At 36.2% G+C, this 126,625-nt stretch overlaps 1 protein-coding gene across 2 annotated transcripts; it reads right to left on the bottom strand.

The window, feature by feature from the left end:
• Positions 1–11,208: 11,208 nt before the first annotated feature.
• LOC149787614 (uncharacterized) lies at positions 11,209–60,767 on the bottom strand. Of its 2 annotated transcripts, XM_089973784.1 has the most exons (6): positions 60,646–60,767; positions 51,638–51,946; positions 47,321–47,449; positions 38,825–38,851; positions 21,589–21,726; positions 11,209–16,419 (listed from the first exon to the last, which is right to left on the bottom strand). In XM_089973784.1, exons 1-6 carry the CDS (start codon positions 60,716–60,718, stop codon positions 15,374–15,376), a joined length of 1,722 nt encoding a protein of 573 aa, XP_089829910.1. In that variant the 5' UTR covers positions 60,719–60,767; the 3' UTR covers positions 11,209–15,373. The 2 variants fall into 2 exon arrangements, with proteins under 2 accessions (XP_089829910.1, XP_089829911.1); XM_089973785.1 differs by lacking the exon at positions 38,825–38,851.
• Between the last annotated feature and the right edge of the window lie 65,858 nt (positions 60,768–126,625).

A 126,625-nucleotide genomic window follows, 5' to 3' on the forward strand; every position in this document is an offset into this window, starting at 1 on the left:
AAAAAGTTGAATGCCTGATTTCTTATTTTTCCCTCGGCTTATTCTCACCACTTGACAAAAAATAAACAGTAATCATTAACAAAGACATTAACATGCAATTTCATTCAAATATATAAAGGCATGTACAGTCAGCACTCGTCAGACCGCCAAATGTATCCATTTTCGGTGTAAGGGGCCCTGATGCTTTCCATTTAGATCAAGGGCAATGCAACTTAACGAACTAAATAGTTTTAAGATACATCAATGTAAGCTCATCACAGAAGCTCATTCATGCCACTCGAAATTAACTTTTATAAAAGTCGTCTCTTTAGTCAGTCTGGATTCCTCATAAATAAAACAATTTTCTTTATTATGTTGTAGAAATTCGATATTTTATATAAATGGCGTAAGTTTTAAAATAATCATCCGAACTTTATTTGTGGTGGGTCCTCTTGTCATGGAATCTCGCCAGAACTTTTAGTCGGATGCAAAGTATTTTCCGTGAGAAAAATTCGGTATATTTTGTGACTGTATACGAGATATATGGGATCAGCGTGTAAATTGTTCAATGACTTCATAAATCGCATAAACGGTCACTAGCAAGCTATATAACTAAAAATGCATGTGATAAACAAAGTATGTATGGGTGGGTGTGTTTAGTGAGGGAAATTGGCTTTTTGTTCCAGATCTTCTTGCAAAAAGCAGGTGTAATTCTTTCCGGGGTTTTGTACTTCGTTCGTTAGTTCCTTCATCACATTTTCTTCACCACTTTAACGTTATTCAACATCAATTGATGAAACTTGATACACTTGCGTGTCATTACTAGCGAACGTGTTGCGTTTGGTGTTTTAGATTCAGGATCAAGGTCAAAACTTTCCAGTTTGTTGTTTTCGGGTTTTTTGTGAACGTTTTCTTCTTCTTCGTTTGGACAATATTACTATATCGTTGCATGAGACAGATGGATGAAATCTGGTTATAATAATGCATCTTCACTGTTTGCAATCATGATCTTATCTTAAAGATAAAGGGCACACACCAAACTACAGAATTTTTACCTTTAGTTTCACAGTTCGGAAGTCTGTTCAGATACAGAAATGAAAACTGGTGTTATAATGTATAGCTACCAGGAAGTGAGTTGACAATCTTATTCACCGGTTACATTTTAAGGTAAATATCAAAAGTCTTTAAAACGTGATGTGGGGAAAAAAATTGAATATGCTTTTGTGCGTTCGTAAATGTCGAGAAAAGAAAAGCCATATGCATTTTTAATATGTCTGCGTCAAGGCATGGGGTATGTTGATTCGGAACGTATTTAATCCATTTTCATACAAATAGTCCAGAAATAAATACGAGAAAGCACACGTAACTGGCAAAGGTGCAAAGCTGACAGACTGGTGCAATGCTAATGTATTGTTTTATATTGATGTATGTGGGGCCATCATCGCCAGCCAAGGTTCTGATTTGTTAACCCTATCTACACCTTGGCGGCTCGATCAGATATTTCAGTGTTTCAGGTCAGATACCGCGGCTGGCCAAAGCATCCAATCAAAATCAACTTGTTAAATTTGAACAATGTTCCTATATGATCGAGACAAGGGGAGCGCATAACTGGAATGGACTCATAAAAAAATCAATTTTCTACTGCCAATCCGTGTTTGGACAAAATACATCCTTTACCTCAAATACATCTGTAATGGCTTCTCTCTGGTACGTTGTTATACTTTTGATGTTAAACTTACAAACTATCCTTTTTAAGTCAATTGCCTCCACCATTTTCGGCCCAAGTACAGTGCACCACTGCCACATCCAACAGATGTCGCTACAACAAAGCACTGAAATATCTTATAGATCCGCCAAGGTGTAGATAGGGTTAACATATCGGAACCTTGGCTAGCGAAGATAAGACGTGGCACGTATGTTTTTTCTTTCAGCAGCTTTAGTCGATCAACATGGTCTCACTAGCACACCGGTGTAGAATTCAATTATGAAAATCGCAGCATGTGTACGATTTTCTATTGTCGTTGCCGCACTCGTGTTGCTTATAATTTGAAAAAGCTTAGGTATTTTGGAATATGTGATCTTCAGTAGATGCTGCTTAATGTAGAAAGGCATGCATCGCTTTGTTCCCAAACAATGAACATGCCAATTCAAATTAAAATCTCTTGTCATTAGATCAGTTTCAATACTGAGGATGTGTAGTTGTAAAGATCACGGCAATTCATTTAAGTTTTCAAACCAACACCAACTTTCAAATCTGTTAAAAGGGAGCATCCTAGTGGCCGAGCGGTCTAAAGCGCTATCAGTTACGGATCACTGCCATCTCACCTCTGTCTGCGTGGGTTCGAGTCTCCGATTCGGCCAATGTGGGTATGTGAGAAAGCTTGCCAGTAGCTTCTCGAGGGTCGGCGGTTGTTTCCGGGGATTTGCCGGGTTCTTTCTCCGCCATTAATACTGGCCGCCATGTATAGCCTATCGTGTGCTGACAAATGGCGTTAAACCCTACAACAACAACAACACGTGTTAAAAAAAGATGTCCAGTATATCAAATCTCTAAGAAATTTATTTAAATATATATGTGAAACATGGTGAATCTTATTTTAAATGTTCTTATCCCTTCAGCTGTCTAATCTGACATGTTTGATATGTAATAATGTTTGAATATCTTCATGTCCGTGTATTTGGAGCTGATACCATAAGATTGTTTGACGCATTCAATATATTGGTGCCGCATGCTGCTTTTATTTTTGCATTATACCATATATACCCTAACTGTCTCCTTACTTTCTGTCTTACCATCCTTTGCTCCCTAATATGTAGTAATTACCAATGTGGTGGCCATATTGGATGTCTCAACGGAACTATTTTCATTTAGTACCAATTAGACATTATAAGAAGCCTTCTGGTGAAAACCCCATGCTGATATGACTTTCCAGTCAGAAAGAGTAACAATAACAATAATTTCAAGATGACCGACATGGTGGCCGTATTGGAAGTCAGATCGGCACCATTTTCATTTATGACCCAAGAACCTACCCTAACTGTCATCTTAATTTCTGTCTTACCATCGTTTGCTCCTTAATTTGTAGTAATTGCCGCTGTGGCGGTCAAATTGGATGTCTGAACGGAACCTTTTCGTTCAGTATCAATCAGACATCATAAGTCAGCCGGTGTAAACCCCATGTCGATTTGACATTCAGTTCATTAGGGGTAGCGATAACAAGATTTTCAAAAATACTGCCGTGGTGGCCATATTTGGTATCAGATCGGCATCCTTTTCATTTCGGACCAGCTAGACATAAGAGATCTTTTCATGGAAAACCCCATGTTGATATGCCTCCATTCCGAAGGAATATTGATAAGATTTTCAAATTGGCTGCTGTAGCGTTCACATTGGATGTCTGAGTAGCACCATTTTTTTATTTTTAAGTAGGACCAGTTAGACATTAGGATGAATGTACGTGTCAAGTTTTAACACAATCCTTAAATTTAGGTGGGGTAACGACAACAAACGCGCTAATGGATGGACGGTCGTCGGACAACGACAACAGACCTTCCCATAAGCTCTTGTCTATGATCAATAACGCCAAAAAGCCAATAATTGATAGATTAGCGCAGGATATGTAGTATAGATCTTACATCAGTCCGTCACATCAAGTGGTTTGTGTTGCGATGTCAGTACATGGTACCTTTAGAACGAAATATCTTAAGTCTTTGTCCGAATTAAGGAAAGACACAGCAACAACAACTAACTTTTATTATCGTTCTCTAAGACGTTTTGGGGACATTATCAAATGAAATTCCAGTATCATACTTGACTGGAACTGCCTATTAATTTGGAGTTAACGAAACTTCGAGGAAGTAAGTCCGCCTTCTGTCAATCAATAATTAATTTTTGAAAGTTGAGTGGAATAAAATAAAGTTTTTGGTTAAATTCCATGGTTTTGATATTTTGAAAATAAAAAATTAGATTGAGAGGAAACCAAGGACATGCTCGTTTAGAACTTTGCACTGATGGAACTTGTAGAATTCCAATCGAATAACACAAAATTATATTCGGGCACAGTGCAGACTGTTTCGGGCAATTAGGTGGTTGTTGTGTATATTTAATTTTTATTGTACTCTTAACTTTTATCCATGGTTGCAAGTAGTAAACAACATGTTTACGTAACAAGAGTTCAAGGTCAGTCATGCTTACAGTTAGACTATTTTTTCCGTGGAAATCTTTACATTCTATTGCGTTATATATCAAGGGAAAATGTAAATAGATATGAATTTGAAGAAGAAAAAAAAATCCTGTTCTATATGAGTCTTTGGGAATTCATGATCAAAGTCTGTAGTTATGTCAGGTAAAACTCAAAAGGAATTATTTATATTTAAAAAATTCCATGGAATTACAAAAGTGTTCATTGACTTTGCATTAACATGCTATTTTGGAATTATTACGAACTCATTCAAAGATATTCTGAACTGATTCATTGTGTTACAATATGACATTCATGACTATCAGAAGTAATTCAGAACATTTTATATTTTTAAACTTGTGACAAGAAATTTAAGATTATTTGGGATGTAATTCACAGTACTGTCTCTCTTGAATTCTCACTTTGCATTGTAGAGAAATAAATAACTAGTTGATTTTAATTAAATTGTTGCTTTCACTTCTTTCTGTTACGTATTTAAGGAACTAGAATCGTAACCGCGGTGTTGAGAGCATCATGATGAGTAGTAGTATGGTAATTGGAATTTTAGAGCGTCTCATCATTTTCGGTTTCCAGGCCAAAAATACCTCTGTATTCTCTACGACTTTCTCCCCACTGAGGATTTTCGTATACGTGTATCTGTGACTGTATCACACTTGAGTCCACGTGGACGCTTGTCTGGGTTGGGAGCTGCATACGAAATAGGTTAACACCTGTTTACTTTACTTCTACTGCCTCTAAATCAGTTATCTGTTTTGGGTCTCTAGCGCTCCGGTTCCCAATCCGTTGATTTCCATTTCAACCATCACCGTCTTATCTTCTATAGCTACCGAGTACACTTTCGCAATTTTGTTGATATTTCTTTGTGCCTTATCGAGAAGTTCTCAATAGACTCTTATTCGGAAATGCAGCCGTAGCGAAATTATTTTTTCAGCACCACTCGAAACATCAGTTACTATCGTAATAGTCCCCACAGCAAATCCGACTGATGCACCTATAATGGTAACTGAAATTACAATTCCAGCAATAAGTTCTTGCTCGTGTATCCGAATGGGGAAACTCCATTGCGGGTGGCAAAACGAATTTTTTTGGTTTGACACCACCTTATTAGCGAAAACTCTTAAATCGAGCATCGAGGGAAGTTTGCCCAGCCGAAACTTCCTGTATTTGTTTCCATGTTGTTGGAGATGGTACATGCTGCCGCGTTTGTTGCAATTCGTTGCTTGATCAAGTAGTCATCTTACCCGTTATGGGGCACTATTTTGTTTTCTTTGGGTAAATTCCCAGTTGCAGGTTGCATACGTTGTGTGCGGATCGTCGTTCCTCACCTATGATGTGAGTGTAACAACGCACTTTGGAGCCACCTGAGGTATAAGAGCTGTCGGTGTCAAAGTGGCCACTACAGATCCAGCAATGAATGATTCAAAAAAGCTCTATGAATGTCCTCACCGGTCATAATCAAGTCCGCGGGCAAGCCAAGCGTTTATCCGATCAATTTCAAATTATTCTCGACCGATTTAATAGACAAGTCAACTGAATTCTTGCTACGCTGACGGCTCAGTTGCTCCATCATATCTTACCTTTTAGAACAAATTGTAAGTTGTCAACTTAGCTGTGGCATATTCCACTCAATAATACAAGTGTATTGTACACTAGCTTTCTTGTTAGCTATCTACCCATCCATGCAGCTGGGCTTGTTTATTTTTCCAAAGTGCAACTCAGACTTACTGATGGCAAGTCATTCTTCAGATGGATCTGACTTGCAAAACAGACCACGACTAATAGCCCTAAAAAGGGATGGGAGTGGAATTGTAGTTTTAAAGGAAGAACATAATTTTTATGATATAACTGATCTTACCCAAAAAAGCAACACACTACAAGCTATCTTTATCATAAATATAATAATTTGCATGTCACGATTTTAAAACCTTCACATGATGTAAAGTGCATGACTGCTTACAACCACCACTATATCATAAATCAGCATTTTAAGCCTCCTAGGGATTTTTGTCTTTAGTAATTTAAGTTTGTTCCTCTTGCACTATTTCTTTCTTTCTGCCTTTCTCTCTTGTGTCATCAATCCTAAGATTTGAATCAACTTAAAAATAACCCTGAAAGTAATTTTGTTTTTAAATTCTGCTATTTCGGCTAGTTGCTTACATGTGATTATCTAGCTCATTATTGTTAATCATTCCACTGTTTTCTGATGCCAATTAGTAAAAATCTTTTGCACATGACCATTCATTCTTGGGGGGGGGGGGGGGAGTGCACGACAGGAAATCAAAAAGAATGGCCAGATGTAGAAAAATAATGGTGGGGATAGGACATTTCAGGGTTCAATTTTTTTGCATCTTTGCCAGTTTTCTGCTTCTAGATTTTGAATGTTATATACCTGTCTTCCTTTACCCTAAAATTTAAAAAATGTATATGCATGTCGTGTATATGCTTGTAGATGGCCAAATTAGGCAAGATGGTCGATCATAGCTGTTCCATTTTTTCAAATCAAATTAAAAACAGTTAGACTGCATGCCTCACCACCTTATCCTTGAGTAAACATCCTTAATTTCCATGCCTTTTAATATAAAATTAAAAAACCAGGGGAAATAAATGCAATAATATGTCAAGATTTTCTACAAAAACGAAATCTAGAGCTGTTTCCTGGTGATATTAACTGCTGAGTATATAGGCGCTTAAGGGATAATTACTATGTATCAAAAACTTAAGGGATAATTACTATGTATTAAAAATCTTATGTTACGTGTATCAAATTTACACAATGGAGAGGAACATTAACAAAGTCACACTCTACCATCTGAAAAAGAACACTCTCATTAGAAGAAGACTTCACAGAAAAAGGCAAAGTACCTGACAATAATAGACTCTGAGTAGCTCCTGTGTCCCTTAAAATATTAATAGGGATAGGTTTGGCAGAATCACCCAAGAGTGATATAAAACCCTTCGATATGAATGGTTCATAATTCTCCATATTAAAATCAGATTGGTGTTTATTAGACCCAACATATGTATTGCTTTCAATACATGACCGTGACCATGACCATGACCTTTTAGAAATAAGAGCATTTGGAATAGGTCTGTCTTGATTCTGATGCCTATTTTTCAATTTGTAGCAATCAGAAATAATGTGTCCTTTTTTCTTGCAATAGGTACATGTAGGAAGAGACAAGGATCTTGAATCAAGCTTCTCTCAAGTTTGAGTTTTAGGAGTTGTGCCAGTTTGAGTTTTAGAGGGGTTTGTATTAGGCTGAAATACTTTTCTGCCAGAAGACTGTTGAGTATAAGTCTTATTTACAAAAGGAACTTTATGAGTTAAACAATACTCATCAGCAGCTCGAGCAGCATTTTCCAAGGTTTCAATCTGATGCTCATCAAGATAGGACTTAATGTCACTATGGACACAGTTTTTGAAAATAATATAAGTTGTTTGAAACTTTCATAATCTTTGTTCAGCTTTCTTGGCTAAGCACCATCTATCAAATAACTGCTCTTTTTCTCTAGCAAATTCTACACGAGTTTGTCCAGCTTCTTTTCTATAGTTTCTAAATTTTTGCCGATAAGCTTCAGGGACTAACTTGTAACCCCTTAGGATGCATTCTTTAACCACATGATAGTTACCACTTCGGTGAACTGACAGTGAATTGTAAATATCACTAGCCTTACCAGTGAGTTCACTATGTAATAATTGAGTCCAATGCTCCCTTGGCCATTTCAAATTTTCAGCAGTATTTTCAAAACGAGTAAAGTATTTGTCTACTTCTTTTTCTCTGAAAGTGGTCACTAATCTAATATTCTTTGCAAGATCAAAACTTAAAGTTGGATTTGAAGTATGAATGTGCTTTTCACTTGCAAGTTCCATTTCTTTCATTCTACATTGATATTCCCTCTCTTGCTTCTCTTTCTCCAACTTTGTGTGTGTGTGTGATTTGGATTTTTAACGTAGGTTTAACAATTTTTCAGTCATATCGCTATGATGTCTGCAGTGTTACAGGTTATAGCGATGTCTAGCACTGGGGCATCATGCCACAGACATGTAGCGTGATGTTCCACCCAGTCACATTATTTCTTTCTTCCTTATCTAACTGCATTTACGTTTTCTTTCTCTCTTTCCTGTCTCTCTCCTCTTTCTCATATTGTAACTGTGGCCCCGAGTGGCCGAGTGGTCTAAAGCGCTCACCGTTACGGATCACTGCCATCTCACCTCTGTCTGCGTGAGTTCGAGTCTCGGATTCGGCTAATGTGGTTATGTGAGAAAGCTTGCCAGTAGCTTCTCGTGGGTCGGTGGTTCTTTCCAGGGGTTTCCCGGGTTCTTCCTCCACCATTTATACTGGCCGCCATGTATAGCCTATCTTGTGCTGAAAAATGGCATTAAACCCTACAACAACAACATATTGTAACTGCATCTGTCTTTCTTTCTCTTTTGCTTGTAAATGCATTTGTTTTTGTCTTTCTTCTTTCTGAAGCTCCAGCTTCCTCAACTCCAATTCCATCTTGTATTTTAATTCTAATTCCTTCACTTTTATGTCAGAGTCTGATACAGATTTACTTATTGAAACCAAAGCACTCATCCAAAACATTATTTTCTACCAAGTACTGAACCAAAATATTTCTTATTTCCTGTTTCGTTAAGGAAGCCTTTACCTCAGAAAGATCGTATTTTGTGGCAAGTTGAATCAATTTATCTTTTTTGAAAAGATCCAATTGTTCATGGGTAGGATTTGAAAGAAACATTTCCACTTGTGATGACATTTTAGAAAAAGCTTGCCAATTTCACTAAAAATTTCAAAAACTAGGAGAAATCAAATAATAAAATACAAAGTTTTCTGAAATATTCTATCCAAAATTCAAAATTATCTAGGACAAACCCCCAATTCTTATGTTAAGTATTTAAGCGTGAATAAACAGTAACACAAGAAAGGGTGAAAACAACAAGCTTTGAAAAATACAATAATTTATTTCCCTGGAACAATTCTGTAAAAATGAAAAAATAAGAACTTATGGTTTTATAGAATCAAATCCAAAAATAACCCAAGAATAATCCACGAATAAAATGTTAAAAGTCCTAATAACAAAATGTTCTAACGATTTCAAGTTCGAGTCCCAAATGTAGAATCCAAGATGGAAGACGATGACATATGCTGTAATCTGTAGTGTTGAAGTCTACAGTTCCTTGTAGAAACAAGAAATATCACTTCAGTTTTGGAAATATGAATAAATTTTTTATAAGAGCTGTCTTTGCTCAGTAATTTCATATCAGCACATGTATTTTCCAGGAAAAAAGAATTAATCCTTTTGAATCCAAGTAATCTGAAATAACTCCAAACAGCACAACATACAACTTCCAGTGTAACAGCCCAACTAACTGAGAATATCTCTCCAAAACAAAGGTTATATCGTATTCTAAAATGCAAAATGGGGTCACGTGATGTTGTAGAACCTCGTAGAAATTATGTACTTGTTAAAGATCATGTATACACAGTGTGGCCCTGATGAAAACCAATCATTTTACTCTAAGAAATAAATACTAAAAAAAATTGCTTACATCTTAACTCAGTAGTCCCATCATGACCTCGACAACAACCCATCATTTTAAATAAAATTAGAATTTATTTACGTGTTGCTACTAATTTTGAATCAAGGTCAGGTTCTAAATCAACACCTGGTGTTTACAAAACAGTCAAGGTAAAACTATTTTCTGGAAAATGTATCATCTTCAGTGAATAAATTTACATTACAATAGCATGTAATTAAAATAAAAAAAATAAAACTGACAAACAATTAAATTGAATTAAATATATATTAAATCAGATATAATTAAATCAAATATACTTAACAAAAACTTAAGGGATAATTACTATGCATTAAAAGCTTAAGGGATAATTACTATGTATTAAAAGCTGATGAGATAATGTTGAGTTCTAAGTGGGTATGCCAGAGTAATGATGTCGTTGTTGTTGTTGTTGTTGTTGTAGGGTTTAACGCCATTTTTCAGCACATGATAGGCTATACATGGCGGCCAGTATTAATGGTGGAGGAAGAACCCGGGAAAACCCTGGAAAGAACCACCGACCCACGAGAAGCTACTGGCAAGCTTTCTCACATACCCACATTAGCTGAATCCGAGACTCGAACCCACACAGACAGAGGTGAGATGGCAGTGATCCGTAACGGAGAGCGCTTTAGAGTAATGATGTCAGTAATAAGATCATGGGTAGAGAGAGTATTGCAGACTGGAATACATTTGTATTAATCTGTCTTGCTGCATTTATTGTAATTTTCATTCCATCCATTCTGGAGACCTATCTGAAATATAATAAGAAACTTGAGTGCCTGTTCACTCATCATCTTGACAATAGACATATCAAAACTAATATCCTCAGTCAATGAGGTAATAAAACCATTATATATATACATACTTTACATGCCATATATATTATACAGCTATTGCACTCTTTCTCTTTTATAAAACTGACAGAAATATATCCAATTTTTGGATCAGTCATCATCATGAGTCATACTTTTGCTCGAATTACTAAGAACATAAACTACACTTTTTCCCAGAGAAATATATAAACAAAACAGCTTTAGTCACTGATGTTTTGAATATTTTTAAATCTTCTCTATACACAATATCAAGATTCAGCTATTATCAATGTACAAAGTGTATGCACTACAATTTTTGTCCCCCCCACCCCAAATATCAACATGATTTTCTGGGGTGATGCTGGCAAGAATATTACAGAAAGTCAGCACTAAACATATACATGTGAGAAAAGTTTTAAACAAAAACAGGCATAAGAGGTAATCAACCGAACCTAATGGAGATACATACCTCATTTTTACATTATTTAAGAATAAAATCAAGTTTTTGAGTCTTATCGACTTTTATGCAAACTGCATGCAAATGCACAATTTAGGATATACATTTTTAGTAATATGCAAGATAGGACCTTTTTAGCCAACATGTCTATAATCCACGAATACATGTCCCAAAACAGACAAGAAAACTAAGGGCAATTGTTAAATTCCTTTATTGAAAGTGGTCCTGGAAAAAATCAAACATATTTAAGGAAAAAACAGGGACATATTTTATCTACATAAGCTTCATCTGGATATGATTATGGGGCCAAATTGACTCTCACAGTACCTAGCCCTTTAAACATTTATAGTCCAATTATGGCTAAAGGGCACAAATTGACTCTCACAGTACCTAGCCCTTTAAACATTTATAGTCTAATTATGGCTAAAGGGCCCAAATTGACTCTCACAGTACCTAGCCCTTTAAACATTTATAGTCCAATTATGGCTAAACTATTATGCTATGGAGGTTTATAGACTAATTGCCATTAAATTCATTCATTTATAGCCCAAATAAGGTTAAATAATTACTCTGGAGGTTTATAGGCTGGTTGTTAGTAATAGGAATCAAATTTATTTCATATTACATTCTGCAAAAGTAGGAACAGAGAACATGTACTTTGACATCTGTCACCTATTTTCAGTAGTAACCTGTACTATATCTGTCACCTGTTGTCAATAGTAAGCCATTTTGATGTTATCTTTTACAAAATCATGCAACAAATTTTCTGCATCAAAGGAAAATGGAATACTTTCATAAATCGGCAAATTTCCTTTGTGCATTTACAACTTGGCTCAGAGTTATGGTAAAACAGTTGTAAGCAGAAATGTCTTACACTAAAAAAAGTGATAGATTCAAACAGGAAGTAAAATCAAATATAGAAAATTAAAGATATACCTAAACCTACAATACATAAAAATGTAATGTGAACTTTAGTTAAATATTTAAAACAAAGAAATTCTTACTTACAGAAGCGCCAGTTGAAAGAGAAATTCATATTGGCACAGAAAATATGAGGTAAACAACAACCATCTTTGGTCTTCGTTTTTCCCTTACAAAGTAACATTCTGACATGTTTTATAGCTGTAAAGATTAAACAAGCTGTCAAATGTAACCATGGTTGGTGATAAACAAATGAAAATACCATTTGTAATCATTAATTTTCTTTTTCATTTTTTTATTGCACACATCCAACATTGTCTTTCAGACAAGTAAATTATCATAATTATTTCTTTATTTCTCTCAAAACTGAGGAACAATTATAAAACTAAAATTTTTAGAAAATGTCCCCAAATTGATGAAATTAAGACATGACAGAACTTCCCCCAATGCTGCACTTAATATGGAAATTATTAGACAATTTTGGATCAAAATGTCACAAAACCTTGTTTCTTTCCTTCTCTGTTTAGTTTTTCCTCACTGGATTTGTAAAAATAAATCCAGAGACACAAGGAAAAAAATGGAAATCTGAAGATTGGTTTAATCCACTGACCCACCTAAACTATGACAAATGTAAAATTATGTACAAATAATTTTGCAATTACAGTGACCCTGACCTATGATCTGTCAATTGCAGACTTGACAGGCAGCTGCCCATCCTCATATATACTGCAGATAAAATTGGGGTTAAGGAAACTTTAGAGAAGTGCACAAATCATTTGGAATTGAAAATAACAATTTTGGCTCCATTCACATTGACCTCTACACCTGACAAGAACCAATAGGTAGGTGCTCTGCCCAAGAGTAGACTACTCATAAAGTTTTACAAAAATTGGATTCTGGACACTTTACTTATTAAGTAGAAACAAACATATTATAATGTTCCAGTGACCTTGACCTTTCATGTTAGCTTCAGAATAAAAAATAGGAAGGTTCCACTTGCTCGAACATAGTTAACCTCTGAATGCGAAAGAAAATTAGGCCAAGAAAACCAAACTTATCAAGCAGAAACAAAAACATTTTCAGCTCCAGTGACCTAGACCTTGAATTTAGCAGTTCCCCCTCACCCCCACAACATAATTCTGCTTGTCCCGATGATTAAGGCACACATGAGATCTGAGGGGGAAAAAAAGAACACAGCTAACCAAGGTTATGTTGCAGAAAACACCCATCTACAGCTGGATGGATGGACATCACTACTACCATATCCTCCCTGCACATTTCGTCAAAGGATCACAAGTAAATTGGTTGAAAGTGTTAGTATTACTCTCACATGATGTAAGTGGTATTGCCTACATATAGTGACTAAAGCAATGTAATGACCATTTTCCACACTCATTCTATCAACATGATGAAATACAATCACATTTGGACTTAAACAGCTGCCCATAACTAATTACAATGCAAAAGGTGTAATCACATTACATGAAAAACATTCGCATTCAGACTTAAACTGCCTATAATCACTATGCCAAAATTGTAATTACATTAGTTGAAATACACTTGCATTTGGACTTAAACAGCTGCCTGTAACTAATTACTATATAAATGATTCATTATATTAGATGAATACGTTGGCTGAATATGAAGGTGTTTGTTGTTTTGTTGTTTTTTTAAATCGGGGGAACCTAACTATACATGAAAATTTATCTTCATCAAGATCTAACCCAGGGGTCTCAAACACACAGTCCACGGGCCACATGCAGCCTACTAAGCTGTTTTGTAGCCTGCAAAATGATTGGTGTCACAAGGTGTCATGATAACAAAGGTAATGTAGCCTCAGGCCATTGTAAATGCCCTCATGCTGTCCTTAGGGTGATTTGAGTTTGAGACCCCTGATCTAATCTAATCAGTTACTACATTCTGTACATAAAGATCTTTGACATGAGGAAATTCCCACAGTGTGAATGTTTTTCTGATTTTAAACTTCTGGAAAATTGCATGTTTTTAGTTTCCATTACTTAGCAATTTTGGATGCATGAATGTGGTTAACTTGTTAAATTTCTGCATGGATAAATTTTGCAAATTTAACTCAAGCATAAAGACTACATTTTGTCAGGAAAACCATGAAAAGTTGTATACATCATTATGTAAGACCTGAAAACATGACAATCTGTATGTTAAATGTTTATGAAGTAAAATATTAAAAGATTCTTAATTACAGACTAGTACAATCGTATACTATGTGTGCATAAGTGGTATAAAACATTGTGTCTAACAAAAATTTATTAAGACCTTTCTACTTATTGAATCTGACTTAAAATTCTGAAAATGCGCTGCTTTAAATAAGTACATGATTTAAAAAAAGTATCACAGTGAAATTTGTTGCAAGAGAGAGAAAAAAAGACTCCCCAAAAATGCACCCCAATTCTTTCAGGTTAAGATAAATAAGTAATACACAAACAAATATCCTTTGGGTATTACAGTCAATAAGAAATCATCAAGATACACTGGCACACATATAACTATCAAACACATAATAAACTATGTGCTCAGCAAAAAAGAGAATACAAGGAACTGGCCTTTCATGACAGAATCCTATTACCTGGAACACTTCTATATGCCACATCCCAGGTAGATTAGGCACTTGTGCCTGGAACCTTTCTACATTTTACATCCTATGTAGATTAGATTAGGAACTCAGGCCTGGAATCATTCTACATTATACATCTTACGTAGATTAGATTAGGAACTCAGGCCTGGAATCATTTTACATTACACATCATATGTAGATTAGGAACTCAAGTCTGGAACCCTTCTATATGACACAACCTATATAGATTAGGAATTTAGGCTTGGGACACTTCTACGTGACACATCCTATGTAGATTAGGAACTCGGGCTTGGAACCCTTCTACATCATGCATCCTATGTAGATTAAGAACTTTGCCTGGAAACCTTCTATATGATAGTGTAGGTAGGAACTCAGGCTGGAACCCTTCTACATGACACATCCTATGTAGATTAGGAACTCAGGCTTGGAACCCTTCTACATGACACATCCTACGTAGATTAGGAACTCAGGCCTGGAACATTTACCGAACTTTAAAAGCATTAGCTGCTATAACCTTAGATTATATTATCTTTCTGTGAAGCAGAGACAGAATATAAAATTCTACATTAATTTAACACATAAAAACTTATTAACAGCCAAAAAAAGAATTGCACACACACGCACACATGCATTTCTTAGTTATCAGTCATGCCAAAGAAGTAAAAATGTACCAGACTCAAACAATGTTAGATACATTTAAAGACCCAGGATGTAACATACACAAAGCAGCATATTTAGTTCCATTAACAGCTGCATAAAAAAGTACAAAAATGTTTAAAATGAGAAAAATGTTATGAAATGGTAGTTATGACTGCATCAGAAGAACAGTTACTTCGATGTCTTGAAAATGATCTTTCCCTCTTTGACTTCTATCAAGCCCTGTGTTGACCTACTTCCTATAGGAGATGAAAATTCTGCAGCAACTGCACCTTCTGTATCCTGATTGGATAAAATTATCTGACCATCATGCACCTGAAGCTGCCTTGGCTGCAACAATTTATCAGTCCTTGTACTATGACTGACTGAGTTATGATCCTCATTTCTTGAGGTTCCTGGTGGAGTATCACCTCTAAGTATGATCTGACCATCACAGACACCCAGCTGTTTGGGTCGCCATGGCTGACTAGTTTCTACAGTTTGAGATGCTACACTAGGATTGTGTGGTGAATTTCTTGTGTGTGAAGTCAAGTCTGCTGCACTATCATGAGCATTTATAATATTACTATTGCAGGTTTCCACATTGCAATTTAAGGAGGAAGTATCAACCTCAGTGATAACATTTCCTCTGACTTGACATGAAGCAAGAAACTCACAGCTTTCATCCTGATTAATACTGTGTACATTTCTGTGTGGGTTTTCGCCAATGGAAGTTAAGAAGTTTACTTGTCTATCTGGACCTCTATCAAGAGTACTATATGGAGGGGGTGGGGATCGCCGTCCCCTAGCTCCCTCATTTGTCTCTGCTACTGCATCTGAATAGGAAGGTGGGGCCTGTAATAGCGAGGTAATCTCAGCACGTGGCACATACTGCATCCCATTATTAGCAATTAAATTCCCTATGTTTGTGGTGGTTATTGGGCAATGGGCAAGAAATGGTTCATTTTCTGTGGTAGTGATAACAACTGGGCCCTCTGGTTCAGACTGTCTCTGTGCTAATCTTTGCCGACGCTCAGCAACTCCTAGTGCTCGCCGCATGGCCATCCTCTTCATTTTGATTCGAAAAACAGCAATAACAACAATGGATATGAACAAAACAACCCCAACAGTGCATGCAATGACGGTATAAACTGTTGTCTTCAACCATGTCATTTGTTGATCTGCTGTACTAACATCACTATTACCCGGTCTTAAAACTGCAGTTGTGGTTCTCCAATCTGAAAAAAATGAGAAAACTTACCAAGTTTTCCTTATAACACTGATGATTAAACTTTGGCTCACAACTTAAACTAATAACTGTAATCTAATTAAATTTATTGACCTAGTTTTATTATAAACAATGAATCTGATTTAAATGATTAAAAACTTTAACTGTCCTGCATTGCATCTTATCTGAACTTTAAAACATTTCATCACATGACTGATTCACATCAGGCCCTATTTTCACAAAACTCAAGCTGAAGTCTATAATCCTGAAACTAGATAAAATATACAGTGCCATCTACAAAATTAAAATCTGGTTGTCTAAATGAGGGGCACCGCTATAAAAATCTGGAAACTTCCAATATTCTACCTCTTTCCTAAGTTATGGACTGTCTAAAATTCTGAACTTTCATGTTCAAACATTTTCTGGAATAAAAAGCAAGTTCTGACATCTGCTTGATAATTTAATCTTTGACAATCTAAAATACTGAGCTAAAAATGATCTTGAATGTGAGAATATTTTCATGTAATCTTGGGTCCCTAACCTAGTTTGATTCAAGTTCTCAAAATTTCTCCTCAAACTGAGATTTCACAACATTTCTAATGATAGTTCAAATGACATCGATATTTTTGTCAGTGGTAGAGATAGTGGCAAGGATGAAAATCACTTTGTGGAATTTCTTAAAATTTTCTATGAAATAAGAAAAATTAAAGGTTTGAGGCTTTATTTTAATTTTAAAAATAATCATTGTTATCAACCAAGCAATACTAAAGATTTTCAAACACTTTAGTTTGAGAAAGAAAATTTTAGAGATTGTGTGAAGCTAGGTCTTTGCAAGTTGTGATATTTATGACTTAAATTTTATGCCAAGTCAACCTGGCTAGTTGGCACATCTCCAGATACTGAAAATGAGAGATAAGGTTTTTAGCTTGAACATATGCCTGGTACCATTTTTGTTTAGGAAACAGTTCACATCATTAGACTTGTTTTGGTGAAAACCCTAATGTCACAGTGATCATCCACTCAGGGGTAGTAGTGACAAGAAGATTCTGAAGACAGTCATTGTGGCAGGCGCAAAGGGTCTATGACAGATACTTTGTTCATTCAGGGCCAATTTGGAGATATAAGAAATCAAATGATGAAAATTCTATGTTGATATAGCCATCCATTTCGTCAGAGTAGACATAACAACCTTTTTAAGATAACCACTATGGAGGCCATACTGAGGGTAAGTCATTTTCATTTATGACCATGTAGACACCAAACTGAGGGTAAGTCATTTTCATTTATGACCATGTAGACACAACTCTTCTGCTGAAAACCTTATGTGAAAATGACCTTCCAATTAAGAGAAAGGGAAACGAGATTTTCAACACTGGCACATACTGTTCAACACCATTCTAATTTAGGATGAACAAAATACTATAAGACATCTTTTAGTAATACCTCATGCTGATATCAGCATTCATTTAGGAGAAGTAATGACACAAGATTTTAAAGCTGGCCACTGCGGCAACCATATTAGAAAACAGATCTGCTCCATTTTCATTTAGAACTAACTATACATGACAAGAAGTCTTCTGGTGAAAACGCTACATCAATATGACTTTCCATTTAGGAGTACTGCTAGTAAAATTATAAAGACAGCCACTAGTGTGGCCGTGGCCATAAGGGACCTCAGATCAGCACTATTTTCATTTAGGACTAACTATACATTATAAGTCTTTTGGTGAAAACAGCATGTTAATATAACTTTCCATTTAGGAGTAGTGACAGCAAGATTCTGAAGACAGCCATGGCCACATGGGACCTCAGATCAGCACCATTTTCATTTTGGACCAAAATGACATATTAAGAAGTGTTTTGGTGAAACGCTCATGTTGATACAAACATCCATCCAAGACAGCTGATGTGATGGCCACATTGGATGTCAGACTGGCACTACTTTCATTTAGCCACATTGGATGTCAGACTATCACTATTTTCATTTAGCCACATTGGAGGTCAGACTGGCATTACTTTCATTTAGCCACACTGGATGTCAGACTGTCACTATTTTCATTTAGCCACATTGGAGGTCAGACTGGCACTATTTTCATTTAGCCACATCTGGTGAAAATCCCACATCAATATGACATTCTGTTCAGGTGGATTTGTAATAAGATTTTCAAGACGGCTGCCAGAGCTGCCATACTGGACTTCAAATTGGTACTATTTAATTGAAGTCCCACTAAACATCCTAAGATGTCTTTTAGTGAAAACCAATGTTGATACACATATGACGATCCATTCAGGAGAAGCAATAACAAAATTTTCAAGAGGTTGCAGTTTCAGCCAAGATGGATATCTGTGCAGCATGTTTTCATTTAGGACCAACTAGACCATGGGATGAATGTGTGTGTAAAGTTTCATGACAATCCTGAAAGTAGTTCAGGAGTAGTGATAACAAACTGGTGCTAACAGACAGATGGATGATGGACATGGGGGGGGGGGAAACCAAATCATGTCTTTAACTGAAAAAACCCATGGTAATATGACCATCCATATAGGAGGAGTTAGTGATAACAAGATCTTAAAATGGTTACTGTGGCAGCCATAGTGGATGTCAGATTGGCACTACTTTCATTATGGACCAACTAGACATCACAAGTCTTTCAGTGCAAACACTATGACCATCCATTCAGAAGGAGCAGCAATAACAAAATTTCAAAGATGGCTACCATGGTGGCCATATTAGATATCTTATTGACCATTTTCAAGCAGATATGTACGCAACGTAAATCCAATCAATCAATCAATAAGAAGTCTTTCAGTGTTTATATGACCATTTATTCAGGAGGAGTACCAATAACAAGATTTTCAAGATGGCCACTGTGGTAGCCACAATGGATGCCTGTGCAGCACCATTTTCATTTAGGACCAACTGGACCATGGGTTCAATGTGTATGTAAAGTTAAACGACAATCTTCCAAGTAGTTTAGAAGGAGTAGCGATAACAATCTTGAGCTAATGGATAGACAGACGAGAGACTATCTGATAAGCTCTTCTATGACAAGCTGAACAAAAATTATGTTAGAAAATTCATGTATCCTTTCAGAAAACTAAAATAACACTAAATGGTAGTCCTTGTTTGATGTCTATCCCACTGACAACACTTTTAAGTGTCAGCAAAACTATTTCTTCTGGTACATTTAGAATTAACCGTTGTTTGGTCGATTGTCATCATTCCTGTTCCTATCTTAAGAGGTGGTTGATTGTAGCTAGGCCAGTAGCATGACTATTTGAGTTATATCACAGCATACAGTACTACGGCAAGACAGCATAAGCGGATAACGGTATAGCAAAGCACTGTTTGATACTTTGTCAGTATGAACAAATGATTTATGTAACAATAGATTCCGGTGCATTTTATGTCCAAGTTTGTGGCTTCTTTTTCATGGTGCCTTTTAGTTTCTCGAATTCAAATCCAAGATTGTATATAGAGGTTTTAACAGCCAAAAATGTCGTCACCCCAAAAAATCACCAGGTGATATGTTTTGTTATCAATAAGGTAAACAACGCCACAATTTGTGACACTGGCAAAGCCCAGTGCGATCCCTGACATTTCAGTAGCCTGATGGTTAGCAGTTTTCATAATTTCAGTAGCCTGATGGATGGCAGTTTTCATAATTTCAGTATGATGGCTAGCAGTTTTCATAATTTCAGTATGATGGGTATTAGTTTTCATAATTTCAGTAGTCTGATGGTTAGCAGTTTTCATAATTTCAGTATGATGGCTAGTAGTTTTCATAATTTCAGTAGCCTGATGGATAGTAGTTTTCATAATTTCAGTATGATGGCTAGTAGTTTTCATAATTTCAGTATGACGGATAGTAGTTTTCATAATTTCAGTAGTCTGATGGTTAGGAGTTTTCATAATTTCAGTAAGATGGCTAGTAGTTTTCATTATTTCAGTAGTCTGATGGCTAGTAGCTTTCATAATTTCAGTAGTCTGGTGGCTAGTAGTTTTCATAACTTTAGTAGTCTGATGGCTAGTGGTTTTCATAATTTCAGTACGATGGATAGTAGTTTTCATAACTTCAACAGACCGATGGCTAGTAAAGTTTGTTTTTGCCCATCAGTTTGTGAAGAAGGACTAGTGAAGGCTTCAAATTTTTTCTTTCAAAAGACTATACAATGCCACACAACACAAGTATTTTTATCCACAGCTTTTAACAATTATTAACTGACAAAAAGATATACTACCTTAAAATATGTAACAGCTAACAGACAGATATTTACAGTAAAGCCAGAAGTTGAAGTTTAATTTCATGAGGTCCTAAAATAAATCATGAATGAATGATAATTAAAGTTGCTGTTGCCAACATCTTTATTCTTAAACAAGGGTGTCGACTTCACAGATTTTGATCTAAAGGTATAATATTCTGCTACACAGCAACAACAATATAGCTAAGAACAGTGTGCAAGGGACTGATATAATGTCTCAGTACAGACCCTATGTCAGTCATTCAAATAAAGGGATTTTATCAGTCAGGGATATAAGCTTTCACACCACTTTTGTCTTGTGCTTTGTGACTATAGAGTTAAACTGATTGGGAAAACATAATGACCAAGCATGCTTAGGTAGTGACTCCTCTACAAAGAAACAATGTGTCAACCAGACCTACAGCTGGTGAAACCTCTGACATTGAATCAGACTTCCTTAAAGGTTTATTACATTGGATGGATGGATGGATGGATGGATGTTATATGAAGCTTTAATGGTACAATAGCACAACAGTGGCTATGTGGTAACTTTTAAAAGTAAAGTTCTAAAAAGGTAAATATAAAGAACTAAACAAAAACATGAATATAAGGAATATAGACATAAATTTTCATGCATTGATAGGCAGGGATCCTGAGATCAGGAGTTCAATTAGAACAGTCTGTATTCTTGAAACTGTTAGAGTAAGAAACCTAATACCAAGCTCAATACCCCCCCCCCCCAACCAATCAATATGCTTACATTACTGAAAATTAAGCATGCATAAAGAAACTAAAGGTCCAGAAAGTTCTAAAATTCTCACTAAATTTTAATCAAAGTTAACAAATTTAATTTCAGTTTGGTTTTTAACTTGAGTTTATTTTTAGGAATATATGGAAAGTTTTCTGTGTAACACTCATATTATGTTGTCCACATTACCTGTTGTCACATGCAGACAGAAATTTGTATTCTCATCTGAATTATCACCACAATCATTTCTCAAGTCACACAGCTTGGACTTGTCTATGCAACGATAGTTGTCACACCGATGTTGAGTTGGTCTTTCACATGGTAAACCTGCAAACATAATGGTTTTTAAGTAATTCACTGTTATGCATATTTAATTTGTATTTGTTCGTTTTTTTTTCTCTGTGATTATAAGTTACGTATAATTGTATTTTGGACATGACCTTGTCCAAAATCAAGTTAACTGTGTACTAGACTTATGACATTATTTTTCAAACAAATAATACATAGTCAATATTCTCCAGGAGTGTAGGTTAAATATTAAGATCATTATCAATAAAGGTAAACATGTTCATTTGGGTCTGGGTCTTGGATACTGGCATTCCCCCATGAAGAACCTGTTGTACCTGATGTTTCCCATGTTCTTTATTATAATTTTATTAACAGATTTTATCTGTTTACAAGTTAGAATTTTCTAGAAATAAATTTTGGATCTTGCAAAACCATCAGAAGCAGAATCATTTGTATTGTTGTGTTCATTATTTTATTTGGTAGGAATTATTCAAAATTATTATTCTTTGGAATTACAAAGTTCTCGATATTTTTGGACAGAAACTTTAATTTGGAATCAAAGCAAATTCAGACAAGGACACCTTGGGTTATATTATTTTTATGATTATTTGGAAGACTTAAAACATTATCATACTTCAGGCCACCCATACATCAGTACACTTAAAGACTACAGGCACATCAACACCTTCAGCACTGGATCTTATTATGAACACCACTGGAATTTAATTAGAACTTTATTCATTAAGACTGGTGATTCAACTTTTTGGACTATTTAGGATTTAACTCACAATACTGTAAATTCATTTCAAAACATTCACTTTGTATTCTACGGAAATAAATTATTTGTTGAATTTTACAAAACTTGCAGGTTTTCACTTGTTTCTGTTACTTATTTTAAGACCATAGAACCATAACTGCCATAGTCAAAATTGTGAACCTCAGTCTAATGAACTATTCAGCCTTCCTGACCCATATTTTATGTCATAGACCATGCTCCCAGGTGTGTGGGATATGGGTGAATCCAAAGTTGATGTATATGGTGCACATCTATAAACTATTCCAACAAGGTATTAAGATGATTTGACATCTCTATCTTAGATGGTGCAACAGGAGCTGCACATTACACCTGCATTTAATCAAATGCAATCACATAGTTGTTGGATTGTTGCAGACATACATAAACCAATGTACTGTCTGTAAATCTATCAGTTTTCATTAAAGGAACAACTGTAGAATGGATTTAATAAAAGACTTGTCAAAATCAGTGTGTATCATGGGACAAGCAAAAAATAACTATTTCATTGTCCAAAAGTTACGAGCTAAACTAAAATAATATCACTTGGAAAAATTTGTCCCAAAACTTTTAAACAATATATTACTGACCAAACAGTGCATTTTTAAAACAGTTTACTTTGTCCCAACTTGAATAGTGTCCCAACATAAGCTAAATATAGTAACTTAAGTACAGTAAAACTTTGATTTACCTGTTGTTGAGAAAGCAACATGTAGTTATATAGAGGTGAGTTTAATCACACAATGGACCATTTCAACAAAAATACAGGACCAGTCTATAATTCTTTAATGGCCTTTAAATAGGGCTTTATGAGTGTACCACTTTCAACAGATAAAAACAAACAAAGGCGTTCTTAAGAAACTCAGACAAAAAATATTGTGACAAATGCCTGTGTCAAGTAAGCTATATGTAGCCCATTGTTACGGCTCTAGGTCTTAAACAATTGAACAGAAAGAAAGCAAAGCAACAAGTTTAGTAAAATCAGCAAATAATTTATTAAGTGAAACGTTAAGAGAAACTTCAGTATTGTGAATTAAATCCCAGATAATCCTAAATGTCAAATCACAAGTCCAAGTGTACAGCATGTTCCTAATGAATTCCAATAGTCCTGAATATACTGATGTACCAAGTCTTGAATGTGTTGATGTACATATACCACAATGATACAATCCAGTATATTTTTTTGAAATATATCCTTAACAATCCCAAAGTGGTGTTTTAGCCCAAACAGTCAATAAGCTCTTTGTAATTCCATATGAATAATTCAAATAAATGATTCGTCTCAAATTATATCTGAACACAACTACAAACTCTGATCATAGATTAATAAAGACTGATATCAAACAGGAATGAAGAGTTTGTTTACAAAACCTTCATTTATACACAAACTGTCACCTGACCTATGAATGCCCTGGAATACCATATTAATAATGGAAAATTCAATCAAAGTGTCAACAAGTTCTCTTCGAGAACATTCTACGCTCAAAACAAGCTCGGGTTTTGAACTCAATTTTAGTAAATATCTTTAAAAAATGACAAAATTCAGGTAGGAACAACCCTCAATATGACAAAAATCAGGTATATAGTATAAATTAAATATACATAACACCCATATCAATTTAGTAGCAGAGTAAAGAGTTATGAAAATGCTAAAATTAAAAGCCTGTGCTTATAAATTTTGACGTTTATTACCTGACAATCTTACTAAGACTATGTTATGTATTCCTAAAATGCACACATGCAAACCTTTATCCACAAAGTCTGGCTTCTGCTTACCATTATTCAGTGATGAAAGAAAGCAAATTTTTAGTAAATTGTGTTTCTCCGAGAATACTTACCCGATCACATTAACGTTAGGGATATAAGCCTGCTACCTCTCGAATCCAGCCCTACTAAAAGACGAAAATTCGTCTTTTCTGTCTATTTCATATAGACCAAAGGGCAATAACTCTTGCCCCTTACCTCCCCTTGCCACCGCCAGGTGTCACTAGTTTTTTAAGCTGAGCGATATATATTATACGAGGATGCTCGCATAGCGGGGTGGTTGGGAGGGTTTTTAAGTAATGTGATCGGGTAAGTATTCTCGGAGAAACACAATTTACTAAAAATTTGCTTTCTCCTTCAAATACGTTCCCTGATCACATTAACGTTAGGAGAATAAGTAATAGGAGGAGGGAATGCTGAGCATCCTACTTCCACCCCGGGTACCTTCTAGGGAATGATGGCTGGATTCCCCATTTGAACGATAACCCGTTCTCCTAATTTCATCAGCAACACAGCCTAGGGTCATGTGATATGTGACCCCTATATACGGTTAAGAAGATAGTTATTGAAATCTTCTTACCTACGAAATTTCACTGGTGAATCCAGCGAAGCTGATAGGCTGTGCTGATTGTTTTAAATGGGTCTGGTGGTCATCTGGGCTGCCGACACCGGACCTACCAGATTCAAGGTTTGCCTCTGCGAAGCCAAATCTCTGAGATAAAAACTGGAGAAGATTGACTCTGCATGCCAGCCAACAGCTTCTATTATATCTTGGATTGAAACATTGCGTTCGAATGCCAGGCTCGCCGAGATTGCTCTAATCTCATAAGCCATAATCTTCATGAGGTGACTCTGATCTTGTGAGACCTCAGAGTACACTGAGCATATAACCCACTTCAGCCATGAAGCAAGGGCTTGAGGGGTGATATCCCGTTCACCAGCTTTGACCGGAAGAAAGAGGCGCTTACATGTGTCCCGACACGCCTCTGTGCGTTTTAAATAGTGCTTGAGTGCACGAACAGGATCTTGCATGGCTGCTGCTCTTGACTTATCTATGGAAGAGAGTGAGCGAATGACGATTCTTTGATTGCCAATGGATGATAACCTATTTTTGGCTACAAAGCCTGGTTGCGTCAGGAGGACCACCAAACCATCTGATCTGAACTGAAGAAAGTTCGGGTCACTGGAAAGGGCATGTAACTCGCTCACCCTGCATGCTGAAGCTAAGGCTATCAAGAAAGATGTTTTGTACGATAGTAGCTTTAACGAAGTGTGGGCTAAAGGTTTAAATTTGTCTGAATTGAGCCATGTTAAAACCCAGGACAGATTCCATTTTGGAAACAGGGTGAGGGATTTTGGTCGAATGAAATCAAAATTGGCTGAAAGATCTGATAGATCTTTGTTATGCCCAATATCACATCTACCATGATGGTGGAATGTGTCTGATATCATGGAGCGGTAGCCTTTGATAGTAATTGGGGCCAACTGTTTCTCCTTGAAAAGCCAGAGAAAAAAGTCGGCCAGTTGAGGGATTGAGACACTCAAAGGGACGATGTTATTGATATGGCACCAGTCCCTGAAAACACGCCACTTTCCCTCATAAGCCTTCAGAGAGGAGGGCCTTCTTGCTCTTGAGATTCTCTCCACAATTGAAGGTTTAAATTGTTTGTCTCGCAAGGCTGCCCGGACAAGAGCCAAGCATGAAGAAGAAGACGGTCCAGGCAGGGGTGGAACACCCGTGACCGCGGTTGTTTGAGAAGATTTGGGCTGGTTGGGATCTTCCTGGGTAGATCTATCGCTAGATTGAGTAGATCGGTAACCCAGGACTTGTTCCATCTGAAGGGGCAATCAGAATCATCTGACAGTTCTGACCCCTTAACCTGTAGATTATTTTTGGTACCAAAACCGTGGGAGGGTAGGCGAATGCCCACAACCCCTCCCAGCTGACTGACAGAGCGTCCACAGCCCAAGCCTCTGGGTCTGGAACCGGAGAGACGAAGGTGGGCAACTTGCGATTCCACCTTGTTGCAAAAAGATCGATCATCGGACGCCCCCAAAGTGTGCAAATCCCAAGAAAGACTGATTGATGGAGTGACCATTCCGTGTGAATGACTTGACCTTTCCTGGATAGAGTGTCGGCCAAGACATTGAGTCTGCCGGAAATGTGTCTGATTTGTATGTTGATGTGGAGGTTGTCGCACCAATGTAGAAACTGCCAGATCAGAATGCACAGGTCTGGTGATTTGGTGCCCCCTTGTTTGAGGAGGTAAGTCACCACCACAGAGTTGTCTGACATAATGAGGACAGTTTTTTCCTGAGAGTTGATCCTTCCAGAAATGAAAGGCATTGATGACAGCCCTCATTTCTAAAAGGTTGATGTGGAGAGGCCTCTCCCCTGGCTCCCACGTGCCGCTGACTGTAGCGAAGTCTGGCAACAGGTGGGCACCCCAACCGTAGGTACTGGTGTCGGTACATACCGTTATCTCTGCTTGGGGCATCTCCAGACGAATCCCCGTGGACTGCCAACCTGGTTTGTGCCACTGACTCAGGAATGATCATATCTCGGGCGTGATCATTGTTGTTTGATTGAGGGGCCTTGAAAAGGGGCGCCATTGTGCCAGTAACATCATTTGTAAGGGACGCATAAAAAGACGGCCAAGCAGGATCAAGTCCGCTGCCGCACTAAATAATCCGAGGAGTTGCAAGAATTCTCTCGCTGAAATCCACATCCTGTTGGAAACGGACTTGACGAGTTCGATGATCTGGATTACGCGAGCGCGAGCAAGCCGTACCAGATTCAGATCGGTGAGAACTCCATACCCAGATTGACAAAATGCTGAGATGGACGGAGATCGGACTTCTTCCAGTTCACGAGAAAGCCTAGATGATCTAAAAGTGCTAAAAGATCGTTTCTGCCTTTGAGCAGAATAGAACTTACCATATGTTTCTGGAGGATGTCATCCAAGTACACTGCTGTCCCTGTAGATGAAGTCGAGTGGAACAGGGTGACGATGCAATCCATAACCTTGGTAAAAGCCCAAGGGCTGATGTTGAGGCCAAAGGGTAGGACCTGGAACTGATAAACCGCGTCGCGGTAAGCAAATCGGAGAAATTTCCGTGACACGGGGTGGATAGGGACGTGAAAATATGCGTCGGTCATATCTAGACTGACGGCATACTCGTCCCGCCAGATGGAAAGATGGATTGATCTCGCCATTTCCATCTTGAATTTCGGTGGTAAAATGTATTGGTTGAGGCGACTCAGGTCGATGATCAGCCTCAACTTGCTGTTTGCCTTCTGGATAAGAAACAGCCTGGAATAAAACCCCAGCGAAAGCGATTTTTTCACAATCTCCACCGCCCGTTTTTCTATGAGCGACCATATCTCCTGTTGTAGAAAGGTATCTTTCTCCTGATCAGACAGTACATCCATGAAGAGGGGAGAGGAGGACAGGGAGGGGGTTGGATAAATGAAATCCGAAGTCCCTCCGAAATGACCTGGATCACCCAATTGTTCTGAGGAAAAAAGGTGGTCCAGTGGTCCTGAAATTGCAGGAGGCAGCTGCCCACAGGTAGGCTGTCCGCGGGTGGCGGAGAAGGTATGTCAATTTTTAGAGTTAGGAGGCTTGAAGACGGAGAGACTTTGTTTCTTACCGCCTCTGTATGGTTGCCTCCTAGCTTGATTAGACTGTTGTCTCCTGGCATTGGGTTGGGATCTATACTGCACATTTGATTGTAAGGATCCCTTGTCCCTGGTCCGCCAATCATCCCTCCGCCTGCGAGGGTTGGGCAGTGAGTTGGAGAGGCAGTTCCTAAGCTGCCTGCTTCCGAACTTCTTCAATTTTTCCTCCAAAGAGTAAAGGCGACCCAAACAGAGTCATCCGTAAAGCCAGAGTATGATGGGGCTTGAGCGACGTGGACTGCAGACATGCGTCACGTCATATCAGGTCTAAGTTGGCAGACGCAGTCAATGCATTAGCCATGGAATGGTGAGATGCCCTGTTAATAACTCTAGCAATCCGGGCCGTCGCTTCCCAAGCGTGGTCATTGTCGGACTTTTCTGCGAGTCGGAAAATGGCTAATGAAGCCAAGTCTAACATTGAAGACGTAGCGACTACGTTCCGGACTAGCTTTAACGTGGCATGGAACACATTTTTGTCCACTTTGTAAAACAGTGGAGCGGACATGTGAACTGCTGACATATTTTTGTCCAGGGCCGGAAGATCCGTACTGAAGGCGTCTGAATGAGTTTTGTACCAGCAACCCGAGAACGTCGCTGGTACTTGGCTTTCTGAAAAGAACGCCTTAGCATTCCCCGGATCACCTATTCGTCCTGATAGACGATCGTTGATCTCCATAATTTTTGCCGACTGGGGAAGGAGCCGGAAGGACGGCGTCTCTTCCTCCCCGTCAAGATCTACAGACACCTTAACTTTGTAGTCTTGAGTGGCGGTAGGAGGTGTAGGGCATTCTGAAATTGCCAACACCCTGTAAGTTTCTTCCACTGCCACCTTGAAGCCAAACTCAGTCCATTCCATGGTTGGATCTGTGTACGGCTGATCTGCAGGAGTTTTGTCACCCTCACTGTGTGCCGAGTTGTGTTCTGTAATAGCTTGCATTTCTGGATAGAGCATACCAGGTGGCATAGATGACGTGATTCCATCATCCTTAACACTGTCACTAACTCTCCCTTGTGGATAAGCTGTGTACATATGGACGGACGGCCCTGCCGGCTGGTTTGTCTGGCTTGTGGTTGGTCTGAATGTTGGCAACGGTCCTGCTATCACCGGTACCGGCTGCTCCAATGGCCTGGCTGGACGGACAGATTTCTTACTAAAATCTCCGCCATAGTATTGGTATGTTGCCGGCGGTACAGCTTGACGGACGGATTTATCACTAAAATCCCCGTAAGTCATATGTGTTCGGATCGTTTTAGCAATAGGGTCCCCATGCTGGGACAGTTGGATGGCCGGTGACGTATAGGTTGTATAAAGAAATGGATCCGATAAGAATCCCATGCGTCCTGACTTACAGGCCCGAAGGCCATGCTTGGACATGCGGGGGGACTTACGCCCACTGGGCAGCCTAAAATTGGGGGAACATTCCCCCAAAGAGTCAGAAAAAGCTGTGGAAGCGAGCGAGGGAAATAAGGGTAATATCTGGCCTGATGTCCATAGCTGCGTCGTTGTTTCCTGGACCAAACGACGCATCTGTTCAAAGTTGGACTGCTGTACCCTGTCAACATTATTTTCCTCCATTGCCGCTGATGTTACTGTGGCTGACGGTTGTAAACGACGACCTTTAGGTGGAGGGGGGACCCCAACGTCCCTCACAAGGCTCGCAATGGAGGCTGTCTTCGGATGTATACTGAGGACATCAATGCTATCTTTCTTCAACTTATTCCGTCTATCCCTCCCTTTTGCTGCCTTCTGGACTACATCAGCCCACGTTTGCTCTGTCCAAGTATTACACACGCTGCATGGTATAGATGATGTACACTTGGTACATACAATACAAGAGTCATGGTTGTCTTCTTTTGCTTTGAACATTTTGCATTTTATGCATTTGGTTGACATTTCTACTGAAACGACATAAGAAAACAAAGCACAAATTAGCAATTCAGCATGTTATTAATTCGCTAATGGACTCACGGTACTAATTCCACTCCAATGGTAAACATATGGAAACACTGTCATATTCAAAATTCAATAACTTAAAATTTATGGGTGCTGATAATGACACCTATAATTTTTCGTGCACATCTAACCTTGGTGCAAGCTTATGTGTGGAGAACACCATATGACCCGCGGCAATTTGTTTACATACATGTGCATGAAACACGTGTTATTGATTCTGCACCAAATGAATCAGGTGCTACTTTCAGTATTGAGTACTCCTGAGTCAAGCCTGTAAAAATGCTAAAATTGTATCAGTAGAAATTTGTCAATATTTTTTTTACATTACATATAGGACAAGCTCTCAAAAGATATTTTTCGTAAAATTTTAATTTTCATTATTAACCAATTATGGACCACCAAACCTGTAAATGCTCTATCATTTCTTCACCCATTTCTAGACTGGTTCACAGTTCTTCCGTATAATTAGTACCGTGTGTCCTATAATACCACAACCGTTACTAACGGAGTAAGCGAAATTAGTCAGTGTCGCGTTAACTCTTAATTAACAACACGAGTTCCGCGATAGCGTGTGTAACATGGTCTTCAGTAAATGAAATCCGTAAGGGTGACAAAGTCACTCAATTTTGAGAAAAATTGTTAAAATAATGTAAACAACCTGTAGAAGAATGATTGTCCAATGCAATAAATCCAAATTTAACTTCGGATGGTCCAATTTAACGCCAAGATGGCTTGGATTGCTTGGAGGTATAATGTACGTGTTATCCGTACAAGCGAAGCTTAAAAACTAGTGACACCTGGTGGTGGCAAGGGGAGGTAAGGGGCAAGAGTTATTGCCCTTTGGTCTATATGACATAGACCGAAAAGACGAATTTTCTTCTTTTGGTAGGGCTAGATTCGAGAGGCTTATATCCCTAACGTTAATGTGATCGGGGAACATATTTGAAGGAGAAACAATGTTGTGTGCAAAAAGATTTATTCTTTGCACAAATAAAAAAACCGCAACAGTTTCAGCTGATTCGATATCACTGATGCATAAATTAATTGTCATATTTGCTTTTGTGACAGATCATTAACACTGACTGTCAATACAAGATGGTACTATAGTACAAGTCACACAGGTCACGTAGACCTTCAATACCAACTATTTCAGTAATGTGTCATTTTTTTAAATTTGATTCTACATACCTTTAATTGGCAAGTATTCACTTCATTTGGATTTGTATACATCCATATTCCTTTAAAAGTCATTATTTAGATGCCCCAATAGGTGTATATGGCAAAATCAATGTTAAAGAATGTAGATATTTTTGGACGAAATGAACCTAAAGGTGTGATCCAGTACAATCCCGATTGAATGTTGCATGCTGTGATGTCACAATGAAAGCTTTGCATATTGATAAACAAATCTGTACTACCCTCGACTGTGACGATTACACTCGACATGCTCTTATTTGGACCCCAGTTTAGTACAATGCCACCATTGTAAAAGTCCATAGCTATAGATAATTTTTGTCTGGAAGTTTCTTGGTGACAGTTAAGGTGCAATAATCAGGACTGAATAGGCTTTGGCTAAAGAAAATTAGTTAAATTTTAAAAGAACAATTTATATTTAATTTAAAATGAGTAAATGCACATACATGACCCATGTGACTTGTAGTATAGAATGAAACATAAATGTATGAACTGTCTAAAAATATTCCTTTTCTTGTATACTTTCCATTTGCTAAACATCACAGCTCGTAACAATAAATTAATCCCATTAAGGATTAGTACTCAGAAGTATCATTTAACCAGATTTTTATTGTTCACCCTTTCTATATTTTAAAGGTGTTCCAGTGAAATCTGTGCATTTGACCTGGTCAACTTTGTAACTAACTGGTACAAAAGTTTACACCAGAAACCTTAAAGTTTTTCTTGGATGATATATTCTACCCAAAACATCCTTCAATTTCAGTGTTGATCTTACTTTTGTTGCAGTTTAATCCCAAACTGAAACTGCACTCTTGTGAAAACAGTCATGTACTGCTGACATTTTGTGCACAGGCACATACTGGTGAAGTAGTTACATCATCATGTAAAATTGAGAGGGAACAAATGTTTATTAGTAGTGCCCCTACTTTGTTACATAGAATAGTTTTATATCAGGTACCAACCTTCCTCCTCCCCACTTAAGTATAAATTTTGTTAAGAAGTGATTATTATTGCCATGATTATTCATTATCTAACTTGTCTATTTTAATGCACATTCATGTAATCAAATTTAAACAAAGTGTAATTACATGTACTAGTGAATGATGCTTTTGCACAATTACATCTGATGTACATGAATTTATTACCAATGATCATATTTTAAAAATCTTTCTTAATGTCCGGTCCCTTAGTTTTGTATACATGATTAAATTACTTTTTGTACTTTGGGGAATTTTTTTTTTCACAAATAAAAAATTACAAGATATACAATAAAGCAATTTGAATGACATAAGACATAAGTCGACCGAGAGTATAAGACGAAGTCCAGATTTTCTGGTCAAAAGTATCAACTAATAGGCTGGCAAATAAGGTACTTCAATGTGCACCTATCAAAAGGCTGCTGAAATTGATCATTTTCAATTTCTTTTTACTTTTCATGTATTTTCTGTTATGTATATTTGATTTAATTATATTTGATTTAATGTATAATTATTTCAATTTAATTGTTTGTTTGTCAGTTTTATTTTTTTTATATTTTTCATTACATGCTATTGTAATGTAAATTTATTCACTAGAGATGATACCTCTTTTTCTGAAAATAGTTTTACCTTGACTGTTTTAGTCAACACCTGGTGTTGATCTAGATCCTGACCTTGATTCAAAATTAGTAGCAACCACGTAAATAAGCTATTTTTATTTGAAAATGATTGGTTGTTGTCAAGGTCATGACGGGACTACGTGTTTAAGATGTAAACACATTTTTAAATTTCATTTCTTTGAGTAAAATGATTGTTTTTTGTCAGGGCCACACTGGGTGTATGTGATCTTTAACTAGTACATAATTTCTACGAGGTTCTGGAACATGATCACGTGACCCCCTTTTTGCATTTTAGAATACAATATAACCTTTGTTTTGGAGAGATATTCTCAGTGTTAGTTGGGTTCTTACACTGGAAGTTGTATATTGTGCTGTTTGGAGTTATTTCAAATTATTGGATTCAAAAGGATTGATTCTTTTTTCCTGGAAAATACGTGTGTTCATGTAAAATTGTTAATCAAAGATAGTTCTTATAAAAAAAAATTATTCAGATTAAAAAAATGAGTGATATTTCTTGTTTCTACAAGGAACTGTAGACTTCAACACTACAGATTACAGCATAAGTCACAGTCTTCCATCTTGGATTCTTCATCGGGACTCGAACTTGAAATCATTAAAACATTTTGTTATTAGTACTACCAAAATTTTATTCGTGGATTATTTTTGGATTTGATTCTATAAAACCATAAGTTCATATTTTTTAATTTTTAAAGAATTTTTCCAGGGAAATAAATTACTGTATTTTTCAAAGCTTGTTGTTTTCACTCTTTTTTGTGTTACACTTTGTTCGAGCCTAAACAGGCAACATAAGATTTCTTATTCATTTATTACATTTTCAGAAGCTGGTATTGCCTACTCTGGCAAAATCAGTTTTCTATTTTTGAATAGCTACTAATGTTAGTGTACTTCGGACTAGTTCAAGCTCACCTTTAGAGCACATGGGAGCAGCTTATTATGATCAGAGCTGCGTTAGATAGTGCATGATGTCTATAATTAACACATGTAAAGAAACTTGTCATGGTACATGAAAATAGCACAGAGAAAACTCTCTCCATTTAGTATAATGCTAGTGCAAGCTATTTCTCAATATACCTGTCCCACTGAAAAGGGAAGCCAACTCCATCATACTTGTAACCAATACTGATAAGTAATGTACTTATGTAATCATAATCAGTATGAGAGGCAAGATCCAATTTTCATCAAATTAAATCAATTATGCACTCTTTCAATACAAACTGTAACAAAAAGTAATACAAGTAAAAACATGCAAACTGGGACTGAGGAGTATATGGATCAATAACAATCATTTTGAGGTAACGACCCCTTCCATCCATAATAATAATGAAAATAATATGCTGAGGTAAGCCAATTATTTACAGACTATATGATCTTTAACAATAATACGCATAAAACACATATCCACATGCTTTTCTGCTTCAAAAACCTATTCCCCTAATATCAAGTACATATATATACAAATAAACACAGGGGTCAACATAAGTTGTAAATCTAAATGTTGTTTCATGTGCATTAAGTGTATTTATTGTTGTAGAGAAGGCATCAAAGTAGTTTCTTATATATGACCCAAAGACCACAAATGAATGCCCCAGGCATGCATCAAAATATGGGTCTCATTTGAATCTAAATAGTTTATTATGTTATGTATACCTATATAATGTGTATTGTCTTTCATGGTTCTAGCTATTAAAGGTTATTTAGTCAATACTATTTTAAATACTAAATTCCCTATCAGTAAGTTTACACTTTAACCCTTTACCTCATAGAGCATAGTTACAAAGTGCAGTGCGCTATAAACAGAACACCTGTTACCTAGTTGACTCCATACGCATACGGTTGCCTGTGAACTGTTAAGCAATGTAGTGTATGTTACGTTTAACAGCAATTTTAACCATTTTACATTTTTGGTACACATCTATTATATGTGGAAAAATTTAAGAGTAAAGTCCGATTATTATAGCTGTGTAATTATTTATCATGGAAGAATTTTTTGTGCTTTAAAATCTTGAGAGAACTCGTTCACCGTCATGTCAGTGAGGCCGCGTGACCAACCGTAGCTGCCATTTCTCATACTCGAAATTTACATGTTTTTTGTCTGCGTCTACATCACTAAGTCATCTGAATTTGATAATTTATAAAAACTAATTGCTACCTACATCAATATCAGAGCCTTTACCTAGGTTGAATCTTTCATAGTTGTGATTCTAATCGTGAAAACTTCACAAGTACTGAATGAAATCCGCGACCACCATTTTGGAGAGTGGAGATTACGACCCAGTTACTTTAATTAGCAGATACTGACCAGTGCATAAACAGTGACCACATGATCTGACGTAATTGTCATTCGCAGAAATGAATGTAGTATGTAATAGGGGGTTTACCCGGAAGGTGGCGCTACAAAAACCAGCTTAAAATGGCTATGTTTACAGCCGACGTCAAAAGGTGCTTCCATGCGACTTGAGTAGAGGCGTCAAAAGGTGCTTCCATGTGAATGGTGTAGAGGCGTCCAAAGACGATTGCATAAGGTAAAGGGTTAAAGACGAGTCACGTATCAAGTGTGTAGATTCATTCATAAAGTTCCAAGGTTGAGTTTCTCTCTTGTTCAACTAAACATCACATGACAAGGACATGAAATCTTAAATAAATGCAACTCCGCTGGGCATGGTCCCCCACCTTCTACTTTGGCAACTCACCCTCAAACTTTAAATCTAAAAGAAGACCGTGTCTAAATAATATAATTCTTATGCAGAACTAGGCATTCTTAGTAGTAACACCAGTCTTGGAAGTTATTCAGTTACATTTACAGGAATTCATTTATTTAACTATTCCTTGGAATTACAGTGCTCAAAATATTTGAAATTTGTTGGAATATTAACCGTCAAGGAAATGCGCTGCATTCATTTAAAGACATCTCAGGATTATATCAGTGATTCTTCTGTACCACTGATACATCTGTACAATACAGAATATAATTCGAAATACTTTTGGAACTCATTCGGATTACTCAATACTTTTGGAACTGATAGAAAATTTAGGAGTTAAGCATTTCACTCACTATACTGTATGTATTTTTAATTCTTTCACTTTGCATTCTAGGGAAATAAATATTTAATATTTTCAACTTGACAAAACTTGTTTGTTTTTGCTCTTTCTTGTTACTTATTTTATGACCATAGAGTCATATCAAAGAAATTAGGTTGCTAGTCTGAGATCTGAATATTTCAGAGAGATTACAACTGTTTATTGCAATTTAAATTTCACTTTAGTTTGAAATTTTCTTAGTCTCTGGTATTTTAATTTCACATATTTGTGAAATTTATAATGAGACCAAGAAACTTTCACAATGACATGTAAAGTAGAGAAATTTATTTCAGATCCTACCAGGAAAAAAGGAGTTGCTTTAGTTTGCCAAATATTATGATCTTCCTAAGTGAAGGCTTCTTTAATGAAGCAAGAGATAAAGAATATTTTCAAAGATTATTTGGTGATAAGCGTTTTGGGTATCATTTGTCTCCATCTGGTTCAGACAGGAAATTAAGATAATTGCAGTAAAAAAAAAAAAAACAAGATCAAAGTCAAGTTAAGAAAACTTCAGCTTCAGCAGATGCATAGAAAGAAGGAAGAGCAAGATATAAATGCAGATGGAAGCAAGAGAAATGAAAAAAGGAAAAGATGAGAGGCAAATGCAAAAAAGTTCAAGAAAAATACAAATGCAAATGGAAGACACAGAAATGCAAATGCAAAAGGAGCAGAGAAATCCAAATGCAATTTAAATTAAAGGAATCAGAACTGTCAAGTAAAGCACACTCTTCCCTTGTACACATAACTTAATATTTTGATGTTACCAAAAATATTAGATTGGTACCCCACTTTTAAAGAAAAGGAGGTAGATAAATATTTTCCTCATTCTGAAAAGACTGCTGAAAATTTTAAAAGATCAAGGGTGCATTGGGCTTTGTTATTACAAAATGTACTTACTGGCAAAACTGGTGAAGTCTACATTTCACTGTCAATAGAACATAATTAATTGTTGTCATTATTATGTTGTCAAGGAAGGGTATCTTGAAGGGTTATGAGCTGGTACCTGAGGCCTATCATCAAAGGTTTGTAGAAAATGAACTAGTCAGACACATGCTGAATTTGCATGTTTAATACGTGATATACAGCCAGGACAAAGATTATGATAACCTCATACAACTCCTATTAATTTAAGAGTTCAAGCAATGTCAAGACCTACACTGATGAGGCAAAAGCTGAAACTTTTGAGAATTTAGCCAGTACAGCTCATGACTATTCTTTGACTCAAAGTTTCATCTGTCAATAAATTTTCCTCTTAGGTGGTTTTGCTAAAAAAAAAAACACAAAAAACCCCAACAAAACATTTTAATCTCATCCAAGTACTTCCAAATCTCATAGTACAACTATTAGGAATCAAACTTCAGATAAGACTATCAGAAATCCTTATCTCTTCTCACATGCACTTATTGTAAGAAGAAAAGGCACGTTATTTCTCTCTGCTACAGGTTTAATTTAGGCAACAGAATAAAGACCGAGCTGTTAAAAATGCTTGTTTCTAAGAGGTCAATGTCATGAATTAAAAGAAATACATTTGTTGGGTCTAGCAAACCCAAGTCTGATTATGGAGGACTATGAACCATTCATGTCGAGAAGTTCCATATCACATATTAAGCTGGTACGATCATGGCAATGTCAAGAAGTGAAAATGGTCTAGCATTACTTAAAGGTATGATAGTAAGCCAAACTTTGGACAAGCATACAAAGTCAAATGCCTGAGCTAAGCATCAATACCAAATTTATTATGCTACAAGAAATCTAGCTTGAAATATCAGCGCTGATTCTAAAAAAGGTCATGCGAGAAAATAGAGCTGTGTCCTCCCTTGCATTATTACATAGTACATGACAAGTAAATTGTAAGCAACCAGACAAGCCCCTGTGATGATAAATAAATGTGCACACGACATAAGCCTCAAACTGTAATCATTATTCTGTGTCTTGATCTGAACTTTGACACTTTTTATAAGGGTTACCCGGTTGTCCATTTTATTATCCAAGTTATTATCAATGGGCGAGTGCCCGCGTACCCAGATACCTGCTGGAATCTTTAGTTGTAACACTTATATATGACTATGACCACAAACGAATGCCACTGGGGCATGACCTGCAGGTCTCATTTGAATCTAAATAGTTCCTTATCTATGACCATATGACCACAAATAAATGGCACTGGGGAAGGAACTGGGGGTCTCATCTGAACCTGTCTACTAACATGTTGGCACATGGGTCAGAGATCACAAATATCAATTCCAAGCTACACTAGTCACGCAGTTTGGGTGTTACATTAAATTTATGCAACACAACCCCCACCCATCCATCCCCAGGAAAATGCATCAAAATTGTAAAAATCCTGGAGCACATCCAAAGACCATTCTCAATCACATTCCAAGATACGAGTTATCCATTTTGAATGCTGCAGGAGTTACATTACAAAACACACAGTTACAATGATCGGCAGGATCTCATAAAACCTGTTGCTTTGTTGGGTTTTTCTTTTGTTGTTTTCTTTACAAAAACCAAGAGGTTAAAATAAAATGTACCATGAAATCTATATGCTAAGGGCTACTTTGTCAAAATTAGGCATCAGTTATGACAGACTTTAATTGTGGGCATATTAGACAGTCTATGATTTGGGGAGAAAAGTGCATAGAAATAAAAAAACCAGAATGATGGCATCAACTGAAAATTTAAAAAAAAAAGTTTTTTGACGGCATTTTCAACACATTAGTGACTTATCATGCTTAGGAAATGGAAGTTAAGTGCCGTTCCTGAGGACACACCGAGGCAGCTGATCTAGACTGGCAGATATAGAACTTTATCAAGCTACCATGGCTTCAAAAATCAATATTACATTTTTGATAACTTGGGCTTATGATAAAGCAAGTTTCATGCCATCAAGAGAGCTGGAAGCTGTTTTCACTCTCCACAACAAAAACAAAAGATATTTAAAATGTATTTCAAAGCAAAGCAGAAACTAATAAAATAAATCACTTATATATCCCCAAAGAAAGGTAAATCACAAATCTTTTACAACATGGCAACAAAACATTCTGAACTCACCTTGAAGAAATTTCCATGTGGGTAAAGCTAAAATTACAATATCATCAAATGAATTCATGTTACCTCATTTTTAATAATTTGATGAATCCCAAAACAACAAAACTGTTACAGGGACTGATGTTCCCTGCTTGTTGTTGGCTTCATCAATAAAAAAAATTTCATCCAATGATAATAATATATATATGGGAATTATTGTAACAAATGAAAAGTGGATGGATTTGGCAATCAAAGGTTAAATGATGCAAATGTTTACAACCAATGGTCTTACATAAATCAAGCTGCAAACCAAATTTGGTTGAAATCCAATAATAGTTAACACAATAACCTCTGGAGGTTTTTGTCATTTTTGCCTGAAATTCGAGTAGGGAACACATTTTGAAAGATATTTCTGAATACATCATAACACATCAACTTCTAGGTGATTTTCATATAACCAAATGCCTAGTTGTGTTAGAAACATCATTTTTCATTGCTATTTGGCTTGCGCATGAGCAGAAAGGTAAAAGTCGGAGTTCTTTTTTTTTTTTTTTGCTTAATGGACCCATTATTTTGATATTGAAACCACTCTTTATTCAAAATGCCCATCTTATCCTACTTTTTGCAAAGGTTCATCTGTCTGTTTGCAGTTCTTACCAGTCTGCCTTAGATCTGAGACCAAACAGTCTAAAATCCGGACACAAAATCAAATTCCAACCACAGGCGAATTCTGGGTGGAAAAAAATGAGGTCCAAAAATGAGGTTTTTCCCTCTATGTAGTGCAACGAGAACTTCCAGATTATTTGGTATCACTGTAGAGCTACATCTATCTACCTTTCTATAATACCACCCACTTTAGTGTATCATACATGACCTTGACGCTAGAGAGCTTGGCAGGGGTTAATGTGTTAAGGAGTCCTTGTATGGAACCACAAGTTGGTCTGTCTAATAATCAAGGGCCTTAAGTCTCCACTAAACAATGACACAAAATACTGACAACCAAATTTAGTTAATATCTAGCTGCTTACCATATATGATTATTTTCTATCTTGTCAGCATATAGCAACATACAAGATCTAGTTCAAATCCAACAAATAATTAAGGTAGTTATTGTGAGGAAATGAATGTGTGATGATTGGAAGGGCAGATATAAGGATGGAACAACCCAATTTAACATCCACCCTTTCTACATAAAGCTGGGGTAACATGAAAGCATATATCTCTATCAACAGTAACAGCTTTTTTAATTTGTCTACAAAAATCATGTCACATGAAATAACGGTTGCTGAGACCCAATTTTTTCTGAAAAGTGTACTAATCCACATAATGTGTTTCAGTATCAAGTGATATGACAGAAAGCAATTATGTTGAGAACAGGAGCTAAATGTCAAATACATCAAGAATTTAAATGTGAAATATAGAAAAATGAGACATATACTATTTCTCACCCACTCCCACCAGTTTTTTGTACCCCACCCCAACCAAATTTAAAATGAAAGCATTAAGGATAAAAACACATTCGCCAATTTAAAATCTTTAATGTAATTGTTGCCAGGGGGCTCTAATACTGCATCTTGTTGGTGTTTAAAACCAAATGGGAGTGTCTGCTGAAAACCCCATACAGTTCTGCCAACTTATGTTTATTCAAAACATTATCAAGCAAATAAAAAAAATGTTTCCTCCAGTGGAATCTACTGCTAATTCTGGTAATGAAAAAAGAGCACTCTAACTTTGCCCTTTTCATTGTCAAAGTCTCTTACACAGACTGGGTACAACTATTTGACATAATCCTGTCTGTTGCAGTACTAAACGGCCCAATTTTCATGGCTTCTGCAATTTTAAGGGAAGTATCTTCTGCTAAACCCTAACAATATTAGACGATTTTGTTCTTGAACACGCATATTTTCTGCAATTTTGGAATCAGGAAACACCCGTTTCAACAAAGGACCAATGCAGTCTTCTACCGCTAAGGGTAGTCTGTGTTCTATTAAAAAGTCAGTAGATAACGCCTCTGCATTTATAAAATTCGTGTCCACAATTTAGTTTTGCTGTAAAAAAGAAGTTACCTTAGTACTGCTATTAGTAAAACGAGCTAATTCAAGGTTTCTTTGTTTTACCACCATGACCAATATTAAAATCTTTTCCATGCAGCATGCAAGAGATGTGAAGCTGCCCTAGGATGGAACGCTGCATTGTGTAAATCATGTATTCATCTCTGAATCGGTATTTCGTGTTTTCCTAATTCATCTATGAAATTATTGAAAAATATTTTTGCTCTAACACACGCATCGACTCGATTAAATCTAACTTGACTTTTAGCACCAAATACATACAGACTGGTTCTGTACTAGATATGAATTAGAACAAAGAATCTGCACGCAAAGAGTACAAGTTAAAAAACCAGTCTGTTCTCTCCAAACTAAGCCATAGATCTGCTATAAAAAGAAACCGAGGTCAAAAGCTGAAAGTAGAAACCAGCATGTTTCTGGGAAATGGGGCACCTGCTATAAATATAACATAATACTATTAGGAAAGTGCATGCAAGTCTTCGGACAATCGTACTCTTATGTCGTAATTACACAGAAGCCGTCTTTTCTAAAATACGGTCTGTGGGAATAATGGGATGTTAATAAAAATAAGAAAACAAATTATTAATTTTTTTGGGAGGGAGATGTATTGAAAAAGCATAATCCGAATACAGTTACATGTAAGGTGTAATTTAGTGGAAAAAAAGCGTAATGATTAAGCCAAAAGCGTAATCGTTGGCATGTATGCATTACTGGCATCCACAATGAAAGTTTTGTCAGCATTTCTTTATCTGCATCACCGACAGCGTGCCAGATTGCATCATCGTTGGTAGCCTTTCTTACAAGTACAACTGTGTGCTTGACTCCAAAAATAACCTTCCTGACATTTCTGCAAAATCCAAAGACACGTGACAGTGGCATTGCACATGAAAATCTTCTACGACCATCTTTCAGCATTGATCGACATGCTGCAAATCCTAAGATGAATTCTGGATTAGCACCATGAACCACTGGCCACACATAAACGTTGTCAGCATTGTTTCTTGGTCATCTTATATTACACTGCCTGTTATCAGCGTAGTCAAAGTGTCTTTGGTAAACATCGACAGACCTTGAATAATCATCAGAATATCTTGCTAGACCCAATATCGTCATGGCAACGTCGACGTCGTTCTGGTATATTTCAATGTTTCTTCCATCAATCATGTATGTAGCACTGTTGAATAATGCCATAATGCCATTATTAACAAAACCAACCTTAACATCTGCTTTATATTCAGTATCATCTGTTTTAAAAATTTCACCTTCTACTTCAGTAAATGCTTCAGCAGGTAAGAAATATCTACTTGTATCCTGAACTTGCAGCTCAATTTGCCCACACTGATTTGGTTGTCATGCATCATAAGAATAATACTGATAATCATGCACAGACTCATCCTTGAGTACTGGTGCGTCCATGTCAAATGCCAGATCAGATATACATTTGAACATCTTTATTATACTTATTATCAAACATGAAGACCACTTGATGCTATTAAACTTGCAGATATATTTTTTTCTTTCTCTGACATAGGTACACCAGTCAACTCTGCTAGTTTTTGATTTGCAGCTTGATTTATTATTTTACTAACATTTGCAGGCATACCTTCAGTGCTGGGTAATTTTACTGGATGCGGTCTGCATATTAATCGTGCAGGTCTATATTTGATTGCTGAGAATGCTTAACTGGCAACATCACCAACAGTAACAATACCTTTATCACGAACGTCAATAGCCTTCATTCCCAGCTGCAGGAATCATCCTGGGCTTCGCCAATGTTGCAAATTGCGATTATTTTCCTTACTGGCAACAAAATATACCATCTGGCGATTTTATTGCTAACAACCTATTCTGGCTGTTTAATTTGTACATAAAATCATGGATTTGGAGTGGAGACATTCAAAGGGACCAGGAAAGGAAGCCACAAACTTGATGCATAATGCACTAGAATCTATCTGTTACAAAAACAAATCCTTTGTTCATATTGACAAACCCATCTTTACAGTGCATTGTTACATCATAATCCGCTTATGTTGACATCTGGCCTGAGTATTATATGCTGTGATACACTCAGTCATGCTACAGGACTATACCTACAATCAACCGACCTCTGAAGACGCAACAGAACCAGCTAGAATTAATTAAACGACGGCTAATCCTTCTGTTGTTTTTTTTAAATGTACCAATAAAACAGTTTTGCTGAAAATTTATTACCTCTGAAGTAATGATTGCTCTGTATAAATACAAAGCAAATGGGAAAAAATCTCAATCAGAATTATATACTGTCAACAGTGCAACTTTATCATGGGTAAACGTAAGTTAGACGTTGCGTGTTCATCGTCTCTTCCTAAGAGCAATTTAACAAAATTAACAGCATTTGGATTTAGTGCAAATTCATCATACAACACAGTCACTGAACCTGATGGTATACCTGACAGTCAAACATCATCTACATGTAGTGATGGTAGTAATGCTTCAAGTGCAACACCACATCATGATGAATGGGTTAAAAGTTCCTGACAATTTCTTGACAGCTGGAAACTTGGGCATCTGTGGCTGACATATGATACAAAGTTAAAGCAGATGTTCTGTGATATACATATCAAGGTACAAGTCATCAATTCATTTACAACTGGTTGTGATATTTTGAAGAAGGCGTGTGTCACCAAACAGGAATCCAGACAGGGTAAGTAATATATGTTAATTTTGCTCATTGATCTTTTACTTTTGCCATCAATCCAGTGTTATGACTCCAGGGACTTAAAACTACGCAAAAAAAAATAGCAAAACAAACAAGTTTTGCATAATTGAAACTAATTTATTTCTCAAATACAGGAGTGAAATAATTAAATTATCTTACAGCATGGTGAATGAATTCCTATTTCCTAAAAGTTCTTTCAATTCCAATAATTCCAAGAAATCCGAGTACATTCCAACGAAACATGCCCCTTCTGTGTTGAAGTTTCAAATGTACAGAAAGCTTTCCAAAGAATTCAAATAGTTGTTGAATAAATTTAGTTAATACCATTCAGTTATTCTAGCATGTCATGCAAAAGATCTTTTCAAAAACCAAGTTGGGAGATTGAATCCGAAAACACGCAGACTGGGACCTACCATTGGTAAGTTTTTTGCAGCATATTTAAGCATTGTTTTCACTAAATATTCACGGATTTTGCATCCAATACATGTGAAATTCTCAAAAGACATGCCATTTCTCCTTGTGGAGTGCGTTATTCCCCCCCCCCCCCAAACATGCCCACATTTCATACTCTGGTCAGCTGTGCCCAAACTGCACAATAGCTAAAGGTGAGATTCAAGCCTCTTCGAATACTTCAAAGAAACTGCCTGTTCTATAGTGAGTGAAAGCACTTGCAACTGACTGACAAACCAAAGACTTGTAAAAATTGTACTAACAGCTGCCTTGCCTGGCACTCAGCATTAAGACTGGTGTCAGGATAATATGACTGGGTGGGACATCATGCTGCATGCCTGCGGCATGAAGCCCCAGTGATAGACATCACTATAAACTGTCACACTGCAGACATGGTAGCGATATGACTGAAGAATTGTTAAAGCTACGTTAAAAATCTAAATCACACACACACACACACAAATAAGCAATGCCCTTTTTTGTTATAACAATGCCTAAAACGGGTGTGAATTTATGTTAACAGTTCAAATGTGGTCTCAAGTTACCAAACATGTGAGAACTATTTCCTACATTTTATATCCCAACTTATTTCCTTGTTGTTAACTGATATATGCATATAACACTGCTTACTAAAAAACATATTTATTCTGAATTATTGTCGGGGGGGGGGAGGGGAGAGAGGCACATATGTTCTGCGATATGTTTCTTCAATCCTTCTTTTAGTTTAATGATGGTAATTAATGTTTATATATATGGTACATTAATGCCAGGTGTTGACTCATTAAGTTTCATTGGTGGGAATGGCAATTCTAGTTTGCTTGTTGAGAAAAAAATCTACAGCATTCAGTGATCATTCTTGGGATTTAGGAAGCAATTCACTACAAGAAAAGCATGTAAGGCACGGCAAAAATAAATATCTGAACTCCTGGTTGACAGAGATGTACTCTATGAAGATAGTCATTAAGGGGGTTTTAGTATTAAAATGTCATTAACTAAAGTTCCTTACAAAACTATTATTTGGAAAATAATATACATATACATGATATAGACTTGCTTAATACCTGATGTTTCTATTTTTTTTTTTAAAAAGAGAGAGAGACTGTAGATGTTAAGAAAGTAGATATTTTACATTTGATAATGCATTTATTTCAGGTGAATACTAATGCACCAACAGTGATGTAGGGTGCAAAGACCAAGGAAGTAGTGCAAAACAGTCATGTAATGATTTATTTTGTAATATTATGGCTGTATTGCTTGTTGTCAACAAATACATATCCCACACTTTTCAGTTTTCATTGCCTATTACATTAATAGACTTGGAAAAATATTCACTACTTGTTCTGGTGGCATGAACATTGGCGACAAAATAATGAGGTTGGCAATTTGTCTGTGACAACTTTTTAAAAGCCAGGACCGTACATGCAGTTGCTTTACAGTCAGTATTGCTTTCAGGGCTATTCTTCTGAATAGACCTTGAACAACATCAAAAAGTCCAGCACCGTAGATTGCTTCATATGTTGGTAATCACGAACTTATCACCTTGACCATTACAGGTCCATGATGAGCATTATGTATAATCATCTTATTTTCTTATCACTGATCTAATTGCATACCCTCAATCATAGAGGTAATCATCAACAATTTCATCAAAGAGGGACCTAAACATTAATATCCATGATACTGCCTGTACATAATCTCTGACAAATAGCAGCTGCTTCATTAATGATTTTTGGGGAATTATTACTGGCTCGTCTTCCACCAATTAGAATTTCCAGTTTTTCAACATCGACAAGAGCATTATTGGGGCACAAGGTAATAAGGCCACTTCCTCAAGTAACAAGACCACTTCCAGTTGCTCCTTCTTTATCCCCTCTTGAGGTTTTATCTGCTTTTTTCTTCCCAGCTTTTGTGGTTGATTTCCTTTCTGCTCTTGCTTTATCAAGTTGCTGCTTCATTTCTTCTTGTTTCCTTTCTTGATTTACTCGTTCAGCATACTCACCTACTGCCTGGTTAAAAATGTCAAACTACCGAATGTTTTCCTTATATCTAATCTGCAGAATATTAATAGCAATGCAATATAAATCCCTAATCCAATCGGCAGCTTCTAGAGTTTTAACATATTCGGGTTTTACATGTATCTCTATTACAATATCCAAATGTGGCAATATTAATTATTTGGTCTGGATCATTGATAGTGGCAATACCTTCCTCAGTAAATTAAACCATAATGTTAATTTTAATTTTTGGTGGCAGCTCTTCAGGTTGTGGTTGAGGGGATTGCCTAGGTGGTGGTTGAGCTGCTTGAAGACGCCCAACAATACCAACTGGCAATGTCTCAAGAGCTTTTTGTGCTGCCTCAGTTGCTGTAACAATTTTCTTGGTTGGTTTGACAACTGGTTTAAATAACTGTTCCATACCCTCTGTAAATTCCACCTGAGACTCCTGACGAGCCTGTAGTTGTTGTGTGACAGAATCACGGATGGGGAGATATTTCTTAATTGCCTCTAGTCACTGTCGAGCTAGTTTAGCTGTTTGAGATTCTATAGTTAGTGTTATTATTGATATAATAATGATTTAATTAAGCCACACACATAGCAGCAGGGTGGGGACGACCAAGAGTAAGTGTCCGGGTAAATATACGAACACACAAAAACACAAGTGTCAAAGATAAAATAACCCAATTAGAGAGACCTCGGTTGGTTAGAAGTCTCGGTTTGGCATGATTGATGTTGTATTTTCGTTTTCGTAGGAAGCTTTATTTTTCGCAAATGGTCTCTACAAAAAGTGGTCTGTTCAACCTCCCTGCTGCTTGTTGTGCACATTTTTGGAAATTCTTTTGAATGACCATCATATTTTATGGTAAGTCGACATCATTTGTATAAAACTGAAAGCCCTTCATTCCAGGATGACTTCTATCAAATTTAGTCAAAGTTGTTCCAAGTTTTCTCTCTTTGTCTCTTTTGCAATGACAGCCATATCTGATACAGCTTCATTTGCACAAATGTAAAAGTTGTTCCAATTTTTCTCTCTTTGTCTCTTTTGTAATGACAGCCGTATCTGATACAGCTTCATTTGCACAAACGTAAAAGTTGTTCCAAGTTTCTCTCTTTGTCTCTTTTGCAATGACAGCCATATCTGATACAGCTTCATTTGCACAAACGTAAAAGTTGTTCCAAGTTTTCTCTCTCTGCCTCTTTTGCAATGACAGCCAAATTACCAAGCTAAGCCACTGATAAATACCCTTGGTGGCTGTGATGCATTCTCTAATTCAATTATTTGATACATACAACTGCTAAAACTTACGTGGAGGACATTCCAGTTCATCTGAACCATCAGGACAGTCATCCACTGTGTCACACTTGTAGCGTTTAAAAATACACAGGCCACTTCCAACACATCGGAACTGTGTGTATGCACACTGCATCTCAGAAACTGGAAGGAAAGAAAATGTCCCATTTTAAGTTCATTTAAAGTCAGTGTTGACACCAAGGAAAGAAGCATAATACGGCCATAGGATGATCATATCTGTAACACAGGGGTGCGTAACTTTTTTCGGCCAAGGGCCAGATTGCATTTTCTAAGACCACTCGAGGGCTGCAAACACAATGCTACATGTTCTATACAACAGCCACTTGGTAAACAAAATTAACATTAATAAACTACTGCCTGACATGAAGGTTTTATATAATTTTATTTTTACATGGAAAAATGAAGACTCAAGAGTCAAGAGGAACTGAACACCAGTTTTTACTTACTAAGTTTAAGTCCAACATATAATTCCTCATTTGTTGCTTGCATGTAATCTAATTAGATGGTTGTGACTGAATGTGTTTAACTATTTTATCACTGTTTTGTTGTAATTCAGTTGTTGCAATCTTCAAAATGGAACTGAGGTTGCTCTCAGTCAAGTTTGATCTCAGTTTATTCTTATTGAGGTTCATGATTGAGAATGGTTCGACAAATTTGTCTGGACAAAGATTACTGAAAAATGTTATTTTCCTTCAAGGCCACTTTCAGTTCAGCTGAACACTGAAGGTCAAGGACCTCCAACTGATATCCAGCAGGAATAGCTTCCACTGTACAACAAAAGGGATCACGTATGAAATTAAACAAATCTTTCTTTTCTTGGAAGTCTTGAAAACGATTACTGAATTCCTTCTGTAAGGTTTCACAAGAATAATGATATCCCAAAAATTCACACTGGTACTCCACTTGGAAAAGTAGGCATGTCTCAAAATGTGCGTGTGTGTGATTTGGATTTTTAACGTAGCTTCAACAATTTTTCAGTCATATCGTTATGATGTCTGTAGTGTGGCATTTTATAGTGATGTCTAGCACTGGAGCATCATGCCACAGACATGTAGCATGATGTCCCTCCCAGTCACATTATCCTGACACCAGGCCGACTAGTCCAAACACTAACCTCTTAATGCTGAGCGCCAAGCGAGGCAGTTGTTAGTACCATTTTTATAAGTCTTTGGTATGACTTGGCTGGGGATCGAACCCACGACACCTCCCACAGCCGAGGCGGATGCTCTTACCACTATGCCACCGGAGTGGTCTGTCTCAAAATGAATAAGATTCCCAGACTGCAGATGTGACTGAAAGAGTTGTAGTTTTAAATGAAATACTTGCAACTCTTGAAACATGTCAAAGATAAAGTGATCTTTACTTTGAAGACATTGATTCACAGTATTTAAATGACCTGTAATGTCTGCAAGAAAGGCCAAGCCAGACAGCCATGTCATATCATCAAACACAGCTGTTTCTTTACCCTTCACAGTTAGAAATCTGCGAATTTCTAAAAGCAGTTCAACAAATCTTTTCAAAACGTTTCCTCCTGCACAAGCATCAGACATCTGTGTGTTAAGGAACATCCTGATAATCAGCTTGAATCTCTTCTGGAAAGGATCTAAATTGCTGAAGATTAAGGCCTCAGGAGCGGATGAAGTTAATAGCAGTGAAAACATATTTCATTACACTGTAAAATTTCATGACATGACTACAGAGTGCTTCCTGGTGAATAATACAGTGGTACATATTGAGAGCATAACCTCTAAGACCAATTTCGTTCAAATGTAACTTCACTTGAGCAGCTAATCCTGTTTCTTTTCCTACCATTGCAGGAGATCCATCTGTTGTCACACTACACATCTTTGACCACTGTACATTAAATCCACCAATAACTGACTTCCATTCCTTAAAAATATCTAGACCTGTTGTACGTGCATGCAATGAAGCTAACCCTGCCAATTCCTGAGTTACCTAATAATTACCATTCACTGCTCATACAGAAACTAAGAGTTGTGCAGTATCAGTATTGTTATGTATATTTAATTTAATTGTTTGTTAGTTTTAATTTTTTTTTCCCCATTAAATGTTATAGTAATGTTATTTTCTTTACTGGAATTTGACATTTTCCAGAAATTAGTTTGACCTGTTTTGTAAACACCTAATATTCGAACTTTGTATCTTAATGCTGGCCTAGTTCCTGACCTTGATAGGGAAATAGTAAGAGTTGGAGTAAACAATTTTCTTTGTTTTTATAGTGTGAGATTTATAGTGAAACTGAGGCTATAATGGGAGTATGTGACCATAGACATGTAAATAGCTTCTAGAAAGTGATCACGTGACCCTCATACAGGAATCTGTTTTGCGTCTTAAATTAGTGTATAACCTTTTTCTATAGAGAAGTTAGTCAGTTGGGTTTTTAAACACTTAGATATCAAGATGTTTGTTTTACTGTAACCAGTTTGAGTTTTGAAATTCTATTTTATGGAATTATTAATTCTTTTCCCTGTGAATATTTAAGTGCTCATACAGAATTCTTGGACAATGACATTTATTGAAATTTTATTTGGAATTCAAACACCAGAATATTATTTTCTGTGGTTCAACAAAGAAATGTTGACACATTAATACTATACTGGCTACAGTACATGTCATCGCCTTCCATTTTGGATTTTCGTTGGGACTCTTACTCAAATTCATTAGAACATTTTATTACTAGGGTTTCTAACTTTTAATTCTTGGATTATTTTTGGATTTGATTCTTAAACCTCATTTTTACCTTGTTTTTTCAAGGGAAATAAACTATTTGTTACAATTTACAAAGCTTGTTGACTTCACTATTTTCTTGCTACTGTTTAGGAGAACCTAATCATGTAACAGTATTATCAGTACTTTCATCCAAAGCTACTGAAAAATATGTGCAGATAGCTAATCTATTAAGAAACTGCTCAGCAATGTCTTTTGCAAAGTCCTCGACTCAGCTTTGAACTGTCATTCTTGATAATGGGACTTTGCTTAAAATAGTGGCATTTTCTGGACATATGTCTGTGCAGATACTTTGGAGACATTCTCTATTAAAATCACCATCTGAAAAGGCAGTGATGACATTGCAATTATCTGTGCCACTTTGCAGTTGGCACTTGTCAATCATCTTGTTTCTTGCAACTTCCTTGTGAAAAAACTTTGCTCAGCCATCAGTCTTCTTTAACTGTTCGATTTTCTGCCTTCTCAAGTCACCTCGCAATTCCTTATAAACAGCGGCATGTTTCATTTTGTATTGTCGTCTGCAGTTATACTCTTTCATAATGCTAAGTGATTCATAGCAAATTAAACACACTGATTTGCTGTTAAAAGTATCCATAAAATGCTGATATGCACATTCATCACTAAACTGACATTTTTCTCCATCAATCTTATGCTTTTTAGCTTACGGGTAAACATCATCGCCTACGGCACTCTAAATTTATATTTTAGAGAAGCACGTTTTGTCTTAATTATCGCTGACACTGTTGACACAATGAAGAAAATATATTCTAGAATTGCATACACAGAACTTAAGATTGCGTAATAAGCTGCCAATAAAAAATCTTGGTAGTAGTAAACTTGACAGGGCCGGTGCACAAAAGTTGCCACCTGAGGTGAGCCAAGTTTACGCTGTCCTTTTGCACTGGCATTCAAACAGATGTGGCTTTTTTAAATTTCTTAGGTGATGATGACATTACTGCCTTTCCCAAGTTAGACTTAAGCTCTGTGTCAGGTTCATATAGGTCGCAAATTTGTTAGTTGTAATTTCTTTAATATAATTACTGTTCACAGGCCAGATTTCTGTGTTGTTTTAATTTGCCCTGAGGGCTGGACCGAACATGTTTGCGGGCCACGGGTTGGGCACCCCTGCTGTAACAGAATGATAACTGGCTCAATTTTAAATACAAACCCAGATCTGTCTAACTGCTAAATGCAAATAGCCTGGGTTTGTAGGATTCTTTATGTAGAAATTTGTTACTATGCTACTGATTGCATATGGCATGAAGACAATAATGAGACTGTAAAACAAAATAGTACATGACACTCATAGTACATGACAAAGGCAGCAAACCAATGCAAGTTGTGGCACGAGTGTGGGTTGACAATTCATTTAAAATTCCTGGTACCACATAAGGTTTTGATTAATGTGTAAAATCACCCAGTTTGTTTTCAGCAATCTTGCAAAAACATAAAACACATTTGAAATCTTAGTTGTGTACCATATTTTCACGCCACAGATGCGATGGTAAATGTCCAACCGTGTTATAGCAATACAGATAACCACCCAGTACTCGCAAGACTCACCCTTGCTGGTGACATGTATACGCAGGCTCTTTACTTGATGAATCTGCGTAGAGTTGAAGACACATCTGTATTCACCCGCATCAGAGCGATTCACTTTGTCAATAAGAAGTAAAACTGTGTACCATACCTTCGATGTGGGGACAGAAATGACATGTATGGAAGGATCATAGTGGGGAAATTCCCACTGAAGCATCCAATGATTATTTACGAAGGGAACTCCCGTGACGGAACAGTTGACTTCCACTCGCTGCCCTTCTTCCACAACCAGAACTGGATTCTTTGGTATGATCTTCAACTGATCACCGGAGTCTAAAAGAAAGGATTGAAATGCAAGCAGGATTATATATATATATATATATATATATATATATATATATATATATATATATACTCACACACACACACATATATATGTACACACACACACACACACTCACACAGACATCATGCTGCTCCCTTGAAAGTTCACGCCTGGATACCCTGCAAACCCCATTATCATGATGGGGCAGGAGTGGATCTCATTTTTTGTCTAGAAAAAGCTATAACAATTTACCCTTATTTGTTGAACGCAAAATTTGTGATTTAGTTGTATATTTTAATTCAGCTTCAGTGTAATCACAAATGCAATATGTTCTTTTGTACTGAAAAATGAAAAATGTCAATCTACCATTTCTGAGAGAACCTAATTAACTGCCGTGTTCTGTCTCCAATTTGTGAATTGTGGATGTATATGTTAAATTGCCACACTCAATTAAAAGCAGACCTGCTTTATATTATTATGTCAATATATTTTTTATCAAATAAAGTGAATGGATTTATAATTTTTAATGGTATGCAAATCCTACCTGCTTAAGAACTAGCAGTCATTACTGCATAAGTAACAAACTACTTTCAGTTATCCTAGTCATTCATGATCTGATCAAACACAGCAAGGGAACCAAGAAAAAAAGGCATACCGAGTGAACTGAAAGCTCTGTTTAATACATACATTCCATTATGGTGTTAAAGCGAGGAATAAAGTTTGTAGTGAACTTAAAATTCCAGAACTGGAATAGATTTGGTCACTATTACTGTAATAAAATCATGACATCAATATTTCACTAAAAACACAATTCTAAAATATAGAGTTTCAACGTTGACAGTTTTTTTCACGAAACAAATATCTTTTTAAACAAAATTAATCTTGTTTTGCTGTGCAAAACGGTGGCATAATAAACAATGTTTTGCAGGTACACAAAGAGGCACACATTTATGTGATGTGCTGAAACCTATTTAGAGTTAAGTTTTTCATGATGTTTCCAAGATTGGTTTTCTTGAAAATAAAGACAATTTATACCAAAAAGCAAACACTTTCATTAGAAGGAGCAGGTTAATGATAATTATTCTCATTACTGATTATAAAATGAATATTCAGCCATTAAAAAGCACTGCCAACGATCCCCAAACAATCTTCTTGATGTCTAGCAAGATGTCACCATGTCTTCATGTTTCAGAGATCCGTCAGTAACTCACATCCTCTCTTATATTGTAGTCAATGAACCTCTCTGGGGGCAATTTACTGAGGGATATATATATATATATATATATATATATATATATATGGGACAATCTGTTAACATCGCTTACCATTCCATTGAGTGATGTTAACAGTAGAGATTAAATCTGTCTGCTGATGAAGTCCTTAGCATAAGGAGTAGTATATATGAAAGATTTTTTTCAAAACTGCAAGATATTGTAGAATGCATTAAGGGTTGAGGGACTGGAATTTCTATCCAGCTAGGAAATACACCTCCCACCATAAAAATAAATGACTGGTCTCTAAAACACCAGATTATCTTAAATCCTCTAAGATGGTGGACTAAATGATTCAATACAGGATCTATTTAATTGTAGACCCACACAATCAACAATAAAAGTATCCTTGTTGTGTACGAAAATATCAACAATGCAACCATGTACAGCCATTTTTCTTCCTAACAAATCTTTGTCAACATCACATATATTCAAGAAAACATGAAGGGCTGAGGATGATACCGAGTCAAAGCAACTTATAAAATTTTACTTGACTGACTTGTAAAATCAATAGTCCAGGATGCAATGCAAAGAGATTTGCTCAACCCTAAAAGTTTTACCAGAAACACGCATTTTTTAAATACTTTTTTGTCGCCAAGTTGCATTTTTTGACTCTCACAACTACTTTACTGAATGAGGAAGTTTAAAACTGATTATAGTTATTTAATATATGGTAACATGATACAATCATTCAAAACAAAAAACAAGGCAAACACTGCTTTAAGTTGTGGCAGAACATATCAAAATATGAAAAAAATATTTTAATTTATTTACATATTAAAAAGCAGACAAATGTGTTTATGCTTTTTTTTTAGATATCATATGAATGAAATGGGGAGATATTAATTTGTAATCAGTGATTGCATGAAATGATCGATAAACAGAGGACATATAGATTCAAGGTTATGCAAGAGATACACTGATAACATTGTAGTACAGAAAAAATATATACAGTGTCATATACCTGTCCTAATGTTGGGAACTTGATGCATCTGTTGCAGAAAGTGAAAATCAATTTGAAACACAGCAAGAAGTAAAATAAGATAAACCAGCAGCAAACTGATACAATTAGAAAAGACCTGCCAACCCTGACAAGTCCGTCTCAGTAAGGCAGTAGATTTTTTTTCCGTAAGATTGACCAGTGTTCAGTAAGGTGTAACAAAAAATTATATACTGTCAACAGTGCAACTTTATCATGGGTAAACTAAGTTAGACGCTGCGTGTTCATCATCTCATCCTAAGAGCAAGTTAACAAAATTAACAGCATTTGGATTTAGTGCAAATTCATCAGACAACGCAGTCACTGAACCTGATGTTATACCTGACAGTCCAACATCATCTACATGTAGTGATGGTAGTAATGCTTCAAGTGCAACACCACATCATGATGAACAGGTTAAAGTTCCCAAAAATTTCTCAACAGCTGGAAACATGGGTGTCAAAGGCTGAGATATGATACAAAGTTAAAGCAGATGTTCTGTGATATATGTATCAAGGCACAAGTCGTCAATTCATTTATAACTGGCTGTGATATTTTGAAGAAGGGGTGTGTCACCAAAATGAATCGGAGGGGGGGGTAATTTTGCTCATTATCTTTTACTTTTGCCACTAATCAAGTGTTACGACTCCAGGAACTTTATGCAACAATAAACAGCAAAACAAACAAATTTTGCATAACTGAAAATAATTCATTTCTTAAAATACAGGAGTGAAAGAATTAAAGTAATTTATAGCATGGTGAATGAATGCCTGTTTCCTAAAAGTCCTTTCAATTCCAATAGTTCCAAGAAATCCGTATACATTCCAATGAAAAAAGCCCCTTCTGTGTTGAAATTTCAATTGTATAGAAAGATTTCCAAAGAATTCAAATAGTCATTGAATAAATTTAGTTAATACTGTACAGTATTCCAGCATGTCATGCAAAATATATATCTTTTCAAAAACCAAGTTGGGAGATTGAATCCGAAAACGTGCAGACTGGAACCTACCATCAGGAAGTGTTTTTGCAGCATATTTAAACATCGTTTTCACTAAAATATTTGCCAATTTTTCGGGTCCAATAGACGTGAAATTCTCGCCATTTCTCCCTGTGGAGTGCATTATCACCCTCCCCAATGTGCCCTCGTTTCATACTCTGGTCAGCTGTGCCCAAACTGCACAATAGCTAAAGGTTAGACTCAAGCATCTTCGACATAGTTCAAAGAAACTGCCTATTCTACTGAGTGAAAGCACTAGCAATTGATTGACAAACAAAAAAAATTCCCTTTTTGTTACAACTCAAAATGCCTAAAATGGGTGTGAATTTGTGTTAACAGTTAAAATGTGGTCTCAAGCTACCATAAATGTGATAACTATTTCCCACATCTTATATCCCACATTATTTCCTTATTGTTAACTCATATATGCATATAACACTGCTTACTAAATAACATTTATTCCTAATGAGCTTTGGGGGGCACATATGCACTGTGATATGCTTCTTCATTCCTTCTTCTAATGATGGTAATTAATGCTTATATATATGGTACATTAATGCCAGGTATTGACTCGTGTAAGTTTCATTGGTGGGAATGGAGATCTAGTTTGCTTGTTGAGAAAAAATCTACAGCATTCACTGATCATTCTTGGGATTTAGGAATCAATTCACTACTAGCAAAGCATGTAAAGCATAGCAAAAATAAATTTCTGAACTCCTGGTTGACGGAGATGTACTTTGTGATGCTAGCCATTAAAGGTGTGTATGGGGGCATTTAATTAGTGAATGCATTAAATTGACGGTCGCATTATACATCACTTATCTTACACTGCAAAGTACGATCATAGGGTTTTAGTATTTAAATGTCATTAACTAAAGCATCCTACAAAACTATTGTTTGGAAAACGATAGAGAGAGAGAGAGAGAGAGAGAGACTGTACGTGTCAGGAAAGTAGATATTTTACATTTGATAATACATTTATTTCTGGTGACAATAGTCATACCTATGCACTAACGGTGATGTGGGATGCAATGACCATGGCTGTATTGCTTGTTGTCAATAAAGTAATAGGCATCCCGTCTTTTTCAATTTTCATTGCCTATTACATTAATGTACTTTGACAAATATTCACTACTTATTCTGGCAACATTTTTTGAAAATTGGCGACAAAATATTGAGATTGGCGATTTTTTGGGGCCACAACTTTTTAAAAGCCAGGACCATCTCTGGAATGTATCCTATATGCTGAATATGTTGCTAGGTTAAGATAATTAGCATGGAATAGGGGGAGAGGTGTAGATTATGTTGTTGTTGTTGTTGTGGGGTTTAACGCCATTTTTCAGCACACAATAGGCTATACATGGCAGCCAGTATTAATGGTGGAGGAAGAACCCAAGAAAACCCTGGAAAGAACCACCGACCCACGAGAAGATACTGGCAAGCTTTCTCACATACCAACATTGGCCAAATCCAAGACTTGAACCCACACAGACAGAGGAGAGATGGCAGTGATTTGTAACAGAAAGCGCTTTAGACCACTCGGCCACTCGGGGCTCTGGTGCAGATTATGAACCATTTCATTTGGTTTTAATCTGCAGATGATGAGTGAGTATTCTCAATCTTTTTTGTTTTTATTAATATAAATGAGTGTCTCAGACAAGAAATGCTGTTTCAGATGATTTATATATTTAAAGAATAACTAGACTAACTGACAATAGTTATTCATGACTGCTCAAGACTAAAATAACTTATAGTAAGTATTGTTTTTTGTGTGTGATTTGGATTTTTAACATAGCTTTAACAATTTTTCAGTTATATCGTTAGAATGCCTGCAGTGTGGCAGTTTATAGTGATGTCTAACAATGGAGCATCATGCCGCAGACATGTAGCATGATGTCCCACCCAGTCACTTTATCCTGACATCAGGCCGACCAGTCCTAACAATAATCTCTTAATGCTGAGCGCCAAGCGAGGCAGCTGTTAGTACCATTTTTGTAAGTATTCTTGTTTTAGTTTTTTTGTATCGATTCTCCATTCTTGTATTGACATGTGTATTGTTACAGCAAAAGTAATGATGCATCGATATACTGATGAACAGTTTTACTCCTACAGTATATGGCATAGAATTTAAATTAACACATCTTGAAATTTTTTAAACTGTGTGGACGGCTGAACACACTGTCCTTAAAACTGTAACATTTAAATGAAGTTAAGATTTGCACCTGTAATACAGTAACACTAGTCTTGAGAGACTGTCCCTTCTGCCAAGAAAAAAACGGTTTCTTCACACAGGAGGTCTCATAACAGGTTTTTGAACACAAAGTCCAGAAGTCAGTTAAAAGGAAGACAAATATCTTGAACAAAACAAAGCATGCTACAAAACATCGTTATTACGGTAGTAAGATGGCGACCCAAAAACAATTATCAGGGTCGATGTCTTATTTTTGAGGACTATCGTTCCCCTGTCAGTCCACCAGAGAACACTCTAAACAACACCGTTTATTTAGACAGTAAGACGTCGAACCAAATAACTGAAATATCAGGTAGACGTCTAACAGTAACACTCTTGGACAAGACCCCTCAATGACGCCATTCTAATTTCTGGACACTATTAAGTCACTTATAATTTACACCCTTCTCCATATCAGGGCTTGAATTTAACACAAATTTCACTGTAGCCAGAAGGACTAGTATATTGAGAAATTTACTAGTCCTGCCAAATCTTTACTAGTCCTGTTCTCAAAACAATGTCACACAGCTTTCATGTACATTTACCGATTCAATTTTAAAGTTCGAACAACCAGCAACAAAACTGGATGTTATCTGTGTTTGTTTTTGCGAATTGCATACATCAGTTACACCACATAACATTCCTTTCCTCGTCATAATTCAGCCATTCCCTGTCTTTTGTCCATTTCTTCTGAAATTTTCCATTACGCTTTTCCCTATCATAAGAATTATTACTCATCATTCTCATTCAACTTTTGCTTTTTTCGGTGGCTGAACACCTTCTATCAAATGCCACATTTTGCCTGTCTTATAAGGAGGGAATTGTGCCTTGTTTTGAAATACAAGATGTTATAGTATAGCTGACGTGAATTATTTAAAGCAAGAAAAGGAATGGCACAGTGTCCTTTATATAATAATGTCAGAGCAAGAAACACGATTCAAAACACGTGTCTTTGCCCCCCCACAATTAAATGGCCTCTCCCTAACAAAGACTTAACATCAGCAGATGTTCTGCATGATCAAAGCAGTAGCTATTGTAAACACTATTATAAAATATTAGCATCAGAAGATAGTGTTAGTTTCAGCATGGAAAAGGTGTATTCCCATCACACGAAGCCATCTGACACTCGGCGAGTTGTATTTAACAGCTCCAATTATGGTATCATAACTCGTAAGTTTGGTAATTGTTCCTAATTAATCGAACCTCAATGTATTGTTGAAATCAATAATAAGGCGGAAAATTTTCAAATCTTAGATGCCCATGCTCATAGATTTTAATTCCCAACAAATGTATGGCATTCTGCTTGGACATCTCCACATGTATTCAATTATTTGTTCAATCTTGTCAGGGAAAAATATAAAAACTATTCTTATCATCGTAGAAAAAGCAGGTGTATGGAAAGGAAGTGTCAATAACGTAATCGTAATAAATTGATCTAATTCTTATAATTATTTCGATGGAAATGTAAAATATGTAGTTTCCTGTTTGTGACTGTTGGAGTGTTTGGGTAGTGAGCCAAAAAAAAAAAAAAAGAACCTTAAAAAAAACATGCAAACTAATTTCTTTGAAGTTTTTGCCATGTTCTTATATGTGTGGTATACCGCTTTGTAGTTTGTTACTGTGGTCAAGTGAATAAAGTGTGATACGTCATTTTTTCATTTAATTCATTAGCAGATTAATTGGGATCAATTACCCAACTTCCATTGTTAATGACAGGACCATAATTTGTGCTGTTAAGTGAAATGCACAAAATCGGATGGATTCTTGTTATAGAAATGCACCTTTCCGAGGCATAAATTGACCTCATCTTCTCATGCTAATATTTTATGACTGTGTTTACAATGGCCACTGCTTTGATTCTACAGTACATCTGCTAAGTCAAGTCTTTATCAGGGAACGGCGTAAACAAACACTGACTATTGATAACTGAAACTGACTAGCCCATCAGACTATTATTATAATGAAAGTTACTAGTCCGACAGGAAATCTGCTAGCCTCGGGCTAGTGGACTACCACTAATTTCATTTAAGTACCTTATAACTTTGAATGGCCACTTTTACGCAATTTTTATCTGTTGCTTCCTGCCTTGTACAATTTGAAAAAAGCATCCACCACTACACTTATTATCAGGTGCCGGTCTGTGTCAAAGGTGTTCGACGCAAGCAAGATGTTGAGAAAGAAAAAACAATAATCTAAAGGACAAAATCATACAGAGTGACATACGACCCTCTCTATCGTAACATATAAGAGAGAAGGTACGGAACTTCCAAATATTTCGTTCCACCCATGACCCTCGATTTCCTTCTGCTATTTCCGTTTTTTAAGGCAAACGACCACATTATATGGCTTGTTTTACTCCTGAGATATTTTTCTATTCTTCAAGCCATTATTGACTTTTCTGCGATGTACCAAACTGAAGTTACGGGCTCCGAAACGTGTGATTTTCACGAATTTTTTCGTTTTGGACAAGTGCGTGCACATGTGAAAACCGCTACATGTACCATGTTTTCAACTCTATGGTGCATCCCTTCTTGAATTACAGAACAGTGGTAGATGCAAAAGTAAGTTTTTACTTACAATTATCTCGATTTAACTTTAGGAATCCTGTTCTATGCAAGAATTAGACATTGTCTTCTTCACTGCACATGCGATTCTATTTTCAAGACAGGTAAACTATGCAGCACACACGTCAACGCCGAAATATGATTGGCTCAAAAGGTTATACTTATAATTCACATGAGCTCGGACTTGTCTAAGAATAAAAAATCGCACGTTTCGGAGCCCGTAACTTCAGTTTGGTACATCGCAGGAAAGTCAATTATGGCTTGATGAATAGAAAAATATCTCAGGAGTAAAACAAGCCATATAGTATGGTCATGTGCCTTAAAAAACGGAAATAGCAGAAGGAAATCGAGGGTGATGGGTGGAACGAAGTATTTGGAAGTTTCGTACCTTCTCTCTTATATATTATAATGGAGAGGGTCCTATGCCAGAACGGGTCATGGGGGTAATCTAAGGTATTTTTGTCACTCTGTATGATTTTTTCCTTTAGATTATTGTTTTGTTTTGTTTTTCTCAACATCTCGCTCGCGTCGAGCACATGTGGTCTGTGTGGCTAGGGAATCAATATGGCGGAAACAAAAATAATACTGTAGGATTTACTCTGTCGGGAGAATCAGGTTCTTAAAGAAGATGCCAACAAATGCACCAGTGCTTCATGTTACACTTACAACAGTGAAAGGAAATCAAGAACTGCGTGACCAAGAAAATGGCTAAAAACTCCACAATGACTGAAAATTCCATTCGTCACAAACAGGAAGACCGTCTTACGACGCCATTTGCACACAGCAGTAGGTCAATACTAAAACTGAAAACAGATACCTGAAATAATGTACCGGATTACAAAACACTATTTCTCGTGTACTATTGCATATGGAGGTGGGGGTGGTGGTGGTGGTGCTGAAACGATGAAAAGAACATTCATATTAAACTATTTTCTCGCTAATGTCAAACAGAAATTTGGAATCTGATTCAAAGTTAGTCTGGATGCAATTTGTAAATAAAAATGGTGGGTGTAATGTTGAGTAAACCTATACAATGTTAAATTAGTTTACAAGAGAACAAGTTCGGACTTGTTAAATTACTTGAAATTCAAACTCCAGTTCACAAGGTAATGATAAAATTAAAATTCTGAATAGTCAAATGGCTCACAACCTCGCCATTCATATGCATTGTCATTCAGACACTATTGTAGTACAGTAGATGAAGACCAACACTCCAATCGTCTTACTCCAGTATATTTTCTAATCTTGTCTTTTATTCCATTTTTAAAGTCATTGAACATAAAATGAACACTTAGGCTTAAAATCGGGCACTGTCCTTTTCCTTATTTTATTTATTTATTTATTTATTTATTTATTTTGATTTAGATTAAACTTCATATCTCTAAGGTCTATTTCTTGAAACAAATACCAAATTTCCGTCTTCGGTTCAGCTTGCACTTGTTCTGCTAGTCCGATAAATCAACCCCCAAATATATGTTGATACTGATGGACAATATGTGGGTCATATGTCACCTGTTCATTAAAATCTGGAATTTTTCTGCATGTAGATCTTTCCGGAACAAACCTGCGTACATTTTAGACACTCACCGGTAATTGATAACATCCATATCTAGCGCGAAATTCAAAATGGCCACAAGAGAGATGGTTGTGCTATTCCACGTTACTTTACAAGTCACCACACAAAGGACTTGCTCCGGAAATATAATGTTCACCAGAAACTCTTCAACCGACGTTAGCTCCATAGCTGCAAGAAATACCGGTGAGTGTATAAAATATACACCAAAATGTTCTGCGGATTCGTGCAGGCTTTAATGAATAGGTGATATCAGCCCCTAAACCGAAAATCAGTATCATCATATCATCACGGGTGAGGGGCTGATTTATTGGTCAAATGTTCTTCATCCTTTGTCGGATCTGCTGACGCAGCCTTGTTGATAGTGTTAATGGATCCATCGAAGTTGTATTATGATTTATATTCGTTGTTTCTTTTAATTTTCGTCATGTCCGTATGTGATCGTACTTCATAAAATGGGTGCTAGTACAGCCTCTTACCTAAAGTAAAGGTAGATGGTGCTAATCTACAAAGCGGTCTGCTTGACTCGATCATGTTTTAAATAACTCGCAAGACGTCCAGGGTTATCTATGGGCAGAAAGAGGACTGCATCTGCAGTGTACAGCCCAAACTGAGATGTCTCCCATACCGGCCATCATTTTAGCCTGGTATATGGCATACGTCTCTCTTACCTCGTAATTGCTCAACGGCACAAAGCCCGTAAACGTAACAGATCGGCACTTGTAGTATTTCGCTGAGACAACGGTCATGCTGGTAAGCTAGTATTGATTTGTCAGGTATGAAAGCCACCGAGCGAGTGATCATTGTTTCGATTGTCGCTCGCTCTTGATCTGCCGACTGCCATTGTGCTGCCAACCCATGTAGCAACTCGTCAACATCAATACTTACACCAACTGTCACGGCTCTTAGCAAGTTCTGGATAGAGCTGTTGCAGCGCATAGTTCTTAAGCACACAGCTCTAAGTAGCTTGCATATAATATAAGTTACGGTACCAAGAGTTAACGCATGAATGGTGCAGTAGAGAATATCAAGCTACCACATTTCATGCAGCTCAGGAGGCCTTAAGGAAACCGCAAGTAATGTGATGGCTTTGTGTGCAGTAGTAGTTTTACACACAAACTCTCATTTCTGAGGAACTCGGTCCCCAGCCCAACAGTCGGTTTCAATGATACTGCATTCTCTGAGCATGTCCCCGTTGAGTTTTCGTCTTTGCAGTAAAAGAGTGTTATCCACGAGGTTTACTCGCGAAAGTCGCGGACAACGGTGACACAGAAAAGGAACACGCATCACTGACTCAGCCTGCTAATCCATAAATCGAGGACGGAATATTGGTGCATACTGCATAAAAAGTGCATGACATCGACAAGTAATACAAACCACTGGTGTCAGACTATTGCGCCATTTTGGGGTTGGCACCTCCTGGTTTAGGACTGACTGCACTTTCACCGTCGTAACCAGAGCCAAAGTGTTGACCTCTGGGAGTCTCGGGTGCGATTGATACTACAAAGACAACGTGTCATTAGGCAAAACGCCCTTAGCAATAACCTTTCCTTCGGGGTATGTTGTGTTCCTCTATTTCTCGACTCACCAATAGAGGAACAGAGTTATATTCGAAAATGGCGAGCTCTGTCGCTTACATGTAACTTGCCAGAAAGACAAACAGTCCGTAAACCTGTGAACAGAAGGCATGGTATTTGTGACTCTTGTTGAGCGTGTTGACACGCATAATTATTTCCAGCTCAAGCGATATCAAGTGTACTGATACATTCTTTGACATCACAGCAGTCTTACTGGCATACCACCGCGAGTTGCAAGTCCATAGGAAAACTAACCCAGCCCCCGCCCACTATACAGACCAATTAAATTGTTATACCATGCTGCGTATGGAGGAACTATAATGTTGCTATGCCCAAAACTATAAGAATGTTGGCTGAAAAATATATGCGAGACTTAAACCTCCTCACAGGCAGAGACTGAATAGATGTGTACTCTATGCAAAATGTACATTATCTCACTACACTGACGGCAATGTCTCTAGGCATTTGTGTGGCGAGGATTGGAATATAGTCAACACTCATTGCTACCCCCCATTTTAACTGTAACTTTAAGCTGTAGTCTGATTTCAGTATCAGCCGGCCACCATCCGTGAAAATATAAGATGAAATCTGCGTCTTGGCCGAATCAAAGACTTTTGGTGAGCGTGTTGGCTTGCATGCTGAAGACAGCCTCACGTGCCATCCACAGGTGCTCGACGCAAGCTTGATGTTGCATGTATACGATTGTCACCTTATAAGTAAGGAACAATAGCCAGATTGCAACATGTATATGCTAGAACCTGAGGCTAATTATTCGCTTCATAAATGTTGCGAGTGTCAGCCTTGCGAACAATGAGTGTCAGAGCGATGTGTACACAGCTGGCCGGCCGGCTTATGTTACGATAGTGTAAGCCGACATCAAAAGGACGGGTGGGAAGCCAGTTGTATATAACATGGCCATAGGAACTTGTTACTGGCGCCTTATTTGGCTGCGTGCGATTCACAGGTAAGTGGCATGAATTGCAGGTGTTGGGCTCAAAGGAACATCAAGTGGGGTCATAAATCCACCCTTGACAGACTACCGGGGAGGGGGCAATGTCTGCTAATTATGTAGACCATGGGTGAATCGATATCCACTCGGATTTCAGCAAGGGGTGGCCACCATTGGAATCGTAAGTTTAAATCTAGTGTCTTGAAACTAAACGTCAGTAGTCGATAAACCATCTTGCGGGAATTACATAAGGAAGTTATAAGCTACTCCGACGTCATTCGAAATTGGCGGGAAACATTGTTATTCTGGGAATTACAAAGGAGCTTCGGACAGGTCAGTGACTCATTTGCTCGATTGTCGCAATCTATTACGGCAAGGAAGCTTTTTAGGGACAGGAGGAGCTGTAGGAGACAGAGAAGGGAAATACCCTGGTACAGTTGGTCCCGAGTCTCTGGGAGACAAGAAAAGGAGAGAACGGAAGTGGAGGAAGTGGAAGGGTGAAGGACGTGGTTGTTGGACTGAAGAGGTACTGGGTACCAGTCAAGAAGTACTACAGATGAGTAGAAACACAGGACAGGAGGAAAATCTATCACACCAAGTCAGATGATGAAATAGACCATCACTTGGTCGAGTGATAGGGTTTTGAATATTGAATTTCATTTGAGGAAGGACTATCTGTTATTGAATGGCATTAAATTTGTTGTTTATTTGAATTCACCTTTTGTGTATTCAGTAATTTAACTGTCGGCATCGCTGACTGGGGGCTCGGAGCTTTGCATCTCTATCACTACTTCAATTTCTAACAAAAACGAACCAGGGTGGGTCTTCTGTAAAAATTAAGATAATACTGGGAGCACCCCACCCCAATCTAAGGTAGTCTACGAGACCTTTACAACGATGTATGTGCAGTGAAGAAGACAATGTCTAATTCTTGCATGGAACAGGATTCGTAAAGTTGAATTGAGTTAATGGTAAGTTAAAACTTACTTTTGCATCTACCACTGTTCTGTAATTCAAGAAGGGATGCATCGTAGAGTCGCAAACATAGTACATGTAGCTCTTTTCACCGGTTTTCACATGTGCTCGCACTTGTCGCGAATTTTGTCTTCTTCACTGCACATACATCGTATACATGCGACTCTATTTTCAAAATAGGTAAACTATGCGGCACACACGTCAACGCCGAAATATGATTGGCTCAAAAGGTGATACATATTATCACTTGAACTCGGACTTATCTCCGAGGTAAAATTCTCGAAAATCGCACGTTTCGGAGACCGTAACGTCAGTTTGGTACAACGCAGAAAAGTCAATGATGGCTTGATTAATATAAAAATATTTCAGGAGTAAAACGAGCCATATAGTATAGACGTGTGTCTTTAAAGATGGAAAAAGCAAAAGGAAATCGAGGGTCATGGGTGGAACGAAGTATTTGGAAGTTACGTACCTTCTCTCTTATGTATTATGATTGAGAGGGTCCTATGTCAGAACGGGTCATGGGGGTAATCTAAGGTATATTTGTCACTCTGTATGATTTTTTTTCCTTCAGATTATTGTTTTTTATTCTCAACATCAAGCTCGCGTCGAGCACCTGTGGTGCCTACCTGATCAACCTAAGTGACGCACAGAACCGCAGTAGAAGGTTGTGTACTACCAACAGCACTGTTAACATCGCGATTCCGGCTTTGCTGAGTAAATTGCTAACCCAACCACTTGCAAAGTAGACAGTTAAAGTCATCAGAAGCACAAAAGTATTAACAGTAAAGCACCTAGTGCACATTTTAACCGTCAGACGATGGTAATACTATGAAATTTCTAAATTAAAATAAAAGCCTCAGCTGAGCTGGCATCGGTATGGGGAGCTAAATTTGCCGTTCCAACAAGAAAGGTTTACACAAGCTTGACCAACAGTACTAGACCGAAAAGATTGGCCAACAGTGTTGAGACAGGACATTCCTTGTACATTTGCTTATTTTCTAATTTGCCTTGGTCAGTACTGTTCCACACAGGTCGATAACATTTAGTAGTGTGAAGTTTCTGTATGTAATTGTAGACGAGCATTATCTACCTTTAGTATATGTGTCTTAATAGTTCGCAAAGTAATAGAGCCCGTAGTCTTCACATTTCCAGTTTTACCGCCAGTTTCCTTCTCAGGTCCTTGACTTAAGAAACACGGATTTACATTGCTAGTAGTTTTTAAGGCAAGTAGTTTTTAAATAAATTACTATTTTTACTTGAGTGAAAACTATTTTCACTGAATTGTGAAAGAATTCCCTTACAAATAGTTATAACCGCTCAGTCTATACATACGGTACTTGGAAGCGATTCCTCCTTCTGAAGAGGTAAAAACTGTTTTAATCCTTGATTCAGTTATGACACTTTAACTGACATTGTTAAAGTTTCATCAAAGGTCTTTCATCCAAAAATATTGGCAGGCACAAGTAGATTACTTAAAAATATTGGCAGGCACAAGTAGATTACTTAAAAATACTGGCAGGCACAAGTAGATTACTTAAAAATATTGGCAGGCACAAGTATATTTATTAAAAATATTGGCAGGCACAAGTAGATTACTTAAAAATACTGGCAGGCACAAGTAGATTACTTAAAAATATTGGCAGGCACAAGTAGATTACTTAAAAATATTGGCAGGCACAAGTTGATTACTTAAAAATATTGGCAGGCACAAGTAGATTACTTAAGCTTAGTGACAATTTTTTTGTCAGAACTGTGATGAGTTAACGGTAAAGTAAAGAATGCCCGTCGGAAGGAAGATAGCAAGCGATAGCTCTTGACGTTAGGAAAAAGCCGTCTATACCATCTTTTACTTTTCTTTATCTTATTGTTTTATTTTGTTGTTTTATGTCTTTCATTCGGATAAACCTTGAGTCCTCAAAAAAGCTCTTTAACTTGATTTGACTATAACTAAAGTCATAAAGAATTTTACATCAGTGAATACATATTTTAACTGAGTGTTATTTTTTCACTTCAATAAAATCTCGCATCAGTTATGTAGATATTAAAAATTAATTCTGAACCAGTTGCTATAAATACAATAGTAAGATATTTTTCGCGTGGGGTGTCACGCACAACGAAACAAAATTTAAACAAATACTACTGACAAATTAAAGATCCCAGATCCGTGATGTATTCTCTTATCATTATGATCATTTCATGTAGAGTACGAGAAGATTGTTATGCACATCTGTAATACTGCGTGGATAAAACACCATTGAGTCCTTGGATAATAGGGAAGCAGCAGAGGGGGCGATCAGACCACTTTAGGGAATGGTCACCCTTGTTTTTATACAAAAAAAAATAGTGACCCTTCATAGAGGTCAATACCACGTCTACGATTATTGTTTGTCCCCAACATAATTGTAGACGAGCCCCCTCTGCTGCTATAATTAAATCATTATGTTATAATAAAATGGTACATCCGGAATCTCATACTGCAAGGATAGCTCGAGAACGATTAGAAGCAATTAAAAAATTTCTTCCTGTTAGAGATTCATTTAGAAAAAATCTACAAGCGCAGCAAGAAGCTCAAGTTGAGTACGAAGAAGAAACTAAAAAACTGTTTAAGGCCGTCACTGCAGCTACTGAGAAAGTTACAACTGTCATCAAAGAAGATCTTCTTCCGGTATCAAAACAAATTGCGGCGCAGACTGAAAAAATAGCAAGAAGAACTAAACAGACAAAAAAAGATTTTACGAGATCTTCCAACTGATATAGCTGCAGCTCAACCTCCACCTGTCGGTGAAGAAATACTTGAAGATATTGGAAAACTTCGTACTCAAGTCGCCGACGTGAGAAAAAAACATGCATCTGAATCCAAACCAGTAGGAGAAAACTTAGAATTGATTGCAGGATTTAACGAAGGAATTGTTGAAGATATTAGAAATACTGAAAAAGAAAAATTACCTGAAATGATATTATTTGGTATATTTAATAAATCTGGTATTTTAAAAACTAGTCATGAAAAAGTAAATGATGATAATTTTATTAAATGGATATATCGCGTATATTACAACAAAAAACAAGCTAGAGGTCCAGAATACGAAAGTCTTCATGAAGAAGTAAAAAGACTTTATAAAGAGAGAATGAAACAACTAAAACAAGAACAACTCTCTCAGTATCAACTTCCTCCACCTCTGCAACAGATAGAACAACAACAGTCTTCTTTGCCGAAACTTAAAGAGAAGTATCTTAAAAGAGCAAGAATATCCTTATTTAAAGACACAGAGACAACAGAAGAAAGAGATCCTGACGATGATCCTCCTGGCGCTGTAGGAAGTGGTTTTTTGACTGCATCAGGAGAAAATAATTTTGTTTGTCCTAATAATATCATCAATGACGTGTCACGGTTAGAAGTTCTCATGGGGGGAAACGTGTAGGAAATAACTCAACAGAAATAACCAATGAAATATCTGATATTTGTCGAAGATTATTTCAAGGTGGTATTATGGATCGCAGCATTTATCGTTCACTTATTGATGAAATTGCTGATGATTATCACAGCGACTAAACAATTAATTAATCAGTATATAAAAATGATTATACATACTCCTCAACGTGGACCGATCATGGTCAGGGTAGTAAACTCACGACTGCCAAATTACAAAGTAATTTACGGAGATGGACTTGGTGATGTTATTCAGGGTTTATTTAGAAGGATGGCTCCAAAAGCAATACCGATTGCAAAACAATTAGGTATGAAGGCTATTGAGGCTATTCGTGAAAAAGCTCCTGGTGCAATTGTCAGTGTTGCTGGTAAGGCGTTCTCGGCGATCAAAGATAGACTAGCACGATTAATAAGACGAAAACAACAACCACCAGTAAAACTGGCAAGTACTGAGGTTATGCCAGCAAATGTCAGTAAAATAATAAATCAAGCCGCAAATCAAAAACTAGCGGAATTATCTGAAGAAGCAGAAAAAAATATAACAGCAAATTTAATGGCAGGAGGCGGTCTTCGTCGACGATGATTACCATTTGGAAAAATGGTAATTACAATAAAATGTTTAAACGCATGTCCGACCCAGCATTTGACATGGATGCACCGGTCCTCAAAGATGAATCAGTGCGTGATTATCAATTTTATTCCTATGACGCAAGACAACCAAATCAGCGGAGGAGAATCGAATTACAGGTTCATGATACAAGTAGATATTTCTTGCCCGCTGAGGCGTTTATTGAAGTAGAAGGTAGACTTGTAACAAATGTTGTAGCTAATACGCCATATGCTGCTAATTTGCGTGTTGGTTTTGTCAACAACGGGATTATGGCACTGTTTGATAGCGCCACATACATGATTGATGGAAAAAATATTGAATCAATTCAGAAGGATGTCGATGTTGCTACAACAATAATTGGTCTAGCCAGATATTCTGATGATTACACAAGATCGGCCGGTCCAACAATGATGTTTGCTAAGGATATTACTGACAGCGCTGATCATGTTCAATATACTAAGTTACGAGCACCACAAAATGTTTCAGTTGTTAATCAACCGGTTGACTTTGAGCACGAAGATAGACCAGGTGGTGAATTTGATATTATAAAAAGTGTTAATGCGACTTACAACCTAGGATTTGCAACACGCCGAGCAGCGTTGTCAGGAAATGATAGAAATTTTTCATGTGCAATTCCATTATCTCACATCTTTGGATTTTGCAGAAATGTTAGAAAGGTCATCTTTGGAGCTAAACACACAATTGTGCTCGTAAGAAAAGGTAATGATAATGATGCAATTTGGCGAGGTGCTGGTGTCGCTGATGGTAAAGTAAATATATCAAAGCTTTCATTCTGGATGCCAGTAATGATTCCATCTATTATTGAAGAACAAAAATTACTATCTTTTATGGATCAAGGCGGTAAATCATTGATATCATGGTTAACAGCAACCACAGATGCTATTCAAAGCTCTGTTAATGGTTTATTTACATGGAATATAGCATCACAACAGGGTGTTTCTGCACCACGACATATTTTTATTGCGCTGCAAGATAATGCTCGGACGAGTAATCAAGAACGTTCACATATGATATTTGACAACCTTGGAGTTAATGAAGTTTCCTTGCGGATAAATGGACATCAAGAACCGGCTGAGGATATATTGTTAAATTTTGATCAAAATCACGTAGCGCGTGCATATCATCGTTTGATGTCATTCATGGGACGTGATCAAAACGTAGATACTGGGCTGCAAATATCACAGTTAGATTTTACAAAACTATATCAGATTTATTACTTTTCGTTGGAACATCTTGATTTATCCAAACAATCTGTCGTTGATATACACTTTCGAGCTCGTGTTACTAACCCTCCTCCTGATATAGCTGGTCCACCACTTGTTCGCGGCGCCTACAAAGCAATCGCGGTTATTCTCAGCGATAAAGTCATGTTACTTGAAGGTGGTAGTGGTCGAATGAGAGTCGTTGATGCACCAGTGGAAAATCTTTAATTATGTTATTTAAAAACACGAGTATTATCATAAAATGCCATATCAACACGTTAGTGTCAGTCTGACTCACGGTCAGATTAAAAACATTCAATCAAATTCAGCAAAAAACTGCGGAATGAAAATATCACTAAAGCGAGATCAGATCACGGGTGGTCAAAATAAACTATCATTATCAGAACGCCAGCTTAAACATTTCAACGACGCTAAACAATCAAAAACAGGCGTCAAACTCAATCTCTCTGCGGGTGCGGTTAAAGACTCAATTAAAACAGGCGGTATTTTTCCACTCCTCGCGGCTATTCCAGCGTTAATAGCTGCTGCCGCGCCAGCCGTAGCAAAAGCAGCCGCGTTAGGTGCTGTTGGAACAGCTGCTGGAATGGCTCTAAAGAAAGCAACAGGGCAAGGATACAAAAAAAGGGACGCGGCTTAAGATTGCCAGGATCTCGTTGGGGAAGAGGTCTAAGGCTTCCACGTTAGACGTTCCAGCATCAAATTTTGATTTACTTGATGCTGCTAAACGATTAAAAATAAAGGCCTTTAGAGGTGTTTTCATGCGAGATCAATTACCAAAACAACCAAACAAACTCGAAACAGGTATTATTAATCTCGACGAACGTTCCGGACCTGGTACTCATTGGGTATCATACGCGGTTGATCCACGTGGAATCGTTTATTTTGATTCATTTGGGTTAGCTCCGCCTGTTGAATTTATCAAGTATGTTGCACCACTTCACGCAAGAACCAAAGTTTGGTATTCAACGCTACCCACACAAACAGTGACAGATCCGCCAATATGCGGCCGTGAAGTAATTAATGTACTTGACGCTATATCAAAATCATCCAGGCCGCCACATAAAGTCGTGCATGATTATACAAGCAACCGATTCGTTTTAAACAACAGGTCTTATTATAATGGTTGATATTTATGGAAGATCTTCCTCACGCGTTAAGAAAAAGCCCGGCGACGTTGATCTATCGAAGTACGCGACTAAGGATGATCTCGCTGATATTATGAACCTGGCTGGAGTTGACCCAGATGAGGTTGTTATTTTTCAGGATCGACATGGTAAACTAAAAAGCAGCAATATCAAATGGAATTATATAATTCGACGAGTACTTGGTGCAGTTACGGATAATATACCCGTGTTTACTGACAGCGGCAGAATCAGGGATTCAAGTATATCGTTTACAACCATCAGAAATCAAATTACGGCAGCTGTTGTTAATCGCGTAAAAAATACCGGTGACACAATGACAGGTGAACTTAGCATGAACGGAAATAAAATAGTAGTTTTAGGAGATCCAACATCCGGTGAAGATGCTGCAACGAAAATTTATGTTGACATTAGCTATGGTATCGTAGACAATAAATTATCCACGCTGAGAGCCGAGTATGATGTTCACGTAGGCGCTTTTGGAAGATTTCGAAGAAATTTTCAAAAAACCGACGAATCCATAGATAAATTCTTCGGCACTCCGCACGCCGTTGACATGAAACTCGTTGATATCAAAACTAACCTAGACACGATCAAACAAACACAGCAAAACATCGTAGCGGGAATTCCTGAAATCGTTAATAAAACCAGTCTGATTAAAATCTCAGCCGGAATAACTTCCGGGCATATTACCAACATCGTATGCACGGTATCATCGGGATTTGCAACATGGTCGCAGCAAAACAATACTATCAAATATACCGCAACAGTCACTGGCGTGTACAGGCTGTCTGTGTTTAGTGCTGCAAAATTTGAAATATTTACAACGTATCCATGGCGTCATTCAACTGATAAGTTTTCCGGGGTTGTATCTGTCATATTAAATAACGGAACAGAGGAAATATTTATTCTGGAAGCAGCTGATAAGAAATTAACCGCAACATCCTTCTGGTGGTGTTTGGAATTTGTAGCTGAAACACCTCAATTGGTTACGGCATAAAATATAATGAGTGCTATCGACGTTCAAGGATTTAGGTACAACAAGCGCGTGAATGGCAGGCAGCGTTGAAAGATCGAGTCGAACAATATACAGTAAAAATAAAAAAGTATCAACGACGATTAGTTATCATCGACGTTGTTGTTTATTCGGTATCCGCTGTTGTTGCCGGAAGCGGAATAATATTATCCGCGGTAACAATGATGGCACCAGTAGCTGTGACTATTTGTGTTTGTGCAACTATGACAATTGCAGGTGTGCTTAATATCGTTGCAAAAAAAATATGTACTTGCACGAATGAAAAATTATCCGATTACAAGATAAAATTACACATAGCAACTGTCGCATACACGAGGTTATCCTCGTTGTTATCAGCGAGTCTCAATGATGGAATTATATCCGATTTTGAGTTTTCAATGATGATCAGCGTATACAATTGCGCTGGTATTAAAGGTACGAGTATCAATAATGACGGAATTACTGCAGCAGATCGTGACGAACACAACCCCGCACAAGACCACGATGATCTCGCTAAGCTCGATTAATCCTGAATTTGACATCAATTTTCCAACAGCAATTCGCGCGAATGAAATTGCACTAGCACAATTACGAGTATATTACAGCTGGCCAAATATCAGATCAAAATCATTTAATGGTACACCAGCAAATAATTCGCTTGTATTTGCTGATAAAAACAAACCCGATGAAACACCTGACTTGGTTGTTGTTGGAATACCAACTGGTAGTTATGAGGTCGAACAAATAAATGATGAATTTGCGCGTAGAATAAAATCAATAACAGGAAAAGAAGCAAAAATATCAATTAACGTTTATGAACCGACGCTGTCTTCGACGATTGAAATAAACTCGCCTGATTACGTCGTTGATATTTATCAGTCCACGATAAGATCCGTACTAGGTTGGCCTGATATTGCGCCAGTGTATGAAGGACCACCAGAACCAAAATTAATTGATTTTATCACTGACAATGCCGGATTTATAACAACTCCAGAATACCGAAATTTGTATCCATGGACTGGTAGGGATTTTCGTATTATTAATGATGGAAAATATTATCCTATGACACCGTTTTCTATCTATGATTTTGGTGTGAAAACATCAACTAATATTGTTTATGAAAGAGATTTCAGATCAAAGGCTAGCGAAATTAAAACTGAATACACAACTACATTAACGACACTAGCACAGTTGTTTAAAAACTATATCCTGGAGTATCCTAATGACGATCTAAGACATCAGATCATTGCAACGATACAACATTTAAATCAAATTGTATTAGATCTTAAATATTTTAATCAGACCATTATTGAGGTAATAAATGCTCTTAATTTTATAGATACAGGAGAATAAAATAGTATCAAACAAGCATATATTGATCATTATAAAATAACTGAAGCAGAATTATTAGATTTTACACTACCAGATTTGAAACCGGCGAATTGATAAGATCACTCAACGATATTATCAACAAAAACTTTTCTGAAATACTAGCTGTGTGGAGACAAATATCCCCACCAGCAACTGTTCTCAGACATAATAATGATCCACTCGGTGGCGGCAGACACATATCTCCGGGAATCGTTAATATAACGTCGACGGTCGCGGTTAATCTAGTTTGTGACGTAATCGAAGGCAGTTATCAAATAGATCTTGGAAAATCAAATCAGGCTCAACAAGGATACATCCTATACACGTTCACACCACAAGTTCCCCCTGGCGATTTGATCGTACAAGTACCAACCAATCCTGTTTATCTACGCACACATAATCAGTATTTGTCACTAATAAATTTCAAACTCACAGACCACCTTAATCGCTTAATTGACCTACGTGGAGAAGAGCTTGTAATAAATCTGTATGTGAAATCGTAGATCTTTGATTTTAAAGATCTTGTAATGTACCAGCACGTGAGGGTTTTTATACACTTGAAAACGCGCGTTTTCACAAAACATAGAACAATTTAGTTATTGATGAACACGGAAACGAGGATTTCTTATCAACACAAGAACAATTAGATGAACTCCGTCGAGATCATTTGTAACAGAGATCAAGCACACTCCTGCATCAAAGTCGATCAACTTAAATAAATAAATATATCTGTTAAAAAATTCATCTTTTTTAAAATGTTTTATTTTTTTCTGAAAATTTGATCATTTCACATAAATCTGAGTACCAACTCACCCATCAGAGTTATAAATTGCATAAATCTGAGTACCAACTCACCCATCAGAGTTATAAATAAATAATAATTCAGAAATAAAATAATAATTCAGAAATAAATAATTTGTAAAATTAAGAAATTTGCACAATTTTGTAAATTTGATGGGGTAAATGGTAGTCAAAATTAAGAAATTTGTACAATTTTGTTAAATTTCAGTAAATAAATAAATTAATTCAGTAAATAAATAAATAATAATTCAGTAAATAAATAATTTGTAAAATTAAGAAATTTGTACAATTTTGTAAATTTGATGGGGTAAATGGTAGTCAAAATTAAGAAATTTGTACAATTTTGTTGTATTTTGTGAAATAATTAAGAAATTCTTCATTTTGATGGGGTAAATGGTAGTCAAAATTAAGAAATTTGTACAATTTTGTTGTATTTTGTGAAATAATTAAGAAATTCTTCATTTTGATGGGGTAAATGGTAGTCAAAATTAAGAAATTTGTACAATTTTATGTTTTTGATGGGGTAAATGGTAGTCAAAATTAAGAAATTTGTACAATTTTTTTATATTTCAGTAAAAAAAAACCAAATTAATTCAGTAAATAAATAATAATTCAGAAATAAATAATAAATCTGAGTACCAACTAGCCAATCAGAGTTATAAATTGCATAAATCTGAGTGCCAACTAGCCCATCAAATTCAGAAATAAATAATAATTCAGAAATAAATAATAATTCAGAAATAAATAATAATTCAGAAATAAATAATAAATCTAAGTACCAACTCACCCATCAAAATTGCAAATTGCATAAATATGAGTACCAACTCACCCATCAAATTCAGAATAATATTTCTGATCAAAGATCTCAGTCATCTTCATCGGAATTACTACTTTGGATCGTTTCACCAACTAGGTTACTCGCTAACATAATTTTTCTTAATAGTCTTATGCGAGTACTAATTGTTTTCTTTTCCTCGTACTCGTGGGATAACAGCGATCTAATTTTTTCCACTGCGGCAGAGAGAGGAACGAATTCCTTCACCTGATTATCTTCTACGGTAGCTAGCGAATGAAACATTGCCGCCTGAATCCGTTTCCTGTGCTTATATTCAGATGATAATGTGTGTATTCCTTGGTTTTTACGTTCTTGTAAAATCTCAAAATCAGAAACTATTTTTTCAGGATTTAGTTCATTAGATATATTAATTTCATCTTTTTCCAATTTTTTAATAGCAACAATTACATCATTAATATTTTCGTAGTTCATTATTTAGTATATATATATTTAAAATAAAAAAATTATCCCTATAGAACCCCTAGCGAGTGTTTAGCGAGTTCGTCGGGATGTTTCAAGGACAGCACAAACATATATTATGAAATGTGAACCTCTATTCGAGTCTTTTAGCAGGTTTAAGTATGCAATGAATGAAAGACAGTACAACCAAGAACTCAGCTTGCCATCGCATTATATCAAGTTCATCAGGCACACGAAATATTCCTTCTACGAGAGCTTCTAACCCGTCAAACAACGGTCTAGAGGCCCAAGAAGGGGGACGGCACAAACATATATTATGGATGAACCTCTATTCGAGTCTTTTAGCAGGTTCATTAAGTATGAAATGAAATGAATGAAATGAATGAATGAATGAAATGAGATGAAATATATATAATGAGATGAAATGAATGAATGAGGCCATTTTCTCCGCTCAACAGAACCACCTACCCCAATAATCAACCCGTAGGTAATACAAAACATGTATTAACCACCGGTGATATGTGGTTTGGATGGTTTTGAGAGCGGAGAGGGGCTGGCGGAGCCCAATTAATTATAAAAATCGCTAATATGCGTAACCACCGACCAATTGTCAGTCCCATATTCGATCCTGGACCGCGAGCGTCACAGTCCAATACGATACGGATTGAGCTATCGAATTCATCTAACACTATATGCTTCGGAAGTTAATATATAGCTACAGCATTTCTGAATTAAAACAGCGGAATAGTTTCTACATTTAAATAACTGTTTCTACATTAAAATGACGGTTTCTGAATATAACAACGTTTTTCGTAACAGACTGCAAATACAAACCTGCGTATCAGTCCTAAGCGGTATGAATACACCTGCATATCGATTTGTGCATAACAACGGTTTCTAAGCAGATTGTAAATGCAGCATGTTCTGCCTGCAACTACTTGCGGATCAATAACAACGGTCAAGTTACCTCAGTTTCTCGCTATGTTGTATGATGGGAAATTTCTATTTTGTAAGTTAGAAACCATAAATATACTTCTACGAGTAATTAATTACGACGTAAATGGTTAATCTGACCATAAAAATCGGAAATTTACGAAGAAAACTATATATTACAAAGTAATCTCCCTTTTGCATAATTAAAAATTCAGTAGTATAAGGGGGACATACAGCGACTCCAAATAATAAATATAATTCGAGGTGGTGATGATAGTTAATAATGTGGTGATGATAATTATTGATACTGAAAGGTGATTTTCTGCTTATATTTCTTTGAGAAAGTAGATTTGGTTATATTTTCTGCGACGTATTTACCACACGCGAGTTAATATCAAAATATTTCGCAGCCGCGTTCATAGACTGAAATATAATTTCTTTGCCAGTTTCTGTGTTTGTAGCCTTGATCACCCTTCTAGAAACTGTCTTACATCTTCCAGTATTACCACGTGCAGAGTTCACGCTTTGCGTGACAACACGAAGGTTGGATAAGGAGTTGTTCTGAGGATCCCCGTCAATATGATCAATAACAAAACCATCTTAGATCAATCCGTTGTGACACTCGAAAATAAATCTATGACAGAGACAATTTTTCCTTCCAGCAGTAAACATTAGATAACCAGTATTAATGACAAAACCAACCGGTCTTTTAAGCATACAATTTCTGATCATACCATAAATATTTGATTCGTAGTTTGTTATTGTAGGATGTTGGACAAATTCATTTTGCTCCATATATGATAATATTATTTGTTTAAATCATTGTTTGTCTGAAAACTTAGATAATCCTCCACGGATTTTATAGCATTTTCACTATTATTATTTTTTTTTGTCATAATATCTTTTAAGCTCTCTGAACCGTTTTCCCCCGCACTTTCCACATAATTTTGTTTTTCCTCGCACTCCAGTACCACATCGCAGACATGGTTTTGGTCCTAAGCTTCCACGGTTAACGCACTGCATGTGTTGTCCGCAGAACTCCTTTTTGCAGGATTTATTACAACGAGTTAATGAACCCACCATGAGCCATCTGCATTGAGACATTGTATACATAATATTTTAATTTAAATACTTGTCTGAAATATAGTATGAACGAATTCGATAGATTATCCCGAATAAAGCCCTGGAGCGTGGATAAATTCAACCTCGACAGAATATCTCCAGACTTACCAGTACGAGATCTGGTTGATCCGAAAAATAAAAGTTTGATTAATAAAATTCACGACGCCAAGAAAGAATTTCACACAGATGGTGCATCTCATGTCTGGTCAACGTTCAAGATTATACGCGACAAAAATATCATTAACGCTATGATGAACGACAAACGAGCAGCAATTATCATTAACTATCTTGATAATCGCAAGTATCTTTTCAGAATAAAATTTGTCGTGTTGACAGAAACAAATGATTGGATTATCCGTGACAAATATGATCCTGTCCACGGTAATAAAAAAACTGTCGTACTAAGTAAAGATTCCAAACCAGGTCTATTGACAGGTATTGACAAACCGTATTATGAACGAGCATATCCTGTGACCGCGGTTATTTATGGAATCTATGTGATGAATGAAAAACCTAGCGTTGATAAACTAGCGCCGATGAAAATTTCAAAAAGAAATTGTGTAGCTGAACGAGTAACAGAACATTTTACCGTTTCGACTCGTGGAAACGGTCTAACGGATAAGAGACGTAAAATAATAAACACGTGGGGAGAAATGGTTAAAGATACTGGTGCATCTATCAAAGATGTCGCTGAGTTAGGAAAAAAATTAAAATTTCCAATAACCGTAGCGACGATAACAGGAAAAATTTTGTATGAATCAAAATATAGATCAAAAGGAGCTTCGATCGAAATTATTGATCATAACGCACACGCGTGGACTAACGCAGTAACAATATTTCCACGAGATCGAACTGTTAAATGTTATCCCATAGATAATTCTGATGGAGGCATGTTTGATTTTATTAACGAAATAAGTAAAAACGATCCTGTGTCAGTAAGGTTCTTTCAGTCTTGTGTGGAAGAAAATAATCAATTTGATCAGTTTGTGAGACCAAATGGTGTTATTTATCGAACAAATCCTCTTCACGAGAAAATGAAAAATCTTGCACTGCAATACACTGATGACACTGACGAATTATTGAGCAACTGTTTTACTGTTCCGTCAGTTGCGGCTCATTTTGCTAGAAAGAAAAATTCGTGGAAACCAACTCGGTTTGATTTTCTCAATGACATAGTATCCAGTTGTGTCGAATATGGACACGGCGGACTATGGAATACTAAATACGATCACAGAGATGTTATTTCAGTTGATATGGTTGCGTGTTATCCGGGAAGTTTTCTTGGATACGGAGATTGTTCTGTGTATTTTGAGCGATTCGGTCATCCCACGCACGAAATGACGCGATTATCGATAAATGGACCATTACCGGATTTTGACCTGACTGGATTTGCTCGTATCGAGTCATTCGAAATGTCTAAAGGACTCCATGCAATTTGTTATGTTTGGTTTGGAAAACATTTTTCAGAAAAAATGTGGACACCAATAGTACTATTACGGTATATGCTTGATTTCATGATGTTAATATCGCTGACGATCAGCGATGCAGTTATATCATATCGAAAACAAACCGAAGTTTGGTTACCACATTCGAATGAAACCGATTCCAAGGATCTCGGTAGAAAAATAATTGGCAAATTTACCCAAGGAGCAGCATATGATCACAGACGACATTGTACAAGATTGATCATGGACGACGCTGCGTTAGATTTTATAATCGCTGATACAACGAACAAGAACATGTTTGTGAGTCGAGAAACAGTTTTCTTGTCAAATGGAAATAAACTAGGTACCATTGTGAACTACATGGACGGTGAGTCACCTCAGTATACTCATTTAAGATCATCGATGCTCGCGTATGTTTCAATAAATCTATTATCGATGATAAATAAGGTTTCTACGCATGCCGTCAGAGTTGCTACTGATTCGTTCTATATAAGTAAAAAACATTCAATACAGTTAGAAAAATTAAACATAGGCACTTATGCATCGTGGGGTTCGTGGAGAATAAAAAAGGAATATATGCTCGATTATTCCGAATCCGCTGATGTTGCAGTTAAAGATATTTACTGTAAAAAATATCAAACGTTGACAACTTCGTTGTTACCATCGGTATACGATCCAATAACTAGACACAAAACGGTTTATCTAAACGGACCTGGCGGCAGTGGTAAAACCACTCGAGCTATCGAACTATTTCAGAACTCGGATATGATCGTGCTAACACCCACGCATAGACTCGCGCGAGAGATGAAACAACGCGGTGTTAATTCCTGTACTTATCACAGCTTTTTTCGATGGAAGGGTGATACATGGACATCTTTAAGGATGGGCGAGAAATACATTCCAAGGATTATAATATGGGATGAAATATGCACTGTACCGCTAGAAACATTAAAAATATTTCTTGATTGGTTGTTAACAAGAAATACTGCTGTGATAATGTGCGGCGATCACGGTCAACCACCACCTGTAGCTGGACCATCTCCACATGGATGGCTGAAAAATTTCGTTGATCACGCTGAAGAAATAACTGATGATCATAGAGCACTTGATGCAGCGTTGAAGGAATTTAAAAAATTAATCAGACTACAACCGAATAAAATACAGTGTGAAGTAATGCGCGAGATAATTTCAGAAACACCCATGAAAGACTTTATGCAAACGTGGCGACCAAACGATTTGATAGTTGCAAGTAGAAAGATAGTTCGTGATACACTTCAGCTGGAGTTGTTTCAGTTACAACGAGAAAAGTTTCCAACGTTGTCAGTTCCACTATGTTATCGACCAGCAGATACGCGACGGCAAAATATCGACGTTGATATACCAGGAGAGTCAAAGAGGAAACAGAATCTTGTATTGAATGATATTGTTGCAGTCGACGTTGATGTTGTTGAAGATGCTCTACGTACTGATAAATCCCCGTGGACGCTCGGATACGCGATGACGATTCATTCATCTCAGGGATTAACTATTACTGATACAGTTATTTGGATCGTTGATGATCGTATCGAATGGTCGAACTTGGTTTATCTTGCAGTGTCTCGAGTTAGAAAAATATCTCAATTGAGACGGATCGTCATGGACTCGTCAGTGATTAGTGATGATGATGTTGACGGTGATATAATAAGAAAAAAATTATCTGGTTATAAACAGTGTGATAAAAAAATAAACGCAATTTTGATCTTGATGTTGATTTTATTAATGCGCTGAAACAACAACAGAATAATCATTGTGCAAGTTGTAATTGTATAATGTTATGGCGGTATCTGAAAAATGATCCAAGCAATTTACCATAGATAGAAAAAATAACAATCTTGGTCATACACGAGAAAATATCATGTTGACCTGTCTTGAATGTAATCGACGTCGTGGTGCTGGCACCCTTGGTGCTAGTTAAGTGATTTTGGTGGTAATTGTGTATCCGTGGGGATTACTTGTAATTGTTCACGTACAAATCCGCGTTGAGGAGCAGCCGAATCTAGTCTATAGATTGCGGGTCTACCTGAGGATCTAGTTACGGTGGATATCTTATGTGTGGTAACACTCCAAATAGGATCAGTCGCTCTTTTTTTACCACCTTCGAGTTCGCCGGGCTCATATAAATACCTAATAATGGTTGTGCTGAAAGATCACGTCGTTGTGTAGGTATGTGCGCGCTTGCAATTGCATTAATAGGTTTCATGTTGGTCGTTCGAGTTACTTCATTATTTAACGCTGCTATCACATTTGGTAATCTTGCCACCCATTCAAGAGATCTTTTATCCTGAATCAATTCCTTCGCGTATTGATATCCAAATAACCGCTCGGCAAGTGTTCGATTAAATCGCTCAACAATTGCCTGATCACGATGAATTGCAGTATGTCCTCGTCGTATTTTGGTATTATGTTGTTTCATCAACGATGATACTGGACCAAGAAATTCCTTGCCAGGATCAACCTGAAGCAGCTGTGGCCATCGTAATGGTCCTCGTTGATAAATTCGTTTAAATGCGTCGGCTACTTCAGCAGCTGTTTTAGTCGTTAACGGTTCTGCTTCTTTATATCTACTTGCAACATCAACAACAGTTAGCGCGTATTTGTACGTTTTTCTACGTACAGTATCATATGGTAAAAATAAAATATCAGCTTAATGAACTTCATTAGGAACACTGACACTGAAATGTGCAAATTGAATTTGCTTAGGACGTGGTAGATAAATTTGCCATATTGCCTGCCTGGACAACCACGTTTTAGCAGTAGAATGTTTAACCGCTGCTGCATCAGTGAGTTTACTAATTGCTGCTTTACCCTTCCAGTATCCAATTGGTGAATAATAAATCGATTCCATTATATATTACCAGCCCTTAGCGCTAATTTACTTTTCATCGCAGATCTTACTAACCAATTAGCTAATGATTCTCTGATATTTTTATTTTTTATGGAATTTAATGCATGAAGTAATTTCACATCTGCAATATGCCTATCTTGTAGATTTTTACTCTTATAAGCTACATCATGAACATGACAAGCTCGATCAATAGCGTTTATTGGTTCCTCGCCTGGTTTTGGTTGATCCTGATTATCAAGCCTGATATCGAGTCGAGTACCAGGACCGCAATAATTATATCCTGGTAGATGTTTTTCTCCGCTGTATTTAGCCCATGGAGCACCTGGAAACTTTGACATCAAATTAGCAATATCACCACCGCGCCTATTAGGTAAAAACAAAAATTTCTTTCTACCGCATACAGAACATTTTCCACCATACGCTATTTTTTTATTTTTTGTTATAACCTAGCTAAATCAGTGGTTGGAGTTTTAACTCTACAGCGTAAACAATATAAATTCATGTTATAATATATATGGATATAATTGATTTCTCAGCAACTCGGCAGCGAGAGCCAGTTAAACACCATCCTGCACTACCGAATTCCATCAGAATGATTATCATAGGACCATCTGGATCGGGTAAGACGCAATTATTACTTAATCTGATAATGAGATGGTTGAAATGGGATAAGTTGTATTTGGTAGCACCATCCGCTGATGGTCAACGATGTTATGAAGTACTTAAAGATTTTAACGAAAACGCGCGATTACTGGACGAAAATAATGATGTTATAGAGTTTATAACAGATATTGATGAAGCACCGTCCGTTGATGTTTTAAACGGATTTATTAATAATTTAGTTGTGTATGATGATGTGATGCTAGATAAACAGTCAAATCCAGGTAGGATTTTTTCCCGTGCTAGACATAAAAATACCGATGTTATTTATGTTACTCAACGATACACACAAATACCAAAAGTGATCAGAGATAACTGTAATATTTTAGTTGTGTTTAATGGCGTAGACACACACACGTTGCGAAATATTCATCAAACCTGGTGCAGCGGTGACATGGATGTAATTAAATTCAGAAACTTCTTTTCACGAGCGCAAACTACTCCGCACGGGTTTATAACAATAAATTTGCACGATCCTAGAACAAGATATCGTATTGGACTTGATAAAATATTTGGATAACAGGGGTGATGATAAAATTAAACTGAATTAAAAAGATATCATTAATATAATGAACAATTGTGCGTGGCTGCGTCAAGGAACCACTAACAAATGTGATAAAAAATGTCGTGGAGAATATTGCAAAAAACATAATTATCTTATAAAGAAAAACCCTCATGCTGGTCCACGAAGTTGTGTTGGATGTAACAACGGCGTTAGAGGATTATATCAGATTTGCAAAAATTGCGGTGGAGATCGATACAGAAGTTTAATGATATATTACAGAAAAAGAAAAAACATAAATCCAAAAATAGAAAAACCACCATCAGAACTTGAATATTACTTGAAACATAGAACAAATTCCCAGGATTCAGATGAAGATTCCCAAAATTCAGATGAAGATTCCCAGGATTATTCAGAATAACATAGCAGCAGAGGGGGCTCGTCTACAATTATGTTGGGGACAAACAATAATCGTAGACGTGGTATTGACCTCTGTGAAGGGTCACTATTTTTTTTGTATAGAAACAAGGGTGACCATTCCCTAAAGTGGTCTGATCGCCCCCTCTGCTGCTAGGGATATTTCAAAGATGGGTCATTCAATCAGATTTAAGTGTATTAAAGTGAATTAAACCATTCATATTTGTTGCTAAAGAACAAGATTCTCGTATACTGCTACGAGAAAACTTATGGGCCACTCATATATTTTCCTAAAAGCAAATATAATCTAGAGTCCCAGGATTATAGTGATATTTCAGAGCTGCACCACTCGCAAATTAAAAATAATATGTTCTTCCTCGATGCACAAAATATTATCACGCTGATGATGTTGATTCATTATTGACAGAACAAAAGAGATGCACCACAGATGCAACGCAGCAACTCTAAGTCGGAATGTACAACGAGAAAATCTACATCTATTCTACCAGAAACCTGAACTAGGGCAACAAATTGCACACCATATGCAAATCGAGAAGCGCAGCCAAAGTCTGATCACAACACAAAATAAGATGAAATGTTTGAAACAACATACATCATGCTATAAGGGTGCTGTTGTTTTCTTACCAAAGTTGGTTTATATTAGGCGGAGATTGGAAATTTCACACCCAAACGACGGTTGTTTTTTTCCCCGTGGATTGGAGTGAATACACGTTAATTTGACACGGATAATGCTGTCTTTGTCACTGGATGAATATTGTTCCCTTTTTCCTGTTTTTGTTCTGATAAGAATTTGTTCTAATGTGATTTTTTTCCTGATGGGTCATAACCGTTCCATATAGCATGGATGAGCGATTGACATTGCGTTATGATCTCAACCGTGCAAATGTCTTCCATTACGATAAACGCAACACGTCAAAGTTGATATTCATTAATCGATGGCAATGGCAGTCCACTTTTAGTATCTATACCCTCCCAACAAGAGAAGATGCTATAGATACTAAAAATATATAATATTGATTACAGGCGGTACGAATTCTCCAACAAGCGGATACGAAACGTCTTTAATATCTTCCTAACTTTGCATTGGAAGTACTCAAAATAAGGCAATTAATGCTAGGTGATTCTGTTGGTTACAAATTGGAATACTTGAATGGAGAGGATATAGAGTACGTGTTGTACGAGCAAGAGCTATCCGTACGGCACGCATGATACTGAGGACGTGATTACGGGCAAGATCTGTCTGTACGACAAGTGAGATATTCAGGACGTGCTTACGGGAAAAAGCTAACTGTACGACGAGTTGGATAATGAGGACGTGTTGTATGAGTAAGAGCTTTCTGAACGACAAGTGGGATATTGATGACGTATTTTACGGGCAATAGCTCTGTGCGACAAGCAGGATATTATGGACGTGCTCACGAGCAAGAACTATTTGTACGACAAGCCGTTTAACGAGTGAAAAGCTGAAAAGATTCTGCAGATCACGAGAAAGAAAAGCAAACAGTATTTACTCATCAAATTGAAGAGATATCATGAATCGTTTTCAGTACTTTCCCACTGTTCTTGCAATATGCCTTTTGCGTTTGGGTCTGGACTTCTTTATGTTAAAAGCCTTTTACTTAAATATATTTCTTCTATGTTTCAACATCAGATTTTGCAGATTCCGTTTCATATTTCACAATATCTGCATCATTAACAGTCTCTTAATCCTCGTTGCTGTTCTGTGGTCCTTCAATGCAAACGGATGTTCTATACTTTACATGATGATGTGGTGATTATCAATTATTGTTTCCGCTATTCGTGCATAAACATTACTTTATATCTAGTATTTGATTTTACGTTTCCTTGAGGACATGTATTTCTTGGATTGTGCAACAATATGTCCGAGATGATATGCATACGGAGCCATTATGCATTGCGTCAACAAGAAGTTCCCATGTATCGCCTTTTTTGTATACCCTACTCATTATAACACGCTCTTACCAGTTTTACCTGCTAATGTGCGGGGGTGCATGCATAAGTTTCATGTTGCCTTTCTTCCGGTTTTCAATTAACCTTCAATCAAGGTTTTCATTATAAATATGTTTTGTAGTGTATTCTAATTATGAAATCTAGCATGAAAAACAGAGTAAACAATACAGATCAAGCGATCAAGATTTCATCAATAACAAAGTTAGCTATCTTGGATGATGGGCTTTTTTCCTTGTGCTCTTCTTTTTCTATTTTTGATGGCATTTTGTCTTTTCAAAACTGTAGTACTGGCTGGCATGTCTCATGTATTTCTTCAGTGATAACATTTCCTTTGTTGTTCAGGATCAGATAAATCAAATGACCCTCTTTGCAAAACATAATCTGTGTCCTTATCTCACTGAAGGTTTAGTGAGGCTTAACTACCTAGGGTACAAATCAATTCATGGAAGACTTTGTATCTTTAATGTCGAGACTGATTTGATGTTTTGCCTCAAAAAGGATACAATTCTCTTTTTTATCACGTAAATTATTACAAAGTTTATATGATTGTGATACCTTGATCTCGTGCAATTTGAGGATCTAATTTATTCTCTCCATTTATAAATTTCATCATATAAATTGTTTGTAGTATACTTTTTTTTACAAACATTGCAATAGCTGCTCGTTCAATAACTTTTTATATGACTTTATCTTCTCCACATTTGGAACATGCTCTCAAATTCATCGTGTTATTTATCCACTTAGATTTCTGAATATTTTTCACTATTTATAAGTAACATAGTAAGTCATTTTGCAACACGCCTTTCTTTATATCTTTGAGGTCGCGGGTTACAACCCCGGCTGAGTCATACCAAAGACCTATAAAAATAGTACCAACAGCTGCATCGCTAGACGCTCAGCATTAAGAGGTTAGTACTGGGATGTTCGGCCTGGTGTGAGGATAATGTTACTGGGTGGGACATTATGCTACATGTCTGCGGCATGATGCCCCAGTGCTAGACATCACTATAAACTCCCACACTGCACAGTAGCGATATGACTGAAAAATTGCTAAAGCTACGTTAAAAATCTAAATTACACACATTTACTTTTTATATTCAGGTGAAATGGATAAACAAAAGATGTGAACATATTGAGCAAAAAACTTGAAAACTTTACTTGACAAAAGCGTAAAGATCCATGTAGACCTTAATTTGCAAGACAACTGGGACGAAGTTTACGGAATTTTAGAAAAACCAAAACTGCATAATAAAGAAGGTACATGAAGAGTCCAAATTGTTAAAGAAAGCACACGATGAGTACAAATGTTAAAGAAAGCACAGGAGGGAGTCCAAAATGTCAAAGACTATACAAAGTTTGAGTTCATCAGATGGACATGTGATGTCGGCAAATCACAAAATGGTGAAGCCACACTATTATTTTACAGGTGATATATAGCTGTTTTAGGTAAATTGATCCTTTTGTCAAAAGAGAAAAGGCCTTTCTTCACAAGGTCTTCAACATCAACTTCTAAACAATGTGTTATTAAGCAGTGAGCAACAAAAAAATCTCAGCAACTAAACCCAATAATGTCAGTATCTTAAAACCCAATACCAGATACACTTTAGCCAAACTTTGAGACATAGCTACGATGTCGTAGCCTCAACTTGATTTTGTTGTGGTTGAGGCTACGAACTGGTCCCTTATCATGTAATGGAGCAAGCAAATATCATCACTAAAGTCAGAGAAAGAAATAGTGTAGAAATCTACTACATAAGTATAATCATGTTGTCAAAGAAGTCTGGCTTATTTTGAATTTATTAAGCCCTTACATGATAAAATAAATTGGCATGGTTACACTAACCTCACCGTGTCCGCCATGACAGATAACGCGACACTCGCCGTGACCCCTTTTCTTCGTAAGGCTTGCCAGACCACATTTGGAGATTCAACGCTATGTTATTACCAATCAAGTGGCGAATAATGGCTTCTTGGTGGAATTTCAAAGTTGCCGATAAACCATGTATAGTTTTAATGCGCAGAATTTCTGACTGAAATTGCGCCTCAGTTTTTACTACGATTTGTTTACGTTTCCAAATAAGGCTTCAATGTCCTTATATGGCACACAAACAAACGAGGCTGAGCACAGAAGTAATCATTATTTGAACTAATATGGCGGACGATCTAAACGAAAATATTGGATAAAAAAGGTAAACGAGATTTTACAACTATTTCTACAATGATTTGCGATACTTCCCTTATCAAATAAGAGGCCTACTCAATTTATTGCAATATATGCAAGGAATATGTTCAAACTGTTGATATTAGGCTAAAAGAGCGCTGGGTGTAATCACACCCGGTCTGCTCCATTGACACGTATATGCTCATGTTAGTATCCCGTCCACGATGTAGGAGTAGGGGTACTAATATTAGTACTATTTGAGACTATGCGCCATTTAGCTACCTTTTTGGGATAATAAAAAAAACAAAAAAAAACAAAACAGATCAATGTCAAGTAAAACAAAAGCAACAATTTAGCACGCATTATTAGACTCTGCTCTTACTCTTGGCGTTATCATACTTTTGAAAAAGCTATTGAGGTTAGCCATTGTTAAACAATCACTAATGTATGCTGAAGAATATGTAAAGCAGACCATTCCCGTTTCTTTATAAGCCATTCACATTCCTTTATAATCAGATCATTCCCGTTTCTTCATAAGCATCATTCCTGTTTCTTCATTAGCAGATCATTCCCGTTTATTCATAAGCGGATCATTCCAGTTTCTTTAAAAGCAGATCATTCCCGTTTCTTCATAAGCAGACCATTCCCGTTTATTTATAATCAGACCATGCACAATCCTTTATAATCAGATTATTCCCCCTTCTTCATAAGCAGACCATTCCCGTTTCTTTATAAGCAGACCACTGCCGTTCCTTTATAAGCAGATCATTCCCGTTTCTTCATAAGCAGACCATTCCCGTCTCTTCATAAGCAGACCATTCACATTCCTTTATAATCAGATTATTCCCGTTTTTTCATAAGCAGATCATTCTTGTTTTTTATTAACAGAGCATTCCCGTTTTTTCATAAGCAGACCATTCCCGTTTATTTATAAGCAGACCATTCACATTCCTTTATAATCAGATCATTCCCGTTCCTTTATAAGCAGACCATTCCCGTTTCTGTATAAGCAGATCATTCCCGTTTCTTCATTAGCAGATCATTCCCGTTTATTCATAAGCGGATCATTCCCGTTTCTTTATAAACAGATCATTCCCGTTTCTTTTAGCCAGTTCGCAGTCGACGACAATATAATGGATTTTGCCTAACAAAATTGGCAAGCAAAACTTAACACAGCTTTTGTTGTTAGGTAAAAGAGTGACAAGACTCGCAGCAATAGGCGGAATGTCTGTCCAGGACACCAACACTGTTAAATTCCTATACTTTCTGCTAGGCAACACTGTTTTCTAATAATCTGAGGGATTGAAAATCAATCAATCAAGGAGACCGGACACTATAAATGATTGAGAAGAAAAACAACATAAAAAAGAATAAAAGATCTAAGTTATCTAGAAAGAGTTTCACAGTTTTTTGGTGTGCATATTTACAGTTGTTTATATGATATCAGTAATAAAGATACCGAGTTTTATAATCGATTCCAAGACATCAGTATTTCACATAAACCACGAACAACATTGAAACCGAACAAACTTTATAGATAACTGACGTATAAAGAGTTGTGGTTACCTATTTCAATTAAAACAAATAGTATTGAACAAAATGTAATGAGCGATAAACTGAGAAAGTTAGGATAAAGAGCTGCTAGTGCATAGAATATTTATACCGAAACTGTGCATGGAAAGAAGCCAGAAAATACACTGGAGTAAGAGATACTTAAAGGGCACAGTTTCACTAAAGATCTCAGTATATGTTTCCGAAAATCTCAATATTCGAATATTTATTTGATTGCTCGTGACTAAAAAGTTTATTTTCACTGAAGAATCAGCCTGCATCAGAGACTAAAATACAGTCACAAAATCTCGAATTTGCATTATACGTGTCGACTATTTCGTCCAATAGAATATCTTAGCTATTTTTTTAAGATTACAAAGCTTTTTGTGTGCAAAATGTTTGAAAATAAGGTTTCATCTCTATCTATCACAAATATTGATATTGTCTGAAGTCTTAAAAGCAAGATAATATAATATCTCAAGTTGATGAGAATTTTGAAAATTGAAGAGAAATCGAGGCCTGATCATTATCCACTGCATCTATGAAGTTACTTTCTCCATTAATTTGACAACCATAGTTTCGATCGTGCAGCCTTCTATTTATTTGCAACAAATTCATCAGGTGGACGTAAGCATGCTTTCAAGATGACTAACGCCATGTTTAAACTAAGCTTGATGTCGACGTAATTTTGCTTGTAGTTATGCTGAAAGTAAGATCGGTAAAGCTTGAATAGTAAATTTAATTGAAATACAATATTAAAATATAAATGATAAGGTATGTTCAAATTAAAAATAGAAAAAAGCAACTGCGCAGAAATGTTTTGGTGTTTCTGTCAGTTGACGTTTAACATAACTGGTTAAATTTCACAAAGATTATGATAAGAAAGATATCGATATAGATCACGGTATTCCTTTGATCAAAAGCTACAGAGAAACTGCTTCCACTGGCGAAACACTATATAAAAACATGATACGAGGGTTAAAATTAATCAAACGCCATCCAAAAGAGAAATAGGAGAAACAAAAGTAAAGTCAGAGCTTTCAAAACTGCCTACTGTATAATTTCTGAGATTTTGCACAGCATATTTTAGTCTCTTCTTTTGTTTTCCTGTGCCCGAGGTGTGATCTTTCCTTTTTTTTTTCTGTTTTCTTCTGACAGATTTTTCCACGCAATAGATAGACTCTCCACTACCAACAGGAACTGTTACAACTGTGGTCAAAGGAAAACTGACTCAGTTGTAAAGCCAGTACATATATGGTTTGCCATTATTTTCTGCAGTATACCCTGCATATTTTTCCAAGTTATTCTGTTTTTCCTCTGTTCACATTTTAAATTGATGTGTTTCATTATTTTCATCCCAGCATTCAATGTAGATGTAATCCCAGCAAAAATTATAAACACCAGTACAAAATTTAAGAGGGCTGGGTATCGCCAGAATTGTAGTGTTGTGTTATATATCTTTAATTTCTGTTCAATCTCTTTACCTGAACAATGGTAGAAGAAAAAACAACAAAAAGAACAAAACAACATCTTTACATGTGGGCAGTTCCGAGCTACATGAGATAGACCATGAACGGCGTTTGGGTGTGGCAAGTGGGGCGACCGCCCCAGGCCTCGCTCTTCAGGCCTAAGGTCGTCCTTATGAGTTTGTCAAGCTGTATTCTCCGCCAAATCGCGAAAGTTGATCTAGTCTAGACATAAGTGTTTGCAGTGGCATACCAATCGAGATACCGATACTCTGGCCCCGCGCGGTCATGGTCGGCCCTTGGCCACGCGTACTCCTAACGCCGCCTCTGAGACAGACTTCTGTTTAATTTGCATATTATCAACTGTGGCCATACTGGTGGCTGGGATGGGATGGTATCGACCAACATGGGCAGTCAAATATGTTTACCCAGCCGCTAAATTCACCTGCAATTCGTTCTCATTATAACTGGCAATATTATCGATTAATGCTCCATCTTCTTTGGACAATTTCAGCCGAAAATGCTGCCATCTTAATGACTTTGTCTTTTGTTTGGGAAGACCTCATTTACTACATCATCAACTTTGGGTTCTTGTTATGCAACAACCGGGTTTTAGCATGCTGTCCAGCTGTTTTCTCGGCGTACACATCTTTCAGAAATCGTCTGAGAGCAACGGACGTTGAAAGAGACAAACACTGAAACAAAAAATGATGGCTGCTGTTAAAACACTGTTTCCATAATATTTACAAAACAAATACCGGTTCAGAGACAATGTACAGTACACATAACCGATGGGACCGGTAAAGCAACATACCGAAATACGGATAAAAATCCACACTCAAAACAAAATACTGCCGCTTGATGCAATGCACTCTTTATTTAAAGCTGTCTGTAATTCAGTGTAAATTAGTAGAAGTTTACTCATTATCTATGTTCCTGGCAATATCAATCAAATACTTGGGTATTTTAGCTGGTTTGCATTTGCAATGACCGCGTAGGTTTTCTTAAATTACTTTTTTTTGTCCAACTTTATATAGTTTATCCAATTACCTTCATGCATGTTCTATTGCCATACCAATTTTGAATTCGTTTATATTATTTTTCAATGCTGCTATTTTTGTTTTCTTCTGTGAAACCCACGCTCTTTTTCAAGTTCTTGGTCACACGATTTAACTAGTGCACACATGGTAGAAGAAAGTACAAATTTTGGTGAATTTGATGTTTTTGAATATCACACGAAAGATAAATACGATGAACAAGTTCATAACGCATCAATTGGAGATCTAATCAATGATAATTGTTATGTATTTTTTTATTTAATTTATATTTGATTTAATTTAATGGTTTTTAAGTTTTAAAATCTTTTTATTTTTAATTTCATTATATGTCAAAGTAATGTTATCTTGTTTACTAGGAATATGATATTTTCCAGAAAATTAGTTTGACCTGTAAGTTGTAAACACTGAACTTTGTATCTTATGCTGACCTAGTTCCTGGTCTTGATTGAGAATCAAATCAACAACTTCTTTTTTTTAAAATTCATTCTTAATGTGTGAATGATAATAGTGAAATAGAGGCTGTACTGCACTACGTGCCATTAGACTTATAGATACCTTTTAAACTATTATAGAATGAGATCATGTGACTCTCATCCGGGAATCTGTTTTACGTCTCAAGTTACTGTATAACCTTTGTTTTTAGAGAAACTGGAAAATGTTTGGTTGTGACAGCTTTGGGTTATATTTTGAATTTTATTCAAAATATTCTAAAAGGATATTTTTTTCCATAGAAATATTTGAGTGCTCGTACAGAATCTTTGGACAAAGACATTTGTTTAATTTTATTCGGAAACTCAAACACCGGAGTAGTATTGTCTGTGAAATAAGAAAGAACTCTAGACGCTACAGCACCATAAAGGCTACATTATACGTCATCACCTTCCATTTTGGATTTTTCATCGGGACTCGAACTTGAATTCATTACTAGGACTTCTAAAATTTAATTTGTGGATTATTCTTGGGTTATTTTTGGATTTGAATCTCAAAAGTGTAAGTTCTTAATTTTTAATTTTCTGCAGTGTTTTTCCAGGCAAATAAATTATTTGTTAAAATGTTTTCAAAGCTTGTTGCTTTTACTCTTCTTTTGTTGCTGTTTATTAGAGCCTAAACACGTAACATAAGAAAATACATTACATAATGTGAGAATTGAAACTAATTAACAATCTAGATTTCCACATTTTAATTTTCCTCGACTAATGCAAAATGTTTTGCATTGATGACAATTACTAATTCATGACCTGAGTTCATCAATACATGTGCTGAAATTACACATAATGGTAGTGACAGCAAAATCTGTTTTGCATCCAAAAAATGAAGAACTGGGCCAGGCAAACGTAAGTTTTATTTGGAAAGGCAACAAGGGGTTATTAACATTCATCTCAAAACAAAATCAAATCGTACGTTTTATTTTTGTTAAAGAATTAAGTACGGACTGCTTAGAAAATTAGAAACATTATGACTTTGCATGTGAAATGATGAGATGCTTCATAGCATGCAAGTCACGGAAGAAATGCAAACGGAATAGTCATTGTAACCCATTGTTCTACAAAGGCAAACAGTACAAATTCCTAAGGAACTACAGACGAAAATGATGGTAGAAAATTTGTGTGGTGCCAACGAAACATATATATATTAAATTAGAATATATCATGCTTATTTGAGTGAAACAATTAGAAAATTAAATAAGTCTTTCAACGAGACATATTTCCTCTTTAAAATTACAGATTATGAAGGAAGCAAGTAATTTTTAGCGGTCAATACAAATATGATAAACGTTTAAACGTATGAGAAACTATAGAGGTTATTTTTCACAACAACAACAACAGCAACAAAAAATCGGCAAAAGAAATAGATAAACAAAAAATGCTAAATTACAAGGACTGTTGATATCTAACGAAAGCAAAAGAGTGCAGATAATCGGACCGTTACAATATTTTAAGACTTGATAGAAAAAATTATAGGAACAGAAATTCAAAAGTTTGAGAAAAGTTAACTTTAAATGAAAAGCCGAAACAACTGTTTCAAGAGAAATAGACATAGCAACAAAAAGAATAAAGACTATATAGCCATGAATTTAAATGGTTGGTTGTTTTCTAGTCATCGATGTATTTTAAAGCATATGTATATGTCCTACATAGATTTATCCACGTTCTGTTATTTTGTTTCGTTTCTTTCTTTCGACGAATTGTATAGACTATTTATCAGTTACTGGTATTGTATTTTTACAAAGACGGTATTGGTATCTGATGAATTTTGCGACCTCCGATGCTACCAGCTTCATATCACCCGAGAACAGGCAATACTACTACTAATAATACTCGCTAGAGAGCCAATATATCTTCGGCACTATATGCATATTTTAATTTAACTTTTGAATTCTAAATATATCACTGAAATCTTCGCGGGATATTTTCAACAGAGTAATGGCCTTGATCGCCAGACAACTTTTTAGCAGTGTCTTGGACAGTGGAGACTGTGTAATATCTGTTCTTTTTAAGTTAAGAAAGCAAGTAATCTCGTAAAAGACTTGATTCAATCTTCATATTCCTTCTACTGCCTGCTAACTAACCAAAGTCCACCTTAATTTTTCAGAATTTGATTTTGTTAAGTAAATTTCATCGGTCGACGCCATTATTTAACAGCTCCTCCATAGCTGCAATTACGTTTTTACTTTTTTTTATGGGGGATCCGAGTGGTCGAGTAGTCTAAGCCGCTTTCCGTTACGGATCACTGCCATCTCACCTCTATCTGCGTGGGTTCGAGTCTCAGATTCGGCCAATGTGGTATGTGAGAACGCTTGCCAGCAGCTTCTCGTGGGTCGGTGGTTCTTTCCGGGTTTTTTTTTTCCGGGTTCTTCCTCCATCATTAATACAGGCCGCCATGTATCGTGTGTTGAAAAATGGCGTTAAACCCTACTACAACAACAACTTTTTTATGTGGCGCTCTACAGTTTCGTATTTTGCATAGAATTTTAAAGGAAAAGAATTTCCACGAGTTTCCTCACTGGTTATACTAGCTATTTTTTTTTAAAAAATTGTATATCTTAGGTTATTGTTAAAAATTCCCTTTATTTTTGGTGTATTTTTATTTTGATGGGTGTAATATAGGTTATAGAGTATACAGCTTGGCCTTACGCCAGATGTGCATCTATCAATAACTGCTAGCTCCACTTGGTCATTTTCACTTCCTTGACTTCAGAGGTAAATTCTATTTAAAAAAAAAAAAAAAAAAAAACAAAGCCCAAAAACATTTTTTACAGTTTATATTCTGGGTAATTTATTCAATGCACTTTCAAAATCTGGTATTGTCTTGTCGGGCAAAATTCATTTTCCATATTTTAATAGGTGCTAAAGTTGTGTACTTTAGACTAATTCAGGCTGATTTTTTTAGCACAAGGGAGCAGTCATTTAAGTTAGCAGTGAGCTTAGATGATGTACAGTTTGCACAAGCATAATATAAAAAGAAATGTCAGACTCATTACATCAAAGTAGTATAGAGGTATGCCAACATTCTCTCCACTGTGCATGTTTCAAATGCAAACAGATTCACCTTACATACGTCACTCTCTCAAAAGTACATAATAACTGGTGAGCGCTCCTTGAACACATCATCAGTTGTATTGTAGCAGCAGAGAGGGCGTTCAGACCACTTTAGGGAATGGTCACCCTTGTTTTTAGACCAAAAAAAATAGTGACCCTTCATAGAGGTCAATACCACGTCTACGATTATTGTTTGTCCCAAACAGAATTGTAGACGATCCCTCTCTGCTGCTATTAATTAAAATATTGTTATATTAAAAAATAATGGTACATCCAGAATCTCATACTGCAAGAATAGCACGAGAGAGACTAGAAGCAATTAAAAAATTTCTTCCCGTGCGAGATTCATTTAGAAAAAATCTACAAGCGCAGCAAGAAGCACAAGTTGAGTACGAAGAAGACACAAAAAACTGTTTAAGCCCGTCACTGCAGCTACTGAGAAAGTTACAACAGTCATCAAAGAAGATCTTCTTCCGGTATCAAAACAAACAGCAGAACAAACCGAAAAAAATAGCAAGAAGAACTAAACAAACAAAGAAGATTTTACGAGATCTTCCAATTGATATAGCTGCGGCTCAACCTCCACCTGTCGGCGAAGAAATACTTGAAGGTATTGGAAAACTTCGTACTGAAGTCACCGGCGTGGAAAAAGAACATGCACCTAAATTCAAGCCAGTAAAAGAATATATAAAATTAATTGCAAAATTTAAGGAAGGGGTTGTTGAAGAAATTGGGAATACTGAAAGAGAAAAATTACCCGAAAAAATATTAGATTATATATCTGACAAATCTGGTATTTTAAAACCCCGTCATGAAAAAGTAAAAAATGAAGATCTTATTAAATATATATATATATATATATATATATATATATATATATATATATATATATATATATATATATATATATATATATATATAAAAGACGGGTTGAAGGTAATGATTCGAAATATAAAGATCTTTATAAAAAAAGTAGAAATACTTCGTAGAGAGAGACTAGAACAAGAACAAGAACAACTCTCTCCCAGTATCAGCTTCCTCCACCTTTACAACGTAAAACAATTTCTGCGCCGACAATGACATATTCACCGGTAGATTCACTACATGGATTTTGAGTAAGTGATTCACCTGACATACCCCCGGTCACCACTGAAGTACTTTATCCGGTGATGCAACCACCAGTATTTAAAACACCTCAAGATGAACCTAAAACAGGATCTGGTTTATGTCCTGATAATATCATTAATGATGTGTCACGGTTAGAAGTTCTCATAGGAGGAAAACGTGCCGGAAATAATTCACCAGAAATAATTAATGAAGCAGCTGATATTTGTCGGCGATTATTTCAAGGTGGTATCATGGATATCGGAGTTTACCGAGAACTTATCGATGAACTTGTTGATGATTATAGTGACTAATTGTTAGATAAATAACAAATAAAATAAGATGATCATACATAATAATCATCGTAAACCCGTGCAGGTCAGAGCGGTAAACTCACGATTACCAATCTACAGAGCTACTTACGGAGATGGACTTGGTGATGTTATTCAGGGATTATTTACAAAGATATCTCCAAAAGCAGTACCTGTTGCAAAACAATTATCGATGAAAGCTATTGATATTGTTCGTGATAAAGCTCCTGGAGCAATTGTCAATGTTGCTGGTAAGGCGTTCTCGGCGATCAAAGACAGACTAGCACGATTATTGCGACGAAAACGACAACCACCAGTGAAACTGGCAAGTACTGAGGTGATGCCCGCAGACGTAAGTAAAATAATAAATCAGGCTGCAAATACAAAACTAGCGGAATTATCTGAAGAAGCAGAAAAAAATATAACAGCAAATTTAATAGCAGGAAGCGGTCTTCGTCGACGATGATTTAGATCACCATTTGGAAAAATGGTAATTATAATAAAAATGTTCAAGCGTGAAACAGACACAGCATTTGATATGGAGGCACCTGTCCTTAAGTATGAATCTGTACGTGATTATCAGTTTTATTCCTATGACGCAAGACAACCAAATCAGCGGGGGAGAATCGAATTACAGGTTCACGATACAAGTAGATATTTCTTGCCCGCTGAGGCGTTTATTGAAGTAGAAGGTAGACTTGTAACGAATGTTGTAGCTAATACGCCATATGCTGCTAATTTGCGTGTTGGTTTTGTCAACAACGGAATTATGGCGTTGTTTGATAGCGCCACTTATATGATCGATGGAAAAAATATCGAATCGATTCAGAAGGATGTTGATGTTGCTACAATAATAATTGGTCTAGCGAGATATTCTGATGATTACACAAGATCAGCCGGTCCAACAATGATGTTTGCTAAAGATATTACTAACCACGCTGATCATGTTCAGTATATTAAAATACGGACACCACGAGATACTGCATCTGATCCACAACCGGCTGACTTTGAGCACACAGACAGACCAGGTGCTGCTTTTGATATTATAGGAAGTGTTAATGCGACTTACAACTTTGGGTTTGCAACACGTCGAGCGACGTTGTCAGGAGATCATAGAAATTTTTCAAGTGCAATTCCATTATCTCACATCTTTGGATTTTGCAGAAATGTTAGAAAGGTCATCTTTGGAGCTAAACACACAATCGTGCTCGTAAGAAAAGGTAGTGATAATGATGCAATCTGGCGAGGTGCTGGTGTTGCTGATGGTAAAGTAAATATATCAAAACTTACATTATGGATGCCAGTAATGACTCCATCAATTACTGAGGAACAAAAATTACTTTCTCTTATGGATTCAGGTGGTAAATCATTGCTATCATGGTTAACAGTAACCACAGATGATATTCAAAGTAATGTTAATGGTTTATTTATATGGCATATAGCATCACAACAGGGTGTTTCTTCACCACGACATATTTTTATTGCGCTGCAAAATAATGACCGGACAAATAATCAAGAACATTCACATATGATATTTGACAATCTTGGAGTTAATGAAGTTTCCTTGCGAATAAATGGACATCAAGAACCAACTGAAGATATATTGTTAAATTTTGATCAAAATCACGTAGCGCGTGCATATCATCGTTTAATGTCATTCATGGGACGTGATCAAAATATAGATACTGGTTTGCAAATATCACAATTAGATTTTACAGGTCTATATCCTATTTATTATTTTTCGCTGGAGCATCTGGATTTGTCCAAACAGTCTGTCGTTGATATACACTTTCGATCTCGTGTTACTAACCGACAAGGTGCAAGTGCCTTCTACAGAGCAATCGCGGTCATACTCAGCGATAAAGCCATGTTACTTGAAGGTGGTAGTGGTCGAATGAGAGTCGTTGATGCACCAGTGGAAAATCTTTAATTATTCAGAAAAATATTATTTATATAAAAATGTCGTATAGTCATGTTAATGTTACTCTGACTCCTGGTCAGGTCAAAAAACTTCAATCAAAAACCACCAGCAAATGCGGAACTAAAATATCACTAAAACGAGATCAGATTGGTGGTGGTCCAAACAAATTATCTTTGACAAATAATCAGATTAAACATTTCAATAAAGCCCTAGAATCAAAAACTGGAGTTCAGTTCCATCTTTCTCCAAGCGCCATCAAAGACATGGTTAAAACGGGTGGTATATTTCCACTTCTTGCGGCTATTCCAGCGTTAATAGCTGCTGCTGCTCCAGCCGTAGCAAAAGCAGCCGCGTTAGGTGCTGTTGGAACAGCTGCTGGAATGGCTCTAAAGAAAGCAACAGGAAATGGATACAAAAAAAGGGACGTGGCCTAAGATTACCGGGATCTCGCTGGGGGAGAGGTCTGAGGCTCCCAGGATCACTTCGTTAGATGTTCCAGCATCAAATTTTGATTTACTTGATGTTGCTAAAAAATTAAAAATAAAAAACTTTAGAGGTGTTTTTATGCGAGATCAATTACCAAAACAACCAAACAAACTCGAAACAGGTATTATTAATCTCGACTCAAATTCAGGACCCGGTACTCACTGGGTATCATACGCGGTTGATCCACGTGGAATTGTTTATTTTGATTCATACGGGTTAGCTCCACCCGTTGAATTTATCAAGTACGTCGCACCACATCACGCAAGAACCTCTGGTTGTAAAGTTTGGTATTCAACGCTACCCACACAAACAATGACAGATCCGCCAATATGTGGCCGTGAAGTAATTAATGTACTTAACGCTATATCAAAATCATCCAAATCGCCACATAAAGTCGTGCATGATTATACAAGCAACCGCTTCGTTTTAAACAACAGATCTTATTATAATCATTGATATTTACGGAAGATCTTCTTCACGCGTTAAGAAAAAGTCCGGCGACGTTGATCTGTCGAAGTACGCAACTAAAGATGAACTCGCTGATATCATGAGCCTGGCTGGAGTTGACTCAGATGAGGTTGTTATTTTTCAGGATCGATACGGAAAACTAAAAACGAGCAACATCAGATGGAATGATATAGTTCGACGAGTACTCGGTGCAGTTACGGATATATTCCTGTGTTTACTGACAACGGCAGAATTAGGGATTCAAGTATATCGTTTACAACCATCAGAGATGAAATTGCAAAAAGTGTTAATAATCGCTTGAAAAACACCGGCGACACAATGACGGGTGAACTCAACATGAACGGAAATAAAATAGTAGTTTTAAGAGATCCAACCACAGATGATAAATTATCCACGTTACGGGCTGAGTATGACGTTCACGTAGGTACATTTTCAAGATTTCGCAGAAACCATCAAAAAACCACTGAAGATTTTTTTGGTTCTCCGCAAACTGTTGTCATAAAACTTTCTGATATCAAAACCAAAATTGACACGATCAAACAAACACAGCAAGATATCAAAACCAGCATTGACACGATCGAACAAACACAGCAAAACATCGTAGCGGGGATTCCTGATATCGTTAACAAAACCAGTCACAAACATCGTATACACAGTATCATCTGGATTTTCAACATCGTCGCAGCAAAATAAAACTATCAAATATACCGCAACAGTCACTGGCGTGTACAGGCTGTCTGTGTTCAGTGCTACAAAATTTGAAATATTTACAACGTTTCCATGGCGCCATTAAACTGATAAGTTTTCCGGGGTTGTATCTGTTCTATTAAATAGCGGAACCGAAGAGCAATTTATTTTGGAAGCAGATGATAAGAAATTAACCGGAACATTTTACTGGTGGTGTTTGGAATTTGTAGCTAAAACACCTCAATTATTTACTGCATAAAAATATATGGACGGTGCACAATACAGATACAATCAAGCGCGTGAATGGCAGGCAGCATTAAAAGATCGAGTCGAACAATATACAGTAAAAGTACAAAAATATCGACGACGATTAGTTATCGTGGACGTGATTGTTTATTCAGTATCCTCTGTTGTTGCTGGAACTGGTGTTATATTATCAGCGGTGACAATGATGGCACCAGTAGCTGTAACTATTTGTATTTAAGCAGCAACAACTATTGCAGGTGTGCTTAATATCATCACAAAAATAATATGCACCTGCACGAATGAAAAATTATCCGATTACATGATAAGATTACATACAGCGACGGTCGCATACTCGAAGTTATCCTCGTTGTTATCAGCGAGTCTCAGTGATGGAATTATATCTGATTTCGAGTTTTCAATGATGACTAAAATATACGACGAAGGTATCGGTATTAAAGATACAAGTACTAATAATGACAGAATTACTCCAGCAGATCGTGACTAATACAACTCCGTCAAAGATAACGATGATCTCGGTAAGTTCAACCAATCCTGAATTTAGTATTAATTTTCCTACTGCAATTCCAGTAAAAGAAATAGCATTAGCTCAATTACGGGTATATTACAGCTGGCCAAATATCAGATCAAAATCATTTAATGATACACCAGCAAATAATTTGTTTGTATTTGCTAACAAGAACAAACCAGATGGTACTCCTGACTGGATAGATGTTGGAATACCCACTGGTAGTTATGAGATCGAACAAATCAATGAGGAATTTCAACGTAGAATAAAATCAATAACAGGAAAAGAAGCAAAAATATCGATTAACGTTCATGAACCGACGCTATCCTCGACGGTTGAGATACACTCTCCTGATTATGCCGTTGATATTTATCAATGATCGATAAGATCCGCACTAGGTTGGCCGGATGTTCCCCCGGTGTATGAAGGACCACCAGAACCAACTCGGGATGATTTTACATCATCGAAAAGTTTGCATCATAATATTAAAATGAATTATACAAGTTTCTGGTGGAACATAGAAAAACGGGTATGGGATAAACGGGATCAATTTCATGTCGAGCGAACTGGTGAGTACTACTGGCTCTTACACAACGTTGATGGTGGTAATTCATTTTACGATATAAATATCAATGATGTCATTCATATCATAAATTCAGATCACGAAGAACAACTAGACAATTTACGTGATAGTTTTCGGGAATATTTGTCTGATTTGACATCTACGCGTGAAGAAATTATTAAACGAGTAGAAATTTTAAATCATATAGCTGATACCATTGAATATTTTCATAATAGGATCATAAACCTGGTTTTTGAATCATCGGGTTATAATAGAAGTTTTTTCGCAACCAAATACAAAATACCCGAAGCTGACATTGTAACGTTTAAGTTTCCCGATTATAATCCAGATGGATTAAGAAAATCTGTCAATGATGTCACTAATGAATATTTTCCTAAAATACTCGATGCATGGAGAAAACTAGCACCACATCCAACCGTTCTCAGACATGATAATGATCCACACGGCGGCGGCAGACACGTATCTCCGGGAATCGTTAATATAACCAGCACAATCGTGGTCAATCTGGTTTGTGACGTAGTCGATGGCAGCTATCAAATAGATCTCGGAAAATCAAATCAGGCTCAACAAGGATATATTTTATATACATTTACACCACAAGTTCCCCCTGGAAGTTTAATCGTGCAAGAACCAACTAATCCTGTGTATCTGCGGTGTCACAATAATATGTTAACACGAATAAATTTTAAGCTCACAGACCACCTTAATCGCTTAATTGACATACGTGGAGAAGAGCTTGTGATAAATCTGTATGTGAAATCTTAATTAATCCAGTAAATATTATATAATGTACCAGCACGTGATGGTTTTTATACATGACAAAGAAGTACTTGAAAACGCCATCAGAACAGCGTTTTCACAAAACACAGAGCAATTTAACGTTAATTTAGTTATTGATGAATACGGAAACGAGGATTTCTTATTAACACAAGAACAGTTAGATGAGCTCCGTCGAGAACATATTATCGAGATCATCTGTAACAGAGATCAGATTCTAAATTATACACACTCCTGTATTAAACTCGGTCAACTTAAAAAATTATTTCAGAATAAATAAATATAATCACTGATGAGATAAATTACACAAATTAATCAATTTTGTACAATCTGAAATATTTTTATTATTATTCTGAAATATTTTGTTTTTTATGAATCAATCTGATGGGGTGGTTGGTACTGAAAATTATACAAATCAATCAGTTTGCTAATTCTGATGGGGTAATTGGTACTGAAAATTATACAAATCAATCAGTTTGCTAATTCTGATGGGGTAATTGGTACTGAAAATTATACAAATCAATCAGTTTTCCAAAAAATACTACAAAAAAAATATTGTATTATTATTCTGAAATATTTTTATTATTATTCTGAAATATTTTATTTTTTATGAATCAATCTGATGGAGTGGTTGGTACTGAAAATTATGTAAATCAATCAGTTTATTAATTCTGATGGGGTGGCTGCTACTCAAAAGTATACAAATCAATCAGTTTATTAATTCTGATGGGGTGGCTGGTACTTAAAAGTATAGAAATCAATCAGTTTTCCAAAAAATACTACAAAAAAATATTTTATTATTATTCTGAAATATTTTATTATTTATGTAAATTAATTAATTTATTAATTCTGATTGGGCGATTGCTACTTAAAAGTATGCAAATCAATTAATTTATTAATTCTGATGGGGTGATTGCCACTTAAAAGTATACAAATCAATCAGTTTTGTAATTTTGATGGGGTGGTTGCTACTCAAAAGTATAAAAATTAATCAGTTTTCCCAAAAATATTTTATTATTATTCTGAAATATTTTATTTTTTATGTAAATTAATTCTGATGTGATATACAGTGAGGGAAATTATACTACTACTCAGGGTTGCTTTGGTCGTTACCCGCTGACATAATTTTTCTTAAGTATCTTATGCGGGTACTGATTGTTTTTTTCGTTTCGTATTCGCTGCATAATCCCGACCTGATCTTTTCTACTGCAACAGAAAGAGGAATAAATTCATTTACTTGATCATCGTTTACCATAGCTGTCTGAATCCGCTTTATGAACTTATATTGAGATGATAGAACATACTTATTTTCATTTTTAAGTTCTTCTAAAGTTTCAAAATCAGATATTATTTTTTCAGGATTTAGTTCATCAGATGTATTAATTCCGTTTTCTTCTAGTTTTTTAATAGCAGAAATAATGTCTTTGATATTTTCATGGTTCATTATATAATATATAAGTCTTTAAAATAAAAAAAGTTATCCCTATTGAACCCCTATCGAGTCTTTAGCGAGTTCGTCGGGATGTTTCAATGAAGAGCCCCTATTCGAGTGTCATAGCGAGCTCAGATTATGAATGAAGGACGGCACAAACATATATTATGAAATGAACTTCTATTCGAGTTTTTTTTAGCAAGTTCATTAAGTATGAAATGAAATATATACAATGAATGAGATGAAAACATATACGCTCAGCAAAACCCTACCCACAATAATCAAGCCCGTGGGTGATACGAAAATATGTATCAACCACCGGTTGATATGGTAGATGAGTTTTGCTGAGCGGATGGGCTTTTTGCTGCCACCCCTCCCCCATTATTATAAAAATCGCAATTATGCGTACACCACCGACCAGTTGTCAGCCATGGGGATTTGATCCTGGACCGCGAGCGTCACAGTCCAATACGATATCGATGGAGCTATCGAATCTTATTACAAATATATGTTTCGGAAGTTAATATATAGCTAATAATCATTGAAAAGGAACTAATTTTGAATATATTTACTCAAAATACAATTCTGAATTCAAGAAATACGTTTATATAATATATTCTCACCAAACAAAGCTGAATTAAGGAATTTCCTATTTATTATACCACGCCATCTATGATAGAACATCCGGTCCAGATCATCTAATTGCTAGATTTTTCCATCCTTCCTATAACATAACTGCTAGATTTTTTCATCCTTCCTATGACTATTACGAGATTTTCCATCCTCTCTATAACTGTTCAATGGAGAAATATATATTACGAGATTTCCCACTCGTAAATCTGCATCCATGAACATGGTCAAGGGAGTATTTAGTTGTTAATATTACTCGATAAAAAAATAACCACACATACGCATAAATACATAATCACACATACCTATAAAAATATATATCATGTATATTTCTGCACTGAACAAGGAAAATGCAACTGATTTTTAATTCCAAACACTATATACACGTATTTCTGTAATCGAGTAAATACATGCAGGATCCCTGTGCTGTACTGTAGATCTAAAATTAACCCGCCACTATCGATACAGACTAGACGCTGGATTCTGCACTCAGTAAGCTGGAATATACATGTCGGTTTTCTGTAGTTTAGATGTAATGTATATGCTGTCTATGTGTAGTGCGCTGTTCTAAATATTTCACGAATAGAACAGAAAATACACGAACTGCATATTTTTGTAAGTTAGAAACCGTAGATAATTATGGTCATATAGCGAGGATCATAAAATTACCTCCCTTTCATGAGTCAAAAAATAAGTAATGTATTGGGGAAATACTGTGACATAAATTAAAAAAATTAATTAGAGGTGGTGATGATAGTTAACAATACTGAAAGGTGATTTTCTGCTTATATTTTTTTGAGAAAGCGGTTTTATATATATTTTCTGCTACTTTTTGTACTGAATATGAGTGAATATCAAAATATTTCGCAGCAGAACATATCGAACGAAATATAATTACTTCGCCAGTTTCTGTGTTTGTGGAATTTACCGCCCTCTTTCCGATTGTTTTACATCTTCCAGTATTACCACATGCAGAGTTCACGCTTTGTGTGACAACACGAAGGTTGGATAAACTATTATTTTGAGGATCCCCGTCAACATGATCAATAACAAGACCGTCATTGATCACTCCAAAGAAACAATCGTAGATGAAACGATGACAGAAATAATGTTTCTTTCCTCTAGCGCTGAACCTTAGATAACCAGTATTATTAACAACACCAACTGGTTTCTTCAACCTACAGTGTCTGATCACACCATTACAATTTGCCTCGTAGTTTGTTATGACAGGATGTGGCACAAATATATTTTGCTCCATATATGCAATATATTATTTGTTTAAATCATTGTTTGTCTGAAATCTTGATATATAATCCTCCACGGATGGAGACCCACCGATTTGATAGTAGCAAGCAGAAAAATAATCAGAGACGATTTACAACAGCAGTTATTTCAGCTGCATAAAGAAAAATATTCAGAATTGCCTGTTCCGTTGTGTTATAGACCATCAGATACACGAAAACAGAATATTAATGTTGATATTCCAGGGCAGACTGAGAAACAAAATCTCGTATTAAATGATATTGTCGCTGTTGATATCAGTGTGGTCGAAGATGCATTACGCGCTGACAAATCTCCATGGGTGTTGGGATACGCTATGACAATCCACTCGTCTCAGGGATTAACTATTTGTGACACACGAGTCTGAATTGTAGACGATCGTATCGAGTGGTCAAATTTATTTTATTTAGCGGTATCCAGGGTGGGAAAAATATCTCAATTACGTTGAATTATAATTCCTGAAAACTTTAATAAATTTAACATCATTGATGATGATATAATAAGAAAAAAATTAATCGGATACAAACAATCTGATAAAAAAAAATAAACGCGACTTTGATCTTGATGTTGAATTTATTATTGAGTTAAAACAGCAGCAGAATAATAATTGCGCAAGTTGCAATTGTATAATGCTGTGGAGGTATTCGAGTAATGATTCAAGACAATTTACCGTAGACAGAAAAGATAATAGTTGCGGTCATACACGAGAAAATACCATGTTGACCTGTCTTGAGTGTAATCGACGTAGAGGCGCTAGTTAAGTGATCGCGGTGGTAGTTGTGTATCCTCGGGGATTATTTGTAGTTGTTCACGCGTAAATCCACGTTGAGGAGCAGCCGAATCTAATCTGTAGATTGCAGGTCTACCCGAGGATCTTGTCACGGTGGATATTTTGTGTGTGGTAACACTCCAAATAGGATCCGTCGCTCTCGCTTTACCACCTTCAAGTTCAACCGGTTCATATAAATGTCTAACTGTAACATCACCCAATATTTTTTGCTTTTCAGTACCTTTTCGTTGTGTTGGTATACTTTTTTTGTAATTGCATTAATGAGTTTCATGTTGGTTGTTCGTGTAATCTCATTATTTAATGCAGCTATCACGCTTGGTAATCTTGCAACCGATTCGCGAGATATTTTATCTTGAATAAATTCCTTAGCGTATTGATATCCAAATAACCGCTCAGCAAGTGTTCGATTAAATCGCTCAACAATTGCCTGATCACGGTGAATTGCAGTATGACCTCGATGTATTTTGGTATTATGTTGTTTCATCAACGATGATACTGGACCAAGAAATTCCTTACCAGGATCAACCTGTAGTAGCTGTGGCCATCGCAGACCACCTTGTGGTCCAGGTCCTCGTTGATAAATTCGTTCAAACGCATCGGCTACTTCAGATGCTGTTTTCGTTGATAGCGGCTCTGCCTCTTTATACCTACTTGCAACATCAACTACAGTTAACGCGTATTTGTATGTGTTTCTACGTACAGTATCATATGGTAAAAACAGAATATCAGCTTGATGAACTTCATTAGGAAAACTGACATCGAAATACGCGTACTGAATTCGTTTCGGTGGTGGTAGATAAATTTGCCATATTGCCTGTTTGGATAACCACGCTTTAGCAGTAGAATGTTTAACCGCTGCTGCATCAGCAAGTTTACTAATTGCTGCTTTACCTTTCCAATATCCTCTTGGTGAATAATAAATTGATTCCATTATATACTACCAGACCCAAACGCTAATTTACCTTTCATCGCGGATCTTACTAACCAATTAGCTAATGATTCTCTAATATTTTTATTTTTTATAGAATTTAATGCATGAATTAATTTCACATCTGCAATATGCCTGTCTTGTAGATTTTTACTCTTATACGCAATATCATGAACATGACAAGCTTTATCAATAGCGTTTACTGGTTCCTCGCCTGGTTTTGGTTGATCTTGATTATCAAGTCTGATATCGAGTCGAGTACCAGGACCGCAATAATTATATCCTGGTAGATGTTTTTCTCCTGAGTATTTAGCCCATGGAGTACCTGGAAATTTTGACATCAAATTAGCAATATCACCACCGCGCTTATTAGGTAAAAACGAAAATTTCTTTCTACCGCACACAGAACATTTTCCACCATACGCTATTTTTTTATTTTTTGTTGTAACTGTAGCTAAATCAGTAGTTGGAGTTTTAACTCTACAGCGCAAGCAATATAAATTCATGTTATAAAATGTATGGATATAATTGATTTCTCAGCGACAAGAAAACGAGAACCTGTTAAGCATCATCCGGCGCTACCGAATTCCATCAGAATGATTATCATAGGACCATCTGGATCGGGTAAGTCGCAATTATTACTTAATCTGATAATGAGATGGTTGAAATGGGATAAATTGTATTTAGTAGTACCACCGTTGATGATCAACGATGTTATGAAGTATTAAAAGATTTTAACGAAAATGCAAGATTACTGGACGAAAATAATGATGTTATACAGTTTATAACAGATATTGATGAAGCACCGTCCGTTGATGTTTTAGACGGTTTTATTAATAATTTAGTTGTGTATGATGATGTAATGCTAGATAAACAATCAAATCCAGCCAGGATATTTTCTCGAGGTAGACATAAAAATACAGATGTGATCTATGTTACTCAACGATATACACAAATACCAAAAGTGATCAGAGACAATTGTAATATTTTGGTTGTATTTAATGGCGTAGACACACACACACTTAGAAATATTCATCAAACTTGGTGCAGCGGTGACATGGATTATAATAAATTCAGAAATTTCTTCTCACGAGCGCAAGCTACTCCGCATGGATTTATAACAATAAATTTGCACGATCCTAGAACAAGATATCGTGTGGGTCTTGATAAAATATTTGGATAGTAGGGGTGATGATAAAATTAAATTTAATTAAACAGATATCATTAATATAATGAACAACTGTGCGTGGCTGCGTCAAGGAACCACTAACAAATGTGATAAAAAAATGTCGTGGAGGATATTGCAGGAGACATAATTATCTTATAAAGAAAAACCCTCATGCTGGTCCACGAAGTTGTGTTGGATGTAACAACGGCGTTAGAGGATTATATCAGATTTGCAAAAATTGCGGTGGAGATCGATACAGAAGTTTGATGATATATTACAGAAAAAGAAAAAACATAAATCCAAAAATAGAAAAACCACCATCAGAACTTGAATATTACTTGAAACATAGAACAAAAGATTCCCAGGATTCAGATGAAGATTCCCAGGATTCAGATGAAGATTCCCAGGATTATTCAGAATAACATAGCAGCAGAGAGGGCCTTGTCTACAGTTCTGTTTGGGACAAACAATAATCGTAGACGTGGTATTGACCTCTATAAAGGGTCACTATTTTTTTTGGTCTAAAAACAAGGGTGACCATTCCCTAAAGTGGTGTGAACGCCCTCTCTGCTGCTATTGTTGACTCTTCAAAACTCTGATGTACTGTTTTAATGTCTGCAGGTTCATTGTCAATTATACATATTTGGGTTTTCCCTTAATTTTGTTTAATGTTACAGTCCTTACTGATATTATTACATTGTTTTATATTTTTGTTGTTGTTGGCGGGATTTCAAACTTCTTCATTAGGCAATGGTACTGTGCATTCACACAACAGTTACCGTATCTGAATGTAGATGTCAGTCATCTTTATTCATTAAACTAACTACGGAACACTTTGGTATGTTAAATGCCATAAGATGTTCTGCATCCGACTGTTGCAGTCGATACTGACGCCTAATCCATTCTGCCATATTTTTAAAAAATCGTCTGTACAATTACATTGAATCATCACTGTCAATTATGAAAGTGTAAATATCAAACTCTTCAATGGATTATAGGTAAAAATGTTATTTTCTTAAGTACATTTGATGCCTTTAAATATTTGCTCATTTTCTTGGTTAACTGGAGGCCTAAACTGAATTTCAGGACGGTGAAAAAACGTACTGTTTGGTAATCTTTAAAATCTGATGTCACAAATTTACATAATGCAGTTAAATCATAAACAATCATGCTATTACGTTGCTCAGCCTCCGTAAGTCGTGTGGATACTAAGGTATTAGAACAAGTCATGGTTGCTGTCTAAACATGCCGCTGGCTAGAGTTAATCTCTTACGCAAGGTTACCGTGACCAGAGAGACGACCCGGCATCTTGATTCGGCATAGTCGTTAGATCGAGCGACTTCCCACCAACGTGTTACAGCTTTGTCCAAAGATCAGAGGAACCCGCGAGGAATGATAATGTTCCTGTAATGCATACAAGTCATTATTCCTTTCAAAATATACTTCATATTAAGGTTAATATTCATTTTGGTCGGAGATGAAATTTAAACATTTCCAAAATGCGGCAATATGCCCTTAGTACAGAGCCATTTTTCTCTTGAAATTTTGAAATCTGAAGGTTGTTTCGTCAAGCGTTAAGCACGAGCATCATTGTACGATTCTTCCTGTGATTCAATATTATGTATACTCTTTCAGAATCCGCCTGGTCACGCCTTGGATACTCTGACCAAATAATGATAATATTGAAGACATATGTTACTTGAGAAAAGTAAAACCGTTAATGTTACAATGCAACTTTTAGACTAATAATGTCGCAAACATTTAACTGGCGCGGCAATAACCATTTACATTGTACTTATGTATTGACAAATACAGACATTTTTCGTATAGCCAGCCCGTTTTTCATACCTTTCTTTACTTCAATACGAACACATTTAACATTTGAAGGCAAATGAGTCCCTGTAGCTGTTGTATCAGTTTCACCCAATACAAAATCTACTAAACGTGCCCTAGGGTCATATTTCTCATGCTATGAGGAAACATCTTCAACGGACACTTTCAAGGTTCCGGAGAGAAGCATTTCTTTCTTGATGGGGTCAATTCCAGTTGTAATAACATTCCGCGATATATTTTGTGGATTTTCAAATATAACAGTGTAATGGTCACCCTTCCTGGGTTTCACACTCCAAAACTAGAGCCAGTTTTGTTGATATGTAAGTTCTGGACCATAAATTTGGTGAGGAATATCTCCCGGCATCTGATCACTGATGGACAAAAGAAAATGTAAAATCAGATCAAAGTCGCTGGATCTGAAAAGCTTTCCAATGTTTCCCAACCTGGAAAACTTCAGCATGAACCAAGACATACTGTAGAAGGCCATTCTCTCTCTCTCTCTCTCTCTCTCTCTGCATATCTTTAACGAAGCTTTCCGATGTAATGACGTCATCCTTGTGTTATGTAGATTTGATTTAATTATATCTGATTTAATATATATTTATTTCAATTTAATTGTTTGTCAGTTTTAATTTTTTTAATTTTTTATTACATGCAATTGTAATGTAAATTTATGCACTGGAGATGATACTTTTTTCAAAAATAGTTTGACCTTGACTGTTCGTTTTATTAACACCAGGTGTTGATTTAGATCCTGACCTTGATTCCAAATTAGTAGCAACCATCGTAAACAAGTTCTATTTTTATTTTAAAATGATTGGTTGTTGTCGAGGCCATGATGGGACTACGTGTTTAAGATGTAAACAATTTTTATATAGTTTTATTTCTTAGAGTAAAATGATTGGTTTTCGTCAGGGCCACACTGGGTGGACGCGATCTGTAACAAGTACCTAATTTCTACGATCTTCAAGAACACGATCACTTGACCATCTGTTTACGTTTTATAAGACGATGTAATCTTTGTTTTGGAAAATTATTCTCAGTAGAAGTTGGGCTGTTACACTGGAAGTTGTATGTTGTGCTGTTTGGAGTTATTTCAAATTACTTGGATTGGAGTTATTTCAAATTAATTCGATTCGAAAGGGTTAATTCCTTTTTCCTTGAAATTACATATGATCACGTGAGATTCTTAATCAAAGACAGTTCTTATAAGAAATTTATTTAGATTTCCAAACGGAGTGAAAATTTGTGTTTCTACAAGGAACTGTAGATTTCAACACTACAGGTTACAGCATACGTCATCGTCTTCCATCTTGGATTCTTCGTCGGGATTCGAACGTGAAATCAGTAGGACATTTTGTTATTAGGACTACTCAAATTTTATTCGTGGATTATTCTTGGATTATTTTTGGATTTGATTCTATAAAACTTTAAGTTCATATTTTTTTATTTTTACGGAATTTTTCCAGGGAAATAAATTATTGTATTTTTTCAAAGCTTGTTGTTTTCAAACTAACAGTCAAGGTCAAACTATTTTCTGAAAAGGTATCATCTCTAGAGAACAAATTTACACTACAATATCATGTAATGAAGAATATTTTTTTGAAAACTGACAAACAATTAAATTGAAATAATGTATATTAAATCAGATATAATTAAATCAAATATACATAACACTTGAGCTGAATATAGTACCTGGATAGACTTCTGTATAGTATTAAGAATGCAAAATCAACGGTCTGCTTCGTCCTCCATTTTACTCTTTATGGAATCGCCTAAAGTCCTCTTGAGTTTATTAAAATCTGGATAAACAGTCGCCTTAGCTTTAATCACCTGAACAAATCCACGGTTGATATAGCTATTATATTCATTGCTTAATCTATTAGCTATAATGTCATTTTATGTATTATTTGTATCGCAAATGATGATGACAACCGTGGCTTCTTGTTTGTCTTTGGTGTGTTGGACTATTGAGTCAAGTGTCTCAAAGAGGTACATTCTGTCAGTATTGGGACGTTGTACAGATGGTACACAAATTGTAAGGAAACCTGAAAATGTTTAAAACACAATCATTTATATAAAATAATTTTTTAAAATATTCATTACAGAGGATATAATTCGGGACTTGAATTTCGGATTGCTAGGTCTCGACCTTTAGGTTTGCTGAACGCCATGATCCAGAATTTACCAAATGATGGTCATTGGTGTTGGCACACATTGTACCATGTTCCACACAATACAGGCTATTCAAGGTAACATAGTTTTAGAAGAACTGAACAAGAACATCTTCGTTAAGAAACACACTAGCATGGCAAGTTGAATGTAAAGTGTAACCAGAGAGAGAAAAACAAAGGTTTTGAAAATAAAATAGAAAGTAGAAATGTAGGCTATGTGAGACCAAAACAAATGTCATAATCCATTCGTCGATATTAAATGATGTTGTTTGCATAGAAGGTAAATATAAATATAAATTGCTGTTCAGGTATAGTAGGCTACAGATCACAAGTTATAAACATACAGCTGCGTATTAGAGCAAGACTGGTCGTAAGGATTCCTATCTCAAACTCTAAAAGATCAATTTTTTAAAAGTGTTAATGCACATTACAACAATTTCAAATGGAATATAATGTCCATTTTTTCCCTACTGATCATATGTTCATTTTTCAAACAATATTCAGAGTGAACTTATGTGAGGAAGAAAAGAATTGGTTTTGTAAATGTTTGTTTCCTATGTATTCATTTAAAACTATGAATTTGTATACTTTAAAAATGTTAAATGGCATGTCTTATCGAAGTCATAATTGCAGTCATGCCAACGGGCAGAATCACTTTTACCTACCATGAATTAAGTTTGCTAATATGAACTAAAACCAAAAGCTGGTCATTTGTTGCATTACAGAAAAATGCGCTTGATAATAATTATTTTTACAATGCGCTTGATAATAATTATTTTTTACAATGCCTAATTTTAAAGGAAATTTTATTCAAATTTACATGAACGGCGTTTGTGGATGGCAAGTGGGGCGCTGCTCTTGAGGGGGCCCCACGCTTCAGGCCTAAGGTCGTCCTTATGAGTTTGTCAAGCTATATTCTCCGGTAAATTGGAAACGCTGATACAGGCCGCACGTAATCGAGATACCTATACTCTGGCCCCGCGTGGTCATCGTCGGCCCTAGGCCCCGCGTACTCCTAACGCCGCCTCTGCAAATTGACCAATGTTTCAATACAAGTAATATGCAAAGGGGTCTCTTCCGAGCGAAATGAAACACTCACGTGGGTTCGGCTCGAAGTCACTTGTTTTTCCCTTATTTCCAAGGACTTCTAGACAACAATCGTTGTCAAATGCAAGTTCTAACAACACGCCAAGACTATAAATAATATGCCTTTAATCAATCAATGAGTACAATATATCCCAACATCACATTTGCATCGCAACTTCACAAGTGCATGGCAACCTTACAAATGCATGGTTACTCCTTGTTAGATTTCCTTAACGTAGAGCCGGTACTTAAATACTAGTAACCATAAAATACAAATCATTATTCAATCACACAGGGAAGTATTTTCGTACTCTATCCCTGGGTCACTTGAACCAGTCTTTCGAGCCTGACTTCACCTGTATCACTCCACTATATTTACCGTCATAGCAATACTAAAAAACGTCTACAGATGACAGAACAACCCCTTCTCCGTTATTCCATTGTACAAAGTATCAGTCCCTATCACAAGTAATTCACATAGAAATACGCAACCAATCAACACCTTTAAATTTAAATTGGAACTACTTTTCCATGTCCACTTAAACGTCTCTGACCTGAACTTAACTACAAACTAGACCATGCCATCATGAAACCTCATCAAGTCTGCACTATATGACGTTTGCCCCTATAAACTGGCTAATTACTCGGGCTAAAAAATATTTCCCCATCTCCAACTTCCATAATCAAACAACTAATCACTAAAATCTGATCAAGTTATAAAATGGAGACGTAAATACAAAAATGGCACATACCCTATATTTATTACAATAACAACTTGTAGGTTGTTGTTGTTGTAGTGTTTAACGCCATAACTTGTAGGTTGTTGTTGTTGTAGTGTTTAACGCCATTTTTCAGCACACGATAGGCTATACATGGCGGCCAGTATTAATGGTGGAGGAAGAACCCTGAAAAACCCAGGGAAGAACCACCGACCCACGAGAAGCTACTGGCAGGCTTTCACACGTTCCCACGCTAGCCGAGCCTTGGACTCGAACCCACGCAGACAGAGGTGAGATGGCAGTGATCCGTAACGGAGAGCGCTTTAGACCACTCGGCCACTCGGGGCCCCCAACTTGTAGGTGGTATGTACGATACTGAGCACAACATGATACTGTCTCTGCTTATTTCTTTTGTTTTATTATAGAAAATTAATGGAACTTGAGAATTGAACATTCGGCATGAACTGCATTTAATTTAGACTTTGTGCTAAAATGTATAGCCCATTTCGGTCAGTAGCCCATTTTGGTCACTAGCCCATTTCGTTCAGAAAAAAAATCTCAAATGGGCCACACTCCTTCCAACTTTCGCACGAAACCACACCAATCTTCCTTTGTTGAAGTATGCCGCTCGATGTTGTTAAGCTTTCACCAAAATAAGAAAATATCATATCGGAGGATATTTGTATAACTACAGAAACACAGAGTGATGGACATATGGAGGACATAACAAATGTACATGGAAGGATGCGCAGATCCTGAAAGAAGACATTACATACTAGACGTTGGGAAAAAAGAGACAGGCGGTTAAATCATCTCTGTAATTTCTCTGTTTCCCAAGCAAGAGAGGAGAAAGTTCCCTTGCAAAGAATCGTTCAGTGTTAACCAGCAGTGGCGGGTAGTTTGTTTTCACTGAATATGGTGATATTCTTGAATTGCTATTTATGATGTCTGTATCGCCAAGTGTATGGTGGTATGGGGGAGAGACCAGCGGTAGCCACAAGAAATCTTAATTTTAAAACAAAAAAAAATTAAATGGTGTGTGTGCAGTCCCGAACATCAATATTCATATTTTGATGAAAGTTGGAGATCGTTTTTTTATTATTTCAATATACGTATATCAGTGTTCACTACTTTTGTGATTTTCGTTGTCCACGATGTCTGCTCCATTATTTTCATTTTCCAAATATATTCAACAGTAATTAAAATAATAGCATGATGATATACGTAATAATTTTGTTATTTATGTCACAAGCATGATCCTTTGTGCTTAACAGGAAGTTATTTTGTAATTCATTCATACTCCAAACCCAATTATTTAATTTAAGCACAATTCAAAGATATTTTCATACATGGAAATAGTTAACATTTGTTTATTTTAATTTATTTTACATTGTTTTTATTTAATTAATTTTATTAAAGGTTCAAAAGTGGAATCTCAACACAAAAAATGATACAAGCTCCGGTTCAAATGTTGAATATCCAAATGAATGTTTTCGTATAAACTCAGGCTCCAAAGTTGAATATCCAAGAAAAAAGTTCACGTGCTCGTAAGTTTTATTTTCCTTTCTTTTGTTCTTTCTGAACTAGATTTTCCTATAGCAAAATAATTACTTTTAGAATTAAATCGTGCAAAACAAGAAGAAAGAATTTACAATTTTTTGAATAATAATAATATACTTTATTCAGTAATGTAGGCCACCATCCCATATTACAAAATACAGTAATTATAGATTACTGCATTTGTATGGGAAAATATGAACGAGTTTTTCGAATGGAAATACTGCATGACCTTGGGAGTGCAGTAAATCCATCCGACATAACAAGTTCATATTTAACCATACAAATGCAGTAATCTTTTTATTATATGCTATTTTTTAAAATTTTACCTAATGCTTAATTATATTAGCAAAATACAATACAAGAAACAAAGTAACTGAATGTATGCTGTATTCCAAACTAAATACACAAGCGCAGATTCGTCATTACACAACAACATTATTACTGCGCACATAACTCCGCCCAGATAAATTTGAACTTAGTCATTTCTTTCTTGAATGGTCATAAGCAGGATCAACACAAGCAAAACGAAATTTATTTTCTACCAAATTAAAATTATTTTTCTATTATTTCTTTCTATCCTGCTATGCATACCTGTCCCTATTTTCATCGTATGCGCTGAGCAGCTAAATTGAGTAAGTAACGTCGTAAGAAAATATTATAATACTCATGAGAAGTATTTTTCCGGTCCTAATTCGGTTTTATACATTATGTAATACACGTATTTATGTGAATTGTTAATATCACTCTGTCAGTTCTGGGATGTCGAATCCTTAATTCGTTGCAAAATTAGGTAATAAAAAATTATTTTTTCTCCAAAATCTCGATTTAGCCATACATAACCCCAAAAACCAAAGCTAAATCACATGTCTTTAACTTTGGTAACTCAGGTGACACGGTTGGTTTCATCTAATCTTTTTAACATTATATAGCATTGGTGTGGATAACTAGTTGAAGGCATTCTTACAACCTTCAACCGGTATTTAATACATCGTAAAAAATACGAGGTACAAAGTAGGTATCTTCCGCAATCCCCCAACAAATTGCATTATTGGTAGTTTTAGGAACACATAAATACTGTGTGCAAAAATTGTATAGACGATTTCAATGTCTCTTTTAAATTTATATCCTCCCAATATTGACCCATAGCATGCAATTGGTTTTGTTACAGAATCAAAATTTTAAAAGCATCCTCTATATTAAAACAGCCAGATCGTTTTTGATAATTCAAAATCTTTGAAGTTGCTTTCTTTGCCTGGGCCGCTAGTATCTGCTTAGCTTTCACCCCAAACCAACTTTGGGGTGACAAACAAACCTCACCAGCGTAAAGTATTGTAAAAATATAATCAATATCTTCTGAGATAAATACACCTCTGTTGCATTCGAGCTTCAGGTGTGTCATCAAATCATTAAAAAAAACGGGAAAACATCATTGTCCTAATGTGCAGTTGAAGTAAGTAGTTAAACCTTGATACATATCTATTAAAATGTTTACTATTTTACCATTCATACTCTTGCATATCAGTGACGACCATAATTTATCATGCTGTATTTTATCAAAAGCTTTTACAAAGTCGACAAAAAGGTAATAAAATTTACCTTTTCTTTTGGATATATATTTCTGAGCTAAATCCTGAATAACAAAGATATTCTCGCATACGGACTATTATTTTCCTAAACCCTGCATGTGCTTTGTCTATCGGACCATTGTCTTCCGCCACGTGTATCATTCAATATGTCAGTAAAGATCTGACATAAAGTATCAATAAAGGATATCCCTCTGTCATTATTGTCACCGCACTTATATATATATATATATATATATATATATATATATATATATATATATATATATATATATATATATATATATATATATATATATATATATATTTGAATATTTTGTTGAATAGAGCTTTAAAGAATGGCAAGATGGTTTCATTCGTGCACTGATAAAAATAGAGCTTTAAAGAATGGCAAGATGGTTTCATTCGTGCACTGATAAAAACGAGTAGATACGGATTTGGTTTTTAATTTGAAGTAAACCTCTCATAATTTCATCATCTGTAATTGGAGTATTTAAGTCCTCATCTATAATTGGAGTATTTAAGTCCTGATCTATAATTGGAGTATTTAAGCCCTCATCTGTAATTGGAGTATTTAAGTCATCATCTGTACTTGGAGTATTTAAGTCATCATCTGTAATTGGAGTATTTAAGTCATCATCTGTAATTGGAGCATTTAAGCATCATCTGTAATTGGAGTATTTAAGTCATCATCTGTAATTGGAGTATTTAAGTCATCATCTGTACTTGGAGTATTTAAGTCCTCATCTGTAATTGGAGTATTTAAGTCAGCATCTGTAATTGGAGTATTTAAGTCATCATCTGTAAATGAAGAAGTTCTTCACTAACAGAGTCATGTGTTTTTCTTGGGGGGGGGGGGTGATACATTCCACTTGATGTTGATATTTTGGCTGCAGTAGGCACAGATTTCTGTACAAGTGAGTAGAAAACCGTAACATTTGTACAGTAATAATTTACTGTTGAGATGCTGCCTTGGCACCATGATTGAATGTGTTAACAAATATTATTTAAAATCCTGTAAGGAATTAAGAAAAAAACATATTGGTCTAGAGAAGGGAAGATTGGAATATTGACCTAGACATGGAAGATTGTTTAAACCTTGCATGTAAAACCTCCTTGAATATACCTATTGCAGAGAACAAAGAAAGCAACTGTTCTAAAAAAAATCTATTATTATTAATTAAATATAAAACTGTCGAAAGGCCCCTCTCTCTCTCTCTCTGGACCATCGTAGCAAGATACGGGCTAAAATATATGAAATGACGAGAGTAGAGAAGAGAGTTTATGGTCGGTGGTATATAATGACTTATATCATTTAGAGAACGGGGATTATTAATATTTTTTATCGTTATCTGCATACGTCCCTAATGATTAATGTGTGGAAACTGATCATTGATCTAGAATCAAAGGCAAACGCTCGCAAGAATGTTTATATATGCGTTCATATGGTGACCACTCGCATTGTTTTCATAGATATTTAAACCATATGGTGATCTCTCACATTGTTTTCATAGATATTTAGACCATATGGTGACCAATCGCATTGTCTCAATATGCATTTAGATCATATAGTGACCACTCACGTTCTTTTCATAGATGTTAGACCATATGGTGACCACTCGCATTGTCTTCATATGCATTTAGACAATATAGTGACCACTCACATTGTTTTCACAAATATTTAGACCATATAGTGACCAATCGCATTGTCTTCATATGTATTAAACCATATAATGACCACTCACAATGTTTTCATATATATTTAGACCATATGGTGACCAATCGCATTGTCTTTAATATGCATTTAGACCATAGGGTGACCGCTCACGTTGTTTTGATAGATATTCGGTCAATTTTTTAGTGACCAATCGCATTGCCTTAATATGCATTTAGACCATATAGTGACAACTCGCGTTGTTTTCATAGATATTTAGACCATATTGTGACCACTCGCATTGTTTTCATAGATATGTACACCGTATGGTGACCACTCGCATTGTTTTCATAGTTATGTACACCGTATGGTGACCACTCGCATTGTTTTCATAGATATGTACACCGTATGGTGACCACTCGCATTGTTTTCATAGGTATGTACACCGTATGGTGATCACTCGCATTGTTTTCGTGGATACTTAGACCATAGAGTGACCAATTGCATTGTCTTAATATGCACTGAACCATACAATGACCTATCGCATTGTATTAATATGCATTTAGACCATATAGTGACCACTCGCATTGTTTTCATAGATATTTAGACCACATAGTGACCAATTCCATTGTCTTAATATGCATTTAGACCATATAGTGACCACTTGTATTGTTTTCATAGATATTTAGACCATATAGTGACCACTCGCATTGTTTATATAGACATTTAGACCACACAGTGACCAATCGTAGTGTCTTAATATGCATTTAGACCATATAGTGACCACTCACATTATTTTCATAGATACTTAGACCATATGGTGACCACTCGCATTGTCTTAATATGCATTTAGACCATATAGTGACCACTCGCATGGTTTTCATAGATATTTAGACCATATGGTGACCACTCGCATTGTTTACATTGATATTTAGACCATATAGTAACCACTCGCATTGTTCTTATATTCATTTAAACTATATAGACCACTCTCATTGTTTTTATAGATATTTAGACCATAGAGTGACCAATTGCATTGTCTTAGTATGCATTTAGACCATATATTCACCACTCGCGATGTTTTCATAGAAATGTATGCCATATAATGACCACTCACATTGTTTTCTTTGATATTTAGACCATATAGTGACCAATCGCATTGTCTTAATATGTATTTAGACCATATAGTGACCACTCGCATTGTTTTCATAGATTTTTAGGCCATATGGTGACCACTCACATGGTTTTCATAGACATTTTGACCATATGGTGACCACTCGCATTGTCTTTATATGCTTTGAGACCATATAGTGACCACCCGCATTGTTTTCATAGATATGTAGACCATATGGTGACCACTCGCATTGTGTTAATATGCACTTAGACCATATAGTGACCACTCGCATTGTTTTCATAGATATTTAGATCATATGGCGACCACTCATATTGTCTTAATATGCACTTAGACCATATAGTGACCACCCGCATGGTTTTCATAGATATTTAGACCATATGGTGACCACTTGCTTTGTGTTAATATGCATTTAGACCATATAGTGACCACTCGCATTGTTTTCATAGATATTTAGACCATATGGCGACCACTCACATTGTCTTAATATGCATTTAGACCATATAGTGACCACTCGCATTGTTTTCATCGATATTTAGACCATATGGTGACCACTCGCATTGTTTTCATAGATATTTAGAACATATGGTGACCACTTGCATTTTTTCATAGATATTTAGATCATATGGCGACCACTCGCATTGTTTTCATATATATTTAGAACATATGGTGACCACTTGCATTTTTTCATATATATTTAGAACATATGGTGACCACTTGCATTTTTTCATATATATTTAGAACATATGGTGACCACTCGCATTGCCTTAATATGCACTTAGACCATATAGGGACCACTCGCATTGTTTTCATCGATATTTAGACCATATAGTGACATTCATAATTTGCTAATTCTGCGTCTTCCTACAATAACTGCAATGAGCATTGTGTCAATAATTCAGATAAAAAAGAAATGTTGAATTGTAGACTCAGACTGACTGACTGAATTTAAATGTAGTTTCCTGTGAATTCATTAATAAGTTGACAAACTTTCTTATCATTCAGTTGCATGTTTGATGCCTGTAATTAATTTTCATTTTGGATGATTTTATGTACATTCTTGGAAATAGAATGGAATAATTGAATAAGAATATATATATATATATATATATATATATATATATATATATATATATATATATATATATATATATATATATATATATATATATATATATATTGTTGTCATAACTTTCGACATTGTTTTCATTTGACATGCGCCTGATACATGGTCAAACACGTGTCTCTCAAAAGGAACGCTGCCTTTGGTGTTTCTCAAGTTAAATTTATCCGAAACCACATCTCATCAGACCTTGATGTTTCATAGAAATATGAAGAACAAAGAAAAAATGGTTACGATTATGCTTCCACTAAAGTTTAATCGTTTAAAAATGATTAATTTTGATTTTTGAAACATACAACACTAGTATTCAAAATTAAAACATACAGTAACATTATTCAGTCATGAAACATACGTTACATCGCCGTCATCATAATCGTCATCATCTTCTTCGTCATTACTAATGAGTATTATTTTCAAATGAAAATATCTCGGTTTTCTCTGGTTCTCAATATTAAAACATGTTATGCAAAGTCTCTCACAAAAATGTTTCAATAACCAATTAATCTTAAAATCGATATATTTGAAAAGATCTGCAGTTCTTTTACGTATTTAAACTAAACAATATTCTTACCTGATTAAATTCCAAGCACAAAAATACGTCTATGACGGTGATACCAAGGCTATAAACCACGCGTAGCGCTTCAGGCTCCGGCATCATCGAGGCGCATGGAGGGAGTGTTTCTTTTCTCTTGTCCCCTACAAATACTGGATTGTGTTACATTTCCCTAGAAAAAAATCCAACATTATTAAAATAATCCCAAACACTCTCACCTTTGCACCATTTTCAACCACAACTACCACATGAACTTCTTCCACTTCATCCTGTTAGACCTTTTGCCAAATTTATTGTTGACAGAGTAATAGCTATGACATTGATACCTATAGCTATTTTCAGAATTAAAACATTAAATAAATTATCTCTACCCCTAGTCTGTATAGAGTTATTACCTATAGAGTTACGTGCTAACAGCCTTTTTCTAAATTTGCATCTGACCTTTGACTACGTTTTATTTATGCAACGTGCGATTTTTAAATGAGAGTTAATTGACATATTGTTTTTCATCAATGTTAACAAAGTGTTTAAAAACATTTTGTGTTAATTCATTAAAGCTGCAGGTACATGGTTTTTTTTTTTGAGGATTTCCAAATCCCTCAGTAGATGAATTATGATAAGTGATGAATTATGACTAGTAATAGGAAGTTTAATAATTGCAGCTGTGATTTGTTCGTTGTAATCATTTTCAACTGTCTAGTCAAATTTGCCTCCACCACCTGTCATTTTCAACTATCCGATCAAATTCGTCTCCACCTCCTGTAATTTTTATATCGTTTAAATGAATTTTAAAAAATTCAAAAAGAATAATGTTTCTCAGCAGAGATAGAAGCGGCAATAGATTTATCTTGTCTACAATTGAAGAATACAAAACAAGAGTTGAAAATCAGTATAACATAAGGTATATTAGGGAATGATTAGAAAAATCGAAATGACAAAATGTTGAATAAGTATGAAAAAAGAAAGTTTAAAAAAGTTGTAAAGTCTTTGTCAAAACGAAGTCAGTTAAAATATAAAAGTCATTGTTAGCTGTCTTCATATTATTAGTAACATCTTTGATGAATAAATTTATATCTATTAATGAGTAAATTTCTACCTATGATGAGTAAATTTATATATATTGATGAGTAAATGTATACCCATTGATGAGTAAATGTGTACCCATTGATGAGTAAAGTTCTACCCATTGATGAGTAAAGGTCTATCCATTAGCAGCAGAGAGGGTGAACAGACCACTTGCTTTAAAGCCCATTTATGAAAAATAAAACCTCCTACGAAACAAATGAAAAATATAAGCGTAATAACGCCAAACAGAAGCCTCTAACTGACCGAGATTTTCTCTAATTGGGTTAATTTAATTTGTTACTCTTTGTCGTTCGTGTTTTTTAAAATTTGTATGTTTTGTTTACCGACCGTGACACTTATTTGTGGTCGCACCCTCTCTGCTGCTATAAATGTTTGAGTAATCAAATCATTATTATTTCAGTGTTTCAACCAAGATTTTATCAAGATCTATACGATATCAAGAATCATGTAAATTTATTGTTATAAATGGGTGTGGCGGTAGATTGTGCATTTGAAAAGAAGTTTTTGAACTTAATCATGTCCATTTCCCCAATACAACAAGTTTGATGAATGTTTCGCAGAGTATGTGTATCAACTCCATTAAACACAACTAAAATATTGCAGCTATCTCTGATCTCTTTAAGTATTTGTGTATATCGCTGAGTAACATAAATCACATCGTTGTTTTGTGTCTGCCTCGAGAAAATATTCTAGCTGGATTTGATTGTTTGTCCAGTATCCCGTCATCATACACTACTAGAGTATTAATAAATCCATCAAGGTCGTCTACAGATGGAGCTTCATCAATATCGGTGATAAAATCAATAATATCATTACCATCTAATTATTTTTAATTTTCATTAAAGTCTTTAGGCACATCGTAGCATCTCTGATCATCTACGGTTGGTGCCACTAAATATGGATTTATGTTGTGTTCGATGTGAGCATCCACAACCAAAAGTGGATTAAGAACAATAATATAAAAAAATAAAAAGCGTGCACTTACAGGCAAGTGTGTGAAATGTGGTACAAATAAATATAAATTTATTTCGTCTCGTATGAAGACAGGTGGTGATATCGCTGCTTCTTTAGGAAAATTACCAGGAACTCCAAGGGCTAAATACCCAGGAGAAAAGCATCTTCCAGGATATAATTTATTGTGGTCCTGGAACCCGACTTGATAAACGACTTGACAAACGAGATCAACCAAGACTTGGAGAGTATCCAATAAATAAATGCAATTGATCAAGCATGTCACGTTCATGCTGTTGCATATAAAAATAAGGATTTACAACAACGACATATTGCATATGTGAAGTTGATTCATTCGTTAAATTCCATATAAAGTAAATCTTCAAGAGAATGATTGGCTAATTGATTGGTAAGATCTGCGATGAAAGGTAAACTAGTGCTAGGGACTGGTAATTAATCAACCGATTATTAAATAATGGAATCGACTTATTATAACCCAAGAGGATATTCGAAAGGTAGAGTAGCGATTAGCAAACTTGCTGGTGCAGCAAATGTCACACGTTCTGTTGATGCAAAGTGGTTAGCACGACAGGAAATATGGCAAAATTATTTACCACCATCTAAACAAATTCAGTATGCACATTTTGTTGTCAGCACTCCTAATGAAGTTCATCAAGCATATATTTTGTTTTGACCACACGATACCGTTAAAACTGGCAGACGTCATCACGTACATACAAATACGAGTTGACTGCTGTTGACGTTGCAAGTAGATATAAAGAAGCAGAACCACTATCAACTAAAACAGTAGCTGAAGTTGTATCTGCTTTTGAACGATTTAATCAACGAGGATTCTGACCACAAGGTGGTCTACGATGGCCACAGTTGCTACAGGTTGATCCTGGCAAAGTATTTCTTGGTGCAGTATCATCTCTGATGAGAAAACCTAACGTCAAAATCCGACAAGGACATACCGCAATTCATGTGATCAGGCAATTGATGAACGATTTAATCGAACACTTGCTGAGCGGTTATTTGGATATCAATATGCAAAGGAAATAAGTCAGAAAGATATGAGATCTCGCGAATGGGCTGCAAGATTACCATGTGTGATGGCTACTTTAAATAATGAAATTACTCGTGCGATTTCTATGAAATCAGTTAAAGCGAGTACAAAAAAAAATCCCATATACAAATACTATGATATGACCCCTTTTTAAAACAACCAGTGCTAGGTAATGTTACTGTAAGATATTTATATGAACCTGGTGAACTTGAAGGTGGTAAAATAAGAGCGACTGATCCTAATTGGAGTATTACGACACATAGCATTTCCGGTTTGGTAAGATCCACGGGTAGACCTGCAATTTACAGAACAGATTCAACTGCTCCTCAATGTGGATTTGTACGCGAACAATTACACGTAATTCCTGAAGACACACAATTATCACCGCATTCACTTTTATGAATTAGAGCTTAGACGTCGATTATATTCAAGACAGGTCAGCATCACGTTTTCGCGTGTGTGACCAAAATTACTATTAATTCTGTATACGGTAAATTGTCTTGGATTATTATTTGAATATTGCCACAACATTACTGTGCTACAGCTTGCACAGCGATTATTTTGCTGTTGTTTCAGCGTCATGATAAATTCAGCGTCGAGATCAAAGTCGCGTTTTTTTTGGTCACATTGTTTATAACCAGCTAATTATTTCTTTACTACATCATAATCAATGACATTATCGTTATTACCAGCAGTTTCTGTAAAGTCGATAATAACTCTCCGCAGCTGAGATATTCTTCTGACTAGAGACACTGCGAGATAAACTAAATTTGACCATTCGATACGATCATCAACAATCTAAATATTAATATCAGAAATAGTTAATCCCTGAGATGAACGAATATCCTAGAGTCCACGGAGTTTTGTCCATCATTAACACGCCCTCAGCAACACTGACAGGAACTAAAACAACATCATTTAACACGAGATTTTGTTTTTCTACCGATACAGGTATATCAAATATCAAATTCGATATTTTGTCGTCGCGTATCTCCTGGTCGATAACACAATGGTACCGGTAGATTTGAAAAGTATTCTTTATGTAACATAAATAATTGTTGTTGAAGTGTATCACGAATTATCATTTTACTTGCAACTATCAAATCATATGGTCTC

Source organism: Sinohyriopsis cumingii, chromosome 11 (genome assembly GCF_028554795.1).
Source record: "Sinohyriopsis cumingii isolate HCF-2022 chromosome 11, ASM2855479v2, whole genome shotgun sequence".
Lineage (NCBI taxonomy): Eukaryota > Metazoa > Mollusca > Bivalvia > Unionida > Unionidae > Sinohyriopsis > Sinohyriopsis cumingii.

Bases quoted from the DNA above. Each gene is read 5' to 3' on its own strand.
- LOC149787614 (XM_089973784.1), bottom strand. From the start codon at position 60,718: ATGGAATTTTCAGTCATTGTGGAGTTTTTAGCCATTTTCTTGGTCACG. The intron at 21,727-38,824 runs GTGAGTTCAGAA...TTATGTTTGCAG, and splicing joins CACATGGAAATTTCTTCAAG to GTTTACCATGTGAAAGACCA. The intron at 16,420-21,588 runs GTAATGTGGACA...CATTTTTTTCAG, and splicing joins CTGTCTGCATGTGACAACAG to ATTGGAGAACCACAACTGCA.